We start from the raw sequence: 144,179 nt of genomic DNA, 5'->3' as shown, positions 1-144,179 counted from the left end.
GTCCCTGCTCACCACAACTAGAGAGAGTCCATGCACAGCAATGAAGATTCAACACAGCCAAAAATAAATAAATAAAATTAATTTATTTAAAAAAAAAAAACTCTAATCTTGAGCAAACTGGACAAAATTATTCTGAAGTTTATCTAGAAGAGAAAATAGACAAGAGTAGCCAAGAAGTCTTCTTTAAAAAAGAAGACTTGCTATCCTATATTAAAAGTTACATAATTTAAAAGATGAATGGAAGGAGGGATAAATTAAGAGTATGGGATTAACAAATAAAAACTACTATACATAAAATAAGCAACAAGGATTTACTGTATAGCACAGGGAATTATATTAAATATCTTGTAATAGCTATAATGGAAAATAATCTGAAAAAAATATATATGTGTAACTGAATAATTTTGCTGTACACCTGAAACTAACACAATATTGTAAACCAACTGTACTTCAATTTAAAAAAAATATTTTTAAAGATGGATAGAACAATGGAACTTAATAGAAAACCCAGAATTATATTCAATATGTTAGAATTTAGTACATTATAAAAATGACATTTAAAACCAGAGTAGGATAAAATATTTGCAAATCACATATCTGATAACTGATTTCTATTCAGAATAGATAAAGAATGCATAGCTCAGTGATTAAAAAGATAATTAACCCAGTTTAAAAATGGGCAAAGAATCTGAATAGACATTTCTCCAAAGAAGATATATAGGACTTCCCTGGTGGCGCAGTGGTTAAGAATCCGCCTGCCAATGCAGGGGACACGGGTTCAATCCCTGGTCTGGGAAGATCCCACATGCCATGGAGCAACTGAGTCTGTGTGCCACAACTACTGAGCCAGCGCTCCAGAGCCCGTGAGCCACAACTACTGAGCCCGCACGCCACAACTACTGAAGCCCGCACACCCTAGAGCCCATGCGCTGCAACTACTGAGCCCACGTGCTGCAACTACTGAAGCCTGTGCACATAGAGGCTGTGCTCCGCAACAGGAGAAGCTACCGCAATGAGAAGCCCACGCACTGCAACAAAGAGTAGACCCCGCTCGCTGCAACTAAAGACCTCAGGCAGCAACAAAGACCGAACACAGCCAAAATTAATTAATTAATTTAAAATTTCCTTTCTCATTAAAAAAACAAAACAAATCAAAAAAAGAAGGTATATAAATTGTTCAATAAAACACATGAAAAGATACTCAATGTCACCATTAGTCATTATGAACATGCAAATCAAAATCACAATGAGATATTACTTCATATCCACTAAGATGGTTAAAATAAAAAACAGTCAATAACAAGTGTTGGCAAGGATATGGAGAAATTGGAATTCTCATACATTGTCAGTGAGAATGTAAAATCGTGCAACTGCTGCGAAAACCTTTTTGGCAGTTCCTCAAAATGTTAAAACTAGAGTTACCATATGACCCAGCAATTCTACTCCTATGTTTATACCCAAGAGAAATGAAAACATGTTCACATAAAAAGTCGTATGTGAGTGTTCATAACACAGGGCCTGACACCAGCTAAGAACTCAGTAAATGCTTGTTGAATCAATGAAGAATCGAAGAGGCTGTAGGAATGTTTTATTCAGGACAGAAAGATCTATTGATAATATACAGTTTTAATACTTTTCATAACATGATAATGGGCTACTTGTAATAGTTTGTAACACCTATGTGTTTTGATGTGATGATTTTGTATGTGGTGTTGTTATCAGGCTGACTCCACTAAATTGCAAGTCCCTTGAAGTCAGGACTCTGCCTTACTCATCTTTTTATCTCCCCACAGCATCCAGCACACTGGTTTCTGTGCAGTAGATGCTCAGTAATTATTTATTAATTCAAATTTAGTCAAGCAAGTTTAGGAAAGGCTGCCTTAGAATGAACCTCAGATATCTTAAACTATGGCTCTGTAATTAACTTATGAAGGAGAACTGGGTTTCTGTGTTTGGCAGTAATGTTGGTGCACACCAGCTTGTTGTCTGTGGAAACATAATCTAGGATTACTAGAAGCATTAATGGTGGAGAACTCCTCAGAAGTTACTTGTCCTCTTTCCTCTAGAAAGCTTCAACAAACACTTTAGGGTTTCTATTTTTATTGTATTTCTTGATTCTTTGAATAAAGAGACAAAATCCTATTTGTGGGCAGATACCCTCAGTGAGAAAGTGTGAGAAGCTAGTGAAGTCTTCATTAGCAGCCAGCATCCCAGGCTGATCTACAGAGGGGCATCCTTCTCATCATTTCTCTCTTCTTTTTCAGAACAAGAGAGGTATCTGCAAGCCAACAACAGAGAATTTAACAGTCTGTTCGGATATCCGGTGAGTATCAGGTCTCTAGCTATTTCAGGAGGGGGCTGGTATTTTCCTCTAATAATCCCCGTTGTCAGTGAGGCAGGAAATTCTTTGTAGATGTAGATTCTACAACATAGGTTCTACTTTCTTTCAAGCTCCTATACAATGAGGGCTGGTACAGTGAGGGCTCAGAAACCAAATTAATACGGTGACCTAGACTCAGGGGAGAATGTGTCTCAAATTTTGGGTTTTATATATATCTTCTAGAAAAGAAATATTGTAGCTTGCACAAATGAAAGCATAGTTCTACAACTTCCTTTTTTCACTTAGACATCTCTCTATGACAATATGTGTAGACCTTCCTAATTTATTTAATAGCAGCATAGTTTTCCATTGTATCAATATACCTTAATTTATTCAACCAGTTTCTTATTATCATTTTAAATGTCTCCATTTATATGCAGGTGTCCCCTCCAAAAAAATTTCTCCAGTGTTTTGCTATGATAAATGGTCCTAAGTGAACACCATTATACTACATATACTTCAGCACATTTGTGTGAATATACATTATGAGAGTTTCCTTGAAGTGAATTGGCTGGGTCAAAAGGAAAACACATTAAAATTTTTGATACATATTGCCAGATTGCCCTCTAAAAAGATTATATCCATTTATATTTCTACCTATAGTAAAGACTGCTCACTTCTCCATATTCCTGCCAAACTTGATATTATCAATCTTTTTTATCTTTGCCAGACTCTTAGATGAAAAATGACATTTTGTTATCTATCTTTCCTTAATTTTGAGTGACAGCAATAATCTCTTCATGTTAATTAGCCTTTTGTATTTCTTTTTATGGAAACTACTGTTAATGATCTTTGCCCATTTTCTACTGGATTCTTTTTTCACTTTTTAATTTATTTATAAATAAGTAACTCATAAAAAGATATATGTTTAAAAGTCATGCTCCAACACCCTATTCTTGCCCTCATCTCTGCTCGCTATAGGGAACCACTTTTATTAGTTTCTTGTGTATTCAGCAGTGCTTCTTTGTGCAAATAAAGCAAATACAAATATATATTCTCATTTTCCCACTTTCTTAAACTATTCTGAACCTTATCAGTATATCCTGGAGATGTTTTCATAATTATAATTTCATGATAGCTTTTTCCTTCTTTTTTCAACTGCATAGTATTTCCTAGGCAGATTTAGCATAGTTTATGTAACCATTTCCTTTTAAATTGACATTGGATTGTTTCCAATCTTTTATAATTACAAGCAATTTTTACATATATGTTACTTTGTGCACATGTAGAGATATATATATATATATAGTGCTATAAGTATATAATATATATACATAGATATACATATTTGTAGTCTCTGTAGGATATTTATGATTTCTGAGTTAGAGAGGCTCTGGATAATAACAATATTTAGGATATGGCCATGGGAACAGGTTTCCCCCTCTCTACCTTCTAGAGCTACATAAGAAGCTCTATGGTGCAGTAAAACTAGGTTTTGGCATCAGACAGACCTGAGTTTGAACACAGCTCTAGTCTTTACTAACCTTGTATCCTTAGGCACATTATTTAACTTCTTTTCTTCAGTTCCCTCATCTATAAAAAGAGCATAATAATGTTCACCATACATGGTGATTGTTAGAGTTAAATATGGTTGTGAAAAAAAAATGTTAGTTTTCTTTCATCAAGAAACTATTACCCCTTGACAAAAGGGTACAAGTTTCACTCATCTCTGTAACTACTGTTCCCATCACAATATTTGGCACATAAATGGCATTCAATAAACATATGCTGGATAGCTGATGAATAAATAAACAGGTTTGACTATTATGTACTTAACAACCATTTCATTTCCCTGCCTATCCATTGCTCATTTTCATCCTATTTCTCTAATTACTTCCATTCCTATTCCTTTTCCTCTTCTCGATCCCCTAACTACTGATTCTCATTATATACTTGGCCTTCTGTTCTCTATACCCCGCTTTAGCAGTCAAACAGGTACCCCTGCCCAAATAAATAAATAGCCCAAACCAAAATCTGCCACCTCTATCATGCCAAAAGAACCAAACACTGAGGAATTTCATAGTTAAGCAGATGTTCTACATTCTTGAGATATTGCTTCTGGTTTGACATTTAAGAGTAGAACAAAACACTCTAGTTGCCAAGTTAGTAAAGAAGTACTGCTATATTTATCTTGAACAGAATCGGGATAGCTTTTGTCTTTGTTTTCTAAACAAATGCTACCCAAATGAATAGAAACCTGAAATACATTAACTATAAAATCAAATGGAAAATCAGTAATGAAAGCCAGCTGCTTCAGTAAGGCAAAAGATCAAAAGAACTTTGGATCCAAGTATCAGAGTCATCTGGACTTAGACACCAAGAAATTCAGAGTATCTTATGATCCAAGAAAACTATTTCTATGTTAGAATAACCTACTCTCAGAGCTAGAAAGGACCGTAGAGGTCATTTAGTTAGAACTCCTTTCAAGACATACCTGTGAGCTCTCCAGGATAGATCTTGTTTAACTCTTTTTCAGCCTCTGCTAGTATAGCCCATAATAGAGCTGTGAACAGAGCAAACCTTGAGAAATATATAGTGTTTGATTGATCATTAATTGGAAAATCATGGAGAAACACGAAGGAAATCCTAGGTTTAACTTGGATCTTTAAACTCCTAAGTGCTAAAATGTTTGACCAGCTTCCCTTCCCTAGGGAAATAGACCTTAGGCAAGGCTTGACTGGGTAGCCTATCTAGCCTTCCAAGGCAAGTTTTAGCCTTAGTACAGAATGATGTTGGTTCTCTGACAGAAGAGTTCAGATGTCTTCCCAAGGTAGGACCCAGCAAGAGATTCTTCACACTTGAGCAGTATCTGTATTTCAGGACTGCAGGTGGGTTTATTCTTTCATTAGGCCCTATAGATGGAGATGGTGGGGGGAGAAGCCCTGTCCTTAGGGGATTATTTGGTCTCATTCTTCTGCTTTTCTTGAGCTCTTAGATCCAAACTCTCACATCTTAGGTCAAACGACTGAAGACCCCAAAGTAGAAAGTAAGATGGTCTTGTCAACATCTTGAGATCAGGATTGAAGAGGTAGCAAGTTCCCATTTTCACTCAGCAAAATAATAGCTTAGATGCAGGCCAAAACTATTCAGACCTCTGTCAGGACAGTTAAGGGGCAAGTGAGTCTCCAATGCTGAGAGCAACCAGTGTAGGAACCTTCAGTGGGCTAAGGTTGAAAGACAATAATTTGCTTTTGGCATCTGATATCCTTCAGCATTGAAAGCAACATGTAAAGGCACAACAAAATGGGATTGCCAGGCTAAGAAAAGCTTCACTAGAGAGCTCTGAGTAGAGCTAACACAAATGGCAAACTTGCCTGCTGTTTAGGGCTGAGAAGGACCTTGGGTCATAGGGTAAGATGAAACTGAAAGATTTCTGATTCTAAGAAAAAAAAAGCATTTGGATGGCTGTACAAGTGAACTGGGGCTCAGGGGACAGCACAATCTCAACTCTGCAAGTAACTGTGTGGTCTTGGGCAAATAAATTAACCTCAGTGCCTCAATTTCTGCATCCTCAAAAGTTGGTAGTATATTACTCCCTTCATATGGTGGTTGTGAGAATTAAATAAGTTGCTCCATATAAAATGCTTAGAAGAGTGCCTTACACATAGTAACTACTCAATAAGTGTAAGTTTTTATTGTTGTTGATTTTATTATCATCATTATTATCAATGGCATCAATAAACAAAGAATTCTATTCAGGGCATAAATAAATCCTGCCCCTCCTAAAAATGTCCCATATTGATCAGCTCTGCCAACTTTGCATACTCTAGGCCTCTCTAGGCCTCAAAGAAAAGCTCCCCACTATGTTGGGGAGCTGTGGCTTTTTCCTGTTTCATGAAGTGGTCTTGGTCCTTTTTGTTAAGACTGGGAGGTGGGGTCTTTCATTCGTCTAATTGTGCTTGTGTTCTTTTACTCACAGAACAATAGCATCAAGACCTCAAAATATAATGCCTTTAACTTCTTGCCTATGAACCTGTTTGAACAGTTCCAGAGACTTGCAAATGCATATTTCCTCTTTTTGCTTTTCCTACAGGTATTGCCTTTTAGGGCCTTTTCCACAAAGTATTTTATCAGCCTCTCTGGGGTCAGGTTATGTAATCAGTTCTTCTCCTCCTTAAACTGAGAGATGTCTTCTCTCTTTAGATAACAGGCAAATGGATGGCTGGAGTCTCAGGCCAGTCTCCTAGAGTAGCTGTGGTCAGGATTAGCCAGGGTGAAACAAGCCTCTACAAGAGGAAGGGGACAAGGTCGCCAAGTCCCGAGTAAGGGGTGCTCCCTCATCATGGCTGCACGGCCACAGTTCAGCTTAACCATAAAAGGCCACAGACTTGACTCTTCACCCCAACCTCAGCTGCCATCCCATTCCTCCTTCTTGTCCCAGCCTCCCTGACAGAAAGTTAACACACAGAAGTGCTGAGGGAGGAGAATGGTTTAGAACACAAGCACAGCGCAAGGAAGCAGAGCGGGGTAGGCACAAGTTGGGAGAGAGAGACGGATCATCTCATTTCTCCTTGTGCTGGAGGGGTGTGGGAGGTTATGTGGTTTTCCTGTGTCCACTCTTACAGCCCTACCCCCAGCACCTTCATTATCAGAGGAGAAATGGCTCTTTGCCATCAAGACAAGGGTATTAGCGTTCAGGACAGATACATAGCAATTTACCATCTCCTCTTCTTTAATCCTTTCTTAGGAGGTGTTTCCTGATTTTTGGGTGGTTGTCTGGAGGCTACAACAATGGAAAGCAACTAGGATAGTTGAATTTATTATAAATCTAGGGAGGGGAAAATGGTGGTGGGGTGGGGATTGGGAGGGAATACACTGTCCTTTAAGTTTTTTGACCCAAGTTTCTCTCCCCGTCCGTCTTTCAGTTGATTCCCCAGATCTCCTCCTTGGCATGGTACACGACTGTGGTACCCCTGATGGTGGTGCTGTCCATAACAGCAGTGAAAGATGCCATCGACGACGTGGTGAAGTGGCTTCCTGGGCCTCTAGTCTCTCACTGTACCTAGTCAGGCTGTGGGGGGCAAGAAGGACTCCCCAGGACTACCTTTTGCTAGGAAGAAGCACTGAAAGGAAAGAGGTGTTTCCTTTCCCTATGTCCTTATCCATCCCAGAGGAATATGAAATTCCCTTAAGCCCAAGATTGGTGAGCCATACATGGCCAGAAAGGGGTAATGCAAGGCCTTTCTCTTTCTTCCTACTGCCACCTTTTTCCAGGTTTCCTTCCATCTCCTTTTTAATAACCCACCTCTTCCTTCAGTTAGCTCTCTCTGGGTTTGCTCTCATCCTTCTTTCTCCATTCACCCTTCTCCCATTTTTATATTCCCCTTCCCTCCTCCCTCTGTCCCCCCTGCTTTCTCCTGCTCTTATCTCCCCTTTCCACATTGCTCTTCTCCTCTCCAACTCTCCCTTATTTCCCTTTCCAACTTTCAGTTCTATCAGGTACACATAACTAGCAACCCTCTGGTTTTAGAAAGATCATGACATAACAGAGGCTGACTCCTTTCCTGGCCTTGGAGGGAGAAACTGGCTTTCAGTGAGTGCTGCATGGCTTCCTCTTTGCTTCTTTGCAGCAGGTCCAGCAAGGAAGGGTGAGGGTGAGGAACCAGCACTACGCCTACTAGTGGGATTTGCGAAGTCCATCCTGTTGACCTGCTTGAAGCTTCCCTAAGAGAGTCCTTCTGATTTTGACAGGATAGATTTTTACACCAAAGTTTGAGAGCAGGGTGTTTCTCCAGCTCTTTAACTCTGTAACTCTTTAAAACCAAAATTAGCACATATAGTGGTTGAAATTTCAGTCACAACTCAGGTGTGCAAAAATATAACTTAATTTTCTGTAACTAAACTCAATGTAACTCATAACCAGCACCTCACCATCTCAACCGTTTTTAATGAAAGCTGAAAAGTAAACTTGCCAATTCAGGATAACCCACCTAGTTACTTCTGGTTTAGAACTCAGTCTCTTTAGGATAAACCGACAAATTCAGGATTCTTTCTGCCCTCTTCCCAGTCCTACCCTTTTCGCAGGGAGTAATCTCAACTGGAAGGAGGGGATTTGTGTGAGTCGTAGCATCAGGACATACCCTTATTTGTCACCTTATTTGGTCTTTGAATGGACCTCTATTCCTCTTTCCTCACTGCGTCCATGGTAGAGGCTTCTTATGCTGACTGTGATTGTGGGTGAGGGTAGCTGTATGCTTGTGAATACTTAACTTCCCTGCACCTACCAAGGTGTATGAGATTCTAGTCCTACCCCTCATTTTGTATTCTCTCCTCTGTGGCTTTTGACGTAAGTTGTTTGTTCTCATTACCCCAGGCTTTGGCTCTTGATATTAAAGACAAGATTTTGTCTCTTTCTTCTCTCTTGGTTCTTTTTCTGACCTCCATCCCCAGCTTCTCAGAGACAATCAGCTTCTTGGCCTGGTTTTTATGGTAGAAGGACTTGGGGTTGGGAGGGTGAAGGAGGGGGGTGAGGGAGAATTACAAAAAAGGGGAACTACATTGAATAATACTTCAAAATATTAACCTTCTACATGCAGTTTGCTTTATATCTATTTCCTGAACTTTTTCTTGTATAATTTTAGAAAAGGCACCAAAACGACAATCAAGTCAACAGTCGTTCTGTTCTGCTGCTGATGGATGGCAGGTAAGTCCTAGGGAAGCCAGTTTAGGTTGGACCAACTCTGGGAGAGGATTGGCCTTGCTAAAACTTGATGTGCTGGGTGCTTTGCAAAAGTGATTCAGGACAGTGAAAAGAGCCTCAGGTTGGACATAAGAAGAATTTGTTTCTAGATCTAGTATGCCCTGAACTTCCTATGTGACCTCAGACCTCTCTGGGCCTCATATTTCTTATCTATAAAGTGAAGATAATATTCTCTACCTTAGAGGATGCTTATGAAAATGAAAACAAAATAATATATATTAAAGCAATTAATAAATTATGACATGGTATTAATGTGCAAGTGGTTATTACTAGTACAGTGGTCAGCATGGAGACACCTGTCTTTAGAACATCAATCGACTCTACATGGCTTATTGACCATTCTACTGTAACCTTTGGTTAGGGCATCTTTTTGTTAGCAATCTAAAGAAAATATTGGTGTTGACTCCATTGCTGTAGTGTTTGGTCATATCTATCTAAAGTATTGGGTCAATGTTTGTATTTTTTGTGGGTTCCTGCAAAATTTGAGCAATTTACCTTTGGCAGGGATAGAGGGAGACAGGCATGATTTCTATATAAGGCAAAATGTGAAGATTATCATAAGAGGTACAAAAAATTATCATAGGAATTAATAAAAATGAGCAATCATAGCTGGCTAAAGGAATCAAGGAAGACTTTATGGAAGAGGTGATATTTGTGCTGGGCCTTAAGGGATGGGAAAGAATTCAACAAATAGAGATTGTATGAAAGGAAAAGTGACCAGTGTTTGCAGAATCATGATTGCAAAGAAGTACAAATCTGAAAGAATTCAAGATTGAGGTCCAGTCTTTTTTCATGGTGACCTTACAGAATACCCAGGAGCTATATTTTAAAAACATATTTTTTAATTGCAGTATAGTTGATGTTCAACATTATACAAGTTACAGGTGTACAATACAGTGATTCACAATTTTTAAAGGTTATACTCCATTTATAGTTATTATAAAATGTTGTCTATATTCCCCATGTTGTACAATATATCCTTGTAGCTTATTTTATACGTAATAGTTTGTACCTCTTAATCCCCTACCCCTATATTGCCTCTCCCCACTGGTAACCACTAGTTTGTTCTTTATCTGTGTGTTTGTTTCTTTTTTTTTATATTCACTAGTTTGTTGTATTTTTTAGGTTCCACATATAAGTGATATCATACAGTATTTGTCTTTCTCTGTCTGACTTATTTCACTTAGCATAATACCCTCCAAGTCCATCCTTGTTGCAAATGACAAAATTTAATTCTTTTTTATGGTTGAATAGTATTTCATTGTATATATACCAGCAGCTGTAATTTTAATCGTATGATTCTATTATGTGACATGCTTGGGCATCTAATTCTGTTATTTATTGTGTCTGCTGATTCTTACTCATGGTGGATTATTTCCCTAAGTGTTTTTGGTCTGTTGAAGCCTCTCATAAGATACCACCCAAAAAGTCAGTTGTGATTAAAAAGAAAATTAAAAAAGAAAGGAAGGTAATAGAAATAGAAAGAAAAGATAAAACTGAGTGTATAAGAAATTTGCAAGGCTAGGGAGTTACCAAATGAATTTAGTCAAATGAACTTCCCAAGGAGCTTGAGCACTTGGATTTTATAAGATTATTAGAGAAGAATTTGTCATAGAGTGGTTTTAGAGTAGGAGTTCACAAGCAGGGCCCTAGTGGTTAGACTTTGTAAGCCAGTGAATGTTTGACTGATGTAACACTTGAGGTGAGTTGTCTATATTCCAAAAAGTGGCTTTCTTTTTCTAGAGCACATGAGTTTGAGCAAAGCTACTACTGAAAAAAATTTGTTTTTCAAGTTGTGATTTCTGTCATCTTAATTTCTCAGTAATTCTGGCTACAAGCACATCTTTAGTTAAAAGCCACATTTTTTAGCTATCAAGAGGAATGAGCCACATCTTCTATAAGTGTTCTCCCAGATATATTATTAATGAAAAATGCAAAGTACAGAAAATTATGTATCTATTATGTAATTTTTAAATGTTTATCTTGAATGGGATTATATGGATTGATATTTTCTCTAAAGAAATGCAAAAAATTACTCACAGTGGCTACCTTGGGGGAAGGAAAATTAAAATCTGGTGAGAGAAGAGACTTTACTTTTTCCTTTTACATACTTCTTTTTTTTTTTTTTTTAATTTACTCTTGGCTGCATTGGGTCTTTGTTGCTGTGCACGGGCTTTCTCTACTTGCGGTGAGCGGGGGCTACTCTTCGTTGTGGTGTGTGGGCTTCTGATTGCGGTGGCTTCTCTTGTTGTGGAGCACGAGCTCTAGGCACGTGGGCTTCAGTAGTTGTGGCTCACGGGCTCTAGAGCGCAGGCTCAGTAGTTGTGGCACACGGGCTTAGTTGCTCCGCAGCATGTGGGATCTTCCCAGACCAGGGCTCGAACCTGTGTCCCCTGCATTGGCAGGCGGATTCTTAACCACTGCGCCAGCAGGGAAGCCCTTACATACTTCTTAATTATTTGAAATGTTTTTTTTTTACCATATGCATATATTGCTTTTATTTAAAGAAAAATTATGTGCATGTATGTCTACATATACCTTTATAGAGTTTTAGAAAACTCTTATAGTCTTAAGTCAAGAGAAGTGGGCCCCATTCTTGACTGTAGCAAGGAGTATCACAAACCCAGTTCGGTCCTCCTTTGAGCCTTGAGTTCATCTCAGCTTTTTTTTTTTTTCTTCTTGATTGTCAAAACAGGGCTGTGGGGAAATTCTCAGAGCAGGCATGCAGGCATTCAAGGCTCACTTTCTTGCAGGATAGTGACAGACAAATGGATGAATGTCCAAGTGGGAGATATAATAAAACTAGAAAATAATCAGGTTGTCACGGTGAGTACCTCTTTGGGCTGTGGCTTTTTCTCTTTTGGCTTGAATAGGAACCCTTTTAGCAACTTCTGTGACCACTCCTTTTGGTGACCTTCACCTTCCTCACTTTGCATCCAGAGATCAACATCTCCTGTGGTAAGAAGTTTGTTCTTGTCCATTTCTCACCATAGCTACAGGTAAAATATGACTAGTTTTTGGAGAGGGGGTGTGTGGTAGCAGTGATGGGTCCTAGACAAAGAAAGTAAACCAAATGTCTTTAATATTCTTAAGATGAACATCTGTTCCTGAGGTAATTGCTTTTGTTACACTGTAATGTTAAAAGTCTGCCTTCCTTATCTTCTCTGACTTTTCTGACCACAGGCTGATATACTATTACTCTCTAGCAGTGAGCCCTACAGTCTGACATATATAGAAACAGCAGAACTGGACGGGTGAGTGTTCCCTCCTGATAATCCATTAAGACGGTCGAGCCAGCTTAGAGTGATTTCTCACTGAGGGAGAACATGATGCAGAGAATGAAGTGCTAAAAGAGGCTAGAAATATCTAGATAAGATAGGAGGCCAGACTCTTGGAACCTCAAGTCTAAGGCTGAGCTCTTGACAGCAATAATTTAGCATCCACTGGTGCAGAATCTGGGCAAATAAACTCCATATTCTCCATCTCTAAACTGGAGACATTCTGTCTATCTATATTCAGTAATGCTGAGTGGTAGGAAAGACGTTAACAGAACTGTAAAATTTCAGAATATAGTTCCAAAGTTTCCAGGGGGGGAAATGAATATGGAGGTAATTATGTACTGATAAACCATGTTCTAGAAAGGATTTAACGTAGAAATTCATTAACGTGCAAAAGCTAAGATCTTTGGAGTATAGAGGCCATCTTCAGAGAGCTTGTCCTGTGGAGTTTTGTATCGATCTGCAGCCTTACAACTATTCCTCTTGGTGCCCACAAACTTTTTGAAATGTGGCTTCTTTTTTACTTCTGTCTCTGTGCATTCTTGTATCAGCAAATGGTTAAGTGGGATCCCTTCATGGATCCTGTAAATATTTATGAGATGAGGAGTATGTTTACTTGGGGGTATATGCACTTTCTTACCAGGACCTGCTCCTTATTCTTGAAGGGAGCAGGTACCCCCTCCAGGTTGTCTTGTGATGTTTCTTCAGCTTTTCTAGAGCATCTGACCCGCAAGATCTCATAGGTTGGTTAAAGTAGTTGATATGTGTTTCAGGGAGAGAGGGGAATGAGTGGGCTAATACTCAGCTTCCCTGTAGAACCATCCCACCTCAAAACTTTTCTTGAGAGATGATAACAGTGGGAGTGACTCTCACGGCTCAAGCCTATAGCCCAAGCTCTATTGGTAACAACTGTTTTCTAAAGTTGGAGAAATTGGACCTGTGCTGCTGTTATGTATGTGCATTCTTTACTCTAGTGAAACCAACTTGAAAGTGAAGCAAGCCATCTCAGTTACCAGTGAGATGGAAGATAACCTGAAGCTACTGTCTGCCTTTGATGGTGAGTTAGGAAATAGGTTTGCCAACCCAAATTTTTATTAGTAGATGTCTGGTTAAAGTGTGGTACATCCATATAGTGAATTCTATATAACTTATTAAAAACGATGTGCAAGTTGATATTTATTCACATGGAAAAATATTCACAACATATTAATAAGTGAAAAAAGATTGCAATACACTATGCATAGTATATGTAACATAAACCTGTTTTTGGAAACATATGTATGTGTATGAGTACATGTATAGAGAAAAACTTGGAAGGATGTACTACAGAAGTTTAATAGTGCTTATTTCGAGGCAGTGGGTGAATTTTACTTTCTCCTTTCTCCTTTTAATGTTGTATATGTATTTACAATGGGCATATTTTACTTTACTAATCATGAAAAAGTCAAATTATTTCCATTTTGAAACAACCACTAGGTTTGTTTTAAGTACTTTTAAAATTTCTTCAGATTCAGCTCATTTGATCTAGAAGTACTGATGGTGATAGGTTATCGTGTGGGTTGTTCTCTCTCTGGATGACCCATGTCACAGAATTACTCTTCTTTGATGCCCAGAACACTGTCTGCCTGGTGAGAAATGGGCAGCGGCTGAGAAAGGATAGGCAAAAGATGTGTGTATATTTTGAAAAGGGGATGTTCTTTCCTCTTCTCTGTTAAGCCTCCTCTGTCCTGTTAGGAAAGAATTAAGATTACAGAGTCAGGACTCTTATTCCTTCTTTTTTTTTTTTTCAGGAGAAGTGAGGTGTGAGTCTCCCAATAACAGGTTGGACAGATTCACAGGAATACTGATTTATAAAGGAAAAAATTACGTCCTGGATCATGACAGGCTGATTCTCCGAGGCTGCATCATCAGGAATACAGATTGGTGCTATGGCTTGGTAATTTTTACTGGTACGTCTTCGTGGGGACCACAGACCCCCAGCCTACTGGGTTCCGTTAGTAGCCATGTTGTGGGCACTTAGTTTTCAGGATGCAGATATGGTGCTCAGATATGTACCAGAACACTATGGCTTTGAGACAGATAGAAAGGGAGGCAGGTAGATGGATAGATGGATGGATAATTTAAGAAAAAAACGACTTTTTTCCAAGCAATGAGCTGCCAGCATATCAGCCCTGCCTTTGTTAGAGGAAGGCTTTGTGTTCCAAGACCACAGAGCATTCATAAGTCTTTCTAAACATATCTGGACACAAGAGAAGGTATACACATAGAAGTACACATAGTATTAGCATATGAAAGGGGAACATGTGAAAGGGGAGAGTATACATGTGGATTGCTCCCATGAGGAAAAAATAAACACGGCGGTCCTTATGTAGAATATAAAATACAATATGAAGTGTTCATGCCAGAGAAAAGGCACATGTGGCTCATTAGCAGTGGCCCATCTTGAGATGGCATTTAGAACCATAATCCCTTATACTTATTGAGGGATTTTCTTAAGTTATAAGGTAGTGCTGGAAAATGGAGGAAGATTCTGTGCCACCCTGTGCCCTTGGTGACAGTGGGCACTGATGACAACAACCACAGTAAGATAATAATTTCCAACTCTAGTCCCAGTGGCCATTAAAAGCTCTTTAGGGCTTCCCTGGTGGTGCAGTGGTTGAGAATCCGTCTGCCAGTGCAGGGGACACGGGTTTAAGCCCTGGTCCAGGAAGATCCCACATGCCGTGGAGCAACTGGCCCCGTGCGCCGCAACTACTGAGCCTGCGCTCTAGAGCCCACGAGGCACAACTACTGAGCCCGCGTGCCTAGAGCCCGTGCTCCGCAACAGGAGAAGCCCCTGCTCACCGCAACTAGAGAAAGCCTGTGCACAGCAACAGAGACCCAATGCAGCCAAAAATAAATAAATAAATAAAATTTAAAAAAAAAATGTTGGTTCCTATAGGAGCTCTTATAAAAAAAAAAAAAGCTCTTTATTTCTACTTACTATCTGCCTTGTCATGAAGAAATGCAGAGTCTCTGTCTCTCAGCTCCAGAGAAATCTCAGCTCCCAAGCTTCCACCTCAAGAGAAATCACTGCCATTGCCTTTTCCTTTCTCCATTTCTTAATTAGAAACTTTAAATAGAGCCTGGTCCAGCAATGGGTTTCCTCAAAAGAAGGTGAAGTTCTCCTTATCAGAAAATCCCTTTTCTAAGCTAAATAAACCAGATGGTGATGAGAGAGAAGCTTGTGGCTCCTATTCTGACTTATCAGTGAAAAACTAGACTAAGGTGCAGCAAAGAGAGGGAGGTGTCAAGCATTGATGCACTTTGCAGAAGTAGTTGGGATTATCCTTAGAAACAAATTTTCCATTCTTTGAGTTATTGGCACCAAGCATGAGCCTTTCTCCAGGACTTTATTCCCTAGCATTGGAAAGAGGTTTGATAAAATGATCATAAAGGTACATTTTAACCCAATTTCAATCCTGTTGAGAATTTTCAGTGATTCTAAGAGGTGATGTCTCCCTGTTTCACTTAGGACGTGACACCAAATTAATGCAGAACAGTGGAAAGTCCACTTTTAAACGGACACACATAGACCATCTCATGAATGTCCTTGTGCTCTGGGTAAGTTAAAGACTTTTTTCTGTTTCTTTACAAATAAGCATACTTCCCTTCCTTCCACAGCAGTAGCTGGTATTTTCAAGTCAGAATTTAGTTGTTTGAAAACCTCAAGCAGTTTTAGGACCCCACATACTAATGTCTGAAGCAGAAAAGAACAGAACTCATTGACAAGGGAGTCTCAAGTTTATACCTCTGTTGTGGAGGACAGTCATAACTTGTTGAAGCTTTGATACTTTAATTAGTGGTACCAGAATAGATTATGGACCCTGCTTTAGAAATTAAGACACTTTTTTTTCATAGCCAATTTTACTCATGACCACTTTAATAAAACCTTACTTGGACTAATAGATCACCTTACTTAAACCAATGATTTTCAAACTCTATTTCCTTAGAGGAGTCTAAGGTCTGCTGCAGGGGGAATAGAGAAGATCAAGAGTTTTGTTCGGCCTCTTCATTCTGAAGTTTCTGGTTTAAAAAGAGCAGCTTCACATTTATCTGTCTGTAAGATCTCAGTTGGAAAATAAAGGATTCTGCTGCTAAGAAATGAAATTTGAAAAGCACTCAATATATACAATATAGCTTATATGTGGAGTCTTAAAAAAAGGGTACAAATGAACTTATTTACAAAACAGAGTCACAGATGTAGAAAACAAACTTAGGGTTACCGGGGGCAAGGGGAGGAGGGATAAATTGGGAGATTGGGATTGACATATACATGCTCCTATATATAAAATAGATAACTAATAAGGACCTACTGTATAGCACAGGGAACTCTACTCAATACTCTGTAATGGCCTATATGGGAAAAGAATCTAAAGAAGAGTGGATATATGTATATGTATAAATGATTCACTTTGCTGTATCCTGAAACTAACACAGCATTGTAAATCAACTATATTCCAATAAAAAATTTTTATAAGCACTCAATAGATAATAATCAGCTTTGAGAATAAAGCTAAATTGAAGACTAATTAATTTATTTCCATGCTATTATATACGGGTGGCCTTTATTCTTGTTAGATATAGACAGATTAATTTCTTCACTTACACAGCTTCTCTGCATGACTGAGTGCTTCCAATGCTGCCTGTACTTGATTCCATTACTTTTTATATTTTATTTTTACTCTATTGCTTAGAAAATAAAAGTGCCCTTTTTCTGTACATTTCTCATTAATATCTGAATTACAAAGTGTGTGTTCTCTGTTATTTATTATGTTAAATGTTACAGTTCTTTTTCTATATCCTTTGGATTTAATAAATGGGATTTTAGAAAATTAGGAAGATTCATTCAACAATAGCCAGGACATGGAAGCAACCTAAGTGTCCATCAACAGATGAATGGATAAAGAAGATGTGGTACATATATACAATGGAATATTACTCAGCCACAAAAAGAAACAAAATTGAGTTATTTGTAGTGAGGTGGATGGACCTAGAGACTGTCATATAGAGTGAATTAAGTCAGAAAGAGAAAAACAAATACCGTATGCTAACACATATATATGGAATCTAAAAAAAAAAAAAAAAGGTCAGAAGAACCTAGGGGCAAGACTGGAATAAAGATGCAGCAGTCCTACTAGAGAATGGACTTGAGGATACGGGGAGGGGGAAGGGTAAGCTGGGACAAAGTGAGAGAGTGTCATGGACATATATACACTACCAAACATAAAATAGATAGCTAGTGGGAAGCAGCCGCATAGCAGAGGGAGATCAGCTCGGTGCTTTGTGACCGCCTAGAGGGGTGGGATAGGGAGGGTGGGAGGGAGGGAGATGCAAAAGGGAAGAGATATGGGGACATATGTATATGTATAACCGATTCACTTTGTTATAAAGCAGAAACTGACACACCATTGTAAAGCAATTATACTCCAATAAAGATGTTAAAAAAAAAAAAAGATTCATTCAGCTTTGAGACCAGAAACTGTACTTGACATCTGTAGAGGGATTTTAACTTTTTTGAATATTTTCACATTCACTAACTGAAGCTTCACAACACATGAACAATAAGCAAGTCAAGAAGTATTTTCCCCACTGACAAATATGCAAATTGAGACAAGTAAAGATAAATATCATAAATAAAGTCCCACAGAAAAATAATGGCAAAAACTCATCGTCATCAAATCATATTTTTTATTGAAACTGAGTTATTTGTAGTGAGGTGGATGGACCTAGAGACTGTCATATAGAGTGAAATAAGTCAGAAAGAGAAAAACAAATACCGTATGCTAACACATATATATGGAATCTAAAAAAAATGGTCAGAAGAACCTTTACAATGATGTGTTAATTACTGCTGTATAGCACAGTGATTCAGTTATGCATATATATACATTCTTTTTTGGTATTCTTTTCCATTATGGTTTATCACAGGATATTGAATATAGTTCCCTGTGCTATACAGTAGGACCTTGTTGTTTATCCATTCTATATAGAAAAGCTTACATCTGCTAACCCCAACCTCCCACTCCATCCCTCCCCCTTGGCAACCACCAGTCTGTTCTCTATGTCTGTGATTCTGTTTCTGTTTCATAGATAGGTTCATTTGTGCCATATTTTAGATTCCACATATAAGTGATATCTTATGATATTTGTCTTTCTCTTTGACTTACTTCACTTAGTATGATAATCTCTAGTTGCATCTATGTTGCTGCAAATGGCATTATTTCGTTCTTTTTATGGCTGAGTAGTATTCCGTTGTATATATGTACCACATCTTCTTTATCCATTCATCTGTTGATGGACGTTTAGGTTATTTCTATGTCTTGACTATAGTGAATAGTGCTGCTATGAACATAGGGGTGCATGTATCTTTTTGAATTACAGTTTTGTCTGGATATATGCCCAGGAGTGGGATTGTTGGATCATATAGTAATTCTATTTTTAGTTTTCTGAGGGACCTCCATACTGTTTTCCACAGTGGCTGCACCAACTTACATTCCCACCAACAGTGCAGGAGGGTTCCCTTTCCTCCACACCCTTTCCAGCATTTGTTATTTGTAGACTTTTTGATAATGGCCATTCTGACCAGTGCGAGGTGATACCATATTGTAGTTTTGATTTGCATTTCTCTAATAATTAGCAATGTTGAGCATCTTTTCATGTGCCTCTTGGCCATCTGTATGTCTTCTTTGGAGAAATGTCTATTTAGGTCTTCTGCCCATTTTTGGATCGGGTTGTTTGTTTTTTTGTTGTTGAGTTGTATGAGCTGTTTGTATATTTTGGAGATTAAGCCCTTGTCAGTCATATCATTTGCAAATATTTTCTCCCATTCAGTAGGTTGTCTTTTCATTTTGTTTATGGTTTCCTTTGCTGTACAAAAGCTTGTAAGTTTGATTAGATCCCATTTGTTTATTTTTGTTTTTATTTCAACTGCCTTGGAAGACTGACCTAAGAAAATATTGGTATGATTTATGTCAGAGAATGTTTTGCCTATGTTCTCTTCTAGGAGTTTTATGATGTCATGACTTATACTTAAGTCTTTAAGCCATTTTGAGTTTATTTTTGTGTATGGTGAGATCAAGTCATATTTACTGAGAATCTAGTATGTGCCTAGTATGTGCCAGGTGTTGTGAAGATCATAAGGTTTTATAAGTCCTGGGTCCAGCTCTCAAGTATATATGTTCACTTTTGGGAGATGGGGCATCAATATGTGCCAGATGCTTTACATACATAATTTTATTAATAATCACATCTATCCATCTAGGCATAACTTTTCAGAGTTAATGCTCTTTCTACTATACTTGCTATTTCCCTGGGGAGACAAAACTAAAACACATGACAAACCTGTTTAACATGGCAGATTGACCACATGTGAAGAAATTATAAAATTTTTTTTAAAAGACCCTAAGAGCTTCCGGAGAGAAATAAAATGTCATATTCAAGAATCAAAATAGCATTGACTGGGCTGCCCTGGTGGCGCAGTGGTTGAGAGTCCGCCTGCCGATGCAGGGGACACGGGTTCGTGCCCCGGTCCGGGAGGGTCCCACATGCCGCGGAGCGGCTGGGCCCGTGAGCCATGGCCACTGAGCCTGCGTGTCCGGAGCCTGTGCTCCGCAACGGGAGAGGCCACAACAGCGAGAGGGCTGCGTACCACAAAATAAATAAATAAATAAGATAGCATTGGCCTTCTCAACAGCAACAGCAGAAGGTAAACATCAACGCTTCAAACGTCTGCCAGAAAATTATTTGCATCCTATAATTCTAAATCCATTGAAACTATCAATAAAATGCAAGTATAAAGAAATATCCATATGTGCAAAGACTCAAAAAATTTACTTATCATGTATCCTCTCTTAGGAAGCTTCTAGTATATACTCAAGCAAAACAAGAGAATAAACCAAGAAAGATATGGAAGCCAGGAAACATGAGAACAGTGAAAGGAAGTCCTAGGATGGTGGCTGAATAGCAGGCCTAGAGAATACCAGAGCAGATTAAAGCAGAGGTATAGAGGGATCTGCAATGGGAGTCTCCAAAGAGAATGCAGTTCTCTGCTCAAGTTCTCACAAGATGGCTGCAGCAGAGAAGCAGTGTAAATACCCAGAGCAGCTAAACTAGCAGAGTAGCTGCTATGAATTTCTACATTTATGAGGTCATTCATGCAATCATTCCTTCAGAAAGTAGGGAATATTATCTTGGGTCCCATGTTCACTTTTGGGCATCTAGTTTAAGAAGGATGTTGAGACTTCCTATTTGAGCCTAATGAAATGACTGTAAGGAAGTACAAATAGAAAATAAATCCCCTGACAGAGCGTGAAGAACTGTCAGCAGACCCAAGATGCTGATGAGCTTTTGGAAGGCAGAAAGTAGATAGATTATACCGATAAATAAACCAGAGTAGTGAAAGCTTCCGCGGAAATGCATTCCTCAAGAGTAGTTCCAAGCTAAATTCAGCAGGAATTGAGAGCAGGAGTAAGATGTGGGGGTAATAATCAGGATAATTAATTTTAAAACTGCCCATGAAACAACATGGACAACACCTGGCCCTCTGTACCATCCTACCACCCCTATAGGCATACATATAGCAGTAACAAATGTATCTGACCTCTAGTCTCAAACAAGAGAACTGCTTTCCGAAGAAATTTAACAATCTATCCGCAGAGAGGTAGGGCTTCTAATGTGGGTGTTATCACTTCAGAGTAAAACCCACTTTATTTTAAATTTGGGGGACTCAAGTTTGCCAGCAAGCTCCTCGTGTACTCTACGGTAAAACCAGTGAAAGAACACATTCTGCCTACCTACACAGAACTCATGGTTCCATCTTCCCATAGGGGAGTGGTCTGCTCGAGAAACAAAATTAACCCAAGGAAATAAAACCAACCTATAATGATGAAACTACTCTTTTACTCCTGTTTTTAAGTGAACTGGAAGGAAACCAGGAGCACAAAAGAGGAGGATGAGGATGAACAAAGAGAATAACTGTCTCTGGAAAAAACAGATTATAATTCAGGAAGATAAAAGAAAAGAACTTTCAAAAGAATTTTACTAGTATTCTTAGAAGAAGCAATTGCACAAATAAAATAAGAATAGGCTAAAATTTTTTGTGGGGGGCCATGCCATAGCTTGTGGGATCTTAGTTCCCCAACCAGGGATCCACGCTAGGCCCCCAGCAGTAAAAGCGCAGAGTCTTAACCACTGGACCGCCAGGGAATTCCCTAAATTTTTTTTTTTAATGAAAGAATAAAAAAGGCAATCTAAGAATAACAAAAAGAATTTTGGAAAGTAAAAATTACTGAAATTAAAAAGCCAATAGAAGGGCTGAAACAAAGAGTCAAAGAATACTACTAGACCATAAAACCAAAAGTCAAAGAGATAAATACATTTTTTTAATGGAGAACGAAACCAAGAGCCCCCACATGATCTCCCAGGAGTATCAGAAAGAGAAAATGGAGGGGGCAATATTGTCAAAGAAATAATAGAAGAATATTTCCTAGAATTGAAGAAGGATATGAATTTCAGATTTAAAACATCCATTAAACATCATGAAATTCTAGAACGCCAATGGTGTATAGAAGTCCCTTAACTTTTTCATAGGGATAAGAATAAGATACCAACAAAAAATGAGAATTAGATTGGCATCAGATTTCTCACTAACACTACTGGGCCCTAGAAACCAATAGGGTCATACCTTCAAAGTTCTTAGTGAAAATTACTTTGACCTAGAAATCTATACCCAGGTAAACTACAAATCAAGTGAGAGAGCAAACTTGTTCCTATCATGGGACCTTTACCCTTGCTGGCAATGTCTATCTAGGCCTTTGCGTGGCTTGCTTCGTTTTCAGTATTCAATGTCACCTTTTCAGAGAAGCCTTCTCTGCCACCCTATCTAAAGTGGCCACCTCCATTAAGACATTTTTTATTGTATTAACTTGTTTTATTTTCCTCACAGCATTTAGCACTAGTTAATTTGTATTTTTTCTTTTCTTAACATATCTGTTTTCCTCATATCTCCACAGGATTACAAACTCTCTGAGAGTTAAGGCATTGTCTTTTATCACCACTGTATCCCAGCCCCTAGAATTATGTTTGACACATAATGGGAGCATCATTATTATGTTGTTGAGTTATGTGTGTTGAGTTAGTGAAAAAAATGTGTTATTATTATGTGTTGAGTTAGTGAAAAAAATGAATGAATACCTGAGCTACCAAAGTATGAGCCTGTAAGGTAGAAATTATGCTATATTCATCTCTATATTCTTGGGAGTGCCTTGCACAAAACGGTTCTCAGGAAATATCTTTTGAATGGTTATTAAATGAAGAAATGTTCTTGAATTAGCTATGTTCTTAACAGCTCAGCAGTTTTGTTTATGTGGTATTTTTGCCAAGACATTGTCAGTGTAGTTAGATATAATGCATTGTCATTTCTCAAAGCTGAAGCAGAAATCCTTCCTGATTTAAACACTTCATTTTTTCCCATTTTTGGAAATGATTCTTAGGGGAAAATCTGACAGACACAGGAAGTATGTTTAGTAAAACTCCTTCCTGATAAGCCCACAGGGGAGCTGGAGTTTGGTCCTTTCCCCCTCCCCAGATCTCCCCAGAGCTCACAATGACAATGCTTTGTGAACCCTAGTCTCTTAAGTAGGACGTATTTGTGGGGCACAGTGCTTGAAATTTGAATGATGCCAGAAATCCAGGATATACTTCTTGGGTAAGGCACAATGAAAAGCACAGAGGTGAAGGGCCAAAGGACCAAGGAGTACTCTCTTTTTACAGACTGCCTGTGATGCCTGGGAGCTCCACTGTGACCAGCAATGGCCTTAGTTCTTGACAAAACTGAGTATCTCTTTCAGCCTTTACTGGAACCACTCTTCACACACAGGTCTTCTTGGGTCTGACTGGCTCTTGTAATAAACAAGTAACATCTGGGGTTTGTAGCAAAAACCAATTTCTTGTTTCTTTCTTCCTATAGAAAGGAAGCAAAGTGAAGCTTTAGGCTAAGTACCAATAAACTCCATCACAACATGAATATTTCTTAAGAAAGAGAACATCTGCAAGGGTTTAGAAAGCCTCAGGATGGCAGGAAAAGCTCTAGGAATGAGGAAAGAGCAGACTGTGTCCTGCCCCTGCAGGCCTCTCTGAAGGGAGAGAGGCCCTGCTCTCAGGATCTTGGTCCAATAAAGCTGACTTCCTTTCTGCTGGCTCAGTTTGAATAGAAAGGGACTTCTCTGGTGGTGCAGTGGTTAAGAATCCACCTGTCAATGCAGGGGACACGGGTTCAAGCCCTGGTCCGGGAGGATCCCACATGCCGCGGAGCAACTAAGCCTGTGCACCACAACTACTGAAGCCTGTGCACCTAGAGCCCGTGCTCCACAACGAGAGAAGCCACCACAATGAGAAGCCCACACACCGCAACAAAGAGTAGCCCCAGCTCACCGCAACTGGAGAAAGCCTGCAGGCAGCAACAAAGACCCAACGCAGCCAAAAATTAATTAATTAATTAAATTAAAAAAAAAAATCTGAACAGAAAGATCTGTTCTGGAGGACTCATAGTCTAACAATGGAGGGATGGCACAGCACTGGAAATGATTGATGGGTAATTCTCAATTATCCAGGCAACAGGTATGGAGCAGAAAGGGTGTTGAAGTTCACTCAGTAATTTTCTCCCACAGCTTCAGAGGGTATCAAATTATTTATTCTAATAATTTATAATAAACAGATTATAAATAAATTTATATTTATAAATAAATAATAATAGTTTATTATAATCATTTTACCTTCCCCACTTTTTCCCACTGGAGCTGATGGAGTCGGGCCTGGAGAAGTGGCAGGTAGAGGAATATGGTCTCAGATTTAATATTGGCCACATAGACTGTCCAAAGGGGAAGCAAAGCCAGTAGAACTCATCACTGAAGTTTAATCTGAACCATGAGGATAAGCCATGCTTTCACATGACCCATTAAAGAGAAGCATAAGGAAGAAGGAGTAAGATTAAGAAGGGTTTTATGGCCCCGAAGAAACCTTCATCACAAAGAGCGGAACTATTCAGTATGAATCTGCATTAGGCTAGGAATGAAAGCAGATTTTATTCTTTTTTATCTTGATCCTCCTGTTTTGTTCTCCTCCATCCCTTATTCAACTCTCAAATCTCAAATATTGAATGACATTAAGGAGTTATTACTAGCTTTTTAAGTGATAAAGGTATTGTGATTATGTGTTTAAATAAGATCCTTTAAAGAGATATATTAAACTGTTTGCAAAAAAATTATATAATGTGAGAAATTTGCTTAAAATAAAAGGGAGGACAGGGGAAGAGGAGGTTTGGGATAAAATAAAACTGACCACGAATTGATAATTGGTGAAGCTGGGTGATGGGCACATAGGCGTTCATTATAGTTTTTATATACATTAAATGTGTTTGAAATTTTTCATAATAAGGATTTTTAAATCTCATTTTCTGAGAATGGTCCCAGTTAGATCTTCTCCTCCTGCCTTCATACTCTTGTCTCCAAAGACTTTCTATCAGTGACTCAAAGATGAGACCTAAAATTTTCTAGCAGTGGGGATGGGTTGCTTTGAGCAATTCATACCTTGTGATAAAGGGCACAGGTTTGAAGACCCCTGAGTAGACTTAGAAGTGGTTCACAATAACATCATACATGTCTTCTCTGCAGGTATGTGGGCATGTGACGCTGGTGGAATGTAAAATTGTACAGCCACTTTGGAAAGCATTTGGCAGTTTTTTGGAGAGTTGGGCATTTGTCTCAAATGACAGGATTTCCTTCTTTTCATGGCTGAATAATGTTCCACTGTAGTGTGTGTGTGTGTGTGTGTGTGTGTGTGTGTGTGTCACATTTTCTTTATCCATTCATCTGTTGATAGACACTTAGGTTATTTCCCTGTCTTGGCTATTGTAAATAATGCTGCAGTGAACATGGGGTGGAGATATCTCTTTAAGAGAGTCATTTAATTTCCTTTGGACATATACCCAGAAGTGGATTATATAGTAGTTCTATTTTTAATTTTCTGAGGAACCTCCATGTTGTTTTCCAAAGTAGCTGTACCAATTTACATGCCCACCAGGAGCATCACATGATGATTAGTGATGTTGAGTATCTTTTCATGTACTTATCGGCCATTTGAATATCTTCCTTGGAAAAATGTCTGTTCAAGACCTTTTCCCATTTTTTAATTGAATTTTTTTTTGCTATTGAGTTATTTCCTTATATATTTTGGATATTAACTCCTTATCAGATATGTGGTTTGCAAGTATCTTCTCCCGTTCCACTGATTGCCTTTCTATCTCGTTGATTGTTTCTTCTGCTGTACAAAAGCTTTTTAGTTTGATGTAATCCCACTTGTTTATTTGTGCTTTTGTTGCTTGTGCTTTGGGTGGCATATCTATAAAGTCATTGCCAAGACGGCTGTCAAGGAACTTTTTCTCTATGTTTCTATGTTTTCTTCTAGGAGTTTTATGATCTCAGGTTTTACACTTAAGTCTTTAATTCATATCAAGTTAATTTTTTTTTTTTTTTTTTTTTGCGGTACGTGGGCCTCTCACTGTTGTGGCCTCTCCCGTTGCGGAGCACAGGCTCTGGATGTGCAGGATCAGTGGCCATGGTTCACGGGCCCAGCCACTCTGCGGTATGTGGGATCTTCCCGGACCAGGGCACGATCCCGTGTCCCCTGCATTGGCAGGCGGACTCTCAACCACTGCACCACCAGGGAAGCCCCATATCAAGTTAATTTTTGTGAGTGGTATAAGATAGGGGTCCAGTTTCATTATTTTGCATGTGAATATCAAGTTTTCCCAACACCATTTGCCTCCCTTGTCAAATATTAGTTGACCATATATGCATGGGTTTATTTCTGGGCTCACATTTCTGTTGCATTGGTCTATATGTCTGTTTTTATAGCAGTACCATACTGTTTTGATTACTATAGCTTTGTAATATAGTTTGAAATCAGGAAATGAGATGCACCCACCTTGCTTCTTTCTCAAGACTGCTTTGGCTGTTTGAGGTCTTTCATGGTTGCATACAAGTTTTAGGATTTTTTTTTCTATTTCTATAAAAAATGCCATTGAAATCTTGATAGGGATTGCATTGACTCTATAGATAGCATGGGTAGTATAGACATTTTAACATTGCTTAACTCTTCCAACCTGTGAATATAAGATATCTTTCCATTTACTTGTCTTCTTCAGTTTCTTTCATTAATGTCTAAATCCCACTTGATTATGGTGTATGATCCTTTTAATACGCTATTGAATTTGGTTTGCTATTGAGAAATTTTGTATTCATCAGGGGTATTGGCCTGTAGTTTTCTTTTCTTATAGTGTCCTTCTCTGGCTTTGGTACCAGAGTAATGCTGGCTTTGTAAAATGAGTTCAGGATTATTATCCCCTCCTCCCCAAAGTTCTTTTCTAAACAGATTTTCTCAAATCTGTCTTCTTTCTTTGCATCCTTTCCCCTCCATGCCCTTTTCTCTCAACCTAATGACAAGAAAGTTGGGGTTATCTAGAACAATAATCTTGTTTCGGTAAAAAGGTGCCATCTTTAATCTGAACATTGCCTCCAGGCTGATTCATTTTATTCAGCTGAAAAGAATTATTGGGCCTTGTTTGCTTAAGATCTCAATCTTGTCTCTTTTTTCCTCTTTGGTGTCTAAAAGTAATAGGCTTTTCCAGTCCTTTGAGGACCCAGATTTCACGCTATTCCTTTTCATTTCTGCTTAAAATTGGCCAGTTATTCCCCTATTTCAACTCTTTCTTTTGTTAAAGTCAGCCAACACACACTAATATTCTAATTCTAACCATTTCCCTTAGAGCTCTAGCTTCAGTAGGCACATGGTCTGTCTTCCAGTTTTACCATATTCTTTACTGTAAACATGATTGCCATATTGTCAGTCTTTTATATCCATTTCCTTACCACCCACCCACCCCCAGCTGCTAAGCCAACGCCACACATTTTAGATTTGTTTTTAAAGCAGAACCTCACTTCAGTATTGGAGTAATTAAGAGATTGTGTTCTGGAACTAGTTCAAGACCTGTCCATCCTAGTTAGTAGCTAAATGACTTTAGGCAAAATACTTTCCCATTCTTAATATCAAGTTTCTTGTCTGTTATTAAAAGACGGGTATTATAAATATTAAATTAAATAATACATGTAGAGTACTTAGCACAATTATTGGCACTTAATTAATATTTACTATATTTTAGTTACTATTATCTCCTGTCAAAATCCCAAGGATGGCTCCTGCTGGGCTTTCTTTACTGTCCTGTGTACTACTGCCTAGAGAATGTGAGCGTCAGGGCACCCCTGCCCTCCAAGAAAAGAGAGAGGCTTTGTTGAGAGATAGGCTCCAAACGGTAGAACTGAAGCAGCATGTCTTGGATGAAATGTTAATTTAATTCTTTTTTTGATTTCTAGATTTTTCTGTTTTTAGGCAGCATGTGTTTTGTCCTAGCAGTTGGTCATTGCATTTGGGAAAGCAAGAAAGGCTACTACTTCCAGGATTTTCTGCCATGGAAAGAATATGTGTCTTCATCAGCTGTCTCTGCCGTCCTTATATTCTGGTCCTACTTCATTATTCTCAACACCGTGGTGCCTATTTCCCTCTATGTCAGGTAGGCTTCTTTGACCACTGGGGGACAAGCTGACTTCATACTTCCTACTTAATTCCCCAACTAGACTGTGAACTTTCAGAAAGCATAGATTCTGTGCTCTTTAACCCTTTACTTTGCACAGTGCCGTGCACAAAACACTCTGAGACATATCTAGAGACTGCATAAATGTTTTCTATATCCAGAATACCATCCTAGATACTATGTGGGTTATACAAAAGAAAATTATCCCAACCCTCAAATAGTTTATAATGTACATGACTAAATAAGACAAACAAACACATGAAATAGTTAGAAAAAATGCACACAAATTTGGTGATGCTAAAGCACAATCTAGGCAGCCCCTAGTTTATCAGTGAGACAGAGTCCATTCATTTGTAAATCAGTTAATTCAGAACTCAGAATGAGTTTTCCCATAGAAACAATGTGGCAAATGGTAGATAGGTGTAATTGTGACTTAAGTTATAGTTCCTAAAAGTTGGAGAAGATGAAGGATGTTTCTTTCCCCTTTTCATGAGCACCTTGAACAAAAACTTGAAATATAGGTAAAATAAGTCTTTACTGTACTCTGATCTGCTTTTTCTATTTTCAACATTCCCTTTCACATACACACACACAAACACATTTTTTGCATCCTTCTTTTCAGGTTTCCTAAACCCTGCACTGTGGCATCCCAACCCCAAAAGCACCCAATATAACTAAATTATCTTACTAATTTAATAAATATTTATTGAACACCTACTATGTGCCAAGCACTATATTAGGTGCCAGAGAAAGAAACATGAATAATAAGACAACCCTTCCTCTAGATAAACTTACAACATAGACATGGAAACAGATACTTAAGTAAATAATTAAGGTACAATATGAAGAATGATGTAATAGAAATGTATATGTGAATGCTATGGGAGCCTAGAAAAGGAATAGGTTGGTTCTGCCTGTAGAGGCTTAGGATTTACAGAAAAAAGTAATAATCAAACTGATATTTGAGAAAAGAGTAGAATTTACCAAGCAGAAAATAGGAAAAGAATATTACAAGCAGAAAGACCAGTATGTACAAAGGTTTGGAGGTTTTTAAAAGCTTGATCTGGTCGTAGAACAGTGAGTAGCCTAGACTAAGGTGTTGGATGGTAATTTAGGATTAGATTCAGGAGAGCCTTGAATGCCAGGCCAAGGAGTTTGGGTTTTATCCTAAAAGCTGCAGAGATCTTTCCAAGGAAAGAAATAATATCATTAAATGTCTGGGTTTAGAGAGATTGCTATGGTGACTGGTATGGTGAAGGAAGGGAGAGGTCAAGACTCAACACATGAGGACTAATAAAGTCAATAATGTGGGCCTGAGCACCTCTTCCCTCACCTCAAACAAAAAATCCATGTTGCTCAATGCAGTTGTCTCAGACAGGGATTACTAATGAAGCAGCCTAAACTGCCACAAACTAAATATGAATGATGATAGGAAGGAAGCCACTTAAAAGTCTCCACTTTTAAAATGAAGACGCTTGTTAACCATAAAGAATCTATATGCATGTTATTTGGAACAGAAGTGGAATGTGACAAACACAATTGGGAAAACTCGGATAAAATGAAGAGGAGGCTATTCTAGGGAAAAGCTACCCCACAGGCAGGCTGGATCTGCCTAGAAATTTATCAGAGGGTCGTCAGCTCCTGTAAGCTGTTTCTGAGTCTCACAGATCTTTCCCTTCTGAAACAAAGTGCTATTTCAAGTCTGAAGATTCTCTCTTCCCCACCAATGAGTTTACATGACAGCAGCAATAACTCTCTGATTAAGCCTAGGCTATGTTTTATAAATTAGCTCTTAACTCTGGCAGGCCTTGCATTATTGCAGAATTTCAAAAATTTTGGAAGAAAGGCTGTAAAGGGAGTATGCCTCAGCAAAGTTAATCAGTATGTCTGGTAATCAAGTAAAGCCTTCAGTGATAATGGTCAAAGTCAGAATTACAATGGGTTGGCTAGTACGAAGGGTCCTTCAAGATTGTAGGTTCCCAAGGAAGATATTCTGATTTTCATTTCTACCACCGGACTGGTAGGAAGGAAACCAGGATGATGAATTTGCTTGCCCTGCTTTGACCCAGGACCCTTCTTTTCTTGCTTTCTCCTTAGTGTTGAGATAATAAGATTGGGCAACAGTTTCTATATCAACTGGGATCGGAGGATGTTTTATGAACTAAAGAACACACCAGCACGGGCTTGTACCACCACCCTTAATGAGGAGCTCGGCCAGGTCAAATACGTGTTCTCCGACAAAACAGGGACCCTGACTCAGAACATCATGATTTTCAACAAGTGTTCTATTAATGGGAAATTCTATGGTATGCATATTTTTCTGCTTTCCCTGAGTCTTGGGGAAATATTACTTTGCAGATTGTTCTCAAGAATGATCTATCTCTAAATCTATATGCCTCTAAATTCACATTTACTTCTTAGTCTCACAACCTGCCCTGTTCACTAAGCAAAGCTCACCTAGCCCATTCAGTTCTAACCAAAAGCATTTATTTAGCACCTTTTAGATGCAATCCATTGTGTTGGATGTTGAAAATATGAAGATGTGTAAGAATTAATCTCCGTCCTCAAGGAATTCCCAATGTCTGGGCAATGTTAGTTACTCTCACATTAAATCAGATGGTGCAACCAGCATATTTCTGAAGCTGCTATTCTCCTGATTCCCGCTCAGACCAATAAACACTCTAGAAAGAAGCCATCAAAGGGTATTCAGAGTTTGATGTGTCTCCCAGGCCCAGTTATTCATTTATTTCCTGCCTTAGGCATAAGCTTGTTTTTGTGATAGTGTTAAGTCCTTATATGTGTGAACATTCATGCCCACTGCACTAACTAGCTAAGGAAGGCAATCACATCTAAAAAGATAGACGCGTGGGGTGTTTCTCTGGGATTATGAAAAAGCTTTGAAACTAGGAAGATGTGATAGTTGCAAAACCTTGTGAATGCACTAAATGCCCCTGAATTGTACACTTTAAAATGGTTACTTGTATGTTATATGAATTTCACCTCAATTAAAAAATTTTTAAGTTAAATTTTAAAAATAAAAAAATTAAAGTCAAAATGTTAAAAAAAGCTAGAGCACTCTAATATTTTCTATTACCCCTGCCAAACAAGTTTTCACACGTATAAACTCTGAAAGCTTATTTTTGGATGGTTGATTTGGGTGAGGATCTTAATTTTCTTACTCATTGTATGACCTGACCATATACTGGGTAAGGGTAAGGATAAGGTTGAAAAGGGTCATGGGTGTTTCTACGCTTGGCATCAGACTGTCTTCCACCCCCATTCTGTCTATGCTGTCTACTGGCCAAGAATCCTAAACATTCCAGCACTACTTTCACGTATCCTCTGGGTAACTTTTCTGATTGAAAGGCTTCCGGAGGTACGAAGTCTGTCATAAATGACTAGCCTCCAGCCTCAACTCACTCACACTTAAGGAGAAGAATTGCACCCCAAGCAGCATTATTCTTACCATTGGCTTGAGGAAAGGAGCTCATAGGGCACTGAGAGCTAGGTGGCCTGAGGGGATTCGAGGAGCTTAACTGCAAGTCTAGGATGATAGAATCAGAGGGAATAAGCTTTTAAAAATCCTCCTTTAAATTACCATATGACCCAGTAATTCCATTCCAAGGTATATACCAAAAAAAAGAAAAGAAAAGAAAAAGAAAACAGAGATTTAAACAGATAGATGTATGCCAGTGTTCACTGCAGCATTATTTACCATAGACCAAAGGTAGAAACAACCCATGTGTCCATCAACAGATGAATGGGTAAACTAACGGTGGTATATCCATGTAATGGAATACTCAGACATAAAAAATAATGAAGTTCTGACACATGCTACAACATGGATGATTCTTGAAAACATTATGCTAAGTGAAATACACCAGACACAATAGGAAATATTGTATCATTCTACTTATATGAAATATCTAGAATAGGCAAATTCATAGAGACAGAAAGCAGATTAGAGGTTACCAGGGGCTGGGAATAGGGAAGAGTAAGGTTTTTGTTTAGGATGCTGAAAAAGTTTAGGAAATATATAATGGTGATGGTTGTACAGCATTGTGAATGATGTTAATGCCACTGAATTGTTCACTAAAAATGGTTAAAATGAAAAATTTTATGTTATACATATTTTACCACAATAAAAAAATATAAACCCTTCTTTAAAACCCTTGCCAAATGTGTATTCTATTTACTTACCAACAGGTGTTGTCTGTGACAAGAATGGACAGAGGGTAGAAGTCTCGGAGGTGAGTGATTACAGCGCCCTGTGAAATGCATGTGGGACCTGAGTGAGGCTGCGCCGCACAGCAGCATCTTTAACACAGATTGGGATTCCCTTAGCCCCTGAAATATTACAGCTGTTATTGGCCCCATAATATCAGAAAGTATTATATAAATGAACTCTGTTTATTTGAGGGTATTTGGGTTTGTGTTTTTAAATGAAAATAGCTTATTATAAGAAGGTGATTATATATAAATAATATATAAATTTTTTAAAGTAAGGAACATCTGAAGAAACCAGCAAAGGGATGAATCCTTGAGCTCATAAAAATGATCTAGGAGAGCAAATGAACAGTGATTTAAGATACTTTTTTGGAAGACATTACATTACTTGAGAATAAATTCTAATTCTACATATGAATATTATTTTCTGAATAGTGCTATTAAAATTTCTTTTAAACACAAATAAATTAATTAATTAAAAATGAAAACAGCTTTATTGGCTTTTTCTATTTAAAAAATTATCTGTGCTCATGATAAAAAAAAATTCAAACAATATAGAAATGTATGAAGAAGAAAATTAAAATCATTCAGTCCCATTTAGATAACCAGTGTATAATCTGGGAATATTTATCTTTTCAGATGTTTTTCATATGTATATATACACACATATACACCTAGGTCTAGTAGGTAGGTAGGTATGTAGGAAGGAAGGATGGATGGATGGATCGTAGCATGCATGCTATTTTCAGCCTCCTTTTATTCACTTGACACTATATTGTGGCCCTCCGTCCGTGTCAGTATATTTAGGTCTACATCATCATTTTGAATGGCTGTCGTAGCCAATTACATTGATGTATCTTAATTGATTTAGCCAATCCCCTATTTTTATTCTGTTGTCTTTTGCTATGATAAACAGCATTATGATAAGCATTCAGGTACATATATTTTTGTCTCCTCTTCTGAAAATTATTTCCTTAGAATAAAGTCCTGGAAGTAAAATTAGTTGGTCAAAGGGTGGCTAGATTTTTAATGCACTTAATAGTGCCATACTGCTCTCTGGATAGACTGCATCAATTTATAATCCCACCAAAAAATATGAGAATTCCTCTTTTCCCATACTGTATCCTTGTCAGTACTGGGTATTAATATTTCAATCTTTAGAAATTTAATTGTGAAAATCATATCTCATTTAATTTACCTTTCTTTGATTACTAATCAGATTGAATCATTTTATGTGCTTATTTTCCTTCCTCTTCCCAATCACTTTATTGCCCATTTATACTTCTTTTGTGAATTGCCTGTTCATATTCTTCGTCCTTTTTTTCTTATTTCAATGGTCTCCTTATATAGTAAAAATACCAACTTTTCCTTCATCTGGCACATATGTTACAATTATTTTTTTCTATTTTTGTCTTTTGTTTAAAGTTTTTTGTTTAGAAGTTTTTAATTTATGTAATTAATTCTATCAGTCTTTTTCCTTTATAGCTTCAGGATTTATGACATACTCAATAGTCCTAACCCACACAATTGTAAGAATATTTTCCTTTTCATTCTTCCTGTCTCTGGCTGGTTCAATTTTACTGTTTTTTCCAGTATTGGATCTCAACTTCTGTTTATGGGTTTGATTTTAAGCATCCCTTCATAGGGCTTCTTCCATTGCATTCAGGATACTACTCACCCTATTGCTTTCCTACTAGAACCAACTCCAAACCTTTAGCCACTTGACTTACATACTAAACAGGTAACTCCAGCTCCCAACTACTGCCTCACCCTTATCCATCCAGAGAGATTGGAAATGGGGAATAAAATCAGTATTTGCCTTAAATCCTCTTCCAGGGACTTTGCTAATGACCTTGGCAATATAAACAAAGTTATAGCTTCTAGGGAGTAAATTGTTACCCTGGAGTTACCTTTCTCTTCCTCCTCCTTTTGCTACTGATCGACCATAACACATTTTCCTCTGGATCCCTGGAATCTTTGTTCTCTTGTAAGCAAATACCCACAGGCTTATCTTTTCATAAAAATGCTTTCTTCTCTCTACCTTGATTGAAAGATGACTTTCCCGGAGGATATCCCTTTTCCTCCATCTCTCATACTCCGCATACCAAAAGTCCAAAGGTATTGTCCTCATTATCCTGTGCCACTTTTCTTTCTTTTTTTTTTTTTTTTTTGGCTACCTTGGGTCTTCATTGCTGCGCATGGGCTTTCTCTAGTTGCAGCGAGTGGGGGCTACTCTTTGTTGCAGTGCACGGGCTTCTCATTGCGGTAGCTTCTCTTGTTGCAGAGTACGGGTTCTAGGAGCACAGGCTTCAGTAGTTGTGGCTCATGGGCTCAGTAGTTGTGGCTCACGGGCTCTAGAGCACAGGGTCAGTAGTTGTGGTGCATGGGCTTAGTTGCTCCGCGGCATGTGGGATCTTCCCGGACCAGGGCTTGAACCCGTGTCCCCTGCATTGGCAGGCAGATTCTTAACCACTGTGCCACCAGGGAAGCCCATCCTGTGCCACTTTTAAACTATTACTTTTTCGCCCTCATATAATCTTTCTTCCTGTGATGCTTATGACTTCTAGCTATATTCCTTTTTCTTCTTGTCATTGACATTTACAAATCTTCTGGCTTCTCCACTTCATTCACTGAGGACCTTGAAACCTTAGCTCATATATCCCCTCTCTACCCAATCCCTGCTATCATCTTGGGTGGTATTGGCTTATTTACGGATGATCTAGCAACATAGATGCTTTCAGATGTCTAAAAGAATATATCTTTCAAATGACTTTTTGGACTCAAAAAAACCTATATCATCCATTTCTATGTTATCATGTCACCATCCAGAAGTGTACTACTCTGAAATTGTAAACTCCTTTGTCATGATCTCTGATCACAAACCTTATTTTTCCAGTTCTCTTGATACTTGATTCCTAGTATACCTGCTTTCTTATCAAAGGAAGATTTACAAACTCTCTGTTCTCCTTTTTCTCTGTCAACCCCTTGTGACTTTACTTCCTGTCCTATCTTGCCCCCCATCTGTACCCAAGATCATAAGCATCTTCAATACCTTACTAGTTCTCCCTTTTTTTTCCCCTCTCTGATCGCCCAACAAATCTCAACCTTGAATTAACCAAGCCATCTACCATTCTCTGTTTCTAATCTCAGAATGCCAAGCACTTTTTAGGGATCACAAGCCATTACAAATTCAGAGACTCCAAACTCTTCTGGGCTTCCGGTGCCACTTGGATAATTTTTTAATCTATTTATGGTGAGCTTAATTCTTAATTTTCCATATTAGCTATTCCAAAATTCACCACTCTTGGGCCTTCTACCACATCCCACTCCCTTCTCCCCAGTGTGCAATAGATGATATTGTTTTCTACTTTGCTGAGAAAAATCCAAACTATCAGCTAAGTACCCTTTTCTGTACAAATATCAGAACCCACCTTTACCTCCTTTCCTTCAGTCTCAACAAAAGGTATAACTTTTTCTCTCAATACTAATCTCCTCATATATTCTGATTCCATGCCTTTCTACTTCTTCAGGAACCTCAGTCAATCCTGTATTCTCTGTTTCTTAATATCTGAAACTTATCCCATTATATGATTCTTTCCCCTCAGCTCAAATCTATCCCTTCTTTAAAAAAACAAAACAAAAAAAACACTTACTACATACATACAATGGAATATTATTCAGCAATAAAAAGAAATGAGCTATTAAGCCACGCACACATATATACACAGAAAAGGGAAGAACTTTAAATGCATATTGCTAAGTGAAAGAAGCCAATATGAAAAGGCTGTGTACTGTATGATTCTAACTGTATGATATTCTGGAAAAGGTAGTAGTTGCCAGGGGTTTGGGGAGGGGTGGAGAGCAGGATGAAGCACAGGAGATTTTTAGGGCAGTGAATCTATTCTGTGTGATACTGTCATGGTGGATTCATTACATTATGCATTTGTCAAAAAACACAGAATTGTACAAAGCAGAGTGAACTCTAGTGTAAACTATGGACTTCAGTTAATAATAATGTATCAATATTGGTTCATCAATTGTAACAGATGTACCATACTAATGTAAGGTGAAAATAGGGGGAAATGTGGAGTGGAAAGAAGAAAGGAAATATATAGGAACTCTCTGTACTTTCTGCTCAATTTTTTTTTATGAATGTAAGACTGCTCTAAAAAATATAGTATTAAGTTAAAATAAAATAAATGTGTTAAAGTAACCCTTAGCCCATCAACCAGAGGTAACCACTACTAATAAATGTTTATATCTTATTTTATTCATTTTTTAAAGCAGTTAGAACTTTCCCTTCATCCTGCATTACCCTCTGACTCCATCAGTCAGTCCAAAATGTTCAACCATATGTATCAACCATATGTCAGACTCTGAATAAATGTTAAAGGTTCAAGGAAAACAAAGGAAATTTGTTCCCTACCTTCAGAGTTAGCAGACTAGAGGAAAAGTGTATAAGGAAATAGACAATTACAGCAGTCTTTATAACTCCTCACCTTTCATTCATTCCTCATTCTACCCTATATAATTAGACTTTGTCCTATCATGTCCACTGAAACTAGCCAAGGTCACTAATGACTACCTTGTTGTTAAGTCCTTACCCAATTTCTCTGCAGATTTTAACACTTAAAACTCCACTTTTTATTAAAGCTCTCTTGTCCCTTGGCTTCTGTTAAGTAACTCTCTTCTTGTGTTTTCTTCCTGTATGATTGTTTTTCTCATCTTCTTGGCCATAGGTACTGATGTTCCCCCAGAGCTCTATTATTGTACCTCTTTTCCATCTTTATAGTCTCGTGTTTTTACTGTCTTTAACTACTGCCTACTTACTAATGACCTCCAAATCCATACATCCAAGAACCTTTTTAGCTCCCTCCCTATCCATGACCAAAGCTAAAGATATCCTATAAAAACTATCTATAGCTATATCACAGAATCTCAAAGAGTATCCTCAATTGCCTCCTCTACCCTCCATTCTGAATTCGTTTCTTCTCATCTGATACCCCCGGTTTCCATCCTTTTGCCTAGTACCTGGATTTGCCATTCAGTCTTATTCAACTGGGTGTTTAACTTTCAATTGCAGAGTAATTCATGAATACTGCTCCTCAGATCATGCTGTACTGCAGCTCCAAGCCAGCCCTGCCTCAGTCCTGTACCCAGCCAGGTCCAGTGTTCTCAAACATTACTTGTCTGGAAGGGGATATTAGAAACTAGCTCAGATCTCTTACCTGAGCTTCAAACTATATATGCCTGCTTTCATTATTACCTTTATGTCCTTCAGGTATCGCCAGGTCAGTCTGTCAAAAATCTCCTCCTGCTGGGTATCCTATCTCAGTGAATGGTCTTACCATCTATCCCAATTAGGATACATAAAATTATTCTTAACTGTTTCTCTCTTTCACTTGTCATATCCATGTCATCAAATTCTATATTTTCAAATCATACCCTTAATTTAATATTTATTATCACTACTTTATCATTTCTCTTGTGAATTACTGACTGGCTTTCTAACTGGTCTCCTTGCTTTTCGTCTTGCTACTTCCAGTATATTCTCCATGCTGCTACCAGAGGACTATATGATCATATGACTTTCAGCAGAAAATTGTTATGGTTCTCTATTGCATACAAGATGGTAATGCAGGATCTGCTTCATATCTACCTCTCCAACTTCTCTCACATCACTCACCAGCTTCTAAGTTTCAAAGAATGTACCAGTACAAGAGCCCAGTTATAGAAGAGCCTCAGAGGATGCTATATAATGAGTTATCTTAAATTACTAAACCCACAAACTTCCCAGAGCTCACAAGTCTGTGGTTGGCCAGGTCTAGGACTTGGCTCTGGACCTGACCATACTTCCTCACTATCATGACAAAACTCCCTCTAGATGGGTTATAGAAAAGAGCCAGTATAGCCCACTACAAACTTCCGTTTCCGCAACATAGCACCAAGCAGCGCAATTGTGTCTGTACTTGACACATTGGGGCCCAGCCCAGGTAGCACCACAACTACAATGGACTGGTGAAATATCCTTGAGAGTTCTGATATGGGCTGGAGAAATCTGTTAATAACACCACACTCCAGGGTGGGCATAAGAGAGTCTCAGGACCAAATTGAGCCAGAAAAGAATGTTTACCCCAGGTGCCTACCAGCAGCCTACCTGACGTGAAGAACGTTAGTCAACATCTAAAGGAGCCAAGCTCATAGCCAGGAAAATGGTAGTGAATATTAATATTAGGTCCACAGATTGAGGCAGGGTCAATAACCTTGAGGACTAGAGGCAGGAAGGAATCAGGTATGCTGAATCAGGTATGCAAAATGGTATAAAATGAAGTCTGCGAACAAGAAGTCTGTACTGAAGCTTCCTTGTTATACAGCCTTGCCTCTGTCTTGCAATATTCCTCTCTAGCCCCCTTGTGGGGTAAAATAGGGATAGTGCAACACAGTGATGTCATTGTACCTAGCTCCCTTCCCAGTTCCCAAAATCAGGCAGAGGACAGCCAGAGACAAGAGTTTTTCCAGAAACCATTTACTAATAGGGAACAGCTACTCTCTAATGTCCTCAGGTTTGATTTATCATGGATTTGGGACTTGGAAGAATAGAGCCTGAAGATGGCCACTAATCATTCAGGATAGCTGGAGTAGAAAGAGGGCAAGAAGGGTCTGCCAAGCAGTGCTAGCTTGTCTCCTGTGTGATGGATCTTCTCCAAGTGAATGGATGGACCAGGTCAGAGCTACAGAGGCTTAGAAACCAGCACAGGGTCTCTTTCACTTATCTTGCTTTTCTTTTCCCATCCTCCTAAGAGTTCTCATCACATTCCAGAAATTGCCCCCAGGTCGACCTTCTATAAAGTGTCAAGCTGCTGTTTGTTCTGGCTTATGTGTTCCAGAAAACAGAAAAGGTCGACTTCTCCTACAACAGACTGGCTGATCCTAAGTTTTCATTTTATGACAAGACTTTGGTGGAAGCAGTGAAAAGGGGAGATCGCTGGGTACACTTGTTTTTCCTGTCACTCTCATTGTGTCATACCGTGATACCAGAAGAGAAAGTAGAAGGTGAGAAGGGGCTTGAGGCCTCATGGACTGAGAATATGTCATAGAGTCTAGGCTGATTGGAGGGGGGGATGGTTTGATATCGTTTGTAATGGCTTAATCTAAAGAACTTTCTAATAGGAAGAGTTGTCCAGCAATGGAATGGATAGTCAAGATAAGTAGTGGGCTCCTAGTCACTGAATATATTCAAGTGGAAAACAACGTCTTTGTCTTAAAGAAGATTCATTCATTGGATAGGGGTCAAACTTGGTGCTATCTAGCGAGCTTCGGACCTTGAGACTCTGTAATATTCTGTCACAGAGTTTATCTGATTTATTGCCAAGATCAACCCCACTACCTCTGATAAGACTTCCTGAAGGATGAGTTGAGTCATCCTCTTGTTGCTTCACAATTTAAAGGTATCCCCATATACCCTAATTTCTTTAGTAACCAAATATGACTATGTCATCCATGAATTTATCAAAATCTTTTTCAGAAATTACTGATTTTAAATTAAGAAGACTTTTTTCCTTAGCAAACAACAATTTAGGCAGCCAAGTAAATCACATCCTTCAAAGTCAATGTAGTCTTAATATAATACCACCATGAGTAACACCTTATATTTGTACATCACTTTATAATTTTACAAGTTGCTTTCATTTATATTACCTTCCACAATCTTCACAACAGCCCTCTGCAGAACAAGAAAAATGATCCTAGTTTTATAGCAAAGGAAACTGAAGCTAAAAGAAATTAAGTGCTGTACAGCAGAAACTAACACAGCATTGTAAAGCAACTATACCCCAATTTTTAAAAAAAGACATTGTGACGACTAAAATCCTATAGCTAAGAAAGGTATAAATGGGATAAGAACCCAAATCTCATGTCTTCTGGCCCCATGAGCTCCCACCCTTCCACAAGCCTCTCCGGGTCTGATATTCCAACAAGTTGGTATTACTTGAAGCATATTTGGACTTGTCTATGTTTACTGCCTTGAGTGACAAGGTAGGAAACACACAAGAAAGTAATCTTATTATCCCATAGACACATCTTATGTCTGACTTAAAATTATACTCCCCCACCTACCTTATTCACAAGTATAAGATTCTGATGATGTATAACTGTTTTTAAAAATCAAATTAACCTTCAAAAGAGAAATAATCTAAAATATATCTCAGGTTATGGGGATTATTCTAAAAGAGGAGTTCCAGAAATGTCTTGAGTAATATCAGATTGAAAGATTGATTCAACAGAGTAAGTCATTTACCTTCCCAGGGTGAGAGTGTCAAAGGTGACAATACTCATTCATATATATATATTTTTTTAATTGTTTACTAAACTATCAATCTTATTACCTTATAGCAGTGTTCATCAAAGTGCAGCCAGTCCTATGCAGGAGCACTTTATGTAGGACCATATGCATGAGACTCACTCAGGAGATTTGTTAAAATTCAATTTCCTGGGCCATCCTCCCAGATTTTGTGATTCTGGATTCAGTAAGTTTGGGTGGGGCCCAGGAACCTTCATTTTTAACAATCTCCCGAGCCATCTTTACCCGCTAAAGTTGGAAAGCAACTGCCTATGTTTCGTTTGTACACATGTTCCGTGTACTTCTGTAATACTAACTCAGGTCTGTGAAATGAGTTGAGAATATGGGAAAGAATGAAAAACCTGACCTGTTCTATGCAACCTGGCCTTTTAGGGCCAGGCTTGGGTGGAAATTTTGAAGAAAGATGTCCCCTCCTGGGCTCCATCTTTATGTAAGCCACTTGGAAGACAATCTCACTTCTGGGTGGACTTCATCTGCACATCTCTATGGGCTCTGGCTGCTCTCTTCTCTCCTGCCAGGTGAGCTGACTTACCAGGCTCAGTCCCCAGATGAAGGTGCCCTGGTCACTGCTGCCAGGAACTTTGGCTTTGTGTTCCGTTCCCGCACGTCTGAGACAATCATGGTAGTCGAAATGGGGGAAACCAGAATCTACCAACTACTGGCTATTTTGGACTTCAACAGTGTGCGCAAGAGGATGTCTGTTATTGGTGGGTGCCCCTCCTAGTCGGCCCTCTCCCCTTATTTGTCTTTCATATACATTCACATGTTGACTTTCCCCTCTATCTACACACAAATGTTTTCTCCTGCCCACATGCCATTTCATAGGCACTCTGCCTCAAATACAAATACATAGCCATTCCCACTTTCTCTCTCATAATCCTTTATATTTTCTCATATACACATATGTGAGCTTACTGCCATGTGCTAGGGCCCTTATTTAGTGATCCTGGGTAGTAGCTTGTCAGAACCCTCAAAGCCAAGATAAGAACAGAGAATAAACCCATAAAGCCTGAACTTGGAATCGGAAATGGGGGCAGACAATATAGAGGAAATTAATACTATCTTGCTCTCAGTTAGTTTGGGCCTCAGGCTGAAGGGGAAGAAAGTCATTTTTCATCCTTGGTCCTTATTAGGTGTGGGCCTTGGTCTGGAACTTGGACTTGAGAAGCTAAATGTGATTCTGTATCAGAGTCTTCCATAGGTGATACTGAACCCATGGAAAAACTGGTTCCAAAAGGTCCTCTCTCATTCTCACCAGCCCTCACCACATCACTCATCCTGTGTGACCACTCATTGAGTGCTTAGCCCCCAAAGGTGTCAGAAACAAATGTCATGGGAACAGCCTCCTGCCATCTCTCAGTGGCCCAGACAAGTTCTTGTAATAATGGCCCTATATGGTTTGCTTAATTTGCTTATCCTTAGTGAGGACACCTGAAGATCGCGTAATGTTATTCTGCAAGGGTGCAGACACGATCCTCTCTCACCTACTTCATCCATCCTGTAGATCCCTCAGAGACGTGACCATGGAACATTTAGATGTAAGTGTTTAGGTTGCAGGGGAGGGAAGCTGTGGATGGATCTGTGTATCTGAATGTGTGTCCATATATATGTCCCCATGTCAGTGTGTTTCAGTATGGGGTACATTGGTGTCTGTGTCTCTTTAATTGATAGAAGAATAAAAACTACCTCATTCTGTGGGATTCTCACTGACCACATTGCCACCTTCTGTGTGAAGGAGTTGGGTGGCCCAGGATCCCAGGGGCATGAAGAGGATTGTGTTGTCGGAACACTTACCACAGTCAGAACAGTTCATTCTATGATTCCTGGCTCGGGAGGTCCTGTGGTCACATCTAGAATTTGCTTTGCTTCAGAATAGGGCCTGCTGGACTTACCTGGTGGCACAGTGGTTAAGAATCCACCTGCCGGGGCTTCCCTGGTGGTGCAGTGGTTGAGAATCTGCCTGCTAATGCAGGGGACACGGGTTCGAGCCCTGGTCTGGGAGGATCCCACATGCCGCGGAGCAACTGGGCCCGTGAGCCACAACTACTGAGCCTGTGCATCTGGAGCCTGTGCTCCGCAACAAGAGAGGCCGCGATAGTGAGAGGCCCGCGCACCGCAATGAAGAGTGGCCCCCGCTTGCCACAACTGGAGAAAGCCCTCTCACAGAAACGAAGACCCAAAACAGCAAAAATAAAGTAATTAATTAATAAACTCCTACCCCCAACATCTTCTTAAAAAAAGAAAAAAAAAAGAATCCACCTGCCAATGCAGGGAACACGGGTTCAAGCCCTGGTCCAGGAGGATCCCACATGCCGTGGAGCAACTAAGCCCGTGCACCACAACTACTGACCCTGCGCTCTACAGCCCACGAGCCACAACTACGGAGCACGCATGCCACAACTACTGAAGCCTGCACACCCTAGAGCCCGTGCTCTGCAACAAGAGAAGCCACCGCAATGAGAAGCCCGCACACCGCAACCAAGAGTAGCCCCCGCTCGCCGCTACTAGAGAAAGCCCGCGTGCAGCAATGAAGACCCAACGCAGTCAAAAATTAATTAATTAATTAAAAGAATAAGGCCTGCTGGTATGGGAGGCCCCACCCCACCAGCCATGATGGGAAAAGACTGCTTTTAGGGTATGGAGCAGCAGGCACCAGGCCTGGGCTATGTAGAGGACTGTTTGACACCGTCCTATGTTATTTACAGGATTAGAATCCCCATGAGTACCTACCTACACCACCCCACTTCCACCCTCTGGGACTTGAGATATATCAGAAAGAGAGATTGGCTTCAGTCTGCTGACATTAGAAGGGAAAACCAGTTTCATGCTCGCTGGGGTTTCTACCCTTAAACCTGGATATATAAAGGGTTGGGGGAATAGGACAGGGGATGTGATGGGGAAGGGGCAGATCAGAAAAATATTTTAAAGAAGAAATAGGTTGGAGGAAGTGCTATTTTATTAGGGCCATTTTGGCTTGGCCCCACGTTAACTCATAGAAGTCAGAGAGCAAATGGCCAGAAGGCACATGTAAAGATGTTCAGTGTCAGCCATCAGGGAAAAGCAAATCAAAAATCACAAGACACTACTTCACACCAGTAGGGTAGTTAAAATCGAAAAGATGACCAGACAATAATGAGCACTGCCAAGGATATAGAGAAATTGTAACCTTCATACATTGCTGACAGGAATGTAAAATGATGCAACCATTTTGTAAAACAGTCTGGCATTTCCTGAAAAAGTTAAGCATAGAGTTGTCATATGACCCAGCAATTCCACTCCTAGGTATATTCCCAAGAGAAATGAACATTTATAGTCACACAAAAACGTGTACACTAATATTTATAGCAGCATTAGTCATAATAGCACAAAAGTAGAAACAACCCAGATCCCCATCAATGGATGAATGGATAAATAAAATATGATAAATCTGTACAGTGAATATTATTCAGTCACAAAAGGGAATGACATACTTATAAATGCTACAATGTGGATAAACCTTGAAAACATTATGCTAAGAGAAAGAAGCCAGTCACAAAAGGCCAATATTTTACGATTTCATTTATATGACATGTCCAGAATAGGCAAATCCATAGAACAGAAAGTAGATTAGTGGTTACCAGGGGCTAGAAGAAAACGGAATGGAAATGACTGCTGACGGGTACAGGGTTTCTTCGGAGGTGATGAAAATGTTTGGGAATAAGATAATAGTGATGGTTGCACAACTTTATGAATATATATATATTTAAAAACCACTTAATTGTATACTTTAAAAGGGTGGATTTTATGGTACATACATTGTATCTCAAGTTTTTGAAAAAGTCATTGAAGCGTCCCACATAGGACAACTCCTATGTCTTATACTGGTTTCCTGAGGCCACAGTTTTGCTTTTTTGGTGTGTGTGTGTGTGTGTGTGTGTGTGTGTGTGTGTGTGTGTGTTTTATGGGCTACTCTGAAAACTTGTCTTTTAACCTTCCAGAACTCATGAATTAGGGTATCTTCTCAATGAGCATATATTCCACAGACTGACTTCAAAGAGGGGTCATAAAACTATTTCAGATCTTTTGACCTGCTTCCAACCTTAACAGATACCCATAGTAGAGCCTAAAACACTACAATCTATTAACTACTGAGGATACACCTATAATAGTCAAGTTCCAGAAACCCACTCATGCAGAAGCACAGCTCCAAGCCCTCTAAGACAGGAATCCAGCAAACAGGTCACACAAAAACAAGCAGCAGTCATAATTTGGCCCCAGGGCCCCAGTTTTCCCACCACAAGAGAAAAAAAAAACATACTAGTAAGGGATAAGTAAAAAATAATGTTAACACAGGCTGCTAAAGTATTCGTTGAATGGATTAGGAATCTGTCAGTGTATTGTTAAGCTTGCCAAGTCCTCTTATCAGTATCATGCAAAATCAGTTTCTGCCATATCTCTTCCTTCTTTTTTTTTTTAAATGGCTGATGTTGGGGCTTCCCTGGTGGCGCAGTGGTTGAGAATCTGCCTGCCAATGCAGGGGACACGGGTTCAAGCCCTGGTCTGGGAAGATCCCACATGCCGCGGAGCAACTGGGCCCGTGAACCATAACTACTGAGCCTGCGCGTCTGGAGCCTGTGCTCCGCAACAAGAGGCCGCGACAAGGAGAGGCCTGCGCACCACGATGAAGAGTGGCCCCTGCTCACTGCAATTAGAGAAAGCCCTCGCACAGAAACGAAGACCCAACACAGCCAAAAATAAAATAAATAAATTTATAAAATGGCTGATGTATATTTTAAATTGCTGAATATATATATATATTTATTTATTTATTTATTGAGGTAAAATTGGTAGATGACATTATATAAGTTTCAGGGGTACACCATTATAATTTGATTTTTGTATTCACTTCAAAGTGATCACCACTTTGTCTAGTTATCACCCATCACCATACAATTGACCCCCTTCACCTATTTCACCCACCCCCCCAACCCCTTTCTCCTCTAGTAACCACCAATCTGTTCTCTGTATCTATGAGTTTGTGTTTTGTTTGTTCATTTGTTTGTTTTTTAGATTCCACATATAAGTGAAATCGTTTGGTGTTTTGTCTTTCTTTATCTGATTTATTTCACATAGCGTAATACCCTCAAGGTCCATCCATCTCGTCACAAATGGCAAGATTTCTACTTTTTGTGGCTGTGTAGTATTCCATTCATCAATGGACATTTAGGTTGTTTCCATATCTTGGCTGTTGTAAATAATGCTGCAGTGAACACAGGGGTGCATGTATCTTTTTGAATTAGTGATTTCATATTCTTTGGATAAATACCCAGAAGTGGAATAGCTGGATCTGGATCATATGGTGATTCTATTTTTAATTATCAAAAAGACAAATAACAAAGGTTGGAGAGGATGTGGAGAAAAGGGAACCCTCATACACTGTTGGTGGGAATATAAACTGGTAAAACCACTATGGAAAACAGTATGGAGATATTTCCTTCCTAAGAAGTCTCTTGAGATCTTCTCTCAGCCTTCTTTTTTATAGCTTCACCTGCCAACAGTACAGAGGTTTAAGAGATAGCATTCTCTGCAGATACTGCCTTATATTAATTTTACCTGACAGCTAACATGAAGTACTCAGGCGTTACACAGAGAACTAAGAACAAAATATCAAGATGATAAATTCTGTTTCTCTTTGCTCTTATAATGCCAAAGTGAATTATTTTGAAGCTCACTATTAAGTTATTATGGGGACTTCCCTAGCAGTCCAGTGGTTAAGACTTCACCTTCACTGCAGAGGGCACGTGTTTGATCCCTGGCCGGGGAGCTAAGAAGATCCCATGTGCCGTGCACAGTGCAGCATCTAAAAAAAAAAAAAAAAAAAAAAACAGTGATTATGTAGAATTGTTATTCAATTCTCAACACACAAAATCTGCTTCTAACCCTCCTTCAGTTAAATATGAATTGTGCCCTAAACTACCCACACTCTCACCTAGCTTTCCTTATAACCAAGAGTATACTTCCGTAAGATAGTTAGCTATGCGTGGTTAGGATATATTGGTGGCCAAAGAGCAAAAGATGCTGACTCACCCAGAGAGCATTTCAGCAGTGGCCTCATTAACACTACTGGCAATGACTAATTAACTGAGCCACCCAGCTGTAGACAAATACACAAATTTGCTATTTGAGATGCCCATTGAATACTTGATGAACGAAGGCAGGGAGAGATGAAAATAAATAAATGTAAGCCTGTAAAAAAACAGTAACACCCTTGATTATTTGTTATAAGAATTCCTTTGTACTTTTTTTTTTTTTTTTGCGGTACGTGGGCCTCTCACTGCTGTGGCCTCTCCCATGGCGGAGCACAGGCTCCGGACGCGCAGGCTCAGCGGCCATGGCTCACGGGCCCAGCCGCTCCGCGGCACGTGGGATCTTCCCAGACCGGGGCACGAACCCGTGTCCCCTGCATCGGCAGGCGGACTCCCAACCACTGCGCCACCAGGGAAGCCCCCTTTGTACTTTATTACTCTCTTCTTTCTCATCTTATAGACATCATTATCTTCTCTTTAGAGGGTGAATTATTATCCCAATTTTACAAGAAATAAATCTAGAAGGCGTCATTCTTTACGAGGGTCGCACAGCAAATTACCTAACCACAGGTGGAAGTTAGAATCTGCTGTCTCTCAGATGTACTCTCAGCCTTTATCCCCAGCCATGCTGGCACCATCCTTAGGACGTTTGACTGAGAAAACTGAACAGGTGCTTTCTGGTTAGGCTAGGTACTAGCCCTGTGATATTAACCAATAAACCCTATCTTGCAGGCAGATGGAACCTGTGGGGTTACTCTGTCATTCCTTAACTCAGCCCTAACCCAGCCCAAGTGCACACATGTCTTCCAGGATTTTGCCAGTGATGGCCTTCGCACCCTCATGGTGGCCTACCGAGAACTGGACAATGCATTCTTCCAGGACTGGAGCAGGAAGCACAGTGAAGCCTATCTGTCTTTGGAGAATCGGGAAGATAAAATATCAATGGTCTGTGAAGAGATCGAAAAAGACCTGATGGTTAGTGTGAGGAAGCCAGGGACAGATTGGAGGCAGGATTGGGGGCGGGGGAGCAGTCGGGAGACTGAGCAAGGGCTCTGAGAATGGGTTCCAGCAAATCACAGGTTCAGGCTCTCTGGATACTAGATACTGGAATCCAAGCTGATTCAGGATATCTTGGATCTTTGAAATCCATAAATAAGGAAAGAATGTACTTGTAAATTTCATCTTTCTGGTAGTGTTTCTTATCCCAAAGCTGTCCACAGAAGCTAAGAAATCTGGAAGAAATCAGGGTCTGAATAATGTACAAATTAGATGATCCAGAACTAATTGATGGAATAATCAAGACAATAATGTTCACTCATTCATTCAACATATTTATTAAGTGCCTCCTATGTGCCAGGTACTGTTTTAAGCCCTGAGCATGTAGTAGTAGGCAAAACAGACAAAAAACTAATATATATACAGTATGTTAGGTGATGACAGTTCTATGGAAGAAAATAAAGCCAGGAAGAAAGGTAGGGAGTATCAGCATATGTGTGTGTATTGTAGAGGGTAGAGTATAATTGCTATTTTAAATAGGGTGCTTAGTCTTCACTATGAAGGAGACATCTGAGCAGAGACCTGAAGAAGGTAGCAAACCAAGCAGATCTCCGGGGAATCAGTTTTCCAGAAAGAAGGAACAGCAAGAACAAGGACCCTGAAATAGGAGCAGACCTAATTTGTTAGTAGAACAGTAAGGCAGCTCATGTGGCTGGTACAGTGTAAGTGAGGAGGAGACAATAAAAGGACATGAAACAGAGAAGCAGTAAGGGGTCTTGACAGGCCCGTATAAAGACTTATAGTGAGCCATGGAAAACAGTTGAAGAGTTCAACCAGAGAAGTGATGTGATAGCTTTTAAAATGATCAGTCTGGCTGCCATGTTGAGATTATACTGTAGGGGAGCAAATGCAGACCCAGGGAGACCATTTAGAAAGTAGTTGCTTTTCCGGTTTGCAAGGCAGAAATAGAGACACAGACGTAGAGAACAAACATATGGACACCAAGGGGGGGAAGGGGGGGTGGAATGAACTGGGAGATTGGGATTGACCTATTTACACTAATATGAATAAAATTGATAACTAATGAGAATCTGCTGTGTAGCACAGGGAACTCCACTTCGCTGTACAGTAGAAACTAGCACAACACTGTAAAACAACTATACCCCAATAAAAAAGGAAAGAAAGAAAGTAGTTGTAATAGTACAGGTGAGAAATGATAATGGCTTGGACCAGATAGAAGTAGTGGAAGTGGTGAGAAATGGTCAAATTCTGTACAGTTTTAAAAGTAGCACAAACAGAATTTGCTGATGGTTTAGATTATAGAATATGATAAAAGAAGTTAAAGATGACCCCAAGATTTTTGACCAGATTGATACAGGCTCTGCTATAAAAAGAGAAATTGCTGATACCAAATGGGAAAATTCAGAGATCCCAAAGGTCACAAATCTCCTTCCATAGTCAGTTCTGTGGTTAGTATTTCTAGTCTGTCCTTTTAGAGGCCTCGCAGAAATCAGTCAGTAGTTTGTCCGGCTGTCAGTTCCTCAGACCCAGTGCCGGTGCCCATCCCTGCGTTCAGTCGGTACTATTAGGGTATCACTGAGAGACGGCATGGTGTTGGACCAACATACTTTCAATGTAGTGTGGGAAAGGCCTTGAAAACCTTAGAGGCCCTCAGTAGGTACAAACAAATGAAGTTCATCCAAGCCCTTTTAGAGTTGAAAGAAAAACTGGAGTTGGATTTGGGGATCCCTTGTCTGGGACCCACTGCTTTTGGAGACCAAAGCCAGGAAACGTGCTGTGAAGCAAGGGAGAAGTGAGAGTGTGTTGAGAAACAGAGGATTTAGAAGTGGCACAAAGCTTCATGTACGACTTGGGCAAGTCTTTTCCCTCTTCGGTTCCTTATATTCTATGTTTCTAAATGTGATTTCAGTGTGTGGTTGTAAAGCTGTCTGTTGAGGGGCAGAGTGTAGTGAGTTTTATACCATTGGGGTCCTCGTGCCAGGACACAGCCAGCTTGCTAAAGAGGATGCTGAGGTGCCAGTCGAGTTGTTGGGTACCACTAAATGCAGTGAGCCTCTTCCTTTGCCTCACTCACTGATACTTCTGTTCAAAGCTGTTAGGGGCCACAGCCATAGATGACAAGCTGCAGGATGGAGTACCCGAGACGATTATCACCCTGAACAAAGCCAAAATTAAAATCTGGGTTTTAACTGGAGATAAGCAAGGTAAAGGGGAGCTCCTTGCCTGACCAATTCTCTTCCCTGTCCACCTTAGCCATTTCTTCTTTTTCTTTTTCATTTCCTTTTTTTCTTAGCCATTTATTTGACAAATACCTTATAACCCAGGTCAAGTCCTTAGAGGACACCTTCACTCCCAGTCTTGCATATAATTTGCTAAGCATATATAGTACTTTATGCCAGATACTGTATTAGGCATGGAGAACACAGAGATGAATCAGTCAGACATGGCCTCTGTCATCCAGGAACTCACAAGCTAAAAACTTTCAGGGTTGTCTTTGACTATACCCTCTCTGTTGTCCCAAAGATTTACTCTCTTACCATGTTCCACTAATTCTGAAAATCCTCTTAACTATGCCACCACCCTAGTTTAGCCTTTGTCCCCTGTTGGCTGTACTTCTGCAGAAACTTCTGAACTGATCTGTCTCTTGACCTTATTAATTTCAATATAGCCTATGTACAACCATCAGTTTAACCTTCCTAAAATACTGCTTTTGTGATGTTACTCCTCTACTCAGGTACCTACAGCAACTTCACATGGTAAAGTCGGACTCCACTGTCTGGACTTCAAGACCTTGATAATCTGTTGCTACCTACACATCCTTATCTCCATCATAATGTGACCATATCTTCATTATGTCCCGAACCAATTCCTATTCTATGCCCTCTGTTTGGATTGTTTCCCCATTTGAAATTCTTTTTCCCCCTAAACAAATCTTACTCATCCTTTAAGGCCTTGCTATAAGAAACTTTCTAAGACAATTGCAATCTCTTCTCTGAATTTTGATACTACTTGTAGCCAAGGTTCAGGACTTAATTAAAAAAAATTGTTTTCCTTAGTATGACTTTATTCCAAATTCAAGATTTCTTGATGTAAAGGAAAGACTACAACCTAAATATATCTCAGTCCCCCATAAAATCTAGCATAGAAACAGGCACAGTGCTGTTCAAGGAAATGTACCCAGATTGCCGGAAGTGAATACAGACAGGAATTGCTTTAAGAAATAAGGGAAGGCTTTGTAGAGAAAGCTAAGCCAGAATGATCCTAGTTATTGATAAATAACTTGCAAGTCTGTACCAGGTAGACATTTTCCTCTGGATGTTTGAATATAGTCTCCACTGGCTCACGAAAAACACACTTTGACTGCATCCATGGCAAATATGGACATATGGGCTCTGCAGGCCACTGTTTAGTGCCTTTGTACCTGTACACTGTAAAGACCCTGTTCCAGCCAAAATGCGACCTGTGTTCCCCCTTGCCCTGCAGAGACTGCTGTGAACATTGCCTATGCCTGTAACATATTTGAGGATGAAATGGATGGGATGTTTATCGTGGAAGGCAAGGATGATGAGACTGTTCGGCAAGAACTCAGGTACGATGGGAGAGCTGCCACAGCCTGTCCCTGGAACCAAGATTTCCCACCCATCACTTCACCCAGTATGGCTCCGACAGTACCAGAAGGAACAGAGAAGAAATGGGGGAGGGAAAAACAAAAAAACCTAAAATATTCGAGAGAATTTTGTGAAGAAGCATTAGGGCTCAAGGAGTTGGAGTGTGGAGGTGGAGAAGTGTTGTATGTAGATGGTCTGGGACCTAAGGCAGTGGCAGGTCTCAGAAAGCAGTTGAGTATGAGGCCCTGGGAGGTGCTCTGCAGAGGACACATTTTCCTTCCTAAGCTCTGGGGCTTCAGATCAGACACTAACCATTACTCTTGGCTTTCAGGTCAGCAAGGGAAAAGATGAAACCTGAGTCTCTACTGGAATCCGACCCGGTAAACAGTTACCTCACCACAAATCCCCGAATGCCCTTCAAAATACCCGAGGAGATGCCCAATGGCAACTACGGCTTGATCATCAATGGCTACAGTCTGGTGGGCAACACAGACCTACAACTCTGTTCTCTTCTTCCAAGGAATTTTTTCCTAGGTCCAACCCACTTCAGGGAAATTTCAAGATCCTTTTGCTATTCCATGAGTTACCCTATTCCCTCTTCCTTCAGGTACCCTTGCCTGTCAGACACCTTTCCCCAGCCTTCTCTAGGCAGGAATAACGAGGAAAGAGAAGCCAAGGGCATAGTCCTTTCTTATCCAAATTCTTCACTACTGATGTGGCCCATCACATAGGGGAAGGGGGGAAGTGAGCAGAACCAGGTCCTCCAAAAAATCACTTGGCCTTATAACCCAGTCAATTGATTTGACCCAGTGAGAGACCCTCACTGGTTTTCCACTGGAGGCTGGGTCAGGATGCCTAGAACTGACTTGCGGGCTTGGCTGCCCTTGGGAGTGGAGCACCTGGGGAGAAGCTCTGCCTGACAGGGGAGTATGGAGGGGAAGGAGAGGGCCTAGGAAGGTTCTGTCCCAAGAGTCTTGGGGCAGCCTGGAATGTGGGTGTGTCCTGGTGCTGCAGGCCCACGCTCTAGAAGGGAACCTGGAGTTGGAACTGCTGCGAACGGCGTGCATGTGCAAGGGAGTGATCTGCTGCCGGATGACACCCCTTCAGAAGGCCCAGGTGGTAGAGCTGGTGAAGAGGTACAAGAAGGTGGTGACACTGGCCATCGGGGATGGGGCCAATGACGTCAGCATGATCAAAGGCATGTGAGGGATGGAGGGGCTGTAGTGCCTAGCCACGGGCTTGCTCTTCCCTTCTTCCATGGGCAAAACTGATCTGGGTGGCACTGTGTTGCTGGCTCACTCTCCTGCATATCATATGTATTGTACATTTATAGTGTTTTGCAGCTTCATTCGTGTTCCTCTACACCTCAGTTCCCACTTGTTTACACATCATTACACCAGCCCACATCCACAGTCATGCACACACATTCAGATTCATGTACGTTAACACTCACACACACTCAGATACCCATGGCTCCAATAAGAACACGTGTGCATATTCACAGAACAACAGGCTGTGCAACTACAACACCATCTTTCTGAGATGGCATCAAAGCCCACAGAAAGGACCCCTGGGCAGGAGTCGTGGTCTGTTCCTTTTTTGAAGGCTGTAGGGCTGAGCAATGTTAGACAGACTACAGGGCTGCCCAACCAGGGAATTAGCTGTGCAGCCTGATGCAGGGATCTTTTCCTCTCTGAGGCAATATTCCCAAGAGCTTGCCCTGACTCCCCTGGCTGGAGAAGAACAGCAAACTTACTGATGCTTCGGACCAACAGAAGCAAATGGCTGAAACTGGTGCTAATTTCAGCTGAATGTTGTTAGCCTCCAGCAACTTGTGGTTCTGTGAGATATGGATAACATCTAGGGGTCCTCTAGTCCAACCTCTCTCCCCGTACTGGAAACACTAGCAGATATTCCAGCCTCGGCTTCAATACTAGGAAGTGTTCTTGCTCTTTTCCCCACTTTCTAGAACTTCATTGGCTTTTAGAGCCTTAGAGGTTTCAGTTATTCTGTTAAGCAATGTAATAGGTATATACCAGAAGATCAAAGAATTTGGCCTATATTACAACAGACTGATTAAAACTTTTAGAAACTTAAGTCTTACCTTCCATCAAGCATAATCCTTGCTTTATCCAGAAAAAGTCACCTTAAGCTTCCTGAAGAACTCGTTTCTTACTAACAAAGTATGTACATCACGTATTCCTCCCAACAGTTGGATTTTGGCTCCTTAGGTAAACTTAGGTAATTAAAAACTATGTTAGGTTGACATTCATCCTGCATCTTTAATTGATTTAAGTGACTTCGAGAGATAACAAGAAATTTTTACCTCAGCATCTGGGCAGTAGGGAAGAGCCCAGATGGCTATAGTAGGTGCAAAACCATCAAGGACAGTTTTCTAGTACTAGCTGTACGTGGCGTTCTTGAGTGGCAGCATCCGAAACAAAGGGCAGATGAAGGAGTTGTTGTCTGACTTGTGGGGGAGGGGCAATCCACTAAGGAGAAAAGACTCCATAAGTGAGTGCCACCTTGAGCTGGGCCCACCAGTGTTTTTCAAATGTAAAATAAGGGGCTTATGCAACATGATCTCAGCCTTCCTTTTACACTTCCCCGGCACTTCCCAGGCCGGGAGCCCAGAAGACAAGGTCTGTGGCTGAGAAGTTTCTGGGGTTTCTTTGCAGCTGCCCACATTGGAGTCGGCATCAATGGCCAGGAGGGAATGCAGGCCATGCTCAACAGTGACTACGCCTTCTCCCAGTTCCGCTATCTTCAGCGTCTACTCTTGGTCCACGGCCGCTGGTCCTATAATCGCATGTGCAAGTTTCTCAGCTACTTCTTTTACAAAAACTTTGCCTTCACTCTGGTGCACTTCTGGTATGCCTTCTACAGCGGGTTCTCTGCACAGGTAGGAAGTCAAGTGGCATTCCCCACTCTCGTCAACTGGGTCTTTTCTAATCGCCCCCCACTTCAACCAGTTCAAACCCCTTTTCTCCTCTAGAGACGTGTGTATGACGTGCTGTCATCTATCCATTAAACTCCTCACCCATGATGATCCCATCTCCTAACCCGACACTTAACCTTAGATTTCTAAACACTAACTTTTCTGTCCTGGCTCTGACTTGGCCTTGACTCCTACCAACAGAACTCTCCCATGAGATATTTTCATCTTTTCCATGACACAGAGACCTAGAATTTCCAAACATATGTAATGGGGGTGGGGGTGAGATTCCTGGATCTGGGAGGGTTTTTAGGGTCCAGAGTAATCTTTATGGAACAGGCTAAGTCTCAAGGGGCCTTTGGGTCTTGCCAGACAGACTAGTTCTGGCATTTACCTGTAGCCATACTTGGAAACACAGCTTCCCTTTACTTCTCCTTCCTCACCCAGACATACCACACTGCCAAACACACCCTATCTTTCCTCTAATGAATATGAAGCCTCCCCCACAAGTGGGGAGAGGTGACACTTGGATGTTGATGTTCTACGAGAAGTCCCTTTTCCTATGAGAAGTTTTTCAGGAGTCTCTCAAGGATTCCCAAAGAGAAACAACCTCAGGAATGATTATCTTGGGAGATCCCTACTACCTTTGTTACCTTGGGCTCCAGGGGAAACAGACCAGTCAGCAGACAATAGTAGGCTTGTCTACCCCTAGTGTCTAACAAAGCCAGCCTGGTTTGTGGGAGGTGTATGTGTATGTATGTGTTACTGCTGACCTCTTGTGGTTAGTAAAGAAAGGAGCCCTCTCTAGGCCCAGAATGAAGCACCCAGCTGGGGAAGGGTCATCGGGTCTGTTCTGCTTGCCAGTGTTAGAAAATGTCCAGGGTTATAGAAACTACTGAATGCCATAAGCAGATAAAGAACCCAGAGGCTTACATGCCTGGGAGTGCAGGGCTACACCTAGCATTCCCTAGCAGCCACTCTGGGTCCTTTCTGTGTAGGGAGGAGCAGTACAGGTCATGGTGGGGTTGGTCTAAATCAGCCTTGTCAGGTTGGCCACAAACAAGTTTGATGTGGACTTACCCCAGCCTGGGACCCAGGGACCAAACAGAGTCTGGGGTCAGCCTTCTCAGTCAGATTTCGGAAATCCAAATCCTGCTCTAGGTTGGTATGGTGATGGGTAGGTGGAGGGCAGAAGGGCTTCTCTTGGGCCTGGGAGGTGGAGCTGAGACTTTGGAGAAGAGAAGAGTCTAAGAAATCTCCTTGGTATTCTTCCAGACAGTTTATGACACCTGGTTTATCACTTTCTACAACCTGGTCTACACCTCCCTCCCTGTCCTGGGCTTGAGTCTGTTTGACCAGGTAAGACCAGCAGCAAGCCTGTTAGGGCTGAAGCCCCTGGGCCCTTGAAGAGTATTCCCAGGAGTGAGGAGGACAGCAATAGCCAAGCTCTACAAAGTCAAATGTAAATGGAATAATTTACAGAGCAAGGGAGGGAGCTGATCACCTACAGAGGTATCATTGGATAAAGTAAAGAATCCTCTGCCACAGAGAATAAACATCAGTTGTAGAAATCCAAGTTTTCCTGTGTGAATTTTATCTTTGTAGAGAGAAACACAGAAATTGTGCTGCAGAGTAAATCGAGTGTGTAAAAAAGTGAAAGGAAATAGAGTTATTGGTGCAGGACTAGGTAAAGCAAGGGGCTTCAAGAAAGGAGCGACCCATAGAGAGATAATGAGATAAGCCAATTCAGGGAGGCCTAGATGGGAATCCTGAAGGCCAAACATGGGAGTATGGGTATATGATGCCTTGAATCATAGGGAGTCAGCCTAGGGGATACCATTTAGCACTCTCAGAAATTCCCTGGGCATTGAGGGTCCTGGTGCCCTACCTCTCCCTCCTCTTCTACCCAATCTCCAGTCCTGGGCACATGGAATAGAAAAGGGGCCTCCAAAGAGGAATAAGGTAGCTGAAAGAAGACATCATGGGATCATGGTTCCTGGTCTCCATCGGGGTAGGAAGGGAAATTCTCCGTAAAGTAGCTGACAGCCTCAGAGCAACAAGGGGGGTGAGTTATGTCATTCAACAGTCCTATCCAGCTTCAATGGTCTAACTCTAGGGATCCACAACATCTCAAAACAAGCCTCCAGCTTTGTTATCCAAAGTTTTGGATTTAGCAGATAAAGATGATCCAATGTCACCCACGCAGAGAATTCCCTCACCTGAATTCCCAGTAGCTATGGGAATGGGAGCAGCATCACAGAACACAGATACCTCTAAGGGACTAACTTGTCTCCATTGGCTTCCCACTTTCTTCCAACTGGCTTTTGACACAAAGGATATTCAACTAAAGGAACACTTAAAACTGGGGACTCATGTCCCAATTGCCTTCCCCATCCCAAGCTCCAGTCCTCCCTTCAGCTATTCCCAATCCTAATTGCCCCCTTTCTTAACTCCACATCTTGCCCTTCTAGCTTTCTTCCACCACGTATATCCTTGCCTGGAGAGTAGGACTTTAGGAAGGGTCTGTGGTCACTGCTCTGTTCTCTGGTTCCACTTCTCAAGTAATCCATGAGGAAACTCCTAGGCAGCCTAACAGCAGACTCAGTAAGGGGAGAAGCCTCTAGTCTGTTAGAAATGGGATCTTCTATGGAGAGACCCTGAGCCTTCCTTCTTACCCTCTGGTGCTTCCAGGATGTGAATGAAACATGGAGCCTACGTTTCCCAGAGCTGTATGAGCCAGGCCAGCACAACCTCTATTTCAACAAGAAGGAATTTGTGAAGTGTTTGATGCATGGGATCTACAGTTCCTTAGTGCTGTTCTTTATCCCTATGGGGACCGTTTACAATTCAGTGCGCAGTGATGGGAAGGAAATCTCCGACTACCAGTTCTTCTCCATGATAGTGCAGACCTCCTTGCTCTGCGTGGTCACAGTGCAGGTGTGGCCAGTGGTGGGGTAAGGGGATTGGGTGGGGAGCCTGTCTGGAAGAGAGGAAGGGAAGGAGGGAGGGAAGGTGGGAAGGGAGCATCCTCCTTTACAAAATTGGAGAAGGGAGGTGGCTGACAGGTCCCAGGTTGTAGACTAATGAACATAAGAGGGTGCTTTTCAGATTGCCCTGGAGACAACCTACTGGACAATGATAAGCCACATCTTCACCTGGGGTAGCCTGGGCTTCTACTTTTGCATCTTATTCTTCCTGTACAGTGATGGCTTGTGCCTAATGTTCCCCAACATCTTCCAGTTCCTAGGTAAGATTCTGCCCAGTCTGTGGCAAGGGGCTGGGGCTGGGGGTGGTAGTGTGAACCAAGTACATTTGTTTAATAAATGTTTACTGAGCAGCTATTACTATGTGTTAGGCTCTGTCATATATATATCATATATATATTATATATATACATATCATATATATATATGATTATGACATGGTCTCAGCCCTAAAAAGACTCAAAATCTAGCTGGGTGAAATATTTTACCTCATTAGAGTCTCTAAGATATTTTTAAGCTTCTTACCTAATTTGGTCTCTACAAGCATCCTGTGAGACAGACAGGGCAAGGATTATTACACCATTTTAGAGACCGGAGGTTTTTAAAAAATAACTCAAATCTAGGTCTCCTGGTTCCCAGTCCAATGTCCTTTCTACTGTGGCATACTGCCTTCTTATCTCCCACAATAATTTCCCTCTCTCTCATCTCCACTGTGATGAGGACAAAATACAGACAGAGTCGACGTGTAGATGTAGCTGGCTTCTACCTCCTGTCAAGCCACTCATTTTTCCCTTCCAAAACCCTCTATCGCATTTTTGTGTCCAGGCCAATGCTCTAGGATTCCTATAACCTACCCCCACCTCTCCTGCCCTGCCCGGCCTTTAGAGGGAGACAAAGGCATGTGAATTCACAGTGACTTTGGCTGCACCAAGGACCTAACCTCAGTGCAATCCTTTCACATTTATATTATTTCTCAGGAGACTAACTGTCTCCAAATCAATAACTTCTTTCTTTGGACTGAAGAGATAGACCTAAGTTCTGGCTGACAGCCCCCTTCCTCTAGGCTCTGGTTCTGCCTTTCCCTTCTGGCTCATTGTTTACAGGTGTGGCCAGGAACACTCTGAACCTGCCGCAAATGTGGCTGGGTATTGTCCTCAGTGTGATCCTCTGTATGTTGCCTGTGATTGGGTACCAATTTCTCAAACCACTATTCTGGCCCGTCAGTGTGGACGAGGTGAGTGGAACAGGGAATCTACCCAGATATAATTCATGACCCTCTTTGCCTTTGCTTCTGTGGATTAAAAACCCTGTCCCCCATGCTTTGGCTTTAGATTATTGACAGAATTCATCATTGCATGAGACATCCACTGCCACACCCAAGCCGGACCAAACGGAAACATGCAAGCTCTCAACGTTCTGCCTATGCGTTCTCCCACAAACAGGGCTTTGGGGCCCTCATCACTTCCGGCAAGACAATGAGGGCCAAAATGTCCAAGAAAAACAGCTTTCCTTTTAAAAAGTAGAGGCTTTTACAGAAGCCCTAAAGGAGTCAGTCATTGCTCTTCCTCCCTTGTATTCACACAACTTAATAAGGAGAGATTAGAATCCCTGGAAACCAGCATAAACCTGTTCTTCCACTCTCACTCCAGGGGCTCAGCCTCTTCATTCCCTAGAAGGCTTTGCTCAGGTAAGGCAAGGAAAGGTAAAGGGCCCCCAGACATCTGTCAGAGTTACAGCATTTCAAGAAAAAGCGATGTCAGGCCTCCCTCTACCAGCCCTTCCAAGTTTTAATCCATACAAGCAAATGTGGAAATAATGGGTGAAGAGGGGGAATGTGGGGAAGGGAAAAGAAAATAGGACCTAAGAATCTTAGTTTGGGCCCTATTTCCCATACCCAGAGCAACCATAAATTTTGCCAGGGCTCCCCACAAACATATTCACCCAGGTACCCTTCTCAGGTTTATCTGAGGGATTCAGGGCCTGGGTAGCAAAAGGAAGAGGCAGCTATGAAAAGTTGGTCATAAGAAGCTAAAGGAGAGTTTCTGGACCAAAGAAAGAATGGAGGTGGTTCCTGCCTTGATAGGACAGCTCAAGATTTTGCCACCTTCTCTTCTCTTTGACCCCTTTGACCCAAGAACTGATACCTTTTCAGGCCTCAGAACTGGGAGGGGGAGACTGCAGGGGATTTAAAAAAAATCTTTTCTTGAGGGACATAAGCCATAATTGGTGAACATTTGTCTTCATTCCATAAAATTATTTTGAGAAGAAATTGTATGTACTTGGGAAATTGCTTCTAACAAGTTTATAGATAAGTAATAAATTGCTGATTTTCGAGTAGAGAGATTTGTATTGTCTGTTAGGGCCCCAGTGATAATAACTTAGGCCAAGCAATATCATCGGTCTATAGACCCCTTTTGAACGAGACCAATATTTCCCTCCCCCCCCAACTACGTTTTCACTTCCATTCCAGTTTTTCCCCCGCTCCTAAACTCTATCTTGGCCTCAGTATGACCACATCTTTTAACCATATAGCTCTATCCTCTTTGCACACCTTAAATATTAGTTCCCAAAGCTCAGCCCTAGGTTCTCTGCTCATTTTTCTTTGTACACTTTTCCTGAGTGACAACTTCTAATCTCATGACTTTATTTACCAATAGAAAGAAGATTCTCAACTCTCTCTCTATCCTAGATCTCTCTTCTGAGATCCAGATCCATTTATTAAACTGACTCTAAGACCCTTCACTTAGTTGAATCTCAGGAAACTCACCAACCTGTATTAAACATTTTCCCCCAAAATTTCACCCCAGGATGTCACTACCATCATCCCATTCACCCAAAGCAGAATGATGGGAATCATACAATACTCTTCCTATATAGTCTGATGTCTAATAAGTCATCAAGTAATGTAAATTCAGCATCTTCATCATGTCCTGTTTTCAGTTCCCTCCATTATTACTACCATTGTCCTCGTTTAGACTTTGATCATCTCTGACCTGGATTACTGCATAAAATCTCCCCTCTCATCTTCCTGGCTTTCCCCTATCTAAAGTATCACCGGTACCATTTCCAGAGTTATCTTTCTGAACTGCAAACTTGATCATGTCAAGCCCCAGCTCAGCACCCTTTAAGAATTTTGCACGCCTTCAGGATCAAGGTAAAATACGAACATATTATTATTAGGCCCTCTCTAGTCTCGTCTTCTACTTCTGCCCCATCTGCATTCACTCCAGTCATGCTATTTCTGGTCTTCATGTGGTCAAGCATGCTGTTCTCATATCCTAAAATGCTCTCCCTCACCCCCTTCTTCATCAAGCAAATTCCTAGTCCCCCTTCAAAACTCGGAATATTTGGAACTAAGTAGAGGTGATGGTTGAACAACATTGTGAATGTACTAAGGGCCCGTGAACCGTATACTTAAAAAGGGTTATGAGAATGTTTTATGTTATGAGAATTTTACCTCAATTTTTTAAAAACTCAGATTAGGCATTGTCCCCTGCAAGAGCTTACCCTAATTCCTCAGTGTGACTTTTGTATATCTGTCCTATTTATTCAATTGCTCCCCTGTGTATACCTCTGTCAGTGACACTTAACACAGGGCATTGTAATCATTGATTTACTTATCTATTCATAACATATAATGGGCCTTTAATAAATGTCTACTGAATAAATGAACAAATAAAATGAAAGAATATTTAAATCTGCTTCTTTGACTATTTTTCTTGTTTCCCTGAATAGCACTACCACCCAGTAGCTCAAACCAAAAAACTGGAAGTCTTTCTGGACAGCTCCCTTCCATTCCTCTAATCCAATCCATTCTGTACCAAGTTCCATATACTCTGTCTTAGAAATGTCTTCAAGTCTTTCTCTTCCTATTTGTTCCCAATCCCATTGATTTCATTGTTTCTTGCCTAGATTATGCCAACATCCTCCTCTCAGGTCTCCCTGCCTTTGATTGTGCTTCTTTCCAATCCATGATCCACACCACAGAGAGTGATTTTTCAAAAATTACAAATCAGATCATGTCATTTGCCAGTTTAAAGTCCTTTAGTGAATCATCATAGCTTTCCTGCCTTGGTGCTGCCTACCTCCCCAGCTTCATCGCCACTTTCTGCTGCACACACTAAATTATTTGCAATTCCCCAAAGGTTCCATTATCTTCAGAAACCACTGTGCCTTGGCCCTTTCTGTTCTCTCCTCTTAGAATATATTCTTTCCTTTATCTAGCTAATGTGTATCTGATCTTCAATCTCAGCGGCTTTGGTCACTTCCTCTGGGAGCCTTCACTGACACCCAATTTCCTGTCAGGTTTAGATACCTGCCAAACACTAAAACTAGTTTATGACAGTATTAGTCAAGTAAGAACCTTCTTCTCCCTCCACCCTGCTCAAACCCTGGAGAAAGAAGATTAGCAAACTGGGGCATGGGAAAGAGATAGTGGGAAATGATAGACATCTACTAAGCCCCACTGAACATGGCCACCTGCAATAGGGCCAAGCTGAGAGATGGGAAACGCTTTATTTTTAAAGTAAGAAGTTTAAAAAATAATTTCATTAGTGTGGACATCTTAATTATTCAAGTGAAACTTAAAGTAACAAGTACTGATTGCTACCTAAAATTGACCAGGAAATTCATGAAGTAAAAGTCTCATAAATAGGTTAAAAGAGTAGAAAACAAAATAAAATGGTTTTATAGTTAAACTGACCCCACAAATTCCATTCTTTCAAGGTTCCAATTACACACACACACACACACACACACACACACACACACTCCCTTTCATCACATTCACCCATATACAACAAATATTTATTGAGCATCTACCATGTCTGGGCACTGTTCTAGATGCTGCCAATACAGTGAAAGACAACAAAAAAGGTTTCTGCTACCATGAAGCTTATGTTCTAGTAGAAGAGCCAATGTCAAAGTAAACAAGATCATTCAGATAATAAGTGCTATGAAGATACTGCAACAGCTGCTTTAACAGTGAGAGGCTGTGAGGGGGGAGGGGTAGCTAATTTTATATTTGGTAGTCAGAAAAGGACTTTCTGAGGAAATAACATGTGACATGAGACTTAAGTGACTAGAAGGATCTAGCTTTGCAAAAATCTAATGGAAAGACATGCCAGGCAGAGTAAGTAGTGTAAAGTCCTGAAGACAGGAGCAAGCTTTGTATATAAGAAACAGAAGCCTAATGTGGACAAAACATGGTGAGCAAAGGGGAGTGTGGTTAGATAGGTCTGATGAGAAGCAGTGGAGGGCTTTAAGGCCAGTTTGAAAAGACTGGTCAGGCTATTCTATGGGCAATAGGAGTGCAAAAGTGACATCAGGGAGACTATTTAGGAGGCAGTTACAGTTGTCTAGGCATGGAATGGTGGTGGCTTAGACTAGGGTGGAAGCAGTGAAAAAATAAGTGGATGAATAGAGGATATATTTTGAAGATAAAACCAAAGGACTTTGTGGGTGGGCTACAGAAGATGCAGGTACTGGTTTATCAAATGAGCCCATTGACTTACTCAATGGTGCTAAATCCATAGATTACTGACTCTTCCCACACAGCTCCTGATGATGGGGTGGGTCTAGGTCGTCCCCTATTTGTGCCAGTTGACTCCACTACTCCCAGCCACAACTGGTGAAGAGTGGATATATAATCCCAATATACCTGCTCTCTCTGGGAATTAGAATTCCAAGAAACTAAGTCAGTGATGAGAATAGTTACTAAAAGGTCATATAGTTTCAGGAAGAGAGGCCTCCGTTTTAAAGTGGCCATGACTTGCTATAAGTATGAAGATAAGTACGCCAATGTGTCTAGTCTATAGAGAGAAGAATAAAGCAGATGTCCAAAGGGAAACAGACAAGACACTGTTTCATTCCAGGAGAGCACCCCATGAGGGGTTTTCTGAAGTTGAGTTGGTGATGAGATCTTTTCACTTGAGCTAGATGGGATAGCTGCCAATAGCAAAAACAGAGAGGTGATTCCAACTTACATAGGCTTATACTTGTTCCTCATCTACAGCTTCTCAGGAACAGGGAAAGGTCAGGGACCATTTGGCTCATCCTTAACATCTTTTTCTATAAGAAACTGTGGGGGAAATAACCATATTTACCACTGCCAGAAACAGAGAAACAAGGGAGCATTGTCCTAGCCCCAACATTTCCCTGTAATTCTAGCTCCAAATTTTCTAAGATATGTACAAAGAGTTTTGGAGAAAACTCAGCATTTGGAGGATCCTGAGAGTCATGCTAGACTATTCACTCTACATTACCCCCACCCCCCAATGACACATTAATCATTAAGTCCTATAGATCAGGGGTCCCCAATCCCCGGCCTGCAGATCGGTACCGGTCTGTGGCCTGTTAGGAACCAGGCCACACAGCAGGAGGTGAGTGGTGGGCAAGCGAGCAAAGCTTCATCTGCCGCTCCCCATCGCTCATATTACCGCCTGAACCATCTTCACCCCCATTCGTGGAAAAACTGTCTTCTACGAAACTGGTCCCTGTTGCCAAAAAGGTTGGGGACCACTGCTATAGATTCTATACCCTTAATCTCTCTTAGATCTATCTCCTCTTATCTAACCCCTCAGCCACTGTCCTAATTCAGACCCTCCCATTTCTCATCATAATTACCACAGTCTCCTAACTGGTCTCTTTACTTTCCTCTAATTCAATATCTACATTCCAACTAGAGTGAGATTTCTTAAGTTCAAATCTGTTCAAATACTGATAATAATGCAAAATATTTTTGCCCATAACAATGCAAATAATTCCTATTCCCAGTGATGCAAATTAATTTTGTCTGGTAGAGAATTTACATTTCTAAAAGTCAAATACTCATGTGAACCAGTCTTAGTGTCTTACTGGTTCTCTCATTAATTAGTGAGTTTAATATAGATTTATTTTATATTTGTATAAGATTCATGATTTTACCTTTTTGAAAAATTATCCCTTAACACAAATAACGGGAAGTAACCCCCACTTGCTGAAGCCAAAAATGAGACTATATGAATGGATAGAAGGATATGCCATCAACCTAGGGCAACAATCAAGCTCGCCTCAGTAAGAAGCAGAACCAGCTGCTGGGGAGTGGTCTCTTTGTGTCTAGACTTGACTCCTCTCTAGGCCACAGATTGATACTTCTCAGCAAACTGGTTTTCTCTGCTACTCAGGCCATTTGACAAGTAAAAGATGGTCACTCGGCACTCTCAAATTTCCATTATAAGTCTAACAATGAGTAAGGGTGTAATTCTCTCTCCCCCAAATCCAAATTTTCAGGGAAGGGATTCCAATTGGCCTAGTTTAGGCTAAGTCCCCACCCTGCACCATTTAACTGCACAAACATCCAGATTTCCATTGGTCTCCCTGGCTGGTCCTAGCCCTCTCCACTTTGCCCCCAGAATTGTAGTTCGAAAATTCATATTTGATTTACCATTCCTGCCTTCACATAAAGTGTCTCTCCACTGCTTGCTGGATGAGTCCCAACTCCTTAGTATGTCATGGAAGGCTCTTCATTATCACACCCCTGACCATCTCTGCTGTGCTCTCTCCATCACGTCCCACATCTCAATCATATCAGTTGTTTTGCCCCTCTGTTCTTTTGCACATGCTGATTCCTTCACACCCTTTACCTCCCACTCATTTTTCCAAGCTCAGCTCACATGCCTTCTGTGAAGCCTGAGGATGCATTACACAGTATGACATTTATCTGCTTCCTTGACCCAACAAGCCTGGGTCTTGGAAGAGCACAGGGTCTCAGTCTCAACTCTTTCACAGAGGATGGAACCTAGTGAGGTTCTAATAACTATTTGTTGAATGACCACCTGTCCCCACCCCTCTTTGGATAGAAGAAGACAACACAATCCTCAATGTCCCACATACACCCTGCCTAGGAGCAGGAAGTGCATGAGTTCCGTTAAAGTAAAAATTATTCATGACACTTGTTAAAGATGGTAAGGCAGATATTATTTACGGGGGCTGAGGGGGGCAGGGACCATGAAGTAGCTATAGGAACCACTGCAATGGGTGCTGCAGTGGGGGAGAGATTGAGTTCAACTCAGACCCCAACAAAGACAAGTGGTAATTTATTAGCCAAGGAGCAGGGTAGGGGTCAGTGGGTGGAAAATTACAGCCTTAATCTGCTCTGGCTGCTATAATAAAACACCATAGGGACTTCACTGGTGGTCCAGTGGTTAAGATTCTGTGCTCCAAATGCAGGGGTCACGGGTTCGGTCCCTGGTTGGGGACGAAGATCCTGCATGTCCCACGACGCGGCCAAACAAAACAAGCAAACAAACAAAAAACAACACAGACTGAGTAGCTTATAAACAAATTTCTCACAGTTCTGGAGGCTGTAAGTCTGAGATCAAGGTGCCAGCATGGTTGCTAAGTGCTCTCTTGTCACAGATTTCCTCACCTGGAGGACTGGGCTAGGGAGTTCTGTGAGATCTCTTCTATAAAACTATTAATCCTAATCATGAGAGCTCCTCATGACCTAATCACCTCCCGAAGGCCCCACCTACTAATCTTTGGGGGTTAGGATTTCAACATCTGAATTTTGGAGGGACATGATCATAGCAGTTACTAAGAAGAAACATCAGGGGTAAGGGGGATTCTTGGTAGACCAACTCAACAGAATTCGTGCTGAAGGCAGGCCAAGGTGATAAGACACCAAGGATGGTCAGATACCAAGGGCGGAGAACTTCCAATAAACTGATTTAGTGAGATCCTTGCTCAAACTGGATTCTACAAGGACAAAGAGGAAAGCCCAAAGTCAACCTAAGTCCAGGGCAGACCCAGAAAAGCCTGACTAAATTTTTAGCCAAAGGAGACAGTCTTTGTCCGTTCTAGGTTTTACCGGGCTTTTTAACCCTGGCTACGCATGCGGTGCTTTTAAAAATATCAAGGCTGGGCACCATCCCACCCCTACTCCACCCTACCCGTGCTTCCAGTTCAACTGGTCTCGGCTGAGGTCAGGCTTTAGTTTTGTTTTTCTGTTTTTCCCAAGAGGTTCTACTGCGGTGTCGGGCAGAGAATCGCGGCATTAGGCTAAGGTGGATGCGCAAATGTACCTGCCTTCCACAGGGCAATTAGGCTGCGGGCGAGGGTTCTCCGGGTTCCAGTACACCCCAGCCCGCTTAGCCCGGCACCACCCCCGAAGGGGCGGGGCGCCGCCGCAGAAGGCGGGGCCACGGCTGAAGCCTCGCCGCTCGCTCCCCTCGCGGGAAAGCACTGCGCGTGACTCGCTGCGCGCATAGCCGCAGGAGCGGGGAGGTGGGCGAGCACCCGCTGGCCCACAGCGGACCGAACCACTGGCCGTCCTGAGGGGCGGCATGAAGGCAATTCAGATCGGACCATCGGCGCCACAGCTGCAGGGGGGACCGGACGTTACCAAGCTGTCTGAGAGAAGGGGGGCGCCTGCTGGTCCAGGCTGCAACACGACCCCTGCAGGGCGCGAGACTACGCCGCCGCCTACGCCGTAGGACTAAACTGAGGCGAGAAACCAGGTAGGACGTCTCTTCGGGATCGGAAGAAGTCCCGGAGACCCACTGCCCTCGCGTTCCAAATGATCCCTTAGGAGAAAAGCCCTCAGTTTGCCCACCTATCCAACCCTTAGCGCCCCTTCCCTTCCGCCCTTCCCCCTCGTCGCCGCAACCTCACCCTCCGGTCTTCCTCGACCCTCTGGACCGACCTCGTCTTCAGTCCTGTCCTGACCCTTCAGCTCTGCCATCCGCCGAACCCTCAAACACCCAGGACCAACCATCCTTTTGGGCGTCACCCCAGATCCACCCCAACTGTCTCCTCAAAGTGTCCCTTCGGAGACACCCCCTCAGCTGACTCGCGCCCAGTAGTCATCGTTGTACCCACATCTCCAGTGACGGCTCTGGGGTAGCGCGGCCGCTTAGCACTCAGCCCGGCGACTGCGGCGGGGTCCTCCGCACAACCGGGTCCTTTGCGCCCTCCGCCCCTTTGGCCCCTGCTTCCCAACTTGGTGTCTGCCTGAGCCGGGCTGGGATCGCTCTCACATCCCATTTTACCTTGGGAAAACCTTTGGACTGGCAGTTTGCCAGTCCCCTGCTACCGCTCTTACCTGTTGCAAAGGGCACCGTGTTCCCGTTGCCCAGGGCTGGCTTGGGATTACCAGGCTGGCCCTGAGGACACCATGGGACTGCCCTGGAGGCAAGGACCGTACATTATTAATTTGTATCTCCAGCGCCCAGCACAGTGCTTGGCACATGGTAGCACTCAGTAAATATTTAATGGGTGGGTGAATGAATGAGACCAATGCAGAGGCTGTGAGGCAGAGTGCTTTAGTGGGAAAAATGTCACTAGTTACATGAAGTGGGAAAAAAGGAAGGGCATCTAGGGGATTACTTGTGGTGCTTATGTTGGGAGCATAGAACTGAACATATTCAGTCTCAATTCATGCATCTAATGTCATTTACATAGAAGCTTCTATTTATCAGCTGATTTCCCTTTATGTTCTGTTTACAAAAAAAAAAAAAAAAGTCAGGGCCAAGGCTGCAGAAATTTTTATTGGTCAGTGTGCCTCAGAGGCTGCCCAGATAATCTTGAAAGAGCTTTACCCAGGTGACGCCCCTCCTCTTGCCCTAGCGACTAACTGCTCCCTCTAAAGAAGAACTGTGGAGACTAGCCACAGTCTTTAAACCTTACTCACTGTAGCTGGTCAGCTAGTGCTTCAGGACAGGTTGGAGGAATGACCTCAGTTATTTTACCCTTTTAGCTCCTGGATACCTCCCCTCCCCTTTCCTCCACTGGAGGGGTAGACATCCCAGGCTGGCCTAGTGTGAGAAATATGAAAGATTCCTAAATACTACTGAAGTATGATCAGGTCATATGGGCCATTTATATCTCATTAGACCAGAATCAGGCAGGGGTTACTGCTATGTGAACAGTGTCAGTAATAAACAAGAACACAGGCCTTTTAAAGATGGGATTCTCAAAGAACAGAAAGCCTGAAACCTGTTTTTGTTGATTCCTAAGAGGATGACCTGAACAGATTCAGTTTCCTGAAGCTAAGACAGGGTTCGGCGACCTCAGTTTTGGCCCCGGTTCCGTGGGGAAGTGGATGATATTGCTGAGTGATGAAACAATGGCTGGCAAGCTGCGGGAGTTTATAAGCTAAGTAGTTGCCTGACTAATAGTGGCATTATTGTCACTGGGGCTCAGCATATTACTAGGTAAAATAGTGACTGGAGTTTCTTAGCAGGCTCCGTGGAAATTAAGCAGTGATACGGTTTAGGGGAGAGGGGAGATCCCACCACTCTCTCTGGTGTTCTGCTACCCGTGTCCCTCCTACTGTATGACTATAGCACACTCACCATCATTGTTTCTTTTCTGCTTTGAGCCAGGTCAGAATCTGATTTCCTCTGATTTTTATGTTAAGTGTTTAAGGTTCCTTTTTGTTAAATGTTTAAGGTTCCTTTTTGAGGCAAGGCCTGCCTAACTGGAAGCTGGGTATGTTCTCACCCATTTCTAACTTTGATTTATCCTTCTTTACTTTTTCTTTCTACCATTCTCTGACTTATCTTTGTAACTTTACAAAGTGATACTGAAAGCAGGAAAGAGCTCCTAAGCTGAATTAAGCAGGGGCATGGTATCTGGAGACCAGTACTTTTTTTTTTTGTTAACCAATATGTTTTTAATGGGCTTTTCTACTTTTCCCTGTCTAGGATCCCTGTTAAGACCTCAGTAGCCCCAAAACACTCTGGATTGTTTGATTTATTTTTTCTTCACTTCCAATACTTCAGAGTGTTGCCAGATAAAATACAGAATGCCAAGGTAAATTTGAATTTCAGATAAACAGCAGGGTGTCCTGTATTTTTATTTGCTAAATCTGGCAACCCTAGTTCATGGGAAGGCTTATGTGTTCTGTTTTTCTCTCTGCAACTTTAGGACAATAACTCATCCTTTTCTTCTGTTGCTCATACACAATGACTGAGCACCCTATTAAATGTCACTTGACTGAGATGGCTCACTGACTGCATGTTAGGGTAAGGGCAGGCTCTGTAGAGATAGTGCAATTGGTCAGTGTTTAGGTTACCCAGAAAACACCCATCAAACATTGACATATGATATTGTAATTCCTGTCAAATGAGTCTGTCTTGCAAAATGAGCATATTATTTTGAGTGGCCAGATATAAACATTGCTCTGGATTAACTTCAAGGGATGAGGGTGGGGTGTGGAGTGCATTCTAACGAAAAGTTAACTCACAGTAGAACTTCTCTTGTACCATGTTTACTGTTTTTTTTTAAGTTGTGGTAAATATATATAATATAAAATTTACCATTTTTACCATTCTTAAATATATAGTTCAGTGTCATTAAGTACATTCACACTGTTGCCCAGCCATCACCACCATCCATCTCCAGAATTTTTTCATCTTCTCAAACTGAAACTGCATAATCATTAAACGGTTAACTCTTCATTTCCTCTTCCCCCAGCGCCTGGCAACCACCATTCTACTTTCTTTCTCCATGAATTTGACTACTCTAGGTAGTTCATATAAGTCGAATCATACAATATTTGTCTCTTTGTGACTGGTTTATTTTCACTTAACATAATGTCTTCAAGGTTCATCCATGTGATAGCTTGCATCTGAATTTCCTTCCCTTTTAAGGCTGAATAAAACTCATTGTATGTATATATCACATTATTTTTATCCACATTCATCGATGGACACTTGGGTTGTTTCCACCTTTTGGCTATTGTGAATAAAACTGCTATGAACATTGGTGTACAAATATGAGTCCCTGTTTTCAATTCCTTTGGATATATACCCAGAAATGGAATTGCTGAATCATATGGTAATTCTGTGTTTAATTTTTTGAGGAACTGCCATACCATCTTCCACAGTGGCTCTACCGTTTTACATTTCCACCAACAATGTAAAGCATTCCAGTTTTTCCATAAACTTGCCAACACTTATTTTCTGTTTTGTTTTTTAAATAATAGTCATCCTAATGGGTGTGAAATGGTATCTTGTGGTTTTGATTTGCATTTCTCTAATGGCTAGTGATGTTTAGTATCTTTTCATGTACTTATTGGCTGTTTTTATATCTTTGGAGAAAAGTCTATTGAAATCCTTTGCCCATTTTTTAATTGGGTTATATGTCTTTCTATTGTTGAATTGTAAGAGTATTTTATATATTCAGGATAGAAGTCCCTTATCAGATATTATGATTTGAAAATATATTCTCCCATTTCATGCGTTGCCTTTTCACTCTGTTGATAGTATCGTTTGATGCACAAAAGGTTTTAAATTTTGATGAGATCCAGTTTACCTATTTTTTTCTTTTGTTGCCTGTGCTTTTTGTGTCACAGCCAAGAAATCATTGCCGAATCCAGTGTCATGAAACTTTTCCCCTGTGTTTTCTTCTAAGTTTTTTTAAATAGGTTTGTCTTTTATGGTTAGGTTTTGATACATTTTGAGTTAATTTTTGTATGATGTGTAAGATAAGGGCCCAATCTAATTCTTTTGCATGTGGATATCCAGTTTTCCTAACACCATTTGTTGAAGACTTTCCTTTCCCCTTTGAATAGTGTTGGCATTCTTGTCGAGTATCATTTGACCAGATATGCCAGGTTTATTTCTAAGCTCTCTGTTCTCTTTCATTGGTCTGTGTGTCTGTCTTTATGCCAGTACCACACTCTTTTTTTTTTAATTTATCTTTTATTGAAGTATAGTTGAATTACAAAGTTATGTTAATTACTGCTGTACAGCAAAGTGACTCATTTATACATATATATACATTCTTCTTGATATTCTTTTCCATTATGGTTTATCACAGGATTGAATATAGTTCCCTGTGCTATACAGTAGGACCTTGTTGTTTATCCATTCTGTATATACCACTTTGTATCTGCTAATCCCAAACTCCCAGTCCATCCCTCTCCCACCCCCTCCCCCTTGGCAACCACCAGTCCGTGCTCTATGCCCCTGATTCTGTTTCTGTTTCATAGATAGTTTCATTTGTGTCATATTTTAGATTCCACATATAAGTGATATCATATGGTATTTGTCTTTCTCTTTCTGACTTACTTCATTTAGTATGATAATCTCTAGTTGCATCCATGTTGCTGCAAATGGCATTATTTCGTTCTTTTTTATGGCTGAGTAGTATTCCATTGTATATATATACCACATCTTCTTTATCCATTCATCTGTTGGTGGACATTTAGGTTGTTTCCATGTCGTGGCTATTGTGAATAGTGCTGCTATGAACATAGGGGTGCATGTATCTTTTTGAATTATAGTTTTGTCCAGATGTATGCCCAGTAGTGGGATTGCTGGATCATATGGTAATTCTATTTTTAGTTTTCTGAGGAGCCTCCATACCGTTTTCCACAGTGGCTGCACCAACTTGCATTCCCATTAACAGTGTAGGAGGGTTCCCTTTTCTCCACACCCTCTCCAGCATTTGTTATTTGTAGGCTTTTTAATGATGGCCATTCTGACCAGCATGAGGCAGTACCATACTCTTTTGATGACTGTAAGCTGTGTAGTAAGGAAGTATGAGTCCTACAACTGTGTTCTGCTTTTTCAAGATTTTTTTTGACTATTCAGGATCCTTTCCGATTTCATACAAATTTTAGGATAGATTTTTCTATTTCTGCAAAAAATATCATTAGGATTTTGAAAGGGATTGCATTAAATCTGTGGATTGCTTTGGGCAGTTGACATCCTTTTGTTGTTGTGGAAAGAACTACCCTCTTAACAAATTTTTAAGTTTACAATATATTATTGACTGTAGGTGCATTGTTTTACAGCAGATCTTTAGAGCTTATTCATCTTGCTTGACTGAACTTTATACCCATTGAACAACAACTCCTCATTTCCCTCTCCCCCAGTCAACCATCATTCCACTCTTTGATTCATGAATTAAACTATTTTATATTCCTCAGACAAGTGGAATCAGGCAGTATTTGTCATTCTGTGATTAGCCTATTTTACTTAGCATAATGTCCAACCATGTTGTCGAATATTGCAAGTATTGACAGCTTAACAATATTAAATCTTACCATCCATGAACACAGGATATCTTTCCATTTATTTGTATCTTCTTTAATTTCTTCCAGTAACATTTTATAGTTTTCAGTGGTTAAGTTTATTCCCACATATTTTATTCTTTTTGATGTGTTGTAAATGGAATTATTTTCTTAATTTCCTTTTCAGATTTTTCATTATTATTGTCTAGAGACACAACTGATTTTATATGTTTTATATGTTGACTTCGTGTCCTGAAACTTTGCTGTATTCATTTATTAATTCTAAGAGTTGGGGAGGTAGATCTTTAGGGTTTTCTACATATAAGACCATGTCATCTGCCAACAGTAGTGCAGATGCCTTTTATTTCTTTTTCTTGCCTAATTGCTCTGGCTAGGACTTCCAATACTATGTTGAATAGAAGTGGCAAAACCATATTTACTCTTAACACACAGTCTTAGGGGTTTGATGATTGGTTTGGTTTGATGCTTAAGGATGTAAGTCCATAATAGATGCTGAGAACAAAACTATATTTTAGCATAGTATATTAGTGTTAACAGTGAGTCATCAAGAAAAAGTTAAGTTATAGCCTATACACTGTGATTAAAACAAAAGTGTGGGGGCTTCCCTGGTGGCACAGTGGTTGGGAGTCTGCCTGCCGATGCAGGGGACGTGGGTTCGTGCCCCGGTCTGGGAGGATCCCACATGCTGCAGAGCGGCTGGGCCTGTGAGCCATGGCCACTGAGCCTGCGCGTCCGGATCCTGCACCTCCGGAGCCTGTGCTCCGCAATGGGAGAGGCCGCAGCAGTGAGAGGCCTGCGTACCGCAAAAAAAAAAAAAAAAAAAAAAAAGTGTGTAAGTGAAAGTGTACATTTTAAAAGAGTTTTATCAAAATACGTAAAGTTTAAAAAAAATTAATTTTCATACTTAAAGAAGAAAAATTCTGTTCTCTGGAATTCTTGGTTTAATAAGTTAGTCTTTTATCTTCTCTAGGAAATGAGACAGCTCTGAAATGTCTTCTGTGGTTTTGGCTTCTTGTGTGGTCCTGTGGTCAAGGACAACAAATTGATAACTGGGTGGAGAGGGAAAAAAAGGGCCAGCCAACTTCTGGCTAGATTTAGTTATTTTAGGGTCCAAAGTTTATACTTAAGTTTATCTTAGAATCCTAAAATCTATATTTAACTTGTTTACCTGTTTTTATACTTTTGTGCTTCCTTTCTTTTTTTGTATAATTATTCTAAGAAAGAAAATGCAGCCTTATATTTAGTGTACTTAGGGAAAAATGGAAAATTATTTTTTATCCATGTTCAGGTAAAGGAAAAAAAAGGAGATAAGCATATTCCTAAAGTCAGTATAGATAGAATTTAGAAGACCCCAAGGAAAAAAGCAAAAACTCAAGATGGGAGAGTTGGGGACCTAGTGCTGATCCCATTCATCCAAGAGTTGTTTCTCTTACAAAATGTTATTTTCTTATTATCTGAAGGATGTTGTATTCTGTTTATTTAAAGATACAGACAAACTTTGTTATCAGTCCAACCTATTCCCTGTACGTTGTAGATAGCTAGAGTTTTTCTGTAAGGCTAATCATTTCCTTTTATTTTTTTATTTTTGATAGTATCTTTTTTTAATTTATTTTTTTATTTTGGTTGTGTTAGGTCTTCGTTGCTGCACACAGGCTTTCTCTAGTTGCGGTAAGCGGGGGCTGCTCTTCATTGCGGTACACAGGCTTCTCATTGCGGTGGTTTCTCTTGTTGCGGAGCACAGGCTCTAGGTGCGTGGGCTTCAGTAGTTGCAGCACACGGGCTCAGTAGTTGTGGCTTGCCGGCCCTAGAGCTCAGGCTCAGTAGTTGAGGCGCATGGGCTTCGTTGCTCTGCAGCATGTGGGATCTTCTCGGACCAAGGATTGAACCCGTGTCCCCTGCATTGGCAGGCGTATTCTCAACCACTGCGCCACCAGGGAAGTCCCTAATCATTTCCTTTTAAATATCCTCCAAATCATAGTGATTTAAAGATTTCTGTCTTGCTTATATATTACTGTATAACAAATACCCCAAAGCTTAGTGGCTTAAAACAATGACTGATTATGTCTCACAGTTTTGTGAGTTGGCTAGGTGGTTTTTGCAGTTCCAAAAGATGGGTTCTGGAAATGTTTTAAATAGGAGCATTACTGGAGTGAATTGTCTCCCAAGGTGACTACTTTGAAGGACTTCTCTTACTTGGTGTTACAGAGCTATTCTACTTCTTGAAAATATTTTTCTCTTTACTTTATACTTATAGCTATAGTTAACTTCTTAGATAGGATACTGTCTATTTCAGTTTATAGGCTGATTTATGTAATATGCTTTGCCTCACATCCAACACAGCAACTTGCAACATTATTAGTTTATTCATCCCTAATGATAGTGGTTGGAGAAGGGAAGCCTGGAAGCAGGACCACCTGCCCATTATGCATTTGTGAGTCCTTTTTGACAGCCAGGTTGTGGTGATAGATAGTTAACAAGGAGCATTGATCTCATGGGGGGAAAAGACAGTTATGGCTTTTTACTGGATTGTGAGAATACGTAGTAGAGAATAGAAAATTTCAAAATGTTTTTTAGAGGGGAGCTCTTTGTTCAAGTATATTCCACAAGAAAGTGGACACAAAAAGGTAAAAGCTGAGCTGTTTTGGTTAAAGGCAAGGGGTTTGAAGAAGTAGAGTCTAACCTTTTCATCTGTCTCTCCCTCCTTTCCTCTCCATCCCCTTCGCTTACCTTTCATTGTCAATGAGGGGGCTCCGTAAAGCACACTTTAAGCCAGTCACCAAAGATGATACATGACTACTGAATTTTCTTTGTTTTTTTTTAATTAATTAATTTTTAAAAATTAATTTATTTTGGCTGCACCAGGTCTCATGTGGACTCTTATTTGCAGCATGCGGACTTATTAGTTGCAGTATGTGGACTTCTTAGTTGCAGCATGCGGACTTCTTAGTTGCAGCATGTGGACTTCTTAGTTGCAGTATGTGGACTTATTAGTTGCGGCATGCAGACTTCTTAGTTGCGGCATGCGGACTTCTTAGTTGCGGCATGTGTGAACTCTTAGTTGTGGCATGCACGTGGGATCTAGTTCCCCGACCAGGAATCAAACACAGACCCCCTGCATTGGAAGAGTGGAGTCTTACCCACTGGACCACCAGGGAAGCATGACTACTGAATTTTGCCTACTGAGTCATGACTCCAAAGTGGAAAGAGGTTGAAAGAAATGGTTGGGTTTGAGATCCCGTCATCTTCAAATGACCACCCACCAGTAAGCAATCATGGCTTGAGAGAAATATAACCAAAATATTTACTGCTTACATACAGTTCCCAAATTCCTATGTGAAACCCTTAGCCTTAATTTAGTGAGCTGCATAGAACCAGGAATTAATTACAGACTCCTTTTGCCCTTTAATCCTAAGCCCTGTCAACCTTTTTTAGTCCAAAGCCAAGAAAATTTTTTCTAGCCATACTTTCTAGTTCATAACAAGAAAAAAAAAGGTTTGTTTTTAGAATATTATATAATAATGTATATGCTTTAAAAAATATACATTGAACATTAGGTGGGCTGTGCACCTCTTTCCCTTTGCATACTGTTAGCTTCTTTGCTGAATTTCCTCTAGACAAGTGCTTCTTAAACCTGAGGCTGCAGAAAAATCACCTGGCTCACCCCTGAAATTCTGATTCAGTAAGTCTGGCACTGGGCCCAAGCATTAACCAGTCTAATAAATTCCCAGGAGAAGCTGATTCTCCTGGTCCATAGACCGCACTTTGAGTAGAACTACTCTTAGACCCAAACTATAATCTCAGCCTCTTCATCAATGGTTCTCAGATTTAATCAACATAAAGGTTTTTGTTTGTTGGTTTTTTGTTTTTTTTGGTTTTGTTTTGAAAAAAAAGAAAAGAAAAATAAAAAGCCCTAGTGCACAAGACCCAAGAATCAAAGGCCAAATAGTGCCACTAAGAGTGTGATTTGAAGCATATCATTTCCACACTGGGTTTTCTTCCTTTAGAGATTAGGTTTATAAATCTATCAAAATATTTTCTGAGAAAGTGGTTTGTCTCTTTCTCTAATTATAGGTGAAATATAGTCTCACTATTGAGAATCTAGAAAAATACAGACAAGTATAAAATGAAGACACATCATTGAACAGTTTTTGGAAGTCAAATTTTGAATAGTTAGGTAACAAATCCATTGTTTGAATGTGCCATAATTTACTTAATCCAAATGTTAGACATTTGAAATTTTTAAAAATAGCTTTCTCTTTTCTAAAAACTGTTCAGATTAATAACTTTATGAAAAAAATCTCTGATAGTTTCCTTAGTGTGGAATTCTAGAGGTAGAGTTAGAGGATTTGAATGTTTTTAAGACTGGAGATATATATATATATATATATATATATATATATATATATATATATATATATATATATATATTTTTTTTTTTTTTTTACCCCCAACCTCAATATGAAGGTTGTACCAAAATATGCTTATATTGGCAAAGTGTGAAAATGCCTATTTTACTTTCCTTCCCTTAACTATTATTATTTAGTTTGATAATTGATAAACAAAAGATAGTATTTTAAATCTTATTGTTTGCTCATATCTTGCCCATTTTCCTATTATTTCAAGTGAATAAGGCAGTCACAAAAGAACGAATACTGCATGATTCCACTTACATGAGGAATCTAAAATAGTCAGAATCAGAGATGCAGGAAGTAGAATGGTGGTGGCCAGGAGCTGGAGGAGAGGGAAATGGGGAGATGCTGTTCAACCTGTATAAAGTTTGAATTATGCAAGATGCATAAGTTCAGGAGATCTGCTGTACATTATGCTTATAGTTAGCAATAATGCACTATATACTTAAAAATTTGTTAAGAGAATAGATCTCATGCTATATGTTCTTACCTCAATTTTAAAAAAAGATCTTAGGTTTTAGCAATCAATTCACATAAATTCTTTACATATAAGGATATTGGCATTTTGTTATATTTGTGTCAAATATTTGTCTTTTAATTTTGTTTATGACTTGACATCTAGAATTTTACAGTTTCTATATGGTCAAATCTTTAGTTTTCTGTTGTGACTTCGGTACACCTTCTTTCAATAAATACTCTGGGAATCTATGTCCTGAGTCTGAGGCTATTGGGTACAGATTTCTGTGACAAACTGTCTCTCTCTTTATTTTTTTTCCAATTTTATTGAGATATAATTGACATATAATATTGTGTAAGTTTAAGATGTACAGTGTGTTGATTTGATACACTCATATATTGGAAAATGATTACTACAGTAGGATAGTTAAATCTCCATCGCTTTACATAATTACCATTTCTTTTTTGTGGTGAGAACATTTAAGATCTACTCTCTTAGCAACTTTCAAATATATAATACAGTATTGTTAACTATAATCACCATGCTATACATTAGATCCCCAGAATTTATTCATTTTATAATTGGAAATGTTTACCCTTTGACCAACATTTCCCCCACCCCCCAGCGCCTGGCAACCATTCTACTCTTTGTTTCTATGAATTTGGCCTTTTAAGATTCTACATATAAGTGATATCATACAGTATTTGTCTTTCTCTTTCTGACTTATTTAACTTAGCGTAATGCCCTCAAGGTCCATCCATATTGTCACAATGGTAAGATTTCTTTCTTTCTCATGGCTGAATGATATAAAGAACTCTATACATATGGTTCTCTCTGATTGAAATCCTTCCCCTGACCTGCATGCATATTTCTACTCCTCCTTTAAGAATCTACTCATATGACTCCTTTCCGAAACCTTTCCTGATGACCCCCTGCAAATTTGGGTATAATTTCCACTGTGCTATCATTGGCCTTGTCTGGGGCTCCATTACAGCGGTTAATGCGTTATTTACATAGCTGTAAACTCTGTGAGGGCAGGAATAGTCTTTGAATCCACGGTCTCTGAAAGATCCAGAGAGAGAGCTTGATCTCTTCCATTTTTTAAGTTCTTCATGTGTTAAAAATGATTGAAATCCAAAGCAGAATTCTAATAATTTTGGTATATTTAAAATATTTACCTTAACAAATTCATTTTGTAATATGAAAATGACTGTGTTTAGGACAAACCACATGATCATCTCAGTAGATGCAGAAAAAAAATTTGACAAGTCCATGATAAAAACACTCAACAAATTAGAAGTAGAACTTCCTCAGCCTGGTAAAGGGCATCTATAAAAAACCCTGTAGCTAACATTATACTTAATGGTGAAAGACAACTGAAAGCTTTCCCTCTAAGATCAAGTATAAGAGAAAGTTGGTCATTCTCAACACTTCTATTCACCATTGTACTAGAAGTTCTAGCCAGAGCAAATAGACAAGAAAAAGAAATAAAAGATATTCAGATTGAAAAGGAAGTAGAACTATTTGCAGATAACATGATCTTGTATATAGAAAATGCTAAGGTAGCCACAAAAAAAACTATTATAACTAATAAATGAGTTGAAGATTGTAGGATGCAAGATCAATGGATATAGGGTTTCTTTTAGGGGTGATAAAATATTCTGAAATTAGACTGTGGTGATGGTTGCCCAACTCTGTGAATACACTAAAAACCACTGACTTGTACACTTTAAAAAAGTGAATTTTATAGTATGTGAATTATATGTCAAAAGAGTTGGTTTTTTTTAATGACTACAGTTATAACTTCATGTGTAAATAAGGATAAAAGGCTAATTTGAAGCCCTTTGTGATTGTCAGTCTTGGGCCAAAGATTTTCCTGTCCTTTTTTTCCCCAACTTGTGAAAGACTCTATTTTCTGCTCTATATTCCTGGTGTTACCAACCAGGGTTCTTGGCCTCCTTAATCAGTAGAAGTTGATCAGAGTCCAGACAAGAAATTCAGGCAAGGCTTTATTGGGGCCCCTGCTGCAGCAGTGGGCAGTGAGAACAAACAACAGGTTCCCTTGCTTGTTGGCTCCCCGAGGGGGGGCAAACTTGTTTCTTACATGGGATGAGGGTAGGAGTGTGTCCAGAGCTCCGGCCAGAGGGGTGGCTTAGGTGTTTTGCCCACCCCTTAGGTGGTGGTGTGGGCAGGGGGCATCCGCAGGACCCTGCTTTTGCTCCCCACCCCCTGCTTTTGCTCCAGGCTCTTCAAAAGTGGCAGTTGGGTTTTTTGGTCTCTTTGTATCTTTTGGGTCCAGAATTTACCCTAACTGCAGGCATGCAATTATTTTTAGTCCCGGACAGTGTCTTTGTATTTTGTTGCTGAAGGAGAGGTGTGTCCAGGTACAAGCACTGCAGCGCTGCAGCAAAGGGTCTCAGGTCCCAGCCTGTCTCACTGGTGCCCAGCACAATGCCAGACAAATAGTATAAGTTCAATAAGTATTTGTAGAATAAATGAATAAATTATGACAGCTGAACTGACTTTAAGCCTAGTTCAGCAAATCAGCTACATTTCTGAGGTTTTTTTCTCTATCACCAAGGATCCATGAATTTAGTGACAGTCACAGAAATTATAGACTGGTCCTATGATGAGTTTGGTTTTAGCCCTATAGAGCAACTTTTAAAGAAGACAGAATGGTCAGTTATGACTGGTAGACTAGATAAAGCTCTTTCCAAAAAAAGATCTATGAACTGAGCTGAACATGAACATAAGTAAGAGTTTTTAAAATTAAGATAAATATACAAAAACAATTAAAAAATAAAACAATAACAAAATAAAAGAAATTTAATTCACCTGTAATCCTATCTGCCTATCCTTTCTGTTTACATGCATATATAATTTTGCAGGAATATAACTGTTAGCATTAAAATTATTTTGTATTCTGCTTTCTTTTAATTAACCTTGTTTCATAAACATTTATCCATGTTGCTGTTTAGGCTTTATGGTTTATGGCTTAGTGTATTCTATTCAGTTGTTGAAATATCCTCACTGGTAGTCCTTTAACATCTTTAAAACTTCATTGATATTACAATCATTCTTTTAAAAATGTACTCACCTAGTAATGAACCTAACTCTGAATAATAACCCCTTACCTTTTATTTGTCTGTACTTAAACAGCTAGAGAAAATTGTACAGTCCAGTAGGTTTAGTATCACTTTCATCATCACCAAACTTATGCTGGCCAGCAGTCTTACTATATTTCTGTTACAAGGTTATTCCTCTACTCTTTATAACAAATATTTTATACCTTCACTACCCTCCTCAACCTCTGACCCTCCCATCTTCCTTCCATATACTCTATGATGACCTTGACTCATATACCTCAAAGAAAAAGGAAGCCATCAAACATGAACTTTCTTACTTCCTACCACCAATCTGCAAATCTGTCTATAGCCATCCTCTCTTCACTAGTTGCAGGGAGGAGTATCTCACCTCTTAACAAAAGCTAATCTCTCCCTGGTGAACTGGATTGCATACCCTCTATTGTTTAGCTGTTTTGAGATGTTTTTATACAGCAGAGAGTATTAAACCTAAATGATATACTTTGTAAACTACCCCAAACAAACCTATACTCTGAGTAAAAACACTGATTGCTATACAAATGGAACTTCAAGACAATTCCCTGATGCCACCCCACTTCCACACACCTCTTTTGATTTGTTTGCTGATCCTAAGTTCAACCTATATAGAAATCCTTTTTTTTTAATCTATTTTTTTTATTTATTATTTTTGGCTCATTTTGCTGAAGCATATTCCGTAGTAGCTTTCTAAGAAAGGATACATAGTAGGAACATTTTTGAAATGAATGTCTGAAAGTATATATATTTAAACTCTCACAGTTGATAATTTGGCTGTGCATGAAACCTTAGGCTAGAAATCAATTCCTCTCAGAAATCTGAAAGTACTGCTCCACTGGTTACTAATTAGATTCCATCATTGTTAAGCCGAATGCCATTCTGATTTCTATTTGTATGTAAACTTTTAAAATTAATTAATTAATCAATTAATTTATTTTTGGCTGTGTTGGGTCTTCCTTGCGGTGCGCAGGCTTCTCATCGCGGTGGCTTCTCTTGTTGTGGAGCACGGGCTCCAGAGCACGCGGGCTTCAGTAGATGCGGCGCGTGGGCTCAGTAGTTGTGACTCATGGGCTCTTAGAGCACAGGCTCAGTAGTTGTGGCGCATGGGCTTAGTTCCTCCGCGGCATGTGCATCTTCACGGACCAGGGCTCGAACCCGTGTCCCCTGCATTGGCATGCAGATTCTTAACCACTGTGCCACCAGGGAAGCCTTATATAGAAATTCTTGAGCCACTACTGCTTCTCAGGGGTGTTGCTTCATCATTTAATTCCTCCTTTCTAAACCTTCAACATCAGTGGAGGCAAAGTTATAAAAAAATAAAAGAAAGCGTACCAAGTGTATTTCCCAGACACAAGTCTCCAAATTGAAAGGGCCCACTGAGTGCCCAGCACAACAAATAAAAATAGCCTACCCCAGGGTACCTCATCATAAAAATCTAGAAAACTAGGGATATAGAGAAATTTTTAATCTGTCATTTTTTGTTAAAGTTTACATACAGGGACTTCCCAACAAGAAAGAAGAAATCATGGGATCTAGAACACAGGGCAACTAACAGAAGAGAGGCAAAGGCAATTCCTAGCATGATGAGAGAGAGAAGTCCAGCATGAAGTGGTGTTGTAAGCCAGAGAGGAGAGTCAATTCAGAATGTATCAGAAAAGAAAGTTCCAGAAGGATTATGTTCCGGGGGGAAACAAAAAGGAACTGTGTTTGACCATATGGAAAGTTAGATTTAGATTGAGAGCAGTTTTTACCATTCCGCTAGAGAATTTGTGAGGATTTAGGGACAAATATATAGAAAAATAAACAAAAGAGAGTCAAGTAGTAAAATTAAATTATAAATTATGCAGTAATAATAAGGGTCCACAGACTACCAAGTCATAGCAAACACTGGATATTAATTAAATCAGAAATTGTGTGGACTTCCCTAGTGGTCCAGTGGTTAAGTCTCTGTGTTCCCAATGCTGGGGGCCCAGGTTCGATCTCTGGTCAGGGAACTAGATCCCACGTGCTGCAACAAAGATCAATTTAAAAAGATCCTGCATGCTGCAACTAAGACCTGGCGCAGCCAAATAAATAAATATAAAAAAAAAAAAGAAATTGTGAGGAAGGTGGTGGATGTAGGAAGTCAAGAGAATGTTTAAAATCAAGAAATAATTAAATACACATATGATTTATAAACATGAACATAAATGCCAGATGAGACAGCTAAAAGATTTGAAAGTAGTGGTCTCTGGAGAAGGACACAGAGGTAGAAAGGGGTAGAGCTGGGGACTGCTATTTTCCATCATAAACTTTATACTACAATTTATCTTTGTAATCATGTGCATATGTTAATTTGATAAAATCAATATTAATTTAAAAATCCCCTGACACCACATCACCCTCTGGGTATTGACTGTCTCATTTAACAGCCAACCTTTTTTGACCACCCAGACTGTCTGCTCAATTTTCCATTCACTTTTGCACCCTCTGCTGTCTAGCTTCATTTCCACTAACCACACCCCTGAAATTGTTTATGTCAAGATCACCAGTGAACTCCCCGTTGCCAAATAAAATGGACACTTTCAAAGACGCTCGTTTTCTTTCAGTTTTTCTAAGACACCAACCACTTTCCTGTCTCAGGCCCTTTCACACATGTCATTTCCTCTGCTTGTAATGTTGTCCCCAACTTTTCACCTGTTTAAATTCCCTTCAACTAACCTTTCAAGGCTGAACTTAAACATCAGTTTCCCAGAGAGGCCTTCCCTGACCTCTTAATCAAGCCCTTAGTCAGTCTTAATCAGATCCGCTTAATACTCTGTACTTTATTTTCATGGCATTTATCACACTTTGTAATTATATTTTTATTTATGTGATTGTCTGCCTTCCTCCACTAGATTGTAAACTTCATGAGGGCAGGGATAGCATCTATTTTGTTTACCACTTCCTGGCCTATAGGAATCTGCCCAAAGACTGAATTAATAATCCTCGAAAGAGGTGTTGAAGGAGGGCCTAGAATTAGAGCACTGATTGTAGGAATTAGAAGAGAGGATAGACTTGAGAGCTTTTCTACGGCAGAAGCTATGGAACTTGGATAGGGTCTCCTGGGATACATGTCTGGAAATAATTAGACCCTTTAAGGAGAATCTTGTCAGCCCATGAGTTTATGTAGAGGACTCGCTTTCACTGTCTTCTGCTGACAGTGAGCAGTTCAGGTAGTCATGTAACTGAATTCGCTGTATTCACTGGGTGGGAAATTCTTGATTCACAGATAATTTGCATATTTACTCTAACCTTTCTATGTATTCCCTCGGGATTTTTTTTTTTTTTTGGTAATAAATTTATTTATTTATTTATTTTTGGCTGTGTTGGGTCTTCGTTGCTGGGTGCAGGCTTTCTCTAGTTGCGGCGAGCGGGGGCTACTCTTCGTTGCGGTGCGCGGGCTTATTGTGGTGGCTTCTCTTCTTGCAGAGCAGGGGCTCTAGGCACGTGGGCTTCAGTAGTTGTGGCACACAGGCTCAGTAGTTGTGGCACACAGGCTTCATTGTTCCGCAACATGTGGGATCTTCCCGGACCAGGGCTCGAACCTGTGTCCCCTGCATTGGCAGGTGGATTCTTAACCAGTGCGCCACCCATGAAGTCCCGCCCTCAGGATGTTTTCTGGGACAGAGCCACTTTACAACTTTCAGGAGGACAAAGAACAGAGCCGTGAGGGTTAAAAAATTTGAGGTTGTGGGCCTGTTGAAAAGAAAAGCTCTGGGTATGACTGTGACAAGATTCCCTGGTGTGAGTTGGTAAGTTGAACAGTAGTGCAGCCTCAAAAAGGCAATAGAAGGGATTTAGGTTCAAAGAAAGAAGAGATTCCTGATTCATGTTCATTATAGTTGCTGTTTACTGAGCACTCACTAAATACCAATCACTGTTCTAGATGTTTCTGTATCTTTTAACTTCCACCAGCACCCTGTGAGAGGAGATACTATATTATCCCCATTGTACAGGTGAAGAAACCCAAGCTGAGGGGAATCAAATAACTTGCCCAGTGCTACAGAATTAGTCCATAAGAGCAGAGTTAATATACCAGCTTTTTCTTAGCTCCCTTTTTTTTTTTTTTTGACCACGCCTCACAGCATGCAGGACTTTGGTTCCCAGAACAGGGATCAAACCGCGTCCCCTACACTGGAACCTTGAAGTCTTAACCACTGGACCATCAGGGAAGTCCCTAGCTCCCTTTGTTGGCCAGAAAGAAATAAAAGTGCATGGCCTGAAGCTGGAAAGAGCAAATCAGGGTTCAATTTCTTCATTGTAAATGGACAGTAATTTGTTAGTTGAAGTGAGCTCCTATGCCTTAAACAAAAGTGTGTGATGTAAATAGGGACTGAACTCCTGCAGAATGAATAGGAATAAAAATGGGGCTCAGCTGAGAGCAAGTTATTGAGATTCTAGTGACTCCTTCAAGGGTCAGAATTTTCAACCAAAACACAGGTAATTTGGGCTGTCAATTCAGTATAAATTTGTCCCTGATTTAATAAATATGCTAACTGACGTCCCTGGACAGAGATGGCTTTTTGGATTAGCTGTCTTTCCTTTGAATATAGCACATTCCGAAGCCTACTTTATAGTTTGTATGTCATAGTTATTTAATTATTTGTTAGTCTCCCCAGGTGAACTATAAGCTCCATGAAGGCCTGCTTTGTTCACATAGTGCAGTGCCTTGCACTTCATAGGTGCTCAGTTAATGTTTATTGACTGATTCATCTAGTCCTTGGGCAAGACTGGCATCTGAGGTTCTCAGGGCCACAAACAAATTCTTCTATACATCTGCCCAAAGCAGGGAAGGAAGTCCTCCCAGAGCCTTGTTGTGCTTCTAGGTTGGGCTATTAGATTCCCTAGGTCCTGCCTCCTTTGGGTGGGGCCCCAGAGGCTTGATGCCACTGGGGCTCTGGTTTTGGCAGTGGGGCTTGTCTTTGTTCTGAGATATTAACTGTAAATGGATCATGCTATTTCCTGTTCTCAGGAGAACTCAGTGGGACCACAACTGAGGGGCAGTGAGAACACAGAGTTACTGTGTACTCTGCTGGAACCTCCCCATTGCTACCCAGAGATGGCTCCAATATACGTTAGCCAATCAGGGAATTCCAAACCCTTTTCCTGAACTCTAAACAGCTTGAGGAATCTCTCCAGCTGGAATTGGAAAAGCTCCTAGCCAGGAGAGCCAAGTCTTATGTAACTTTACAGACTGCCCTTTTTTAGGAAAAAACAAACTGTTCCTCAGCTAGTGCTGGATTTTTTGAGACACATCCTGCATTCTTTCCTAGATGCTCAGCAGCCCCATTGGAAGCAGCCAACAGGCTAGAGTTGAAGACTGATGAGGTTCAGCAGGGAGAGATAACGAAAGAGGGATAGAGGATGTGTGTCATTCTGGCTGGAGCATGCTATCCTGGTTCTCATGCTGCAGTTCGTACTAGCAGTAAAGGGAGTTCAGTGTTGAGGTGAAGGGAGAGGAGCTGTACCTGGGGATATTTGCCCTGCACATTCCAGAAGCCAACCACTGTACCCCCTTTATCTTCTTAGCACCCCATACCCCAAGAGGGAGGACTAGAACTAAGTGTGTGTAAATATGTCCACAGCCGTAATGAACCAAATTCTTCTCTAGAAAAGGAAATTTTCCCAATTTACTTTGGTGAAGATTCAGTTCCTCCTTAGTTCAATTCAGTGAACATTTTAAGCCATGTGCCAGGCTCTAGGCTAGGTTAAATGACTACAGAGATGAATAAGACAGTCTCTATCCTTAACGTGCAACCAAGGAGGAAAGAGAAAATGTATATAAACAATTATAATACACTTCCTTGCTTTATAGTCCTGTGTACTTTATGTAATTCTTTTACTCTTAACTCTCTTATAAAGGTAACCGTCAGGTTTATATCCACGTGTGAACTTATGGGCTTCCTAATTTATGATTTTTAAAAATACAAGAAAATCTCCCCTTTTTAGATGTGAGCAGTTATTTTACTAAATTATTTATGAAATGGGCAGGCACAACTTTCAAGAATATTCTTATATTAATTGTTTTTATTTCCATAATTTTCTCAATTGTTTTTATTTCCATAATTTTCTCAAGCTAATATGTGGCATTTTAGAACTTTGAATGTAACTTGAATCTTTCAAAATAACAAATAGCTTTCTCAGTGAATTATGATTTGCCTTAGACATGCCTGTAGCTTTTGGTTCTTCCCTGAAATAAAGTATTAGGCAAACATCTAGCACAGCAGACTATTATTATTATAAGTATTAGTCTTTATCTATAAGTCATTCATTTCCTTCTAGCCTGTGGTGTGTGGTGAGGTATAACTCCAGTGATTACTGACTGTTTGCACATTGTTCTTAGGTTGCTTCTATAGTAGTTTGATCACTGTTTACAAAGCCTTTAACTATTTGTGATAGAGCCTAGATTTACAGCCTTAAGTTTTTGCTCAAAATAAGCTCACCCCTACCCTCAGGCCTTTCATCCATATTTACTATGTCCAAACTCATCTAACTGTTGATAGTTTGCTCGCTGTCCACAACCATACCACATATAGAAGTGGGCAAGATAGGGAAGAGAGAAAGACTTGAGACCTAAGTCAATTCAAGTGTGGGTTTGGAACCTGGGAGCAGGAGAAAAGGGAAAAAAAAAAAAAGAAAGAAAGAAAAAAAAAGGCCTGGTAGAGGCATGGGATAGTATTATTAAGCAAAAATAGAAGGATAAAGACTGTTTATGGCTCAGTCTGCACTCCAGAATGATAATGCAATAAGCTAAATTCCGCAGATGTTTCTGAAGCACTTTATATGAAGGGAATTAGCCAGTCTGTCAGCTTCAATACAAATAACCTCAGAATTCTTCCTTCACATTCCTCAGTGGCTTCTTAGGGGGGAGCTGCCTCTGAAATATATGCATCAGCCCTGTGGGAAGAGGAAAGAGGATCCCTAGGCAGGCTCAGCAGAGTCAGAATTTTGAGAAATATACTTTGAATAGAGAGGGCTTTAAGGTCTAGAGCAGAGGTCAGCAAATTATGGCCCATACCAGAGTAACTTTATATGGTTTTTACATTCACACAAGCTGAGAATGGTTTTTACATTTTTAAAGAATTGTTTAAAAAAGGCGGCGGGGGTGGGGGCGGAGGTTGGAATATGTAGCAGAACTTTATTGCCCACAAAGCCTAAGTATTTACTCTCTGGCCCTTTACAGACAGAGTTTGCTGAAAGGAGGGTTTACTGAAAGCTCACCAGAAGCTGCAGGATGTTGCAGAGTCTGTTTTGAACCCTAGGGTAGGCACTTGCAGAAAAAGAGGTATCAGCATCAGTGAAGAATAGATTTCTATTTCTCCTCTCCAAAAGCTCTGGAGACCTGGCAAACTAACCGATTGCCGGGCCAGAAAGAGTGAAGCCTTGTGTTGGGTTTAGAATACAGTGTTGCCTTTGTTCTAACTGAGCAGTGGAATACATCCTTTCATTAATGCTGCTTTATCAGGGCTTTCGGCTAAATCTAGTTTGAAATACTACTGTTCAGTCCTGTATCAAAGGGATACAAGTCTCAGATCAGTGTCCTGGGCCCAGGTGTAAGGGAGAATTAGGTTTGTAGATGGAGCAAGTGGGTGAGTAGAGGCATTTCTTTTTGCTTGCATTTTTCTACTTTCTCTATTACACATTAGTGGAAGTTAATACCTTGTATCTAGATAAACAGATTCCTAACTGTTTCAACCATTCCTCAAACCAGTGGTGGGGATTATAGGCCTGAAAGAAAGGAACTGTACCTCCAAGCACAGACCAGGTTCACTTCCCAACATGGCCACCGTGACCTAGAAGAAGGAAAATACATAAGGCCCGGGCTCTCTACCTATATGCATGAATGACAGTTATATTTCTAAAATACTTTATCCAAAGAATTTATAGCATTTAAATTTTTTGCTACTTATTTTTTATTGAAGTATAGTTCATTTACAATGTGTCAATTTCTGCTATATAGCAAAGTGATTCAGTTTTTTATATATATATTCAGTTCTATATATTTATGATATATTTTTAATATATTTATGATATATATTTTTTAAATATTCTTTTCCATTATGGTTTATCATAGGATATTGAATATAGTTCCCTGTGCTACAAAGTAGAACCTTGTAGTTTATCCATTCCACATATAATAGCTCACATCTGCTAACCCCAACCTCCCACTCCACCCCTCCCCCAATCCTCTCACCTTTGGCAACCACCAGTCTGTTCTCTATGTCCGTAATTCTGTTTCTGTTTCATAGATAGGTTCACTTGTGTCATATTTTAGATTCCACATATAAGTGATATCATATGATATTTGTCTCTCTTTCTGACTTCACTTAGTATGATCATCTACAGCTGCATTTTTGCTATTTATTATTCTAATTGTTCGAATATTTTTTTCTTGCCATAACACCAGAAGGTAGATACAATTAGCCCCTTTTCCAAATGGTAAACCTAGAACTTTGAGAGGACAGGTACCCTGCCCCAAGATGACCCAGCAAGTCAGAGAAAAAGCCAAGAATGAAAGCAGTGTTCCTATCCTTGGGCATCCTGCCACTATCCTAGGCATGAGTAGCTTCCAAATGAAGCTAAGATCAAACCCTATATCTCTAGTCATCATATCTGATTGTTTCTGAGGCTGCGTTTTTGTTATGATGACCAGGTAGAAAAGCCTTGAATGACAGAAGAAAAAGTACTGAACGAATGGTTCACCAGCCTACCTTCCTGCTCCACGAGATGTTGATATGTTGTGTCTCTGATGATGGTTATGAGTCAGCCTTAGGCAGGAAGACGATGGAGTCACTGTTATTGTGTGCTTGGCTGCTTGGCTGCTTTCTTTGCACTTCAGCATTCCTACCTGGTATGTGGTACATTTTTGTCATTCCACAGCGGCCTGCTGTGCACATGACCTCTCAGTAGGCCAGTCCCCATCTATTTACATCAGCTATCCAGCTGCCAGCCTCCTCGCATCCCTGTCTACCTGATGGAACAAGATGAAACTGTGTTAGGAACTGCCTTTCAGGGACGTGAGTGGGATACCCACGGAGTTCCAGATACTGTGGTCAAAGTGTAAGGTCCCAGGGACCCCAACCTCTAGGCCTTGGGGGAGAAAGAGGCTTTCAGGAAAGATTTTTCTGGGCACTGACTCCTCGCCAGATGAAAGCTGGTTTCTTGGTATTTCTATCCTATTGTGTCATTTCTAGGAAGACGCTCTGGCCAAATAAATTTTCAAGGGATTTGATATACCTGCTAAAAATTCTGTGCAAATAAAATAAGGACCAGCCTAACCATCCTTTATTTCAAATATCCTATAAAACCCTCCCAGGTGGGCTTTTTTCTTTTTCTCACAAGGTCAGCACTCACAGCACTCATCTGGGACTTGTGACTGACAAGGCTGAGCTTCTGGTTAGTTAAGTAACAGTCTTTCCTTGATTTTATCCAAGTCATTTCAGTGCAACCAATGTGTGTGTGTGTGTGTGTGTGTGTGTATGTGTGTGTGCCCGCCCTTCCAAAACAACGTATTAAGTCTCTTGTCCAGGGCCTACCTGACTCAGGAAAATGCCATGAACAACAGCTCTCAATTGAGGTCCACCTGGTTCCGAAGATTTGGGACCAGACAGCTGGACATATGACAGCTCTGTTTGTTCCTTTTTCCCCTTCCCTGTCCCTGTTGATACTAAACTGTTTCAACAAGGCTTGTTTCCTCCAGAATCCAACTTAGCATCCTGGAGAAGCCTGAGGCCACTCCTGTAGCAGGAAGCTGCCCTAGATTTGGGCAGTAACCAGTAGAACTTGATACTGACGGCAGAGTGTAAAAATAAACACCTCCTACAGTGCTGTCTTAATCCACTCGCATCAGAGTTGCTATTATTAACCTATAGGCCTCACAGGCAGCTGTGATGGGCAGACAACAGCCTGGACAGACCTATCCTGCCAGCTTGGGATCAGACTGTTTCTTTCCTCGGTCTACTGGAATCTGATCTGGGGCCCCTGGAGAAGCACCAGCAGTCTGGGAGCATGCCCCACAACAGGTAGTACTAGAGATGGATTAGTGTCTTTGGTTTGGGAAAGCCTTAGGCTCCTAGGGCCAGCCTGCCAGGCCAGAGTGTAATGGGCACCGGGTTACTGATTCAGTCCTAGTGCAGGGGAGGGGAAAAAAGGAACATGACTCTTTCCAGTTCCTTTGGCTCTTTTGAAGAGGTTTTGCCTGCCAGTTCCCTGGACCTGGAGCCTTTAGGTTTTCTGGGAAATTGGGAAAGGAGAGAGGTAAGGACTCCATTGGTCATTGACAAAGATATAATAATAATAGTGACCATAACTGAGCACTTACCTTGTGTCAGGCACTTACGTATAATATCTTATTTCATTCTCCCTCAAGCCTTTGAGGGAAAATATCGTGACAGTTTTACAAATGAGGAAGCTAAAGTTTAGTGAAGTTGAATAACTTCCCGAAGTCCACAGCTGGCAAGTAGCGTGTCAGATTTGAATCCAAACCTGTCAACACCAAAATGCATACCCTGAATCATTACAGAACCTAGGCTCCTGAATATTCCAGACCCAGACAAGACTCCAGACACCTGCTTTAAAAATTTTTTGTTTAATATCAGTTTACTCTTACTTTAGTCTTATAACCAAAGCAGATACAGTATCTGGTACAAAGAAATGGTCTTTGCCGCTGACCGCTAGTGAGGCAGTCCTGGTGCTCTTACCAAGCACCGTGAGCTGGACTCAGAGACTGTTACCTGAAGTCTATTGGAACGTAAGTCACATCCGGGAAAAGGCTTTTGACTTGACTGAGGGGTCTCTGGGACTATGACCTCTCTGCTGAGAATAGGGTCAGACTAGAACCTAGTTCCTTGGGGAGCAAGGCTTTGATGGCTTCTAGCAGTCATGCTGAGGGAGGAGTGTGCTTGAATGAAAGTATTTCCTTGAAGGGCAGTTATGCGTCTCTATCCTTTCTGCTACCTCCCCCACCCTGTCTCCACAACTGGCTTGTGGTAATTCAATCTAGATTCTTCTCATAGCCTATTTCACTGTGCATGTGTGGCCTTTTATTTACAGCCGTTGACAGTCTGATTGGATAACAGCTTACCAGCCTGCAGGACTCAGTCCACTGCCTTGGGGGAGGGGAAGCAGAAAACACTCTGGCTTTGCTTCCTAGAGCCTAGAAGCCAAAAGGAACAGCCAAAGGGAGAGCAAAGGGTTGACCACGCTGAACAGTCAAGAAGCATAGGGGCCTTTTTTGTCCCAGCTAACTTGCTTTTGCAAATATACACTTGAGAGCTATCCCCCAAGTAGAGCAGCCCACGTTGGACCCACCCCTGGTACACTGTCTCTGGTCTTTGTGGTTTCCTGCTCCTTGCTGCTCACCTATACGCAGCATTAGGAGGCTTTACCTCTATCCACTGCTGCATCCTCCATCCCCTCCATCTGAAGAAATCAGTCTGTCAAGGTAGGAACTAAATCTTCCCTAATTCCCTATAGTCCTCCTCTCTATCCCTAACCTACATCCTCAAAAGAGGTAGGATTTACAGCAAATTCTCAATCTTTAGAGACTTCTAATTGTAGCAGTTAGAAGCAAGGCACTTGGAAGTATAGGGATGTGTGTGTGTGTGTGTGTGTGTGTGTGTGTGTGTCTGTGTATTTATGTTGAAAGGGAGGAGGGTGAGAGGGAGGACATTTATTAGCACCCTTCATAGGAACCTTCCCTTGGGCCCAAGGTTTTAATTTGGCTTAGTTTGTAATTAGAGCTGAAAGGGACCTTAAGAAGTCATCTGATTTAGCCTTTTGCCTCCACAAACAGGTGCTATGAGTTGAATTAAGGAGGAAATCAAATGATTGATCTAATGGAGGAAGGCATACACTTGCTGGCTGGATTGGTGGAAGAGAATATTTATCTAGGTGTAATCCCTTTTGAGCAGAAGGAGAACCTGGGACAAAGTTGAGTTTATTATTATTTTATTTTTATGGAATAAAGGAAAGCAACCCTTTACAGCTCAGTGAGGTCAGTGGCTTCTAGCTTATTCTTTTCCTGGGTATAATTCCTAGTGCTGCAGTCTCCTCTCAGCTGAGCCTGAGAGGTAAAAGGCTTGGAGCTTGTTTGGGGTTCTACCCCTAGATGTTCTGTCTGTGATTTTGGTTACATTAAAGGTGCCTGCATATTTCCAGTTCATAAGGGAGGTGATAGACTTGGGGAAAAGACGATAAATCCACACCAGGTGGTCCTAGGAAAGAGCCCATTCTACTTCAGAACCAAACCTCTTCTAGAGTGTGTTTGACTTTTGGGAGTGGACTTTTAGCTGAACCTTTCTGTAACATATTTTTTTTGTTTTTAATTTTTTGCCGCATTGGGTCCTCGCTGCTGTGCGCAGGCTTTCTCTAGTTGGGGCGAGTGGGGACTACTCTTCATTGTGGTGCGCGGGCTTCTCATTGCCATGACTCCTCTTGTTGCGGAGCACGGGTTCTAGGCTCATGGGCCTCAGTAGTTGTGGCACGTGGGCTCAGTAGTTGTGGCTCGCGGGCTCTAGAGCGCAGGCTCAGTAGTTGTGGCGTGCGGGCTTAGTTGCTCCGCGGCATGTGGGATCTTCCCAGACCAGTGCTTGAACCCGTGTCCCCTGCATTGGCAGGTGGATTCTTAACCACTGTGCCACCAGGGAAGTCCCTCTGTAACGTATTTGAGAACCCAAAAGCAAAGCAAGCTCTGTGCTTTGAAAGAAGACTCTACATTAGGGAGGCCTGATAAGGAAGCAGGCTAGGCCTCTTCTAACACACTCCTAGCATGCTGGCTGGCCTCACTTGGAGTCCAAAATAACATAATACCAGTTCGGAACAGTGGCCTCCTCAGCTAGGAGCCGCTACACACAACCTGGAGGAAAGATAGATGCGCTCCTGGGCATTGGCTGCTGTTCCATTTGTGAATCAGACTCCTGATGCCATAGCCAGGTGCTCTCAGGCATCTAACAGCCTGTTTATTCTCTCCTTGCGACTCAGCCCAGACACCACAGGAATCATTATTAGCACCAATTCTTAAATCTCCAAGTTCTTTCAGCACTTCTCACACATTTCAGAAGTATTTGTTTTATAGGTAATTCAGAGTCTCCATCAAATCTCATGGCCTATAAAGACACAGAACCTTAGCAGGCATGAAGGGTAATTATACAAACTGATTTTTCTGAATTCACATAGAAAGTTATTTTCTGTACTCAGAAGTAAGTCTGCTGTTAGTGCAGTTAATTGACATCATTTTCCAAACGTATTTGATTTGAGAGCCATGAAAAAAGAAAGATGATTTCTCTCCGTTAATAATTTGTTTCACTCCTCATTTCCCCGACCCCAACCAACCATGTTCAGTCTTGCCTTTGTCTTTCCCCAGAGGTTTTCAGAATTTCTTCCTCTGAGCCCTAGGGTCCCCTGGAAGTGCCTTTGGGGGCCCTGCAGTGGAGAGAGGGAGTTGGAGTGTATGGGGCCTTAGGCCTTCCCTGCTTCAACCAGAATAGCTCTGTTTTATGTGTTGGGGCTAAAAAGTTTGAAACCACTGCTCTAACCCTTGTCTTACATCCTAAAACATCTTTCTTGCTGCCCTAGCCCTCCCCAGAGACATGTTGGCAATGATTTTAACAAAATTATGAGCCTCGCAAGTTGAGCTTTCTTACCCCTAAACATCCAGCACAGTGCTTTATACACAGTAGAAGTGTGTGCAGTGAATACTTGTGGCTTGATTGCTTGTTTGATTGATTGACTCCTGAGATGATATTAATTAATGGCCTTGGGATGCTTCTACACCAGAAAAGAGAGTATATAGTAAATCATAGTTTATTTGTTATGATTTGGGCACTTCTGACCTTTCCTACTGCAATCAGTCATGCAGTCTGAGGTAAAAACATGGCCTAAAGGAGTTACTTAATACTTAACATAGGTTATTGCTGGTGTAGAGGATACCTGACAACACAAGCAAAAGTACTTCCAAAGAAGTGTGTCCTGAGGTAAAAGGTAAACAGAGTGATTATTGGGAAACACTAGGGACAGAAATACACTAAGATAACATAGCCTTATCTATTTTTCAGTATTACTTGCTTTCGCTAAAAATTACCTGTCTGATAGTTTCCAAAACTACTCAGTGTCTTGATTATGGGAAGTACAAATCTTTTTCTTTGCTAAGCTGCCTTAAAACACCGTCCAAGCTGTTTATCTGTAGCCTCCAGTATACATCTACATATCTTTTGAAGGGGGGGTGGGTGGCTTTAGTTTGTTTTTAATCAATTTATGTTTTATAAAAGTGATATATATGTTTAGTTTTTAAAAAGCCAAATAATAGAAAAAGGACATTAGTGGGAAAACTGGCAAAATCCATATAGTCTGCAAGTTTAGGTAATAGTAATATATTCAATGATGATTTCCTTGTTTTAACAAATGCACCACGATTATGTAAGATGGTAACATTAGGGGTACTGGTTGAAGGACATACGGGAACACTCTTAACTATCTTTGCAACTTTTCCAAAAATTATTCCAAAATAAATAATTTTTAAAAATTTGTACACAATAATGAAGATCTTCACAATGAAAAAGAAAAATGCCAAGTAGTGCCAAATCTGAGATAATGACCAACAAAATCAATAATACCAGCAATAGATTATGACCCATTGAATTAAAAAAAAAAAAGCCGAGAATCTATACCAATACCAAAAAAATAAATAGGAAGGAAAAGGGAAATCTTTCTCATATTGGAATGCCAGCTAATAAATGTAGGAGGAATAATAGAGAGAAAATCATCATTTTTCAACCATCACAGTAAATAACTAATTCAGGTAAAAATCTGCAATGGATGCTGGCATTTTTAAAGAGTAATAACAATGCATTACATTTCTATAAAACATTTATAGAGCACTTTCACACACTGTTTTGAGTAGACACTGTTCAGATCCGTAGCATGAGGTATAATATCTCCCCTTAGCCTCCACATCCTTTTTCTCGCCTAGTGATTCCCTATAGAATAGCCTAATCCAGGCCTAAGAATGCTCAGTAGCCAATGGTTATATTCAGATATATTTTCACCACCCTGGATCTCTCTAATAAGTCTCTTGCTATTTGCGTATCTTTTGAGATTTTATCCTTTATTTAAAACATTTCACACATAGCTGATTCGTGTTCTGTATCTGGCATTCTTTTTTTTTTTTTTTTTTTTTTTGCGGTACGCGGGCCTCTCACTGCCGTGGCCTCTCCTGTTGCAGAGCACAGGCTCCAGACGTGCAGGCTCAGCGGCCATGGCTCACGGGCCCAGCCGCTCCACAGCATGTGGGATCTTCCCGGACTGGGGCACGAACCCGTGTCCCCTGCATCAGCAGGCGGACTCTCAACCACTGCGCCACCAGGGAAGCCCATGGCATTCTTAATATTTGAAATTCTTGCAGTTTAAATCTATTATTTGTTGTTTTCTGTTATTCATTCATGGTTTCTTGTTTCCATGTATATTTGTGATCTTTGATACAAACTAATTTTTACTTACTCTTTAATTTTGAGAATGCTGTCAACTTAAAGTTGGAGATATTTTCCTCCAAAAGTTGGGAGGAACCACCAACCCTGGATCACTTGAGCTTGCTTCAAGGGTCTCAGCCTACTATGGGGGTCTTGGGTTTGGCTCCCTCACCTTACTAGTGGTCCAGGGCTTGTCATTCTGACCGTAATAGGAATGCTTTGGGAATTAGCCCTCAAGAAACTGTTGTTTGACCCCTTGCTTATTCCACAGCTCGTGATTTTTTTTTTCCTCTTTTGGGGGGTGTGGCAAGTAGCCTTGGAGATTTTTCCTATTTACTATAAGCCCTGAAATGCTTTAAAAAGTATATGTTATACAGGATATAGTTTTTTGTAGTAGAAGGGACTCCCTTGATATCTTGTTCACTGTAATGCAGGAAGCAGAAGTCTCTCTGTACAATTTGATATCCTGCTTTTTTTTATTAGCTTTTAAGCCTTTTTCTATACCAGTAAACATTCATTATAAACGTAATTCCTATAGTTTCATTATATTCCATTGCATGGCTAGACCACCATTTAATTAGTCATTTTTCTATTCGATATTTAGAATGTTTTCAGGTTTTTGCTGTTGTAAATAATACTGCATTGAACATCATTGTGGTAATGTGAGGTAAATCGGGGGTTGAGGATATAAAGGAAAAGCATAGCTGTTACCCTGGGGAGGGGTTGTAAACTCAAATGCTTTGTAGGATCCAGGCAAGTAAAGCAAATGAGTATAGTGAAGCAATGAAGCTGACTAGTACAAAAGACCAAAGGGAATGGTGGGAACATGTCAAACTGAAGGGCACATGCCCATCTTATAAATAAGGGCAGCCATATCTCTAGCTGATTGTTACCATCTAGGAATGAGGGACTGGTATGGTCAGTTCTTCTGATTTTTCAAGCAACACAAACTGAAAATCTAAAAAAAAAAAAAATTTTATGGTGGCATTTTTACTGTGCAAACCACATAAAATCTGTCGACACACAAGATGTGACCATCAGGCTGTCACTTTGCAACCTTTGCTCTAGGATCGTGACTGTGGGAATAAATGGTGGGAAAGTACTGACTGAAGACATGGCTGTTCAGTCATCTTTCCATTCTCAGTACGAAATAGAGAGAAATGAGGAGTTAAGAGTTTAAGATCTTGGCCTTGAAGATTTATTTACTAAGGCTCAGCTTTTTGGTTTTCATCTTCCTTCCTTCCTTCCTCACCTCTTATCAAATATGCTATTCTCAGCCTAAGCTAACCTTCTGAAAGCAGACTTGAGTCCAGCTAGCCCACTGGGCTTGCCATTCAGTAGCTTTACCAAACATTGGTGGTGACCTACTAAGTGCCAAGGCTCTGGGCTCAGAATTACTTATCAAGATATAAGACACAGTCCCACCTTCCAAAAGTCTGCTGTCATCAAGAGATAAATAACAAAATAAAATGGCCAAGACTTGGTACCAAATGAGTTGTACAGATAATTGGTATTGAAAAAGTTCAGAAGAAAAGACTTTCATGATAAAGAAAAGCTTCCAGAAATGGTAGAATTTGAGCTAGATCCTTTTTTAAAAAAAAAAGGCAAGAGAAATAGGGAGAGAGAGCATTCCAGATATCTTCCCAGTGGAGTGAGCCAAAACTCAAAATTCAGAATAAATTTGGCATGTGATGGAACATGGTTGGATAAGTAGGAAGGAACTTTGAATACCACATTGAGGAATTTGGATGATCCTGTAGGCAGTTGGGAGCCACTGAAGGCTTTTTAGTAGTAAGGTGACGTATTGAAGGCAGTATACTTGGGGAGATTAGTCTTGTGTCAGTATATAGGATAGCTGGGAGGAAAGAGCCAAAATGAAAGCAAGAAAGCTAGTTAGAAGACTATATAATAATTCAGAGGAAAGATGCTGCAGGTCTGAACTAGGATGATAGGAGTAGGGATGGGAACTTGAAAGGCAATGTAACAAGTAGTTAAGAACACTGACTTTGGAATCAGACAGTTCTGTGTCTGAATCCCAGATTGGACATTACTGACTGAGTTACCTTAGGAAGGTTATTTAATAGCTCTGAGCCTCAGATTTCTCATCCATGAAACACAGATACTAATACTTAGCTTAGAGAGTGGTTATATGGATTAAATGAGATAATGTAAGTGCTTAGCATAGTAGTTGGAATGTGGTAAGAGCACAGTAAATTATTAGATCAATGCCTAAAACATTGGAAGTTAGACTCAGCATGACTTGGTGATTGTCTGAATGTGAGGAGAGATTCCAGATGATTCTTGTATTTTCAATTTTGTGTTACTGGTAGTCCAAAGAAAGCTGATTTGAAATAGAAAAATCAATTTGGCTTTATTTTTTATTTTTAAGGACAGTCTCCTTAATATTTATTTGTTTGTTTGTTTGTTTATTGGCTGCAACAGGTCTTAGTTGCCGCATGTGGGATCTTCCATTGCAGCACGCGGGCCCCTCACTGCGGTGCACAGGCTTCTCTCTAGTCATGGTGTGCGGGCTCCAGAGCGCGCGAGCTCAGTAGTTGCAGCACGTGGGCTCTCCAGTTGTGGCACCCGCGCTCCAGAGCGTGTGGGCTCAGTAGTTGTGGCACGTGGGCTCAGTTGCCCTGCGGCATGTGGCATCTTAGTTCCCCGACCAGGGATCGAACTGGCATCCCCTGTATTGCAAGATAGATTCTCAACCACCGGACTACCAGGGAAGTCCCTCAATTTGGTTTTAAACGTGTTGAATTTGAGGTAATAATAAGAAGTACCTAACACGGTATTGGAGATTTGATTCTGGAAACGCAGGAAGAATGTAAGATTTGGATATCAACAGTATAATGGGAAGGGCTAAACACTTCTCAGGTTGAAAAAGACTTCAGGTCTGAGCCCTGCTGTAAATCTACCTTTAAATATAGGTCAGGTATTGTATTAAACAACTAAGAAAGAATGATCTAAGGAGTAGAACTAGGAGGGTTGTTGTTATGGAAGCCAAAGGCAAAAGAGGGTTTCAGTAGGAGGGGATGGCTAAGTGTCAGGCAATTTAAATATTATGGGTTTAAAAATTAGAACTGTTTCAGACAGTTCATGTATTAATTAAAAGAAGTCAGACTTCCGATGTTTAAGAAATAGTTAAGGAGAAAGTAGAATTAACATAGTTCATTGTTCTAAGAATTTTGGTATTGAAAAAAACAGAAGGAAGGGGAAATTGTCTACGGTCCTTAGGTTGACATGGCAGTGATACCCTCTGCTTTCTAGTACACCTGAGTTTCTGCCACCCCGCGCCCACCCAGTCACAGAGCCTTTAAAGACTCCTGCCTCTGTGGAGCTGAGCAACACCATTCACTGCTGCAGCTTCTTTTTTTTTTTAACAGCTTTATTGAGATATAATTGACATCTGTTTCATCATTTAAAGTATACTATTCAAAAAAGAGGGGATATATGTATATGTATAGCTGATTCACTTTGCTGTACAGTAGAAACTAATACAACATTGTAAAGCAACTATAATCCAATAAAAATTTTTTTTAAAGTATACTATTCAATTGTTACTAGTATATTCACAGAGCTGTGCAACCATCACCGTAATCTAATTTTAGAACATTTGCATCATCCCTAAAAGAAATCCCAAACCCAGTAACAATCCCTCCCCATTTTCCCTTCCCCCAAGTCCCTGGCAGCCACTAACCTACTTTTTTTTAAATTAATTAATTAATTAATTTATTTATTTATTTATTTTGGCTGCGTTGGGTCTTCATTGCTGTGCCTGGGCTTTCTCTAGTTGCGGCGTGCAGGGGCTGCTCTTCGTTGTGGTGCACGGGCTTGTCATTGCGGTGGCTTCTCTTGTTGCAGAGCACAGGCTCTAGGCACGTGGGCTTCAGTACTTGTGTCACATGGGCTCAGTAGTTGTGGCTCGCGGGTTCTAGAGCGCAGGCTCAGCAGTTGTGGCGCACAGGCTTAGTTGCTCCAAGGCATGTGGGATCTTCCCGGACCAGGGTTCGCACCCATGTCCCCTGCATTGGCAGGCAGATTCTTAACCACTGCACCACCAGGGAAGTCCCACTAATCTACTTTTTGTCTCCATAGATTTGCCTAGTCTGGGCATTTCATATAAATGCAGTCAAACAATATATGGCCTTTTGTGTTCAGCATCTTTCACTTAGCATAACGTTTTCAAGGTTCATCCATATTGTAGCGTGTTTCTTTTTATTACCGAATAATATTCCGTTTTATGAATATACCACATTTTATCTATCCATTCGTCTGTTAATGGATATTGAGTTATTCCCACTTTTGGCTATTATAAATAATGCTGCTATGAACATTCATATGCAAGCTTTTGTGTGAAGATATGTTTTCATTTCTTCGGGGTAGATATCTAGGAGTAGAATTTCTGGGTCATACGGTAACTCTGTGTTTTACATTTTGAGGAACTACCAGACTATTTTCTAAAGTGACTGAACCATCTTACAATCCTCCCAGCAATATATGAGGATTCTAATTTCTCCACATTGTCATCAACACTTGTTATTGTCTCTCTTTTTTATTTAGCCATTCTAGTAGGGAGTAGTATCTCATTTAAGTTTTGATTTGCACTTCCCTAATAACTAATGATGTTGAGCATCTTTTCATGTGCTTATTGACCATTTGTATGTCTTCTTTAGAGAAATGTCTATTCAGGTCCTTTGCCCATTTTTAAATTGGGTTATGTGTCTTTTTATTGCTGAGTTGTAAAAGTCCTTTATGTATTCTGGATAGAAGTCCCTTATCAGATATATGATTTGCAAATGTTTTCTCCCATTCTGTGGGTTGTCTTTTCACTGTCTTGATTGTGTTCTTTAAAGCACAGAAGTTTTAAAGTTTTATGAAATCCAACTTACCTATTTTTTTAAATAAATTTATTTATTTTATTATTTTATTTTTATTTTAGTTTTTATTTTTGGCTGCATTGGGTCTTCATTGCTGCGTGTGGGCTTTCTCTGGCTGCGGCGAGCGGGGGCTACTCTTTGTTGCGGTGCGCGGGCTTCTCATTGTGGTGGCTTCTCTTGCTGTGGAGCACAGGCTCTAGGTGCGTAGGCTTCAGTAGTTGTGGCACGTGGGCTCAGTAGTTGTGGCTCGTGGGCTGTAGAGCACAGGCTCAGTAGTTGTGGCACACAGGCTTAGTTGCTCCACGGCATGTGGGATCTTCCTGGACCCGGGATTGAACCCGTGTCCCCTGCATTGGCAGGCGGATTCTTTTTTTTTTTTTTTTTTTTTTTTATTTATTTATTTTTAACATCTTTATTGGGGTATAATTACTTTACAATGGTGTGTTAGTTTCTGCTTTATAACAAAGTGAATCAGTTATACATATACATATGTTCCCATATCTCTTCCCTCTTGCGTCTCCCTCCCTCCCACCCTCCCTATCCCACCCCTCCAGGCTGTCACAAAGCACCAAGCCAATATCCCTGTGCCATGAGGCTGCTTCCCACTAGCTATCTACCTTACTACGTTTGTTAGTGTGTATATGTCCATGACTCTCTCTCGCCCCGTCACAGCTCACCCTTCCCCCTCCCCATAACCTCAAGTCCGTTCTCTAGGAGGTCTGCGTCTTTATTCCTGGCAGGCGGATTCTTAACCACTGTGCCACCAGGGAAGCCCCAACTTACCTATTTTTTTCTTTTGTCACTTGTATTTGTGGTATCTTGTCTAAGAATGCATTACCTAACTCAAGGTTATGAAGGATTATTCCTTTTTTTGCTAAGCTTTCTTTTAACAGACCTTTTTTTTTTTCTCATGAACAGCAGGGGGCTTCTCTGTCAGCCTTTTGAGAGATCTGCCCACCACTTACTTTCATTTACTCTCTCACTCTTTTTGTATTACTCTTATTCAACAAGACTTTGACTAACCACCTTCTATAAGCCAAACACTGCGCTAGTATTATAGGAAGCACAAAATAAAAATGATACTGTCTTAAGCTCTGGGTATTGGGGATACAGAGATGACTATAACTTGGACTTTGCAGTCTAGAAGAGCCATTAAGGCAGATATGCAAAAAAGAACATAACCATGTCAAGTGACAAATGATATACTTAATCAGAACCTCTCGTGGGGCTTCCCTGGTGGCGCAGTGGTTGAGAATCTGCCTGCCAATGCAGGGGACACGTGTTCGAGCCCTGGTCTGGTAAGATCCCACATGCCGCGGAGCAACTAGGCCCGTGAGCCACAACTACTGAGCCTGCGCGTCTGGAGCTTGTGCTCCGCAACAAGAGAGGCCACGACAGTGAGAGGCCCGCGCACCGCGATGAAGAGTGGCCTCTGCTCACCGCAACTAGAGAAAGCCCTCGCACAGAAACGAAGACCCAACACAGCCAAAAATAAATAAATAAAATAAATTTTAAAAAAACACCTCTCATGAACTGATGTTAGTTTCTGATGAAGCTTCCGTCAGTATACAATGAAATAAGAAAAATAATGACAGTGTGCTTTTTTAATGAAAAGATGGTGATAGTTGATGTAGGGTGTTTTTTTGTTGTTGTTGTTTAATGACCTTACTTGGCGATATAAGATATTGGCAATCCCGTATTGATCCCCTGGCTTTTGTGGGATTTTTTTCTTGTCTGTAAAATCAACAACCTCCAGCCGCAGTTCGGAAGACAGAGATCATTTCTGGCTCCAAGGTGATCAGTGAAGACTTGATGGAGGAGTTGATCTGGGCCTTGCAGGTTTTAGATAATTCCTCATAGGTTTAGCCAAGTGTAACAGGCAGGAGAATCTGAACAAAGAGTGGAAACAGCTTATGAAACAGGTTTGAAGGACTACATGACCAGGGATGGGAAGTAAGGTTGGGTAGAGAGGGAGTAGACAGCCAAGATGGAGGACCTTGAAAGCCAAAATGAGTTTGAACTTGATTCTCTGGGTAATGGGAAACCATTAAAAGGGGCAGGAGTGACATGTTGAATAAAGATGGGGCTTCAGGAAGATGAATCTGGCAGTACTAGATAGAAGGTAAATTGCAGGTGAGAAGACTAGTTAGGAGGCAATTGTGGTTTATAATGTGATGGTTTTTATATTTTGTTTCTAGCCAGAAAAAAATTTGCTCTTCTCATCAAAGCCCTATAGATCTTTGGCCATAGTTGGTGGAAAGTAGGTGATGATGTGGTCTGTGATATAGTGAAGTAAGTTAAGCACTGAAAGTATGATAGCTGCCACCTTCTGTAGGCAGCTGGAAACACTTCCTAAGTAGTAGCTCTCTAGTACAATGCATGGCTTAGTCTCACAGAAATTTCAGGGACAAAGACCCTGGGCCCAGAGCTCTTACTGGAATTCTCAGCACTGGTCATGGAGATTGACTTTGCCCCAGCCTACAGCCCAGCTAGGGGAGAGGGAAGTACAGTAACACCTTTCACTGTCCTTGAGGGGATCGTTCATGGCTAGTTTTATGAACAGCTGTCTTCCTCTCTCCTTCCCTTCCTCATTGTTTCCTGCTTTGTAGAATCAAGAAGGCATGGCCCCTCAAACATTTATTTCAAGGTTGGAGATAGGTTTTTGGGTCTTCAGCAACTTCTGTTCTTCTACAACTCAGTTCATCTTAGGATGCTGTCACTGAGCATTTGAGTCTCATAGGGAACAGAAGCAACAATAAGGGGAAAGAAACGACGTATCTTCTGGATCCTGAGTGGTAGCTGATGTGGTCCTGGCCAGTAGACCTAAGGCTTCTTTTTAGGGACCTGAAATCCAAGGGCTTGCCTGTGGCGTCCAGATGGTAGTCAGTACTGGAAGGAGCTCTATGCAGGGCTAGTGCTTGAGGGCCAAGACCATCTTGACACCACCATCTCTGTGTTCAAGGATGGCAGCAGGCAGCAGTGGCATGAACTGGACAGAGACATGCTGCTACTTACTGTACAGCTGGCTCTGCCTCTGGCTTCTCCACTGTCTACTGATTCCCACAGAACTGGCCCAGAACCTGACGAGGGTGGAGCAGGGAAGGGGTGGAGGGCTCTGTAGTTCTTCAGACAGAACTGAGAATTTTCTCTGGGCTGGGGAAGACCACTCCTTTTCCTTAGCCTTCCTTTCCCTAGGAAAGTAGGCTTTCTGCCCCCTGGCCTGGCTAAAGGGACTCTGCCCTCCCACAGGCCCAGCTGGACCTCACTCAGTACTGACCTAAAACTGATGTAGGTGAGAGGGCGGAAGGTTCTGCTACAGCCCCACTAGCAGACCCGCTGAAGATCCAGGGAACTGAAGTGGACCCTGTGGTAGGAAGGGGGCCTGTAGCCAACTTGATCCTAAGGCTCACTACCACCCTGTATATGGAAGCCTCTATGGCCCAGTCTCTCTTTTTTTCTGAGACAGACCCCGTTTCTCTGAAGAGGCACGCCCTAGAAAGCCTATTGCCAAGTCTAGGAACTTGGTGTTATGCTGGTGGAATGATGACTGGTCCCCACAGCCTCCCTGCAGGGCTTCAGGAACCCCCTCCCAGGCTGGCTGCTCCACCCTGAGGCTAGTCTAGAATCCTAGTGAAGGGAAAAAGCTGGAAAACAAGGAGTCATTCAGAGTGGGTGAAAAGAGGAGGGAGAGGTTTCTGGCTGAGATCTAAAAGGAGGGGCCTAAGGAAGGAAGGAAGCTCTAAGCCTCCTCCCAGACCTTTTCCCTGAGACTCCTAGGGATGAGAGAGGAGCGAGGCCCAGCTCTCTCGCTATTTTTCTTTGCCGCTTTGAGAGTTCTCATCTTCCAGCACTGACTGCCCTCTGTGGCTGACTCCTTTCTCTACCTTCCCCCTTCCCCAGGCTAAAGGGCCCACAGGGACTGGCAGGGAGGAAGGCTGAGCGGCTGTACTGTGGGCATGCCTATTCCTTTCCCTTCCCCCTTCCCTTAGCAGCAACGTCACCGCAGCACCAGAGGCAGCAGCAGCGGCAAGGATACTGGGGCTGGGATTGCGCAGCCTCCCTGCATTAGCAACGATGCCATTGTATTAGCAGAAATCAGATCTTAGGAAATCAGCCCAGTTCCCCCTGTGTGGTCCTGTGGAACAGTGCCTCAGCTTGAACTGTCAAGATAGAGCTTGGTCGGAGTGCAAAAGGAACAGAAGCCTCCAGATACAGCTAAGGCTCCTTACAGAGGTATGGCTCAGCAGAGCTGGGGGGAGGGGCAGGGCAGAGGTGCTAGAATAACTGATCAGCACATTTGGGCCCTGGTTTTGAGGGTTGGCTTTGTCTTCCCGAAAGAGGGAGAGAGAGAGAGAGAGCGAGCATGAGCGCAAACATTAGACAAGCTCATCCATGCATACATTTGGGCTGTGGTGCAGAGATGGGGAAAAACAGGCTTGGGCTAATGCTGTTTTGTCAAGAAGCAGAAAATCCCCTTCCTCCTTTCTGAGCATCTCTAATGAGGCTGTTATAGTGCGGGTCAGCGTAGAGGGGGTCAGATCTAGAAACAAAGGCTTAATAGGGAGGAGATACCCCTACAGCTACTGTAAGTTTATGATGGAGACATGCAGGGATCCACACAGGAGGTACTGGGAAGCATTGAGTCCATCCTTTACCTCCATGCACATATGTACATGTACTAGACACACATACCATATCTTCTGGAGCTGTGGGAGCCAAGAGGCTACAGATAAGGATGGAATAAGAAAGAATGTTGACCAAGAGGCTCCACATTATTGGTTGGTGGGGATAAGTAGTGCCTAGGGCACCTGACCTATTATAATTGGTCTTCTTATACAGGCTTAGATTCCTAACAGGAAGAGACCTGAGCATAAGTTGATACTCCCAAATCCACCCTCCTACCCTCTTCCCTTCAATCCTGTCCAAGAGAGAACCCAGACAGGAAAAGGGTTATCAGTCCTACTGAGGCTCCCCATCAGACCTCAGGTCAAGGTCAGATTGCTAGAGAGTAACAGCCGAGTATCACCATCTTCCCCGTCCTCCTTCAGGAGGCTAAAAAAAGAGGGAAGGGATTCTATGACTGGCAGAAAGATGCTGAAGACCAAAGACAAGGGAAACCTTTCTTCTGAAGTTTAGAACATCTTCCTGCCCAGAGTTACCCTGTTGCTGAGCAGATAGGAAGAGTTCTTTAAATTCCCATCTCCATTGATCACCTTGGTGGAGGATTCAAAAACATAGGCTAATAGGAGTCAGTAGTTCCATGTTGTGCAAAATGTGGTTGGATAATACATTGGGAAGTTGTGGGAGGTGTTAGTTCCCAGGAAGCACCTAGGAATGTGAACTGCAGAGCAGGGGAAAGGGGCGTTGAGGACTGTGAATGGGGCAGGGAGATGTGAGCTGGGAACTGGGGCAGGAGGTGGGATTGAAGAGTGTTTATTAGAGCATGGGGCAGTAATATGAAAGGGACTGTGTGTTCAGAGAATAGTAAAGTGGGTAAGTATAAACTGTGTAAATGGAAACTACAGTGTGAGCCTATCCAGGAAAGGTAGGAAGCATCTGCTTTGGTAGCAGAGTAAATGTAGGGGCTTTAGGAAGAGGGTGTGGCCCTGATCTTTTCTCTGAGAGGCAGTTGTAGTGGAAAGAATTAAGAATTGGGCAGACCTGGGTTTGCGTCCATCTCAGCTGTATAATTATGGGCTAACTTCTCACACTTGCTAAGCTTCAGTTTTCTCATCTGTAAAATGGGGATGATTATGTCTACTTTAAATGATTATAGTGAAATTAGAGATGATATATGTAAAACACCTTACATGTAAGTTCTCAGTAAATGATCACTAATAAATAGTATTATTATAATAGGCCAGGAGACACCCATTTGTGATGAGGGCCAGGAAGAGGGCTCTCGTGGAGAGCTTTCCCTGATTCTAGAGATCTAGACCTCGTAACTTTATGCTGACTAATAAGCCCACCACTTCTTTGTCCACCTGGTAGGCAGAGCTGAGCACTTTCTTCCACTTTCTTCCTATTCTGGGTTCTCTATTCCTTCCCCATCTTCGTCTCCCATGTCTCTCCATTTAATCAGGGTACAAAAAGCATCTGGAATGAGCTCTTCCATCTCACTGTTTACTCTTCACCTTTATTAGCGCTCATGGGCCACAATATTAAACTTGTCTTGTTATAGAACATGTCTCTCCCGAGGGAGAAGTCTAATAGATATGCTCTCAGTAAATGTGTTCTGTGGTGTTTGAAATCAAGTCACGTGTACAGTAGACTCTCATTACATTCCTAACTGATCAAGAAAAAAGGTCAAACATTAGGATTCCTGACTCTTGACTTAATTCTGTCATTTATCCATTGAGAGATCTTGGGCAAGTCATTTGTTTTTTCTAGGTGTTGATTTCCTTATTTTTTTAAATAAAGAAGTGGCTCTGCCTATTCTGGTGCATTGTTGTGAGGATCAATGAGATGACATACATAAAGAAGTGCTTTGTAAAATATGTGAATGTGTCGGGGCAAAAGGCATGAGTACAACGTCTAATGAGGTGTCTGTAGAACTTTACCTTAGTTGGCTGAACTGGAGTTGTCTGTGGAGAAACTACTGGCAGATCAGGAAGGAATAAGACTTTCTCTGAGATACAAAAATATAAAATAAAATGGAATCAACCAGTGAAAGAGCTTTACACTTAAAATAGGATTCAACACAACCTAAATATAAAAGCTAAAACTATACAGCATTTAGGGAAAAAAAAGAGGAAAATTTCTTTATGATCTTGGGACAGGCAAAGCTTTCTTAGCATACAGAAAGATTTAACCATAAAAAAAAAAAAACAGATAAATGGGACTTCATAAAATTAAAACCTTCTATTAATTAAAAAACACCATTAAGAAAACAAATGGGCAAGCCACATTTGAGAAAAGGCCACTTGAGAAAATATTCTCAAGACATACATCTGACAAAGGGCTTGTATCCAGAATAAATTTTAAAACTCCTACAACTCAACAATAAAAAGACAAGTCAGTTTTTAAAATGGGTAGAACAGGAGTCGATAACTAACCTACTGTGCCTACCATGTTCCAAGCACAATGCGTGGGTTCTAGGGACACAGGGTTGACTCTATCCCTAGATACAGTCCCTACCCTGTTCCTCAAGGAACTGCACTCTAGTCTGGGGACAGATACGTAAACATAACATAATAAACCTTCAGCGCCCTCCAGCCAAAGGTACTCCATCACCCTCCACATTCATTTGTGCTTTATCCCTGATTCAGAGAGTCAGCTTTCCAGACTCTATGTGTTGCTCTGTTTCTCCATTTGAACGTGTATATGACACAGTCAGTGGTTTTGTGGGTCAAAATCAGAAACTCTTATGCGCGTATTACTTGTGAATGCCTTTTGAAAATCGTGCTATAAAAGGGGGTGGAGGGGTATTCATTGAAGATCAAGTGATGGCCGTAGCCCATAGGTACTCCTAAAATTACTTCCATGTGTGCAAGAAAGTTCTTTATGCTCCATTTAGTCCAGGCCTCAGATTGTGGCCTGGACCCTGGGGAAGCGTAGTACTGTACGTAAGGGGAAGCCCCCTTCCCAAGCCCCAAACCCACAGTATCTGTAGCACTTAAAGAAAAAAAACTGTTTAAATTATGTACCTAGGGGCTTCCCTGGTGGCGCAGGGGTTAAGAATCCGCCTGCCAATGCAGAGGACACGGGTTTGAGCCCTGGTCCGGGAAGATCCCACATGCCGCGGAGCACCTAAGCCCGTGTGCTACAACTGCTGAGCCTGTGCTCTAGAGCCCATGAGCCACAGCTACTGGAGCCCATGCACCTAGAGCCTGTGCTCCGCAACAAGAGAAGCCACCGCAATGAGAAGCCACGCACCGCAATGAAGAGTAGCCGCCGCTCATCGCAACTAGAGAAAGCCCGCACACAGCAACAAAGACCCAACACAGCCAAAAATAAATAAATAATAAAAATATATATATATGTACATAACAGATATTTATTAGAAAGTTAGATGAAACAAAAAGAATAAAATTAAAAAATAATCGAAAATCACTCAACAGCAATAATCACTGTTAACATTTTGTTGCAAAGTCAGCCCTCCATATCTGCGGGTTGTGCATGCATAGATTCAACCAACCGAGGATTAAAAATATTCAGGAAAAATGTTCCAGAAAATTCCAAAAAGCTAAACTTGAATTTGCCATGCTCTGACAACTATTTACATAGCATTTACATTGTATCAGGTATTACAAGTAATCTGAAGATGATTTAAAGTAAACGGGAGGATGTGTGTAGGTTATATGCAAATACTACGACATTTTATATAAGGGACCTGAGCACCCTTGGATTTTGGTACTGTTTATGCTTTCAAGTTTTCTTCCATGTATATTGCTATGGTTTGAATGTCTGTGTGTCCCCTCCCTGCCATCCATGTGTTGAATTCTAAGTCCCAAAGGTAATGGTAGTAAGAGGTAGGGCTTTTGGGAAGTGATTAGGTCTTGAGAGCAGAGCCCTCCTGAATGAGATTAGCGCTTTTATAAAACAGAAAGATCCCTTGTCCGTTACACTATGTGAAGACACAGGTAGAAGGTGCTAACTATGAACCAGAAAGTGGGCTTTCACCAGAACTCAACCATGCTGGAACCTTTATCCTAATCTTGGACTTCCCAGCCTCCAGAACTGTAAGAAATACATTTCTGCTGTTTATAAAGCCACCCAGTCTGAGGTATTTTGTTATAGCAGCCTGAATGGACTGACAGATATAGAGATATATTTATTTACAACAATGGTGTCATACTGTAAATTCTGTTTGTAATCTGCTATTTTCACTTAATAGTTTGTGAATAGTTTCTCAAGTCAATAATAATCAAATTAACCAACGTTGTTTTAATGATACTCTGTTCTGTACGTTTTTGGTTTTTTTTTTTTGGCTGCGTTGGGTCTTCATTGCTGCTCGTGGGCTTTCTCTAGTTGTGGTGAGCAGGGGCTACTCTTCGTTGCGGTGCACGGGCTTCTCAGGGCTTCTCATTGCAGTGGCTTCTCTTGTTGCAGAGCACGGGCTCTAGGCGCACAGGCTTCAGTAGTTGTGGCACCTGGGCCCAGCAGTTGTGGCTCGTGGGCTTTAGAGCACAAGCTCAGTAGTTATGGCACGTGGGCTTAGTTGCTCCGCGGCATGTGGGATCTTCCCGGACCAGGGCTCGAACCGTGTCCCCTGCATTGGCAGGCGGATTCTTAACCACTGTGCCACCAGGGAAGTCCCTGTTCTGTAATTTTAAAACTGATTATTGTCGGAATTTTAGTGTGTTCCCAACTTTCTGTTATCCTTGTGGCATATATATTTGAGTTCAAAGTTTTCTTGGCAAAGGAAGAGAAGAGATGGGAAGGAGTGAAGGGGAAATTATCTCACATACCTCATAGCAAAACTTCCTCAAAATTATCTTTATCCCTCTCTACAAAATCCCATACTTTAAGGCAGCTGTTCCTCTCTTTTCTTTTTCTCATCTTGTCTCTGCAAATACCCACTCCCCTCCACTGCTAAACATTGGTTCCCTTCCCTCTTCCCATAAACCTTAATCTTTTTTCCTACTTACAAATTATATCTTAACAGCTTTGTTAAGGTATAATTCACATACCATAAAATCCACTCTTTTATAAAACTGAGACATAATTCACATTCCATAAAACTCTGGAGTTTTTATTTTATTCACAGACTTGTGTAACCATCACCGCTATCTGATTTCAGAACATTTTCATCACCCCCGAAAAGAACCTCCATCCCCATTAGTAGTCACTCCCCATCTTCCAGTCCCTCAGTCCCTGGCAACCACTATTCTACTTTTTGTTTCTGTGTATTTGCCTATTCTGGACATTTCATGTAAATGGAATCATATAACATCATACAAAGAAGCCTTTTACGACTGGCTTCTTTCACTTACCTTTTCGAGATTCCGTCATGCTGTATGTAGCATGTGTCAGTACTTCATTCCTTTTATCGCTAAATAATATTCCATTATGTATACCGTATTATGTTTATCTGTTCATCAGTTGATGAACATTCGAATTGTTCCCACTTTTCTGGCTACTGTGAATAATGCTGCTGTGAATATTTGTATACAAGCTTTTGTGTGAACATACGTCTTCATTTCTCTTGGGTATATACCTAGGAGTAGAATTTCTAAGTCCTATGGTAACTCTATGTTTAACATTTTGAGGAACTGCCAGACTGTTTTTCCAAAGTGACTGCACCATTTTACAATGGCTCCAGCACTGTTTGAGGGTTGCAGTTTCTCCACATCCATCCACCAGCATTTGTTATTGCCTTTTATCTTAGTGGGAATGAAGTGGTATCTCATTGTGGTTTTTATTTCTCTAATGACTAATGATGTTGAACATCTTTTCATGTGCTTATTAATCATTTGTATGTCTTCTTTGGAGAAATGTCTATTCAAGTTCTTTGCCCAGTTTTTAATTGGGTTAGGTACTTTTTATTGTTGAGTTGTAAGAGTTCCTTGTGTATTCTAATCAGAAGACTCTTATCAGATACACAATTTGCAAATATTTTCTCTCATTCTGTGAGTTGTCTTTCACTTTCTTGATGGTCTCTCTTGAGGCACAAAGGTTTTTGATTTTTATGAAATCTATCTTATCTGTTTTCTCTATTATCACTTGTGTTTTTGGTATCTTATCTAAGAAAGCATCCCATCTTAATCTTAATCTAAGATAATGCATTTACTCCCATGTTTTCTTCTGTAACTCTTAGCCTTGTGGCTCAGTTTAGCCTCTCTGATTTCTGCCTTTCTGCATATCTACTCCTTACCTCAATCAACACACAAAGGCTTGGGAAGTCCAACAGAGGAGCCTTCCTCTCAGAAAGGAAAGGAGGAAGAAAGAAGGTAAATACTTGCTTTTTAATTTTAATGTAATTTAACTTAACACAAAAGAATATATTTAATAGTGTCCCTTGCACATGTATTTATTGGACACTTGAATTTTTTCTTTTGTGTGTTGCCTGTTCATGTCCTTGAGCATGTGTGACTTGCCTGGCCCTTTACTGTACTCCACGTGAAGAACTCTGATCCTGTGATCTAAATGAGTTACACTTTTAAAAATTGGTGGTATATGGGTTCAACTAAATGATGCAGAACTTATAGGCAGTGAGGGGTTTAGACTCATGGTAGGTAAGGAAAATGACAGGAATGATAAGGAAAAGAAGAGAAATGAATGAATTAGGAGAAATTAGGTAGGAGAAGTCTGAGCAAGTGAAGTCTTTTGGGACATGAACTTGGTAGCACAGGAGACTAGAACTTGAGGAGGCCATTCTGCCATGGTCCAGCCAAGAGACCAGAGAAGCTTAGAATGGACTCTGTGTAGAGAACTTGACCTTAACCTATCAGAAGTAAAACTGGGAAGAGAAGACTTTTTAGGGGACCCTCATAGTTAAAGTTTTGGCTAAAACTGGGCAGAATCTGGGCACTTCAGATCTGTACCCTGAGCTAGATAAATATTAAGAATATTTTTTGCCTGAGGACTTCCCTGGTGGCGCAGTGGTTAAGAATCCGCCTGCCAATGCAGGGAATGTGGGTTCAAGCCCTGGTCCGGGAAGATCCCACATGCTGCAGAGCAACTAAGCCCATGTGCCACAACTACTCACCCTGCACTCTAGAACCCGCGAGCCACAACTACTGAGCCTGCGTGCCACAACTACTGAAGCCTGTGTGCCTAGAGCCCCTGCTCCTCAACAAGAGAAGCCACCGCAATGAGAAGCCTGCGCACTGCAAGGAAGAGTAGCCCCCGCTCGCCACAACTAGAGAAAGCTCGTGCGCAGCAGCGAAGACCCAATGCAGCCAAAAATAAATTAATTAATTTTTTTAAAAAAGGATATATTATGCCTCATGTTTGCCAAGCCTTATCTGATGTTGTGCTAGAATGATACAAAAAAGATAAAAACAGACCTCTACCCACCTTGAGAAGGAAGAGGCTGGCATCAGCCATACTAGTAGTCTGATGCCTAACTCGGTCTCTATTCAAGAAGCTCCAGTACAGTAGTGGAGAGAGTGAGGATCTTTAGCCCACAGCCATCAGAGAGGGGCAGGTATTCTGGGGCTCAGAGGAGGAGAAAAGGTGTCCAAGATGACATAGGCGTCAAATGATATACTACATTAAAATTTATTTTTCTTGCAAAATTATAGCTTATTGCTATGCATACGTGATACATTATTTGTGATTTCCCCCCCTCATCTGTAAACGTGCTGTAGCTGTGTCTAAGACATCTCTGTATCTCCTCAGTGCCTAGTACCCTTTCAGGCATCTTAGACGGTTTTTTCTTAGTTATGTCATTATTCATACATTTTTTTGTACTCAGGACTAGTCGTTATTTACTGCTAAGAAAGAGAAGGAGAAAATGCTGTCCCTGAGATTCCCCAGACCTTCAGATGTGGCATTTTGTTGCAAGTGGATGCATGACGAACTTAAAATGAAGGGGAACTCAAGAGCTGGACCTGTGCAATGCAGAAAATGTGCCCTGACGGGCTGTATTATCCAGCTGCATCTTGACTCTGAATCTTTTTTCCTCTTGGGCTCTTCTCCATCTGAAAATGATATGGGTAAGGGCATGTCCCTGACTTCGGGAAGGTGACATTAGGTTCCCTTTCTTTCCCTCTCTCTCCAGGTACCAAGCTCTCCTGATGAAATGTGTTCTGCCCCACTGGGCTCCGGGGGCAGTGTCTGGTGCTGTTGATGCCCTTGTTCGAACTTTCCAGAATGGATAGTCCCCCAAAGCTGACTGGAGAGACCCTCATCGTCCACCACATCCCCCTGGTACACTGTCAAGTCCCAGACAGGCAATGCTGCGGAGGGGCAAGTGCAGGTAGCGGGAGCACAAGACCCAATCCCTTCTGCCCATCTGAGCTGGGCATCACCCAGCCTGATCAAGACCTGGGACAAGCCGACTCCCTGCTATACAACAGTCTGCATTCTGCTCCCGGGGGATCTGCGCGATCTGCAGACAGCACCAAGAACAGAGGTCGGGATGGAAGAGGCCCCGGGGCCCCTAAACGACACAATCCCTTTTTGCTGCAAGAGGGTATTGCTGAGCCAGGACTTGGTGACCTGTATGATGACAGCATCGGTGATAGTGCCACCCAGCAGTCCTTCCACCTGCACGGGGCTGGCCAGCCCACCTTCCATCCCTCCTCTTTCCAGCTGCCACCACCTGGCCCCAGAGTGGGCAGGCCATGGGAGGCAACACATAGTCGGGCTGGAGTGGTGGAGGGGCAGGAACAGGAGCCAGTGACCACCTTGGATGCCCAGCAGTGCAGCAGTAGCCACAGTTGCCGGCCAGAGCCGGAAGCAGAGACCATGGAGCTGGATGAGTACGGGGGCCCTGGTGGGAGTGGCAGCGGGGGTGGAGCCAGTGATACCTCTGGCTTTTCCTTTGACCAGGAGTGGAAGCTCAGTTCAGATGAATCCCCAAGGAACCCCAGATGCTCAGGCTCAGGACCCCAGCACTGCCGCTGCAGTAGCACATCCAGTCAGTCCGAGGCGGCTGACCAGTCCATGGGCTATGTGAGCGACTCCTCCTGCAACAGCTCAGATGGAGTGCTGGTCACCTTCAGCACCCTCTACAACAAGATGCACGGCAACTCCCATGCCAATCTCAACTCTGCCCCGCAATCTTGCAGCGACTCTTCCTTCTGCAGCCACTCAGACCCCAGCGCCTTCTACCTGGACCTGCAGCCTTCCCCAGCAGAGTCTAAGATGTCTTGTGAGTCCCACCACCCTGACAGTGGAGGGAGGGAAGGTGGCTATGGTTGTCCTCATGTCTCGTCTCCTGAGCTTGATGCCAACTGCAACTCCTACCGCTCGCACTGTGAGCCCTGCCCAGCTGTGGCTGACCTCACAGCCTGCTTCCAGAGCCAGGCCCGTCTTGTTGTGGCCACACAGAATTACTATAAACTTGTCACCTGTGACCTGTCCTCCCAATCATCCCCAAGCCCAGCTGGCTCTTCCATCACCAGCTGCTCAGAGGAACACACCAAGATAAGTCCTGCGCCAGGCCCTGGCCCAGACCCTGGCCCTAGCCAGCCCTCTGAGTATTACCTGTTCCAGAAGCCAGAAGTCCAGCCAGAGGAACAAGAAGCAGTGGGCTCCGAAGTGGAAGCACCTGCTCCCGTGGGCCCCACTGTGATCGAGGGGCAGGTGTACACTAATACTTCACCCCCCAACCTCAGCACTGGACGTCAGCGCTCTCGAAGCTACGACCGCGGCCTAGAGCGCAGCCCTCCTATCCGCCTGGGCTCACTGGAACGCATGTTGAGTTGCCCAGTACGCCTGAGTGAGGGCCCTGCAGCCCTGACTGGGCCTAGTTCCCCACCTCGGCGTGTCACCTCCTTTGCTGAACTCGCCAAGGGCCGGAAGAAAGCTGCAGGCTCTGGCTCCCCCCCACTGCGAGTGAGCGCTGGGGACTCCTCCCAGGAGTTCTCACCCATCCAGGAAGCCCAGCAAGACAGGGTGGGCCCACTAGATGAGGGCACTCACTGTAGCCATAGCCTACCACCCATGCCCTTGGGGCCAGGCCTGGACCTAGTTGGCCCAGAGCCCTGGTCCACCCAGGTCTGTCAGGGCCTCCAGTCCAGTGAGATGCCACCTGCTGGCCTCAGAGCTGCTGGGCAAGGCCCCCTGGCCCAGCTGATGGATCCAGGGCCTGCTCTCCCAGGGAGCCCAGCCAGCAGCCATACCCAGAGGGATGCAAGAGCTAGAGCTGACGGTAAGGAACCTAAAGGCTGGAGAATACCAGGGTGTGTGCATGGCCTCCTCAGTAGTAGGGCCCTGCCCACCACCCCACACATACCACTAGAGGTTCCTCAGCCTAGATCAATCATCTTTCCAGTCCAGAGCATGTCCTACGGTTGTAATAGGGGGAAGAAGGATGGAGAATAAAAAATACACCAAGGAGATAAAATTAGCACAACTTAGAGATTGATGTATCGGGAAAGGAAGTACTCAAAAGATTGTGATTCTAAGCCCGGATGACTGGAAATATGTTGATACACGGTTAGGGACTGTAAACACAGAAGTAGATTTACTGGAAAAGGAATAAGGCATGAGTTCCATTTTGGACATTAAGGAATTTGCAGTGTTTAAGGGAAATGTCCAACAGGCAAACCACCCTGGGTATCAGTAAGTTCATTCTTTGATCAGTGATTGTAGCCACTCTTCAAAGAACCTGAGACCTGACACTTAACCTTTAAGCCTCCCAGGCCAGCTCTTTCCCTATTTACTTTATTACACTTAAGTAATTATTTTTTAAAAGCTCTGTGTTAAGTGGGTGCTGGTGATAGATGAGAGGAACAATCTCTGTCCTTAAGGAATTCCGATGAAGGGTGGAAACAGAAAAGGAAACAAAATTAAAATGTAGAGATGGCAGTGTATGATACAAAATTAAAATGTAGAGATGGCGGTGTGTGGTACTAGTCTATGAGAGGGATAGCTAAACAGACCAAAATGTCAGAGGAGTGCTAATACGGTTTACATTTAAGCACAGTCTAGAAAAATGATTAGGAATAGGCTTTGTGGAGACTCATAAAAAGAGCATTCTAGGCCCATACAGTAGTCTATACAAAATCACAAAGGCACAGAATATCTCGATGCTTTCCGAAACTGCAGATAATTTAGTATAGCTATAGTGGAATGTGGATGGAACCACTGAAGGATTTTAATCAGGAAAGTGGCATTTTTTGGTTTGTTACAGCATAGTGGCATGTTTTGATTTGCATTTTAGAAAGGTTTCTGATTGTTTGGGTGGAAGGTAGATTAGAAAGGATGTCTCCCTGGAGGTCAGGAGACCCCTGTGATCAGAGAGTCATTGGAATAAAAATAGTAGTTGAAGCTATGAGTGGATGAGAACATCCAGGGAGAATGTGTAGAGTTATAAAGGGAATGATGGACGGAGCCCTGGGGATACAGTGATTTAAGGTTGAGCAGAGCAACCCTCAAAGGAGACTGAGAAAAATTAGCCAAGAAAATACAGGGAAAACCAGGAGAGGGTGAAGTCACAGGAGCCAAAGGAGGAGAACGTTTCAAAAAGAGTTAGTTCAACAAATGAGTTCTGAAAAGAAATCACTAGGATTAAGGCTGAAGAATCCCAAGAGCAGCATTTGGGAGTGGCCAGCGTAGAAGCCAGATCTCAGAAGGTTTGGAAGGAAAGGGGAGATAAAGCAGGGGAAAGGTCGATAAAGGGGAATTGGCTGTCTGTAGCCTTAGGTTGGTCTGTTGGCTTCTCAAAGGAAAAGGGTTAAAAAAAATCATAAATGGTGTTGTCTCTGCTGTTAGGGAGATCACAGTCTATCAGAAGACTTCACACTCCTAAACATACACAGAGGAGGTGCCCTTGGGGAAGGGATGCAGGAGGGTCTCTAGGGAAGAGGGGGGTCAGAAACAGCAGGGATTGGTCAGAGTGCTTTGGAACCCACGCTCTTCTGAGATTGCAGTGTCTGGTGGGTGATATCTAGGCACAGGGCTTGCAGTCTGAGGGCAAGAGCAGCCCTGGTCAGAGATGGGAGGAGAGGCCTTAAAAGTGTTTTTGCTATCAGGTAAGAATTTTCATATTGAGATGCTGTTTTGTTCCATAAGTCTCCAGTGACTTACCACAGGGCTTTTTTCTTGATTCTGTATGACTTTTTTTTTTATATCAAAAAATGATGACAAAAGAAGTGAGATCTCTTTGAGATTCTGAGCAGCAGAATCAAGATTCAAAAGGGTTTTACCAAGTCGGGAAAGAACGTTTTGTTCTTTCAGGGACCAATATGAACTTTGATAATGTAAGCTGTACTTGAGTTGATTTGGGATATTTAATTGATTGCAAACTCAGAATGAGTCAGCAGTTTGGAAGGGCTTCCAAAAAGTTAAAATGGTTGGATTCATTTAGAGACTCGAGAAGGGAGGAGTTGATAGTCCCCCTCACCCTTGTGAACCACTTAGAGCCCTCCTGGAAGTTCTGGACACTCCATTTTAAGAGGGAACCAAGGGGCTGGGGCTGTGTCGCCCACAGAAGAACAGACTTGGGTGAATGTGGTCTCTATCTCCAATTTTCTTAAGGGCTGTCACATAGAAAATGAGAAAACTTATTCCCTGTATTCCCTGAGGGTAGAACTGATACCCACTCCCCACAGTAGACACCCCTCCCCCTTTCCTGATCTTACTGCCTGAGAACTTAGCAGGGAGGATTTTTAAAAGAGTAGGAATAGATAGTCTAATTCAGACATACTCTGCATAGCATGTACAGTAAAGCTGGGATTGGGAGGGCCTACTCTGATAGCCAGCGTCAGCTCAGTCTTGAAATTTGGTATTTAAGTAAGTGGAGAGGATGAAGACATTCCCAGTAGGAAAAGCAGTGTGCTTAAAGATGGGAATGGGGGGGAAGAGTGGTGTCAATGAGCATGGCAGGTGTGGACGTTTGAGGGGAGAGCAGCTAATTTGTGGCAGGTGTGGACACCTACCTGACTGAGAAGATTAGACTTTGTTCTGTGGGCAGTAGCGCCACAGGAAATAAAATACTTCCTAAAGCTGGTATATGTAAGAAGATTTGGATGCAGTGAGCCTATACTGAACCGAGGGTGACAGTGAGGCTTCATTCATTTAACGAATCTTTATTCAGTACCCACCATGCACCAGGGTCTGTTCTAGGCACTGGGGATACAGCAGTAAACAATTTAAAAATCCCTGCTTTTCTGGAGCCCTTATAAGGAGTAATGGACAATAAACAAATAAGATAATTTCTGATAGTGAAAAATGGCTAAAAAGGAAATAAAACAGGGTGATGAGAGCATGACTTGCCAGAGGGACTGGGGTGGTCAGAGAAGGTCTTAATGAAGTGATGCTTGAGCTGATGCCTGAATGATGAGACAATTTCAGCGAGAACAAAAGGCCCCGAGATGTTAATGAACTTGGCATGTTGAAGGACAGAAGAAGGTATTGCTGGAGCATAGTGAGCCAGGGAGAATGACAAGGGTTGTTCTCTGATCACTGACTGGGAATAGCAGGAGGGTATAGTCTGAAAATTTCCACTGAGAGTGGTTCTGAAGCATCTCCTTTACAGGGTGTGTTCACCATCCCCTTAAGACTCGCTGAAGTAAATAAATGGGGAAAGATGAGGAATAGGAAAATCCAGCCTGATATCATTTCATGTGTAGTACAATGTGGTAAAGAGAACATTAGCCCCGAAGTCAAACTCTGACTTAGGCAGAATTCTAGCTCTGCAGCTTTCTAGTTGTGTGACCTTGGGCGAATGACTTAATCTCTAAATTTCCAATACCCAGATCTTTCAAGTATGGATACTAATTCCTTCCTCAGAACTGTGGAGCCAGGGGTGCCAGTGAACCACACCCAGGGTTTCAGGTGGTATGGATGCTTATAGCGCCACCTTGTGTTCTTTTACATGTTTACAGTGTGTGCAGTGTTTCATTAGCTGCACAGCCCATACACAAAGACTTTCCCTCTGTGCAGTGTCCTGTTGTGTGAGTGAGTCCCGTGTTTTGGAGTGAGACCCGTGTTTTGAGGGACACTGACTAGAAGATTGGCTGAAAGAACAGGAGAGGACCACTCCTGGGGAACACACCTCTATGTAGAGGGAACAGATGTGGACTCTGGGGCTCCAATACCAGGATCATGAGAGAGTGGGAGCAGGGTGGATAGGGTGACAGGGGGGCTGATTCTAGCTGCAAGTAAAGAAATATTTTATTGTGGTTAGATTTGCTCAAAAATGAAATGTGTCGTCTCTAGTGGAGACAGGGGATGATGGGCGAAAGCTTGAAGTAAATTAACATCTTGACCCTGAAAATATATTACTAACTCCAAGTCTTTAGGCCTTAGAAACAGAGAAAATGACGGTTCTGCCATTGGCAGAAATGGAAATCATCAGGAGAATGAATGAGGTGTTTTAAAATGGCAAATTTTAAATGAAAGCAGAACCCTAAAGCAGAATGATCTAGAGATCAAGAAGAAGGTTGGGGCTAAAGCCATGGGTTCAGGAGTTGCCTGTACGACTGTCTGAACGTGAACAAGGCAGGGAAGAAAGTGTAGAGTGAAATATAAGAATTGAGCCTTAAGATATGCCCGTCTTTGAAGTCAAGAAAATGAAGAAGGACTGAACAGTCAAGAGGTACAAGACAGGTCAATGTCATAAAAACACTAGGAAAAGTTTTACAAAAGACGGGAGGAGCACATTCCACAAACTTGAATTACCCCTACCCCATTCAATTCCTTCAGCCCAGGTCCTACCCCGCTCATCCCCTTTCCCCAGGGAGCGTCATCTCCTGCTTCTTGTCTTCCCCTCACGTGAGTTCAGTGTTCATCTGATTCCTTCTCCATCCCTGTTGCCGCAGGGGGTGGTGCTGAGAGCCGACCAGTCCTTCGCTACAGCAAGGAGCAGAGGCCAACCACGCTGCCCATCCAGCCCTTCGTGTTCCAGCACCACTTCCCCAAGCAGCTGGCCAAGTCCCGGGCCCTCCACAGCCTCTCCCAGCTCTACAGCCTCTCGGGCTGCACCCGTGCACCGCAGCGTGCCCCTCTGGCTGCCCCCACTGCTCAGGTCCCAGCGCACGCTCCTTCAGGGGAGCCTCAGGCATCCAGCAGCGGAGGTGCCAGGAAAGCTGGGCCTGAGCCACAAACCTCACGGCCGTCACCCCTGGGCAGCTACTCCCCCATCCGGAGTGCCGGCCCCTTTGGGCCCAGCACCGACTCTTCTGCCTCCACTTCGTGCTCCCCTCCCCCAGAGCAGACCACAGCCACAGAAAGCCCACCTCCATGGGGCCGCTCCTGTCCTCCTGCTGTCCGGCCTGCCACCTCCCAGCAGCCACAAAAGGAGCATCAGAAGATACTGACCTTGGCTGAGTACCGACTCCATGGAACAGGAAGCTTGCCTCCTCTGGGCTCCTGGAGATCTAGCCTCAGCCGGGCGGAGAGCCTGGCCCGGGGAGGTGGTGAGGGCAGCATGGCTTCCAGGCCCAATAATGGTATGAGGTTCAGTGCCTGCCCCCCACCCCACCCCAAGCAAGCTACCTCCCCGCTGAATGGTTTCTTATACTCCAGCTTGGGGTCAGAGGTTACAGTGTTTGCATCTGTGGCTAACATCCCAACCCTCATGTTTTATATGGGCCCACTGGGTGGGTATGAAATGCTGTCTTCTGACTATTTCCTGTCTCTTTTGCTAATCTGTTCTGCTTTCAGCCAACCATCTATCCCCTCAAGCACTCAAGTGGAGGGAATACAGGAGGAAGAACCCTCTAGGGCCACCTGGTCTGTCAGGGAGCCTAGACCGAAGGCCACAGGATGGTCGACTGGCCCGAAGGAACCCCATCTTTGAGTTCCCTGGCTCCCTCAGTGCTGCTGGCCATCTGAACTGCCGGCTGAATGGTGTGTGGGCCAGATCCCCAGTAAACCCAGGGCAGGCCATGCCATAGCTGGGAGGGGCTAGAGAAGGGGTCAGTCCCCAAAATCACATGGCTCAGAGGGTATGAGGCATTGAACTGAGCTGCATCTCAGAAAGAGAATTCCTTGGGATTGATTTTTCTCTTCTTTTCAGGTCAAGTAGTGAAGCCGTTACCACTGACCTGTCCTGACTTCCAAGACCCCTTTTCCTTGACTGAGAAGCCTCCAGCTGAGTTCTGTCTGTCCCCAGATGGCAACTCAGAGGCCGTTTCCATTGACCTTCTTCAGAAAAAAGGTGAATATTACTCCTAGCTCCGGACGGGAAATCTGCTATCACTACCTATTTGTGCCTGTTGCCCTACTATCTAGCCCTTCGGAATATTTCCCTGTTCTAGGACTCCAAGTGCTGGGAGGGAATTAGAGAGCACAGGTACTGGGGCAAGAGGCAGAAGTCTTTGTACTGTGGATCGTGAGTATTTGCAAGTGAGCAAGGATCCTTTATCAGATGCTTAAGAATCAGGTTTTAGTTTCCTCCCTCAGGGAGCTAAGTATAGTGAGGGAGACTCCCATGTGCTATACTGGGGGAGCTCAAGTGCTACAAGCTCTAGCGGTTTGGGTAAACATGATGGTAACATCTAATAAGGTAAGGACTGACAAGGAACCAGTCTATCTAGCAGACCTGTTTAAGTGAGATGATGGGGAGAGGATTGAGCATAACTGCGGGCCTTAGAGAAGCAGCCTGTGAAAGGGAGAAAGATGAAGCTAAAGTCCCTCGCAGAGGCAGAGTGGGGGACTCAGAGTTTAGGGAGAGGGAAGAACCTTAGGCAAGAAGGGGAATAGCCACCTTCCTCCAAGTTGGAAAGGGATTAAGAGAGGGCAGGTGGGAAGGAAGATAGTTGTAATGTAGCTCTGTCTTTTGGATGGACAGGGAAGTTGAATTCATCACCAGTGGCCTCTGTTCTCTGTGTGAAGTAGAGCCAAGGGCTTGAGAGAGGGGTCAAGATTTGGCAAGGCAACGTGAGAGCATAGCAAAGAGTGCTACAAGGCACACGTCAAAGAAGTGCTTCTCCCAGGCACTGGTGTGAGTAGCGCTGGACTTTCTCCTACAACAGCCAATAGCCTGGTTTCTCAGAGTGGAGAGGACAGATGGTTAGAGTGATCCAGGTTTGGAGCAAGAGGGCAAGGAAGTGAGGATGTTGAGTGTCTTGACAATGGAATCATTGAGGTGGGTCTCGGCAGGGAGGTGAAAATAGGAGGGGCTTGAGAACCGGGCAAAAACAGGAAGAGGCCAGGGCCTGCTGTGTGTGCAGGGACAGAGAGAGTGAGTGAGTGAGTGAGTGAGTGAGTGAGTGAGTGAGTGTGTGTGTGTGTGTGTGTGTGTGTGTGTGTGTGTGGAAGCCCTTCCCTCTTCCCACTGAGGGCTCAGTCCCAGCTGAGTTGCCCAGGGACTTGATTAGGGACCCATCACATCAAATTCTCACTTGCAGGGCTGGTGAAAGCGATTAACACGGCTGTAGACCTCATTGTGGCCCATTTTGGCACAAGCCGGGATCCTGGGGTAAAGGTAGGCAAGAAACTGTGGAGAGCTGAGCTCTACCCTGCTGACCCTCACCTATTCTCTGCTACCACCTGCCCTTGCTCTCTTGCCTCTAGAACTCAGAGTTGGGTACTTAGAGATGGGGATCGCAAGAGAAGCACCGTAAGGACTAAGAGAGTCAGAAAGGACCAAGGTCAGGCTCCAGGTGATTCCCTGTACTTCCCTACTGCATCCACAGGCAAAGCTGGGGAACAGTTCTGTGAGCCCCAATGTAGGCCACCTGGTTCTGAAGTACTTGTGCCCTGCGGTCCGGGCGGTGTTGGAGGACGGGCTCAAGGCCTTTGTGCTGGATGTCATCATCGGGCAGCGGAAGAACACCCCGTGGAGTGTGGTTGAGGCTTCCACACAGCTAGGTAAGTGCTGGCTGGCAAGATAGGGACCCCAGGCTGAATTTCAGGGTTCCAGGATTGGGCACGTGACCTCCAACTCTGGCTTCCTCCCAGGCCCATCCACCAAGGTTTTGCACGGCCTGTACAACAAAGTCAGCCAATTCCCAGAGCTCACCAGTCATACCATGCGCTTCAACGCCTTCATCCTCGGCCTGCTCAAGTGAGTGTGTGGAAATCTACAAACCACCGGTCCCCTCCCCTGGGCTCTGGCACTTCTGAAGAACCAGCTCCCTAGACTGGGTCAGAAAGGGTGGATCTGCAGGATCTTTGGCCAGGGCCCAGGCTCACTTTCTCCCCACCTAGCTACAGCCTCTCTCAGTAGGTCACTGGTCTCCCAGCAGACCCATCAGTCTCTGGCACTGATCACCAACATGGTCTTCTGCTTTTACAAATCCATAATCTGGCTCATTTGGAAATTAACCTGGTTCTCAGTTTCTTTGGATATTGTAACCCTGATCCTGTCCATTCCAGCACTGCTTCCAAATCCTGCTTGACCCAGTTCACCTTGGCACCCACATCACAGTATCCTTCTTTTCTCAAGTATGGGCCGAGGTCATCCCCTTTGGTCCTGAGCTATCCTGTCCTCTCACTCAGCAGCTGCCCTGACTTCCTGGGTCACGGGCAAGCCAACTCCATTCTAAGAGGAAGTGATTGGCTTGTGAATCACATGTTCACCCCCTCCCTATTAACCAGGTAGCATCACTGCCATAGCAGGGAGATGTTCACCTATACCTCTGCCCTGTGCGTGACCCCCCCCATATCTGTCTTCTTTGTATCTTATCATCTGGCTATATCCACACAAGACTCAACTCTCTTCACCTATCTCCCTACAGCATCCGGTCCCTGGAGTTCTGGTTTAATCACCTCTATAACCATGAAGGTAATGCTCAGAACCCTGCTCTGTCTTGCAAACTCAGCAGAGGCCAGACCTCGGAGGATCGAAAGAGGGAGGCACAGCTGTCTTTTCAGATGCTAGAAGTGGGGAGGAGAACCACACAGGCTTTCATCCTCAAGGCTTGGGCTTCTACCCAAGTCCTCTCCCAGCCTCTGCTTGTGTTAGAGCCTTGGAGTCAGCGGGATACTCAGGCAATCTGGGAGTCAGGGTGGCCAGGAACCTCTCTCCTCTGAACTCACGGCTGCCACTTAAGATTGTGGAGCTTCCGCACTGCACAACTTCAGAAGGCATCGTTTACACCGTAGTGCATCTAAGTGGCACGGCACACAGCCTGTGCAGCAGTCCACAGTGACTCCACCCAGGTTGCCTTTCACAGGCCCACCCCAGGCCGGGCTCTGCTTCTCTGTGTGGCTCAGTCCCTCTCTCTTTCTCCCCTAGATATCATCCAGACCCACTACCAGCCGTGGGGTTTCCTGAACGCGGCGCATACGGTGTGCCCTGGCCTCCTGGAGGAACTGCTGCTGCTGCTCCAGCCCCTGGCCCTCCTGCCCTTCAGCCTCGACCTACTGTTCCAGCACCGGCTGTTGCAGAGTGGGCAGCGGCAGCGGCAGCACAAGGAGCTGCTGCGGGTGTCCCAGGACTTGCTGCTGTCCGCCCACTCGACACTGCAGCTGGCCCGCTCCCGGAGCCAGGAGGGCCCTGGAGACATGGACGGGGCAGCCCGTGGGGAGCGGGTGAAGGGTGTGGGTGCCCCAGAAGGTGGAGAAGATGAGGAAGAAGACAAGGAGACAGAGGCAGCTGAGAGCTCAGGGCGTGGCAGGTGGGCCCGAAGTGGGCAGGCTGGCTGGTGGTACCAGCTCATGCAGAGCTCCCAGGTCTACATCGATGGCTCCGCTGAGGGCTCTAGGTTCCCCCGGGGTGGCAGCAATAGCAGCAGTGGCAGCAGCAGTGAGAAAAAGAAAGGGACGGGAGGTGGGGGGCCACCCCCCCGAGAGGGAGTCGTGGAGGGAGCTGAGGCCTGCCCTGCCCCTGAGGAGACCCTTGGCCGGGAGAGGGGCTGGCCTTTCTGGATGGGGAGCCCCCCTGATTCTGTACTGGCTGAGCTGAGGCGCAGCCGGGAGAGGGAGGGGCCCACTGCCCCCCCAGCAGAAAATGAGGAAGGAGCCTTAGAGCCTTCACCCGGGGTCATCAAGTGGGGACACCTCTTCGGGTCCCGAAAGGCTCAGCGGGAGGCCCGGCCCACAAACAGGTAAGAGACAGCCCCTGGTGTAGACAGACGGGCGGGGGTGCCTGCTCTAAGCCAGGGCACAGACAGAGCCAGAGCCCGGCCGCTATCCCCTAGGCTACCCTCAGACTGGCTCAGCCTGGACAAGTCCATGTTCCAGCTAGTGGCGCAAACAGTAGGTGCCCGCCGGGAGCCAGAGCCCAAGGAGGGCCTGCAGGAGCCACAGTCTCCAGCCCTGCCTTCCAGCACTCCATGGTGAGCCCTGGGAGACAGAGGGATTTGGGGGCTGGGTTTGGCCCTGGGTGGGGTTTCTCTGACCTCCATTTGTTGTTTCCCCAGCGAGGTGAAGGCACTGTGCCACTATCTGGCCACAGGCCCTGGACAGCTGAGCTTCCACAAGGGAGACATCCTGCGGGTGCTGGGGCCAGCCGGAAGAAACTGGCTGCGCTGCAGCCGTGGCCCTGACACTGGCCTGGTGCCTCTGGCCTATGTGACTTTGACCCCAACTCCAAGTCCAACCCCTGGAAGCAGCCAAAACTGAGGCCCTGTGCATGCTGGTGGCCTCAGGGACCCTCACAACCCCTAGACTCGTAGCCTGAGAGCCCTTCCCAAGCCCTCTGGCCTGGTTACAGAGAGTAGACCGAGAGCTGGGGGCCACATACCCCTGTGCTCAGTATCAATTACTCCCCCTTAACTGTCCCAGTGACCTCGTCCAGATCTCCCCCCAGGAAAGGAGGGAAGGGACGCAGCACTGGGCTGCCAGAATTTCCCCCGCCTATCTTGGCCAGCCCTCCCATGGGTACAGACAGGCATGTCCCTGTGGAGGGAGGTGACCAGAAGGCCCGTTTGTGGGGGTCCCTAGGCCAGGTGGTGAGAAGGATGGGTGACAGTATTGGGGCCAGTTCCCTGAGCCCCCAGCTTTAAGTAGGCTGTGGCCAGTGCCTGGTGGTCAGAGGAGGGAGGAGGAGCCCAGGCTCTGTTTATGTATTTATTTATTTATTTATTACACCTATTAATAAAAAAGGTGCTCGGCCTCCAAACCGTTCTCTCTTTGTGCCTTCTCCCACCCTCCAGACCATCTTTCTTCTTTGCAAAAGGATGGCTGGGATAGGATGAAAAGGAAAGAGAGAACTTGAAGTCTAGGTACCTACGCCAGGAGCTGCTTCTGGATGGTGCTGAGGCCCAGAGCATCATGGGTGAGATGCCCATATGTGCGGCCAAACTGGAACTTATACCCTGTGTGGCCAAAAGATTCTGTCATTTGTAGCCAGAGGCATAGAAAAGTTATTTCTCAGCCAGTTGCCTAGAACCTCCAAGTTATCCTTCAAAATCTGGTCCTAACTACTCCCTAGGAGCTACATCAGTTTCCTTTTCTGCCCAGTGAGAAAGCTGACCCAAGGTCCCCCCATATCTACTAGTTCCAAGCCCTAAACCACCTCCACCCATCTCTCTCTCTCTCTCTCACACACACACACACACACACACACACACAAATATTCCAGTCCCCGAAGCCTCCCTCTGGGGGCTGTCCTCACCTGGCACATAGCCCCCGTATTTAGGTACAAGGCCCAGGTTCTGAGGGTAGGTCCTGGAAAGTGAGGGGAGATGTTTAGGATCCTTCTGGGATCTGACCCCTGACTTCATCTGTCCAAATTCCTGCAGTGCCTGGTTGCTGAGCACAGGAAAGCTGGAACCGAAGAGGAAGCGAGCACGGGGCACATAACCAGTGAAGCCTAGGGGAGGGGGATACTAAGTCAGTACCTCCTGGGCACCTCCCCAGGCCTTTGGTCATTACCCACTTCCTCTCACCTGGCATGAAGAACTTGCGAGGATCTCTGTCATCCATGGAATAAGGGGAAGCCTTCTGAGGAGAAGTTGATAGAAGAAAAACAGGGCTATCAAGTTCAGCCCCTGGGCTGTAACACAAGCTCCCAGGGAGGTGAGGCTGGCGGTCTAGCCCACATCCCCTGTCCCACAGCCATGCTACACATGACCACCCCAGACCTGGCCACACAGAGGTAAGGCTCCCGCCTCGTACTCCCCATCAGCCTTCTCCGTCTCACTTGTTCCGCCTCCTGCCCCAGCTCTGGCTCCTCTTCCGTCTCTAGCTCTGCCTCCAGCTTTGGCTCTTGGTCTTTCTCCACGTCTTTCTCTCCCTTGGCCTCCTTTGGCAGCTCCTGACTCCTCTGTCGCCCATACCACTGAGTGAAATCATTCAGAGCCTCAGCCCAGACCCGGCTGCTGTTCTTGGCAAAGATGAACTGTGCCTGGGGTACAAAACCTAGGTAGGCAGGGGGCAAGGACGATTTGTTAGTGTGTGGGACCCATGTTCTGGGATGGGGGGTACCTGTTCATACCTGGGTACATACCTGTGTACCCAGGGATCATGCTGGAGCTGAGCCTTTCGTGTCCACGCCTGACAGGCAGGCTTTTCCTAGGACCCTCGGGAGATCTTGGAGGCCGGATGGGAGGCAGAAGTGTGCGGTGGGAAGGGAGCCGGCCTAGGCCAGGAGAGCCGCGAAGTAGCTGCCCAGTCATCTGCCCATAGGTCTGGCCCATGCTGAACCGAAGTAGCGGGCAGTGTCCAGTGTACCTGTAGCACAAGTCTCACCCACTCACCTCTAGAATCCCCGGCCTCACCATCCCCAGAGGCAGAAGCAGAGACCTCTGAAGCCCTGATCTCTTCTGGACTCAGCTGTGTATATATTTGGAGCAGGCGTTTCTTAGTTCTCTGTCTGGGTTTTCAACCCTTCCCCTCTGCTGCTACCCTGTTACCATGGAGAGCACAACACAAAGCTTCATAGCAGGCCCGGCTACTACTGTTCCCTTGCTTTTCCTTTTCCATCCAACATCATAGACATCCCAGCCATAAGCCTCCCATACCAGAATGTCCACCTGGCCCCCAAGGCCGAGGTGGCACAACTCTGCCACCTTTTACACCCTTTTACACCCCTGTTCCCAGAAGCAAACACGTGTGCTCTGGGCAGAAGTCTTACCCTGGGATATAATGAGGGTTCTGAGGGTTCAGCCCTGGTATGAAGGTGCTAGCCATAGCCTTGGGAACCCAGGCGAAGTTCCCTTCGTTTCTCTGAGCCGTTTCTCTGAGCTGAGCTCCTGGGCTGTGTGTGCTGACTGTGTCAAGGGCTGGGAGGCCGAGCCAGAGGCAGGAGGTGGGGCTTGGGGAGGAGAGAGGGGTTGGGGCACTAGTGTGATGGCTGTCAGGGCCCGGGCCGCAGGGGAGTAGAGGCTCACTGGTCCGTCCACTCCGGATCAAGGGCAGCCCTGCCACCTGGGGGCAGGGAGAAGGCCGCGTACAGCCTTGCCACTGCAGAACCAAAGGAAGCCCTGAAGTGGCAGGTGGGGGAGCAAAAACTGACAGGCCCATTGAGCTCTGTCTCGAAAGAGGGCCCTGCCTTCCTAAGCCCCTCTCTGAGCACCTGCCTGAGGAGGTGTGGATTGTACGCTCTGTGAGTCTTGGTTGAAGGTGATGGAATTCCTAGGAAAGCCCAGGGGGGAGGTGATAGGGAGAAAAGGAACCTAAAGACCTCTAGGCAGTGACATTGTTTATTTTCAGTAACGTAAGGACAAGAATTACTACTATAATCCGGATCATCATCCATTCAACAAATATGCCGTGCTCTGCCAGGCATGCCGTACAGGGGCAGAACGTCATTTAGTATCTCTGAACCCTACTATCCTCATTTATAAAATGCAGGTGCTGCTGTTGTGAGGCTCAGATTAATGTATGCAGATGTGCTTTGTAACAAACACCTTGAAGCCAGAATGGTGGGGTAGGGGAAAGGGCACAGGCGTGAAGTCAGGCAGCCATGGGCTCCTAACAGCTTGTGAGCTTGAGCCGACCTTACCTTCTCTGAGCAGGTGGCTTCTTCTGAACCTGAAATCCCTAAACTCTTAACATGAAGGTTAAAATAGCCTAACCTACCAAGGTGGTGTCAAAAATAAAGTCAGATAGTGTGTGTGAAAGAACTTACCCCAGCACCTGGCACGCAGCTGCTAAAACTTAATTTCCTTTCCTATTGTTTAGTATCGTCTCTAAGCGTCTAACACAAATGGGAGATCAATGGATGGTTAGTAAATTCAGGGGTTACAGGTTTTCTCACTGGGGGGGTTCAAGGGAAGGAGATATGAAGGTAATGTTGAGGTTTAATGAGGGGGCAAATTAGAATTTGTTAAGAAAACAATTCAGATCCTAAGAGCAGTACAGACCAGGAAAAAGATGCGGGGAGGGGAGCATGATTAGAACTTTACGGCTGGTTCAGGGCCAGGCTGGTCCACCTTTCCAGGACGCAGAGCCTCTGCTCTCCTCCCCACGCCTGACTGTGCCAGTGCCTGGGCTAACCCAGCATGTGTCACTGACTTCTTGGGAATTGCACAAGAGGGGCCCAAAGAATACATTTCATGCTCCTCAGTGTTCTGCCAAGAACACTTGGTATGTGTCACTTAGAGCTAGAGTTAGAGAGGACTTGGCTCCCAGGAAATATGCTAGAGTGAGGGTGGGAGCTGAGGGGAGAGCCCAGAAGAGCAGGAATATGTCAAGGCTAACAACCTGGACTTCTGGATTCTGTAACAGACACTGTTGGTTGCACACTTCATACCTATTCCCTACCCCCGTCTCCCTTCTTCCTAACAGAACTTTAATTTTGTTCTGCCAAGCAGTCAGGAACTTCAGGGAAGCTGGAGCCAGCCGTAGGAATGAGTCTGGATTAGTCTAAGCCCATCATAGTAGTCCCATTCCCCTTGCCAGTGACTGGTTAGGCATGGGCTTGTGGCAACCTGGACAGTATGAGGGCAAGTCTGCTGGGGTGAAGGAGTGTCCTGGGAAGAGTTTCTTTGCTCTTAAAAAGATGCACAACAAATTAGACAAAGAGAGATGGACAAGAAGGAATGATGTCTTTTCCTGCCTCTAGAAATTCTGTGGATGTGATGCTGGAACCTTGGCAGGCATCATGAAACCTGTGGAAAGCTAAGCTAACCTGGGAACAAAGCCTGAATCCATGCAGGGTGGATGGCAGAATAGCAAGGCCTGGGTCCTTGATGGTAATGTTGAGCCTCTGACTTAACCAACCTTCTTATGAAATAATTTCATTATTGTTAAGGCCACTTTAAGTTTTCTTTTACTTAGAGCCAAAGGCGTCATAATATAAAAGTAAAACAAAACAAAACAAAAACACTAGTTCTAAAAACAAAAACAAAACGCTAGTTCTAATCCTAGTCACTAGAGATACAGACCCTGGCCAAATTCATCTCATCAGCCCTCAGTTTTCTCATCTATAAAATGGGTAAACTAATGTTACTACCTCATTGAGCAGGATATGGTAGATGAGATGATGCAAAAAGAGCAGCTGGCCCAGTGTCTAACTTGCTAATAAGTAAATAGCAATTCATTGTGTTTAGTTAGAATTTGGTAGGATGGGAGAAAAGAAAAAAGTAGTAAGACTGGGAGTTCGGGGGAAAGAATCTGTGAAGTTGAGAAATGGAAAGGTTAGAATTTAAAATTGGGATGTAGATTAAGATGCAGGGACTGGAACAATTTCTGCAGAAAAGACCATGGCAGCTAGAATCTGGGTAAGAGTTAATATAAGTTAGGAAACAAATTATAATTAGTCTTAGATTCATGGTTTGTGAAGAAACAGCTCACTGTTCTTGGTGAAATGGCTTGTTACTATTATTGTTTCCATCTGTGTAAAGAGTATTTCTAAATCCCTGAAGATTGGAAGGACATTCTAACCTGGGAAAGGAGTGGAAGAGCTAGCTGAGGGGCCTGTAGGAATGCTCATTGCCTTGGTGCCTCCTTCCGAGGGACAGTCATGGTAACCTACCCACAACTTGTTCCTGACGACAGCTGCCACACCCAGCGGCCAGTGTTGGATGTGGCAGCAGAGAAATGTTTCGCTGGGATTACACCCATCTACAAGATGAAGGTCCAGTTAGGAAAGTAACGACAGTGCCCTGCTCACTCCACACAGCCTGCTGGGTCTCCCAAATGGCAGTCTACAACTCTCTTGTGCTCTGCCTTTGATCTGACCGGGAATTGCTGTAAAATTTCATGTAAATAAATACAAATAGCGAATCGTGTCGTACACCTGAAACTAATATAATGGTATGTGTTAACTATATCTCAATTTTTAAAAATCAGGATATTTATCAGCCAAAAAATTTTCACATAGATCCCAGATCAATCACTTGATTGTACGTCAGTACTGGGCAAGCATAAATCCCCTCTATGAGGATGAATTAAAAGAAAATCATGAGACCTTTGGAAAAAGTTCCTCAGATCAAGAGACAACCAAAATTGAAACAAAAAGTGAAAAGAATGAACTCCAAAAGATTACATACAACATAACACCCTTTAAAATTAAAATATATAGATGCGATAAAACTACATAAACAGGAAAGCAAGGTAATGATGAACATGAGTTTAGTTGCTTACCTCGCATGGAAGTGAGACAGTGGAGGGGGATGAGACCATACGTGTAGATGTACGTTATTGTCAAGGTCCCAGTTTTTGTTTGGGATGGTGATTTCATAAATGCTTATTATTACACATTCGAATGAATTAATTAATTAAACCATGGGCCAATGATTAAAGTGTATCATAAATCAAGGATTATGAAAACCCAAATCTGTGCAGTTGACATCCAAAGAGGTGGAATGGGGTGGGGTTGGGGAGAATCCAAATAGACATGATCAGAAACAGTGGTATTGATAAGACTTGAATATACTTTCTGGTTTTAGTGCTCAAGAAGTCAAAATATTAAAGAAGAACAGAATCTGAACAAGGATGATTTATTAGCTACACACAGGGAAATTTAAAAACTGGCCATAGTCTAGTCCTGCCTAACAGAGCAGGCTTGCTTAGTCTTTGAGCCTCAGTTTCCACATCTGTAAAATGAAAGAGATGCACTGGATTGTTATTAAGATTCCTTCTAGTTCCTACTCCCTTCTCTATTTGCCAATGCAAATATTATATGGGTTTTAAACATATATACATATTATTTTACATTTTTATGTATACATATTTATCTTACATTTTATATTCATATTTATGTATTATAAAATATATACATATATGATTTTCTTAAATAGCAGAATCTTTGATGTGCTTTTAGTCATTTTTTTAATTGAAGTATAGTTGATTTATAATGTGTTAATTACTGCTGTACAGCAAAGTGACTCAGTTATATATACATTATTTTTCATATTCTTTTCCATCATGGTTTATCACAGGATATTAAATATAGTTCCCTGTGCTAGACAGTAGGACCTTGTTTATCCATTCTATATATACCAGTTTGCATCTGCTAATTAGAGTCATTTCTAAACGCAACTATATTTTTAAAGTTTCATACTTTAAAATGTGCATGTGTAGGGCTTCCCTGGTGGCTCAGTGGTTGAGAGTCTGCCTGCCGATGCAGGGGACACGGGTTCGTGCCCCGGTCCGGGAAGATCCCACATGCCGCTGAGCGGCTAGGCCCGTGAGCCATGGCCGCTGAGCCTGCACGTCCGGAGCCTGTGCTCCGCAACGGGAGAGGCCACAACAGTGAGAGGCCCGCGTACCGGAAAAAAAAAAAATGTGCATGTGCCTCCTAGGATGCAGCTCCAAATGAGCCTTATTCAACTTATAAATTTTCCTGAAAACAGGCCACTATCTGGATATCACTGCTCTGAGCATAGAGGATGGATCAAAGCAAAGGAAATGGCAGAATCTCTTTCTGGTGTTTTTACACGTATAACATTCTTCAAATCCACAGCACCAGTTTTTTGGGTTTTTTAAATAAATTTATTACTTATTTATTTTTGTGTTCATTGGGTCTTCATTGCTGCGCTGCGGGCTTTCTCTAGTTGCGGTGAGCGGGGGCTATTCTTCGTTGCTGTGCGCGGGCTTCTCATTGCAGTGGCCTCTCTTGTTGCGGAGCAGGGGCTCTAGGCTCGCGGACTCTAGAGCACAGGCTCAGTAGTTGTGGTGCACGGGCTTAGTTGCTCACGGCATTTGGGATCTTCCCAGACCAGGGCTCAAACCCATGTGCCCTGCATTGCCAGGCGGATTCTTAACCACTGCGCCACCAGCCAAGTCCCTCCACTAACTTTCATTAACCATCTCAGCCAGGTAATTACCTTCTGGTCACTACAGAGATGAATAGATGAATAAGATATAATTCTTGACCTCAGTGATTTTACAATTTTAAAGAGGAGTGAGAGCTACAGAGAAAATCAGTATAAACACCACAATGTAGATTTAAACAAAAACAACTGACTTTATAATAGGCCACAAAGAAAAATCTCAAAAATCCCAACAAGTACAAATAAACCACATTTTCTCACACGAACACAACAAACCTGTAAATAAAAAACAAAAATTAGGTTAACCAAGCAAACAAAAAACCCCAATTGCCTCTAAATTCAGCTTTGATTGAATTCTCATTTATTTCTAAAAAATGGTGTATAATCACTCTTCTTTTCTTTGCCCCAAGTTAAGAGAGCATTTAAAAATTGTCTAAATGTTGGGCAATTTTTAGCCTCAAGTGTATACTGGCATCACGACTAAGGACATAGGCTTAATCCTAGATCCATCACTTAACTAACTGTACAATCTTAGGTAAATTAGTAAACCTCTCTGAATCTCTTTTTCCCTCATCTATGAAATGAGAATGGTAATACTGTAAGGATTAATTTAAATGGTATATGTAACACAGAATAGTTATTGGTACCTAATAAACTGTCAAAATTATCATTAAACAAGTGTTCCAGTAGGAGCCATTTTTGTTACAAGAAACAACTGTCTACTTCTGCTGGCCCAAGTATAGCAAGTACAGAGGAAGAGAGGTTATCGTAAGGATGAATTAGATTTCATCAGTGTCCAAGGAAAGGACTCTATAGCCTGCTTTATAGCCAGGCCTCATGGAAACTGAAATTGAGAACTTGAAAGCTAACAGGAGCTAAGGCAGTTATTTTCGCTCTTTTCTCCTTGAGGCCATGTGCTTCCCCCTGCACATCTGCTCAATCTCTCTCTCTCTTTTTTTTTTTTTTTTTTTTTTTTTTTTTGCGGTACGTGGGCCTCTCACTGTTGTGGCCTCTCCCGTTGCGGAGAGGAGTTCGTTTCCTGATGAGCCACATGCACACCGGAGTTATGATGTGGCAGACACATCCATTTGGGAAGGGGAGAGAATGGGGAGGGGGCAGAGGAGAGGAGACGTGAGGAGAGGGAGAGGGAAAGAAGGGAGAGAAGGAGGGAGGGAGGGAGAAGAAGAGAGAGAATGAGAGCATAAGAAAGAGAGAGAGGGATTCCCTGGTGAAGCAGTGGTTGAGAGTCCGCCTGCCGATGCAGGGGACACGGGTTCATGCCCCGGTCCGGGAAGATCCCACATGCCGCGGAGCGGCTGGGCCCGTGAGCCATGGCCGCTGAGCCTGCGCGTCCGGAGCCTGTGCTCCGCAACGGGAGAGGCCACAACAGTGAGAGGCCCGCGTACCACAAAAAAAAAAAAAAAAAAAGAATACTAGCTGAAACTCTATATAACTAAACCAGAAAATCTCACTGAGATTAAAATTGTGTAGGAAAATATAAATCAAAATCAACCCAAGTGATACAGAATATCTGAAAATAAAATAACAACCATAGAAGAAATTGAAAAAGCGGTCAAATAGTTGCCACCTACCAGAAGACCCACACTACACTTAATTTACAAAATTAGTATGAATTTAATTCAAGACCTAACAAACCTCATACAAGTCTTACAACAGATGAAGAATCTAAATGAAACATCAAGCCAGGAATAGCACGTAGCAAGATGGTCTTCTTTCCTTGAATCCAGTAATAGTTACCACTAAATGATCACAGCCCACTTTCTGAGACCTCCCAAGGCTCTGCAAGACAGCATATCTTTAGTGATTTCTGCCAGAGGTTCAGAATGAGGGGAATGCTGGCAAATGTCCTGCTCTTTGTCACCCCTGAGTTGACAGCTCAATAAGGGCAGATACCTTGTCTATCTTGTTCACAGTTGTAGCCCCAGCATCAAGCACAGGTGTCTGGCGCATAATATAAGCTAAACAAATCTAGCAATATTGTAAAGGAATAACATTCATTAAAACTAGTAGGATGTATTTCAGGACTGCAACAGTGATTAAAATAGAAACTCTTTCTATTAATGTAATTAACATGAATAAACCAAAGGAAATAAAAGCCATTTGATCACCCTGACAGATGCTGAGGAAATCTTTCATAAAATTAAATACCCATTTGTTATTTTTTAAAGGATTTTTAGTAAACCAGGAATATAAACATGATAAAGAATACTTGAAATGAACAACCAATATCAAACTACATCAAAGAGAGAAGCCAGAGCCAGGATTGGCAAACGGGTCTTATGCGTTGTACTAAATCCAATTAATTGTAGTCACTTATGGGAATGTTACTGTGAGGTTTCTGAAATAGGGTCATGGCTTAGCAGGAAAAAGTGCTAAGGATTAGCTATGTTTGCCCTGAGCATAAGATGGATGCTAGCGTGTAGAGTTGATAATCCTTCACTTTAGGCAATCTTAAAAAAGTCAGAACCAAGACAAGACTGCACTATCACCTTTATTATTCAACATTGTTCTACATATGGTCTAGACAGCGCATGAAACAAAAATAAGGACAGTTACCCTTGAACAATGTAAGTTTGAACTGCACAGGTCCACTTACACGTGGACTTTTTTTTTTAATAAATATTACAGTACTACAGATAAGTGGCTGGTTGAATTCATGATGCAGAACTGCAGATATGGAGGGTGGACTATGGGACTTAAGCATCCTCGAATTTTGATATCTCTGGCAGGTCCTGGAACCAACCCCCTAACCCCCCAACCCCCTCCCCCTTCCCCCCTCAGATACCAAAGTCTCATTGTAATAAGATATAAATGTTGGAAAGGAAGAAAAAGTTTACTTGCTTAACTACAAAACCCAGAGAAGTAACCGAAAAACAGCAAGAACTAATAAGAGTATTATCAAATGAAAAATATATTCAAATATTAATAGCTTTCATATTAGCCAGCATTACTGGTTAGATGACACATTGGAGGACTTGCGCTTCCAGCATTATGGCAGAATAGGTGTTCTTCGAGGATTATCTAAAGCAAATCAACTATATATGGTATAGGTCATTGTGCGTTTGTCTTTCAATAATTTGACTAAATTGTAATCCCTAGAGCAACTACTAAGAATGTAATTAAAATATATGTTTAAAAAACAGAAAAACTAGAATGGTATGCTAAAAAATATATTTATTTAAACCAAAAGAAGGCAGTAAAGAAGGAACAGAGGAACAAAACAAAACAAAAAAGACATGAGACAATGAAAACATACGTCCACACAAAAAACGTGTACATGATTGTTCATAGGAGCGTCATTAATGATAACCAAAAAGTAGAAACAACCCAAATGGCCATCAACTGATGAGTAGATAAATAAACATGGTATATTCATACAGTGGAATATTATTCAGAAACGAAAAAAGAATGAAGTACTGCTACATGCTATAACATGCATGAACCTTGAAAACATTACACTAAGTAAAAGCAAGATAAAAGAGACCATATATTGTATGACTCCATACATGAAATGTCCAGAAGAGGCAAATCTATAAAATCAGAAAGTGAATTCATGGCGCCTAGGGCTGGAGGTAAGGGAGTTTTGTGTGGTGGTGGGTGTGGATACAGAGATTGACTGCTAATGGACATGAGGTTTCTCCTTGGTGATGAAAATATTCTAGAATTGATTGTGGTGATATTTGCACAACTCTGAATATAATAAAAACCACTGAATTATAAACTTTAAATGGGTGAATTATATCTCAATATAAAGCTGCTTAAAAAATAAAATTATAGGGACTTTCCTGGTGGCGCAGCGGTTAAGAATCTGCCTGCCAATGCAGGGGACATGGGTTTGAGCCCTGGTGTAGGGAGATCCCACAAGCCGCGAAGTAACTAAGCCCGTGTGCCACAACTACTGAGCCTGTGCTCTAGAGCCCGCGAGCCACAACTGCTGAGCCCGCGTGCCATAACTACTGCAGCCCTCACGCCTAGAGCCTGTGTTCTGCAACAAGAGAAGCCACCACAATGAGAAGCCTGCGCACCACAACAAAGAGTAGCCCCTGCTCGCCACAACTAGAGAAAGCCCACGTGCAGCAACGAAGACCCAACGCAGCCAAAAAATAAGTAAATAAATTTATATAAAAATTTTTTTAAATAAAATTGCAAAATGCAAAGAAAAGCAACCCAAATCTAATAATGTAAAAAAAAAGAGAGAAAGAAAGGAAGGCAGGGAGGGAGGGATGTTAGGAGAGAGGGAGGAAGGATGGAAGGGGGAAGGAAGGATACATCAAGATCAAGTTGGGTTTATTCTATAAATGCAAAGTTGGTTTAACATTAGACAGTGAATATAATGTACCATTTCTTAGAAATCTTTTTCCCCTTCCTACCACCACCTCTATAGATGGTATACTTTGGGCTTGGCCATATGGCTTGCTTTGGCCATTGGAATGTTGATAGACATGATGTGACCCAAAGACATGAAGAGCAGTTGCAAAACTGCTCCTGTCTCGCTCTTCTTCCATCACCACGGCAAGAACATGCCTAGGCTATCCTGCTGGTCCCAGGAGGAGTGAGAGACAGATGGAGCACAGCTAAACCATGTGGCCAATCCTAGTTTAGAATGCTGACCCCAGTCAAACCACAGATTTCTGAGAATAAATAACTGTTTTATGCCACTGAGTTTTTTTTTAATTTTACTGTAGTTGATTTACAATGCAATGTTGTGTTAATTTCTGCTCTATAGCAAAGTGACTCAGTTATATATATATATATATATATATATATATATTCTTTTTCATACTCCTTTCCATTATGGCTTATCACAAGATATTGAATATAGTTCCCTGTGCTATACAGTAGGACCTTTTTGTTTATCCATTCTATATATAATAGTTTGCATCTGCTAACCCCAAACTCCCAATCCTTCCTTCCCCCAACTCCCCTTGGCAACCACAAGTCTATTCTCTATGTCTGTGAGTCTGTTTCTGTTTCGTAGATAAGTTCATTTGTGTCATTTTTTAGATTCCACATATAAGTGATATCATAAGTCTTTCTCTGTCTGACTTACTTCACTTAGTATGATAATCTCTAGGTCCATCCATGCAGCTGCAAGTGTATGCCACTGAGTTTTGACATGGCTAGTTACATGGCACTTCTGTGATAGTAGCTGATTGGTATTGGTAGCTACAAAAAAACCTACAGTTAACATAAAACTTAATAGTGAAACATTAAAAGCATTCTTTTAAAGATCAAGAACAAGCACGAGTGTCTACTACCACTACTTCACTCAACATTGTATTGACGGTCTTAAGCAAAGGAATAGAAAGCAAAGGTATAAATACTAGAAAACTATAGGAATGATTTTGGATTTGATTCTCAGTGAGGTGAGAGGTTTTGAGCAGAGTGACAAAATGATTCAACTTACACTTTAAAAGGGTATTCGGGCTACTGTGTAGAGAATAGGCTGCAAGGAGACAAAGGCATAGCAGAGAGACTATAAAGGAGGCTATTGCAACAACCCAGGCAAGAGACAGTGGTGGCTTAGATTGGGTTAGAGGCAGTGGAAATGTCAGAAGTGGTCAGGTTACGGATAGATTTCAAACGTAGAACATACACAAATTACTGATGGGCTGGACATAGGATAGAGAGAATGAGAGGAATCAAGGATAACTCTAAATTGTCTTGCCTGGGTACCTAATAGGCTGCATTTATTGGGATGGGGAAACCTTAGAGAAAAGCTGGGGAAGAGGGGGAGGATTCAAGAGCTCTGTTTTGTACCCATCGAATTTGAAAAGCCAACTAGATATCCAACTAGACATGATAAATAAGCAATTGAATACGGGAGTCTAGATTTCAGAAGAGAGGTTGAGGTGGAGAAAAATGGGAGTCATTAGGGTATAAATAGAATTTAAAGCCTTGAAGTTAGGCCTTCCCTGGTGGCGCAGTGGTTAAGAATCCTCCTGCCAATGCAGGGGACAAGGGTTCGAGCCCTAGTCTGGGAAGATCCCACATGCCGCGGAGCAACTAAGCCCATGCGCCACAACTACTGAGCCCACATGCCACAACTACTGAAGCCCGTGTGCCTAGAGCCCGTGCTCCGCAACAAGAGAAGCCACCACAATGAGAAGCCTGCTCACTGCAACAAAAAGTAGACCCTGCTCACCGCAGCTAGAGAAAGCCCATGCACAGCAATGAAGACCCAATGCAGCCAAAAATTAATAACATAAATAAATTTTAAAAAAAAAGATATGGTGGAGGGGACTGTTTTGAAAAGAATACGTTATCAATATATTCATTTAACTGCTCTTCCTAAGGTTAAATAACTTTATATCCCTAGTACCCATATTGTGGTCTCTAAATACCATTTCTAACTGAAAGGACCATGAATCATTGGAAAAAATAGCTGATACCAGCTCCGGTCTAGGAATGCACAAAATGAGCCTGGAACATTTTATTATATCAAATCCAAGAGACCTTAAGGGAGGGTTTCTTAAAGGTCATGTCAAAAGGACTCAGGAGCCAACTTGAATAAGTGTCCAGTGGCCAAAAAAGGACAATTTAAGAATCAAAAATGAATTTTTTAATTGCCAATGATTGAGGCACATCATATATGTGTTAAATTATGAGTTCATGATGGTACTAAAAAAAGCAAACCTCATTGGTCACTGTTGGAGGATGCTTCAGAACCAACTCACTACTTGAGAAGCTGGTACTATAAAAGGGAAACAATCAAGCATTTTTCGTGCCTTTCCCACATAAAATATATCTCTGAGGAGCAAATAGTTTAACGTGGATAAGTTTCTCTTTGTAGAGGTATTCTACCTAATAAAGAAGGAAGGACAGAATGAGAATGTTATTTTTGAATTCCTATATTAATGAACCTAGACCAGTGGTTCTCAATCAGGGACAATTTTGCCCCCAGGGGGACAACGGACAATGTCTAGAGACATTTTTGGTCATCGCAAATGCGGGAGTTGCTACTGACATCCAGTGGCTAGAGGCCAGGGATGCTACTGCTAAACATCTCTGCAATGCACAGGACAGCCCCCTACTATAAAGAATTTATCCAGTCCAAAATGTCAATAGTGCCACATTTGACAAACTCTGGTCTAGACAATGATTATCATCAGTTACTAACATCACAAAAAGACCACCACTGTATACCTCATGATAAGTGTTAAACCACCCACAAATTAGTTTTGCCAAAATAATCAAATATAAACCTAATTGACCCTAACTACCAATTTACTGGAAATACAGGGGACTGAAGAAATGCTAAATCACACTAGAAGCTCAGCAAAATTCAGACTCTGAGAAACTCTACAGGACAAATGCCCTGGTTTCTTTAAAAAAAAAAAAAGGCAAAAAAGATAGTGGATGGAGTTAAAGATGTAAGAAACATATCAGCTTCAAAGCATGAACCTTATTTAGATTTTGATTCAACTTAACAATTTTTTAAAACTAAGTATAATTCAACAGGGGAAATATGAACAACGAGATACTGGATGATATTAAGGGATTTTTTTTTAGGTGTGACATGGTACTGTGATTTTGTTTTAAAGAAGAAACCTTATCTTTTAGAGGTAACACACTGAAATATTTATTGATGAAATGAAATAATATCAGAAATATGCACCAAATAACTGGGTAGGGGGAAAGAGCAGGAGTATAGATGAAACAAGATTGCCCATGAATTGATTATTGGAGGATCACTGGCATAGAAGTTACATAAAAGCAGATACTTTCACCTCGGCCTGGTCACTTATGGCAACAGTATAACTGAGGCATGGGTGATTTTGAACAATGGGTCTCCAACAAAATGGTCTTACCCAAGGTAAATAAGGGTTCATTGTTCTATATGTTCTTCTTTTTTTCACGTTTGACATTTTCTATCATAAAAAGTTTGAAAAAACAACAACAAAAGGATCTTCTAGTAGCCTGACTCAAGGAACATTTAAAACTCATCTTAGCACACCCCTCTGCACTATTTAATACTGTTCATTGTTCCACTTTTCCTAAACTCTCCATTCCTTGGATTCCACTTGCCACCAGTGTTCTTTTGTTTTGTTTTTTGTTTTGGCTGTGTCAGGTCTTCGTTGAGGTACGCAGGGTCTTCATTGAGGCATGCGGGATCTTTCACTGCAGCGTGGGCTCTTCGCTGAGATGCATGGGCTTCTCTCTACTTGTGGCGTGCAGGTTTTTCTTTCTCTAGTTGTGGCGCACGGGCTCCAGGGCGCGTGGGCTCAGTACTTGTAGATGTGGGATCTTAGTTCCCTGACCAGGGATGGAACCCGCGTCCCCTGCATTGGAAGGCGGATTCTTTACCACTGGACCACCAGGGAAGTCCCGCCACTATTTTTTAAATCAGTGGACTTGAAAAGTATTCAGACATTCAGATGGATGCACAGATATATTGCTAGTTCAGTCATAGACTGGAGTTTGCATATTGTAATGTAAATATGTCAACTCTATTCTAAACAGTTTTATTATGACTTTAGTTAAATAAAAAAGGTTGTAAAATGTGATGTGTATACTGTATGTGTACTTCTTAAAACAGGTAAAATCCTGACCCTTTCATACACAGGTTTGAATTTGAAATTACATTATAAACACTTATGCTTTATTGTTCTAAATAAAGAATTTTACACACTCTCAAAAAAAAAATTCTCTTCCTATATTTCAGCATGTTTCTTGTGTCTCCTTCATGGACTTCATCCACCCACACTTTAATACTGTTGGTGTTCCCTAGAAGTCCATTGTCAGCCTATCTCTCCTTCCCTACTTGGATAATGGCAACCACCTTCAGTTTTCTTTACCATCACATCACCCCTTCGTTCATGGCAATCACCTACCTCCCCCACCCCCAACCTTTCCTCCTCCTGGATTCTTTATCTCAGTTGATACTCAGTCATCTAAGCTAGAAACTTTAAAATTATCCTGGCTGATGCTCTTTCTCTCTACAGGACTGACTGACTTTGGATACTGATCAATCAAGTCTTCCCATTCTAGGTGATTGTTTCCTCCTCCCCTTCCCCATTATCCCTACCCTAGTTCAGTCCTCATCCTCTCCTCACCAGAAGCATTGTCAGCACCTCTTTCCTAATTAGTCTCCCTGCCTCCATACAACCACAATAATCTGTCTAAAACAGGAACCTGGCTCCTCTGCTTAGAATTACTATTACCAGCTATAGATATTCTCAAACTTGGGTAAAGGGTCAGACACGAGTCGATTAAATTATTCTATTACTTAAACAAAAGGAGGCATAAATTCCTAATGTTTACAGATCTTATACGACTATAGAAAACAAACTTACAAATTACATAGTTGTAGATGTTAACACTTAATGTGATGAATGAGCTTGTTTTGCTGAGACTCTAACTCTCTACAAACATGGGACAGGACTCTGTCAGAAGGCGGTCACCCACACGGACGCGGACTGTGCAATTAATTTTCCTTTTAGCTTACCACAGAAATAGAAATATAGTACTTTAGAATACTTGAAAAGAACTCAGCCTCGCTCCCTCAAGCTCTGTCGCAGCCCGTTTGACTCCAGAGGCTCACCCGCCTCCCTCCACGCCGCCGCTAGGTGGCAAGCGGCTCACTGACGCCCACCACCGCTAGACCCAGCCCAGTCGCCGGGATCGAGTGACGTCACCCATCCCCGACGATGATTGGCTATTCCGCCGATGACCGGGGGGGAGGAGCCAGCGGAGAACCGAAAGCGTTGGGTACGGCGAGCGCACAGGGTCCTGAAACGTTGCGTGCGCACTCAGGACCCCGCACCGCTTTAGAGGCTGGTTGCAGGTCCTCCTCCCGCCTGAGGGGGCAGACCCGATTCCTACGTGATGCGGGCGGTACCTGCCTAGAGGGGTCACACTGAGGGGCGGACTCACGTCGAGAGGAGGGGTCACAATGACTGGTGGAGTCACTCTGAGAGGTGGGGTCTCACTGGGTAGGAGGAACACACAAAGGAGGGGTGTCGCCCTGAGGGATTCTGGTACACACTGATGGTGGCAGTGCCATACTGAGGAGAGGTCTCACTGAAAAAGAGAGGGGTCTCCGAGGGGAACAGCTCCTTGAGGGGCGGGGTTTTGCCAAGGGGTGGGATCTTGCGCAAAGAGGGGCTTCCCTACAGGTCGAGGCTTCTCTTTTGAGAGAGAGGGGCATTTGGACGAAATAGTAAGAGTAAGGTACAGGCTGGGTGGTCACTTGACAGAGGCTCTGGAATCTGAACTTTTTTCAAGGGAGGCGGGATGGAGTGAGAAGGAGTCGGGGCCACACCCGGAATGGGCTGGCCAAGGGCTCACTACAGCTCCGGGGCATCACAACCGCCCGAGAAGGTAGAAGGTGTCAGGGAGTCCAGAGGTTTAAGGTGTAAAGGTCGAGAACTGGGAAATGGGCAGGCTGGGCCAGGGCAGAGGCTGGGAAGGCGGGTAGGTTGCTGGGCTACCTCCGACTGTAGCTGGGCCAGAGTGGTCTACTTTTCTGCCCTGCCGGTCCTTGGAGCCCAGGAATCTGGCGGCTTCCGGAGCCAGACCCTCAACCGACAGTGACCTGAGGGAGGGAGGGGAGAAAGGATTCCCAGGGCAGCTAAAAGACATTTGAGCTGCGCGTACGCACAATCAGCCCTGAATTCCCTTCAGTTAATCAGCTGAGGCCTGAACTTATTTGACCCCGACGTCGCAGACCCACTCGCCTAGGGCTTCGGGTTGCGGGGTGCGCACCTGAGGGGGCGTGGCCGCTGCCCGGAGGCCGGGCTCGAAGGAGTTAAGCAGAGGCCCGGCTCAGCCCCGCCCCGGCAGGCCGCGGAGCCTGAGCCCCAGCGGCGAAGCTGAGCAGCCGCCGCCCGCCCGCCCGACCGCCCGCCTCCGCCTGTGGGGAGCCCGCCCGCCTGCCCGCCGGCGCCCGGGAGCGCCACCGCCACCGCCCGGCCCAGGCCCAGGCCCTGTC

The 144,179-nt window shown here is 42.3% G+C and overlaps 3 protein-coding genes across 13 annotated transcripts; 2 read left to right on the top strand and 1 right to left on the bottom strand.

Annotated features, from left to right (window-relative positions):
• Positions 1-30,192: 30,192 nt before the first annotated feature.
• Positions 30,193-58,761, top strand: LOC309824133 (phospholipid-transporting ATPase FetA-like; the record flags this gene model as incomplete). Its single annotated transcript, XM_082656885.1, has 15 exons — positions 30,193-30,349; positions 32,250-32,293; positions 39,158-39,323; positions 41,148-41,336; positions 47,470-47,669; positions 49,804-49,915; positions 51,195-51,300; positions 51,651-51,798; positions 52,334-52,517; positions 53,998-54,221; positions 55,530-55,613; positions 56,946-57,191; positions 57,363-57,501; positions 58,342-58,472; positions 58,681-58,761. 15 exons carry the CDS (start codon positions 30,193-30,195, stop codon positions 58,759-58,761), a joined length of 2,211 nt encoding a protein of 736 aa, XP_082513011.1.
• Positions 58,762-66,309: 7,548 nt separating this feature from the next.
• On the top strand, positions 66,310-125,978 carry RUSC2 (RUN and SH3 domain containing 2). Of its 3 annotated transcripts, none has more exons than XM_082657592.1 (12): positions 66,310-66,735; positions 113,281-115,377; positions 119,993-120,622; positions 120,837-121,022; positions 121,192-121,332; positions 122,525-122,601; positions 122,813-122,987; positions 123,078-123,183; positions 123,857-123,903; positions 124,357-125,167; positions 125,261-125,398; positions 125,483-125,978. In XM_082657592.1, the coding sequence occupies exons 2-12, from the start codon at positions 113,349-113,351 to the stop codon at positions 125,682-125,684; spliced, it is 4,542 nt and encodes a 1,513-aa protein (XP_082513718.1). In that variant the 5' UTR covers positions 66,310-66,735; positions 113,281-113,348; the 3' UTR covers positions 125,685-125,978. The 3 variants fall into 3 exon arrangements, with proteins under 3 accessions (XP_082513718.1, XP_082513719.1, XP_082513720.1); XM_082657593.1 differs by lacking the exon at positions 66,310-66,735 and adding an exon at positions 104,403-104,846; XM_082657594.1 differs by lacking the exon at positions 66,310-66,735 and adding an exon at positions 111,326-111,505.
• Positions 125,979-126,118: 140 nt separating this feature from the next.
• On the bottom strand, positions 126,119-132,127 carry CIMIP2B (ciliary microtubule inner protein 2B). Of its 9 annotated transcripts, none has more exons than XM_082657595.1 (6): positions 128,140-132,127; positions 127,513-127,736; positions 127,148-127,424; positions 126,953-127,059; positions 126,679-126,731; positions 126,119-126,379 (listed from the first exon to the last, which is right to left on the bottom strand). In XM_082657595.1, exons 1-6 carry the CDS (start codon positions 128,526-128,528, stop codon positions 126,140-126,142), a joined length of 1,290 nt encoding a protein of 429 aa, XP_082513721.1. In that variant the 5' UTR covers positions 128,529-132,127; the 3' UTR covers positions 126,119-126,139. The 9 variants fall into 9 exon arrangements, 8 of the variants coding, with proteins under 8 accessions (XP_082513721.1, XP_082513722.1, XP_082513724.1 ...); XM_082657596.1 differs by having other exon boundaries at positions 126,679-126,876; positions 128,140-132,126; XM_082657598.1 differs by having other exon boundaries at positions 126,953-127,004; positions 127,207-127,424; positions 128,140-132,126.
• Between the last annotated feature and the right edge of the window lie 12,052 nt (positions 132,128-144,179).

Source organism: Grampus griseus, assembly GCF_964374135.1.
Source record: "Grampus griseus genome assembly, chromosome: 6".
NCBI classification, from domain to species: Eukaryota; Metazoa; Chordata; class Mammalia; order Artiodactyla; family Delphinidae; genus Grampus; species Grampus griseus.
The sequence above is the reverse complement of the archived record's forward strand: the minus strand, read 5'-3'. Positions and strand labels throughout refer to the sequence as shown.

Excerpts from the sequence above, each read along its gene's own strand:
- RUSC2 (XM_082657592.1), top strand. The coding sequence starts at position 113,349 with ATGCCCTTGTTCGAACTTTCCAGAATGGATAGTCCCCCAAAGCTGACT. Across the intron at positions 123,184-123,856 it reads TTCATCCTCGGCCTGCTCAA|CATCCGGTCCCTGGAGTTCT; the intron begins GTGAGTGTGTGG and ends ATCTCCCTACAG. Across the intron at positions 123,904-124,356 it reads TCACCTCTATAACCATGAAG|ATATCATCCAGACCCACTAC; the intron begins GTAATGCTCAGA and ends TTTCTCCCCTAG.
- CIMIP2B (XM_082657595.1), bottom strand. The coding sequence starts at position 128,528 with ATGGGCCTGTCAGTTTTTGCTCCCCCACCTGCCACTTCAGGGCTTCCT. Across the intron at positions 127,737-128,139 it reads AACCCTCATTATATCCCAGG|GTACACTGGACACTGCCCGC; the intron begins GTAAGACTTCTG and ends CTTGTGCTACAG. Across the intron at positions 127,425-127,512 it reads CATGATCCCTGGGTACACAG|GTTTTGTACCCCAGGCACAG; the intron begins GTATGTACCCAG and ends CTGCCTACCTAG.